The 144,179-nt window shown below is 31.9% G+C and overlaps 6 protein-coding genes across 12 annotated transcripts in view; 3 read left to right on the top strand and 3 right to left on the bottom strand.

Moving 5' to 3' along the window:
- LOC126742487 (B-cell CLL/lymphoma 7 protein family member B) overlaps positions 1 to 5,825 on the bottom strand; it is a 5,976-nt gene extending 151 nt beyond the window's left edge. Inside the window, exons 1-3 of the mRNA XM_050449130.1 lie at positions 5,508 to 5,825; positions 4,943 to 5,136; positions 1 to 396 (exon numbers count right to left, since the gene is read on the bottom strand). The exon at positions 1 to 396 is cut by the window's left edge and continues 151 nt beyond it. Coding sequence (XP_050305087.1) covers positions 269 to 396; positions 4,943 to 5,136; positions 5,508 to 5,596 — 411 coding nt within the window. The 5' untranslated portion in view covers positions 5,597 to 5,825 and the 3' untranslated portion in view covers positions 1 to 268. The remainder of the gene's footprint in view (positions 397 to 4,942; positions 5,137 to 5,507) is intronic.
- Positions 5,826 to 10,787: 4,962 nt separating this feature from the next.
- LOC126742351 (serine/threonine-protein kinase 11-interacting protein) lies at positions 10,788 to 15,538 on the bottom strand. Its single transcript, XM_050448998.1, has 5 exons — positions 14,738 to 15,538; positions 14,066 to 14,560; positions 11,919 to 12,183; positions 11,615 to 11,765; positions 10,788 to 11,435 (listed from the first exon to the last, which is right to left on the bottom strand). The coding sequence occupies exons 1-5, from the start codon at positions 15,425 to 15,427 to the stop codon at positions 11,135 to 11,137; spliced, it is 1,902 nt and encodes a 633-aa protein (XP_050304955.1). The 5' UTR covers positions 15,428 to 15,538; the 3' UTR covers positions 10,788 to 11,134.
- Positions 15,539 to 21,375: 5,837 nt separating this feature from the next.
- Positions 21,376 to 35,402, top strand: LOC126742557 (cytochrome b5). 2 transcript variants are annotated; one of them, XM_050449254.1, is made up of 3 exons: positions 21,376 to 21,860; positions 29,651 to 29,850; positions 34,947 to 35,052. In XM_050449254.1, exons 1-3 carry the CDS (start codon positions 21,732 to 21,734, stop codon positions 35,023 to 35,025), a joined length of 408 nt encoding a protein of 135 aa, XP_050305211.1. In that variant the 5' UTR covers positions 21,376 to 21,731; the 3' UTR covers positions 35,026 to 35,052. The 2 variants fall into 2 exon arrangements, with proteins under 2 accessions (XP_050305211.1, XP_050305222.1); XM_050449265.1 differs by lacking the exon at positions 21,376 to 21,860 and adding an exon at positions 26,897 to 27,140 and having other exon boundaries at positions 34,947 to 35,402.
- Positions 35,403 to 44,775: 9,373 nt separating this feature from the next.
- LOC126742547 (F-box only protein 28) lies at positions 44,776 to 88,448 on the top strand. 2 transcript variants are annotated; one of them, XM_050449221.1, is made up of 11 exons: positions 44,776 to 44,924; positions 54,354 to 54,691; positions 59,465 to 59,573; positions 59,656 to 59,943; positions 65,799 to 65,955; positions 66,017 to 66,111; positions 66,169 to 66,380; positions 67,922 to 68,133; positions 68,199 to 68,350; positions 74,707 to 74,897; positions 80,808 to 88,448. In XM_050449221.1, exons 2-10 carry the CDS (start codon positions 54,414 to 54,416, stop codon positions 74,857 to 74,859), a joined length of 1,656 nt encoding a protein of 551 aa, XP_050305178.1. In that variant the 5' UTR covers positions 44,776 to 44,924; positions 54,354 to 54,413; the 3' UTR covers positions 74,860 to 74,897; positions 80,808 to 88,448. The 2 variants fall into 2 exon arrangements, with proteins under 2 accessions (XP_050305178.1, XP_050305173.1); XM_050449216.1 differs by lacking the exon at positions 44,776 to 44,924 and adding an exon at positions 45,639 to 45,787.
- Positions 88,449 to 91,267: 2,819 nt separating this feature from the next.
- Positions 91,268 to 137,162, bottom strand: LOC126742521 (poly(U)-binding-splicing factor half pint). 5 transcript variants are annotated; one of them, XM_050449173.1, is made up of 16 exons: positions 136,646 to 137,162; positions 127,805 to 128,117; positions 122,559 to 122,612; positions 118,521 to 118,681; positions 118,170 to 118,216; positions 111,390 to 111,511; positions 111,192 to 111,283; positions 107,063 to 107,101; positions 106,264 to 106,394; positions 101,864 to 102,025; positions 101,661 to 101,809; positions 95,988 to 96,208; positions 92,551 to 92,629; positions 92,356 to 92,489; positions 92,057 to 92,297; positions 91,268 to 91,581 (listed from the first exon to the last, which is right to left on the bottom strand). In XM_050449173.1, the coding sequence occupies exons 1-16, from the start codon at positions 136,757 to 136,759 to the stop codon at positions 91,469 to 91,471; spliced, it is 2,172 nt and encodes a 723-aa protein (XP_050305130.1). In that variant the 5' UTR covers positions 136,760 to 137,162; the 3' UTR covers positions 91,268 to 91,468. The 5 variants fall into 5 exon arrangements, with proteins under 5 accessions (XP_050305130.1, XP_050305152.1, XP_050305160.1 ...); XM_050449195.1 differs by lacking the exon at positions 136,646 to 137,162 and adding an exon at positions 127,621 to 127,712 and having other exon boundaries at positions 127,805 to 127,953; XM_050449203.1 differs by lacking the exon at positions 136,646 to 137,162 and adding an exon at positions 127,621 to 127,703 and having other exon boundaries at positions 127,805 to 127,953.
- LOC126742556 (uncharacterized) lies at positions 119,989 to 120,776 on the top strand. The gene is made up of 2 exons (XM_050449237.1): positions 119,989 to 120,127; positions 120,187 to 120,776. Exons 1-2 carry the CDS (start codon positions 120,052 to 120,054, stop codon positions 120,774 to 120,776), a joined length of 666 nt encoding a protein of 221 aa, XP_050305194.1. The 5' UTR covers positions 119,989 to 120,051.
- Positions 137,163 to 144,179: the final 7,017 nt, after the last annotated feature.

The following is a 144,179-nucleotide window of genomic DNA, read 5'->3' as shown; positions in this document are numbered from 1 at the left end:
ACCATATATACAGATCAGGGAAGGGTATCTTCTCATTACACATAATGTCTAAATATTTTTATACTTGGGATGTCCCTTATATGATAATTATATAAGCTTAAAATTGTTGCCATGACTTATTAGTAACTACTTGACTTTTCAACAGAAATGTTACTTTCACTTTGCTTATTGTGACATAATTTTAATAAGAAATGGACATCCTCTACATTTAGAGAAGTTAAATCTAACTACTAAATAATGTAAACACTAACTACATTTATTATTTTCCTTAATCAGTCTTTAGCCTCTTTACGCCATGCAGCTGTTCACTTCCTTGTGAATTAGAATCATCGGAAAATGCCATGTGTGAAGAAGAAAAATCAGTAGGGCCTTGGGAATCACTTACAGTTGAAAAACCTATAAATATATAAAAAAACTGATCCAGAATGTATATGTAAACAAAAGATAATTAAAGTTTTTTGAGCAGTTATGGTTTTTATCAGGTATACTGAAATTTCAGAGAATTAAAAAGCCAAAAAAAATTGGTAAAGGGAAAAAAGCAATGATTTCTTAGGTTCAGTTTATTCAAACTTAGCAGTCCTTTATTATTTGTATTTTCTGTGAGGTGAGGTAAGACGTAATTCTTAATAAGAGAAATAAAATCACAGAATACTATATCTACATAGATATACAGTAGTGGCCAAAGTTATAGCAACAAATCTGAATTTTACTAATATTTAATAATAACTATTATATGTATGTTTTAATCGTAAAAGTACGCCACTGGTTTAGATGGCCTCTTAATATTTAAACAAAATTTCTCATTCAAATAAAAAAAAGCCTACCTGTTTTTTTGCTGACAATAAATATTTGTAATTGCAAATATTTCACCTGGTCATAATTATAGCAACATTTGAAACTTAGTGCTCTTTCAATCTGTTGAAGTGCAATATTGAAACAATTTATATTGTGATTTCTTGGTAGTTATTAACTTATTTAAATAACAGTATGAGTCGTGGTAAAACCGTATCTGTTGAAGTGAGGCAACTTATAATTAATCAGTATAAGTCAGGCATCAAACAGTCATCCATTGCAAAAAATTTTGCTCTTCACAGATCAGTTGTATCACGTATAGTGAAAAGATACAATAACACAGGGCTGGTAGTACCCAAAAAAAATTCGGGACGTCCCCGGAAAACTTCAAAAAAAAGTGACAAAATGATTGTTCGGATTTCCAGGCAAAACCCATTTTTGTCCTCTTCAAAAATTAAAGGGCTTTTGGATGGCAGTGGGTGTTCCGATCTTAGTGAACGATCCATAAGGCGGCGTCTATTTGAAAATAAGTTGTTTGGACGCAGACCAGCAAAAAAGCCTCTTCTTTCCAAGAAGAATGTGAAGGCTTGACTTGAATTTGCTCGAGAACACCAGGGCTGGACTATTGATCAGTGGCGCAGAGTTATTTTTAGCGATGAATCAAAATTCAATTTATTTAAAAGTGATGGTGCTGCATACGTTCGACGTCCTGTAGGCAAAAGATTTAATCCTCGGTACACTTCTCCTACAGTTAAGCATGGTGGTGGTTCAGTTTTAGTGTGGGGCTGTTTTTCGGGGTATGGTATGGGACCTCTTCACAGAATAGAAGGGATTATGGATCGATTTATGTACAAGGATATATTAAAGAATGTTATGTTACCCTATTCTGAAGAAAATATGCCGCTGTTATATCAATTTCAACATGACAATGATCCAAAACATTCTTCAAGGCTAATAAAAGAGTTTCTCCATGATGAAAAAATTAATGTTATGAAATGGCCCTCCCAATCTCCGGATTTAAATCCAATAGAAAATCTTTGGGAAATTGTGGATAACAGGTGTAGAACCAGGAATTTCAAAAATGCTGGAGAACTTTTCGAAGCTCTTCAGGATACTTGGTTGTCAATCGATCATGATGTTATAAACAAACTTATTTTATCCATGCCAAAAAGATGCATTGCTGTTATAAGGGCTAAAGGGTACTATACTAAATACTGAAGAATATTATTGTATTGTAATCTTATTTTGACTTTGGAGAATAAATAAATTGATTTTTCTAAAATGTGTTGCTATAATTTTGTCCAACCCGTTTCCTTTAAAAAGTTCCCATTTTTTATTTCTTTTATAAAGTAACAATAAAAATAAACATAAATAAAAAGCTTTGTAAAAAATACATCATAATATATACCAGTTTTTTTTCTAATCTACCACATCATATAATTTCAAGGAAAAATGTACTTGTTGCTATAATTATGGCCACTACTATACAGGGTGGTCCGGTTTCGATGGCGGAAAATTAAATGGCCGACGGAGAACGAAAAAATAATAAGTTGGCTATTATAAATAATATTCGAAAAATGATTCGTTAAAAAATTACAGGGTGTCAAAATTCTAATTAAAAAAATCAATTTTTTTTATTTTTCTTAAACCACTTTAGATATTTTAATGAAATTTGGCACGTTTAGACAGTTAATCAAGACGCATCTTTTTGTGCAAAAATTATTAATTTTATTTACCAGTGGCGTGTGTGCGGGCCGATCTTCATACAATTTTAATTAATTTTAGTTAAAAAAATTATGCGCCACGGTTTTTTTTTAATTTCTTTTTTTTATGAAATCCTTGTTTAATTTAAAATAAAAAACATCTCTTTACTTTTTGTCGTACGACACACCGTTTGCGAGTAAAAATACTGATTTATAAAAACACATAGGAAGATAACACATTTAATTCCCTTAAAAACAATTACAAAATAAAAACAATTAATAATTAAAGAAGTTGTTCAAAATGCAGCCCACCGACCTCAATACATTTTCTACACCGAGTTATTAAGGAGTTTATTGCAGCCAGTACCACAAAATTTTGATTTTGCATGTCATTACATGCTTCCTGAATTCTTAAGATTAATTCCTCTCTGTTAAATACGGGATTAGCGTGAACTTTATCCTTAATGTTTCCCCAAACGTAAAAATCTAGTGGATTAAGATCCGGTGACCTGGGTGGCCAGGGTATTGGTCCAATACCATTTTGATCATTAATATTATTCCTCCCTAGCCGGCCAATCCACCTTCGAGAGTAATTATTATTAAGCCAGTTTCTTACACCTATTCCAAAATGTTGGGGGGCTCCATCCAGTTGTATCCAACTTTCATGTCTCAAATTATTGGGTAAATCCTCAATGTAGTCCGGCAGACTAATATTTAAAAATTCCAGAAATAGTTGTGAGTTTAGCCTTGGAGGTAGGAAATGTGGACCACAAACATTATCACGAATAACGCCCAACCAAACATTAACGGAAAATTCATTTTGAAACGATCTTGGCCGAATTGCATGAGGATTCTGTTGTGCTCAAACATGAATGTTATGAAAATTTATCACTCCGCGTCTTGTAAAACAAGACTCATCCGTCCAAAGTATCTTGTGTAAAAAGTCGGGATTTTCCTCTGTTGAGTTTAAAAGCCACTGACAAAATCTTACTCTCTTTTCAGCATCACCAGGTTGTAAACCCTGAACAGGCTGTAGGTGATATGCATGCCTGTGGTCAGCGTGTAAGGTTTGCAATATTTGAGATTTAGGAATTTGTAGTTGTTTAGCTGCCTTGCGTGAGCTCAGCCTTGGATTATTATCAAAAGTGCGCAGTGCAATTTTCATTATTATTTCTCTGGTTTCGGTATTGTTCATTATTACCACGTAGACCAAAGTTCCTAAAATTTTGATGTGTTCTAATGAACACGCGAGCATCTGGAATTCTTCTATTTGGATACCGTCTTCGATATTCACGAACTGCCGCTTCCGCATTTCCATCACAAAATCCATAACAAAAATGAATATCAGCGTATTCATTACTTGAAAAACGCATTTTTCAGAATACTTTTAACAACACTGTTAACAATAGCAAAATTAATAAGGTAACCAACGCAATAATTTGACTTACTTAAATAATTAACTGTCATAATAAAATACGAATAAACCGTCTTTTGTTTTATGCATGCATTGCCTTCTTGCCGGCATTATTATATTCATTATTTATTTCAATTTCGGAATCCAGATTCTTGTGTCTTTTTTAGAACCCAACAGAATAATTTAGTCTTTAATTAAATTTAGTATTTTCATATTTTTTGTTTAAAAAAAAAATCAGCATTTATAAAAATTTATTTTTTTACTCGCAAACAGTGTGTCCTACGACAAAAAGTAAAGAGATGTTTTTTATTTTAAATTAAACAAGGATTTCATAAAATAATTAATAATTCAATTAAAATTAATTAAAATTGTATGAAGATCGGCCTGCACACACGCCACTAGTGAATAAAATTAATAATTTTTGCACAAAAAGATGCGTTTTGATTAACTGTCTAAACGTGCCAAATTTCATTAAAATATCTAAAGTGGTTTAAGAAAAATAAAAAAAAATTGATTTTTTTAATTAGAATTTTGACACCCTGTAATTTTTTAACGAATCATTTTTCGAATATTATTTATAATAGCCAACTTATTATTTTTTCGTTCTCCGTCGGCCATTTAATTTTCCGCCATCGAAACCGGACCACCCTGTATATTAGCCTATGAAGATATGTAGGTATGTATTTTTCTTTCCTTTTTATCTTTTGTTGAAATTGAAATCATGCGGAAGCAAATTACCAAAAATTTAACTATTTTAAAAACCATTTTTTTAATATTTCAAAGACTTTTTCTAACTAGAAATTCCTCTTTTATAATAATATACTTGTGGTTCTATTACTGCTCAAAATTTGTACAATATAATAAATGCACTTTTAATAAAGTGTATTCTTAAATACCACCGTAAGTTGTACAAAACCAACAAAAATGTTGATTGAGTGTTTGTCTTTTATACTATAACTTTTTAATTTGTCCTACTTATTTCTTATGCTTCTTACTGAAACAATAGAAAAATGGAATAAGCATTTAAACTTACAGGTATTTGAGTCCTCAGCTAAACTAAAGTTGGAATTAGAGTTTGAAGTATCCACCGCTGGAGGAGCCAGAGTTTTCCTCGCAAAGTTTTCTTTGTTTTCTCTGTGTTTTATTTTCTTACAATCACTGTTGTGCATAGGTACCCACTTAAAAATTTTCATGGTTGTGTCACCTATGGTAACCCATTTTTTTTCCCTAAAAGTACAAATTATTCAATTTTGAAAGTTCATTTCAATTGTTTGAACTTTGATGGATTTACTTTTGAGACATCTTACAGCAGGGGTTGATAAAAATAAAATATACATGTTTAAATGACTCTACAGATGGAGAATCAAATGTTGCTAACCCAGATTATACCGACTTTAAAATATCAGGTGGATAATTAGAAGAATCAATTTACAATATGCACTTTAATCACATTGGGCCTATTTAACAATTTATTTTTTAATAGAGATATTTCACTTGGGCCACCCAAAACTCGACTACAGTAATATGCTGATCAGGTTTAAATTTATATGATGCACATACTCTGTACAAAAATGATAAAATTTAAATGTAGTACTTACCATCGTCGGACCTTTTCGATGTTGTTCATTACTTTCTTAATATCATCTTTTGCCCGGCTTCGGGTCTCTGCTCGAATTGATCTGGACATTATAAATAATATCCCCAATATTCAGGTGTATATAAGGTTAAAGTGGTAAGGGAATAGTTTAATTCCCGCCTTTTCTAATTGAAATAATAAATGTTTTTAATATAAAAATCTGTAGAGAAAAACAGGAAGATTATAAGGAGCTCCACGACCGATTTGTTTACAATTTCCTTGGGAAATTCAAATTGCACAAAGCAATAATCAATATCCAGGCGAATCAAGAAAATCAATGACAAACGACAGTTTTGACAACTTAAATGTCAACGATATTTCTGTCATATATACCAACGTAACAACGAAATAATATTGAGTCAACTGAATATTGAGTCCACATTCAAGCCTTAATGTTTTTGTTGACGCAATAATAATAATAATTCTAATGTTTTAAATTTGGAAAGTCGAGGCAAAGTTATTTGATTTTTACGAATAGTAATGGGAATGGGGACTGGGAGCGAAATATGGAAAAAAACTAGAATTAAGATTAATTAATTAATATCTTAGTAATTTCGCAACTGCTTAACATGAACACCATTTACTCTTTTACAGTGTTATAATCCTTAGAAAGGTAATCCTTTCTAAACCCTGCGGTGAAATTTACTGAGATTCTTGCCTAATCCTATATTTTAGGTTTTCAATAATTCTTCGCGTTGTAAACTGCATCCAAAAAAAGCTAAAAATCTAACAGCGTTAAATCAGGCGACCTTGTTGGCCACTCATCAATTGTTTTAATCCGTTCAATACATTAATCTTGAAAAAAATTAGTAGATTTCTTTCATAGAGGGATTTCCATGTTATGTTGGGAATGCTTCTCTTAATTCTGGTACCAAAGTGTTTGGCAAAAAACTAATCACCAGTTAAATTTTTTGATTTAAAAAATTGAGCCAAATGCCCCCATATAAATTTTTACTTGTTACTGTGTTTATTGTGCTACTGACTACCCAATGTGTAGTCAATTCGTTTTAGCATAGTAGCGACAATTTTGTCGGTTTACCTAAATACAAGAACAATTGAAGCTATATTTCAAAACTCGTATATGATTTTGTTTTTGAAGGCTTTAAAATAATACCTGTCTATATTTAAGGTAAAAGTGTGAAAACAATATATCTCTTGTCTAAAAGTATTTGTAATTTTGGGACCGAGCTGTTATATCTAATATATATGTATCTTAATATTCCGAAAGAATATAGTAAATAGTGTGTTAATGTTTCATCAAAATGTAGTTTTTTTTTTGCAGTTTGACCAAGATTTACATTTTAATAATTTTTAAGGTTTATTTGGATAAATTGTCAAAAAGAAAATCCAAGCTTTTCAAAATTTTTCTTTAATTGCCAACGTTTCGGCCTATATTAGACCTTCTTCAGGACAAACAGCATACTTGAACAAGGAAAATTTAAAAAGCTTGGATTGTTTTTTGACCATTTATCTAAAGCTTTAAAAATTAAAAAAATTGGACTGGGTTACTAAAACAACATAAGTACAAAATTAAATTTTAATATATTGCACAGCATAGTACCAATTATATGTATACGAGGTTACGAGGACATATCAGTATATATTTTCTTCTTATAGACATTTATTAAATGTGTTTAATATAAGGGTTAATTTAAGAGTAGCGGTTTAGTGAAACTAAACAAGCTAGAATTCGCCATTTAAGATTTTATAATGTAATAATATTGTTATCCCTAATAAAAAATTTTTTTATTTATTTGTCTGGCCGGTATATTATAGTAATGATTTCTGGTACGTAAAAGTTGGATATCAAGTTGCTTACCGTCTGAGGTCTTTGCTTAGGAATAATCCTAACATGTCCATATGAGTTCTCGAATGCCTTTTTAGTTACAAAACCTTGTGATAATAGAGGCAAATCAGGATGTCTTGCTTGAAATAACGCGGCAATTTCATTTTGACCAACAAGCAGACTGACTTTGGTATAGATATTGATAACAGTAGAGTTGTTAATACTATTCTCTGACATTAATTTGATTGTCGGATCTTCAAACAATAAATAAATAAATAAATTTGAAGCTACAAATAAGCGCCTTACTATTGCTACCACTATTACTTCTTGCGTTTTCACTATTAATTTTTGTACAGTTGAATCACATTATACAGTGACCATCTAAAGTTCCGCATAAATTCGATAAAAATTAGAGAAATGATTTTTTGAGAGAACGCTCGGACCCGTCGATTTTTATTTTAAGTTGCGCATTATTTCACATAAAGTTTTGTATACAGGGTGGAACAAAAAAAAAGATATGAGGTCATCGGTCATTTTTGTAAATAGAATGCTATATTTTTGATTGCATTTATGAAATATAGGCGAAATTCCAAGCAAGTCTCGTATAACACACCTTATCAAAAAACTCAACTGTTTCCGAAATATTTACATTTAAATAACAAGAAAACAAATAAGTACGTCTATTTACAAATTAAGGTAAAATCGAGGATGAAAATAATTTTATAAACACTGCCAATTGTTTCTATTTCCATGGTTGCACTTGTAAAGAATCTCTATTTTCGAATGTCACTGTCAGTTCGAAAATTAATAAATATCAGAAATAAATTAATAATATCAGAATAAATTATGGCTAATTTAACGGAAACCCAACGAATTGAAATTTTAATGATGCTAGGGTACGGGGATCGAGTGCGCACGCAAAAAGAAGTAAGTGAACTGTTTAATGCCAAATACCCAAACTATCCTATTTCTCAGTCAACAGTTAGTAGAATAGAGCACAAATTCATAAATTCAGGTCATTTTAGGGATTTGCCAAGATCAGGTCGTCTAAAAATTTCTGAAGAAACAAAATTAAACGTTCTGCTCTCCGTCGAAGAAAATACGAACAATGCAACTTCACAAAGACCCTGCTATCCCGACAGATAATTTGTGGTTTCAACAAGACGGCGCACCGCCACATTTCTTTCGAGATGTCCGTAATTACTTGGATACAGTGTTCCCAGGAAGATGGATAGGACGAACAGGGCCAATAGAGTGGCCGGCCAGGTCACCAGACCTAAATCCCTGTGACTATTTTCTATGGGGGTACCTGAAAAGTAAAGTTTATATTATTGAGAAGCCAAACAACGTAGAAGATTTGAAAAATAGAATTAGATATGAAATTAGACGTATATCACCCGAAATAATTGATAGTGTTTTACATGAGTTTATAAACCGTCTTGCTTTCTGCCAAGAAATGGGGATCAGTTTGAACACTTGATACATTAATAAGAGTTTGCACAGTTTATAACATTTTATCCTCCATTTTATCTTAATTTGTAAATAGGCGTACTTATTTGTTTTCTTGTTATTTAAATGTAAATATTTCGGAAACAGTTGAGTTTTGAGATAAGGTGTGTTATCGAATTTATGCGGAACTTTAGGCGGTCACTGTATATTGGTACCCATATCATTGGTTTGATATTTTTTCGATTATCTATGAAAATTGCTTAATAATTAATAGAATGAGCGCTTTATTTAAAATAACAAAGTTGGTATTGTCTACTGCTACATGAAATTTATAGAACGATTTTACTGTAAAAGATGCGCAATTGAAAACACTAATTGACGAGTCTGAGCTTTTTGAACGCTCCCTATTTCTTTTTTATCAAATTTATTTCAGATAATGTCTCCACCTTGTATATATTTTTAATACATAACTTCTCTTACTATACAGGATGACCATTGTTTAGAGAAATCCTAGAGAGCACATACTTACCTTTAAGTATGGATATCCATGAAATGTCAAAATACATTACTTACAGACTGTCCGGTTACCTAAGTATATGAATATCCCAGTGGATATACCAAATTCGGCATGACTAAGGAAATCCATAAATAGATGTTGAATGTTATTTAGGGGATCTTTATATATAAGTGTGCCATTTTTAAATTTAAATTGATGTGAAATCAAAACCGCCAAAAGAGAATCACACAACGTTAACAATTCCTATAATGAAGAGGGAAGTAAGTGGCTATGTTGCTCGAAGGAAAATACAAATTAATCAAACTAGATGTATTCAGAACAATTTATTTTTAAAAGCTTAGCAAAGCGCTTTCGGCGTATGAGCCATCATCAGTGCTAACTGAAAATGAGTTGGGTGTTATATGCGTAAAAAACATAGTTAAAGGTGAACGAATGGAATGTACTCACGTGTCAGTTAATTCCAGAAGTTTTCCATAGTGCGAACACATTTGATAGTATGCAATTATACATTTAGACACACCTAAAACTATACAGAAGGCTAAACAGTCATCACAACTCATTTTCAGTTAGCACACATGGCTCATACGCCGAAAGCGCTTTGCTAAGCTTTTAAAAATAAATTGCACTCAATACATCTAGTTTGATTAATTTGTATTATCTTATTATTTTTTTAATTTGATTAATTCCTATAATCGCACCGACATAATAGTGTTTTATTTATATAATTTTTAAAGACATTTAAGTCATAACTAGTTTTATTAAACTAGTTCTAGCACTACCTTATATAGTATTTATATTATTAACTTAACAACGTAGGGTGCCCTAGAAAAAATTGAGTTGGTAGTGGTCAAAAGATGAAACCAATATATCAAATAAATAATCGTATATTTATAATTCGCCTTGATCCAAAAATGTGTTCATGTTCATTAGGCGCCCATGTAATATCCTACAGGATTTAAGGTTTTATCACCTGGTCCGCAAAGACTATTCACTACTGGAAAGAGTTTTGCTAATTTTAAAAAATATGTGTATCAAGAAATTAATCGTTTTATTACAGAGTTAATAAATTATAAAACTATAAGTTTTATTATTTTAACAGGACAAAGTTAGTGCATTTAAAAGAAAGAATTTAATGTAAAAGATGCGCAACTGAAAACATCAATTGACGTGCCTGAGTCTTTTCAATGCGCGCATCATTTATTTTTTATCAAATTTATTCTAGTTGACGTAAGTCACGTAGTATATATTTTTAATATAAAATATCAATATACACGGTGGTCCTCCGCGGGAACTAGATCGATCAATTATAGAAAAACTGTAATTTTTTTACATAAAACAGACATTTGATCTTATGAGCAAGCTATTTTATAGAGCACATTGTCAAATATTAATTATTTTACTATTTATAGTTTTCCTAAAGTTCGCTATAAACCCTGCATGTTATTAGTGTTATATGTAGTTTGAGTATTAATACCTGTACAAAAAAAAAATCAAGATTAAACATAAACTTTATTAAACATAATAATTTTATATAAATGTATGCAATTTTACAACTATATATGTACATACAATATGTGCTCCTTCCAATTTTCTAGTATTTATAATATATAATAAGCCTTTTATATACATTTATCTTTATAATCAGTATAATAAAATATATCAGTCTAAATAATTAAAATTAATCATATAAAAGCTTAATAAATATAAATTATCTGAATGTAAATAATAAAAAACATAAGATTGCACTGTGATTTCTTTTACTTAATTTTTTAAAGCAATTTATTTAAAAAATTATATAATAGTAAATTTTGACAAATGATTTTATGCCTTATAAGTATTAAGACTCTACCACTAAATTACTATCACACTTAGGACAGGTTATAACCTCATCGACAATAACACTTCTAGGAAGTTTGATCCTCGAGAAATTGTGACTGCACTTTATGCACTGATAAACGGTTCGTTGGTCGGGCACTTTATTCTTTTCCATGCTTTCATGAATAAGTTTAACGAAATGTTCCGATTCTTGTATGTAGTAAATTCTCGATCGTTTATCGGCTCGGGAAGAGTCAAATTCTATCTTTACTTCCTTTTCATTCTCACCTTTCTGGCATGATTTGATGTCGCATATGTGCCACCTAAGAGAAAAAATTAACGATAGAGGTGAAATGTAAACATTCAAAGTATAAACCAAACATAAAACTTGGAAGAAATTAAGAGTAGAATCTATCGGTATTGATCCCCTTGATGGAACTACATGTGTATACCAAAGACGTAGACAATTAATAGGCTTACAATATTAAAAAAATAATAATACCTTGCTCTTCGTTTACTTGTGACGGCATCCCGTTCCGATAGTTGAGTTTCCGTTACGACAATACAGAGATCTTCGACATCTGGATTTGACCCACTATAAAAAATATTACTGTAGTCTTCATCTTCTGACGATGAACTATTCGATTCTTTTTCTAAAAAAAAATAAAAAGCACTTCAACCAGGTAAGATAGATAATTTTTATTATGTAAAGGTATATTTTTATGTATTTTCACTAAAAATGTAAATATCTAAGTAAATACATAAATTAAAATAAGAATAAGTGTGACAACAGCTTACAAACTCACCAATTGAATAAAAAATAGACGCATCCTGCGATTTTGTATCTTCATCCTCGTTTTTAGTCTGACAAGTAAGAAACGAATCATTATTAGTACCTTCTGTATCAATTGTTTTCAATGTTTCTATTGAATCTTCATTTTTATTGTCGGTTTTATTTAAAGGAGTAGACGTCCTATTAGGAGAATCTGGAATATTTAGGACGTCTTGAACCACACCGCCAGACTGACTTGTTAACCAACTATCTCCATGCTCTTCTCGTAACTTTGTAATCTGTTAATGATAAATGCATGATATAATCTCATTTTGAAAATATATCTTTTTTTATGTTGGCAAATAGAATTTTGAGATATGAACGCAAAAATCAAGAATGATAAGATGCTATCAACATAATTATAGATACTATGAGATAAATGCCATAAAGAAAATAACATCAAACATGGGAATTGAGCAAAAAATTAAATCTACAATACTAGCTACATTTTAGCTTATATTACATTAAAAACATACATCTCCATTCTCCAAGACCAATTCGTCCAACAGACATATATACAAGTATAAGGCAAATACATTACGGTTTGTGATTAGAAGTAGTAAACATTTTAAGACTTAAACAAGAATTAGGCATGCCCTTACCAGCAATAAATAAAAATCAGATGGAGAAAGTACAAAAAAAGAAAAGTTTTTTCACAATCTATGTCTTACAAACAATGATGCATCACAAAACTCGGTCCCATCTACTTTAATTTTATTAGACTGGAAGAAAGAAGAACTTGCAAACAGTGCTTTTAATTTTTCTAAATTGATAACTCAAATATAGAAACTGTTTGAATAAACTATCTTAAGTTTAAAGTTCTTAAAGCTTTTATAAAACAAGTTAAGCTAATATTATTTAAGTTTTAATTATTTACCACAGACAATTTTTACTTTATTGTAGATGGATTTATAGTATGTATTTATAAGTATTTACATTACAAATACAGAATTGTGATCTTTGTATATTATTTGATATATTTTTTTGTATATCTTTTGTTTTTTTTATTTTATTTTATAAGACTTGTCTACAAAAATAGTAAATTAGTTTTGACAATTAAGCAGATATTTAGGTTGGATTAGATTTTCCATGATTCCATGAGTAGCATTTCACTCATCAGTCTTTAAAAATTTATTTAATAAACTGAATTAACCTCATTACAGAAAAATACATATAATAATAACTCAATTTTTAACCTGATGAAAAATACACTATAAAAATATTTAACTAAAAATATATACACCAAACCTCACATATTAAAAGAAATCCCTTTAAGAAGTAATTAAATAATTTCCCTCCTAAATCTAATCTAGATAAGTTAATGCACACAATTTCAATATTCATTTGATTTAATAAATGCAATGTCCTCTCAAGAGGAAATTAATAGCTTAATTGGTACTATGGAATGCTATAGAAAATATTCTGTTTTGCATTAAAAAAGAAGTCAAATCAACATATACTCATACTGCCTCAATGTTTTCATATTTAAAACTTTAGAGCATTATCATAACCCACATAAAAAGCCAAAACTTTATGAATTTTGTTCCGAACTCTTTCTAGGATTAGGTCTTTACTTGAGTAAAAAAGAGACCGAACTATTGAAGCATGGTCCAAAATAGAAACCACCAGACTTATATGTACATATATGCTTTTACAGGTGTTAACTGACAACTCTGCAGTTTCTCCGCACAGAACCAAACATTTTAAGAGGACCTCACTATTATATTATTTATGAGTTTTAAAATTTAATTGATTGATATTAAAGTAAATTTCTAGACCTCTACTTACATGACAACATTAAGGTGTATGAATAACTAGCTTTTTTAAATCTTCTATGAAAATTCATGGAATTATATTTACTTATATTAAGAAACAAGTTGTTGCTAATATACCATTCATTTGGCAAAGTTAAGTTGTTTCTACTAAAATAATGCTGAAGTTTACCCAGTAAAAATTGTATAATTTTGAAGCATATGGTCACAAAAATTGAGCCATGATAATCAAAATCTTAATGAATAATAATTATCTTCCTCGAAATTTTACCCTGCCCTGCAGAACCTGACACTGGGTAACATTAGACTTACATTCATATTTATATGATAAATTTTAATAATAACTTACAGTGTTTTTTACACTCAAATAGCCCTGATCAGCACTTCTAGGTGATGGAACAACATCATTCTTTTTTTTAATATTCTTTATCTGGTCTCCTTCTAAGATATCCACATTTCTAACCTTCTTTGGTCTATCCTGCATGGATTGTTCAAATGAATTCTGGAAGGAATGACTGCCATTCGAACCTAAAGAACCTTGAGACAGTGGATATAAAGAGCCTGTTAATGATTTCTCATTTTTTGTTAACGGAATATTATCCAAAACCAAGTTTAGGCTAGCAGTGTTTTTATTTAAATAGTTGCAAGTTAAGGTTCGATGGATCGGGTGGTAGTAAATAGGATTACCCCTCAAATCTATAGTATATAAGCAGTCCATCTGGGAAATAGAGATAAGGCAGGAATGATGGTTTATGCAATTGTGTGTGAGATCCAAGAGAAATAACCCAGATAAAGATGTAAGTCCTGATATGTCCTCTATAAAGTTGTTGTTTAAAACTAGTACCTGAAATCATAAATTTTCTGTAATTTCAGACCTCATTGGATTAAAAGAATGTACATTTTTTTATTAAATCAACAATTAACTTTCTTTAATAATCAGTATAAAATTGAGAAGAAAAATGTTCTTTTACAAAAATGAGAAAGTAGTAAATATTACATCACCCTAATTTAGTTAACATACCTGTAGCCTTTTACAAAGTTTAAACCAGGGAACTTTTTCCAATTTATTATAGGATAGGTTCAGGCTCTTTAAATTTGGCAGATGATCAATAACTTCCAAGTTCTTTATTTCATTGTGACTAAGATCTAAGACTTGCAGCCAAGGAGTAAATTCAAAACTTCTCCCAATATCTTTAATTTTGTTGTGAGAGAAATTTGCTCTCTTAAGACCATCCCAGCCAAATTTGTGGTGGCTGGAGTCACCTCCACATTTATCAAGAACATCCTCCAAATCCTCTAAGCTATACATGCAAATGAGATCTTCTAAGTGAGATCTCAGCTTCTGTAGTCCTAAGACATGTTTGATGTTGATTTTATGAATTTCAAGTGACTTGACTTTCTGAAATAGCTGTATATTCACAGAGTTGTCTCCTTCATCTTCCACAAGATCGGGGATAACTTTTAAAGCCAATGTTCCTTTAACCAGACCAAACAAGAATTGTAAGTCTATTTGCAATGAAGCTTGAGCGTCAGTGAGATGAAAAGATGATGCAGAAGCATTTGAAATCTCCGAAATATTATCGTCAAATGCCTTGTTCAATTTGTTTAAATAAATGGTGGATAGGCACAGTTTATATTTACCCCGTGAAATTTCTTTGCTCGCTGGCCTCAACAGATTTGCTACTGTTGAAAGCAAAGCAGGATCAGACATTATTAAAAAGATTTTATAAGACGTGACACAATGGATTCACTTCTTTGTAAACTTAATGAATTAATAAATAATAAAAATAACCAAGCAAAATATAAATATTTACATTTAAATTGTCACTATTTTTTGACATTGACAGTTAAATTAAGGGCGTATTTACATATATAAATAATTCCATTTTGAATTGGAATTGTCTTTTTGCATTCACATGGGTCCGTAATCACTGACTTACGTGAATTTTACGGCATCTAAACTGGAAGAAACGGTGTTGTGCTCCGTTATTTCATTCCATGGCTAATTCGCACAGTAATTAGTAATTAATCCATAGATCAATTATTAAAACACCTATAATTTAATATTTACGTCATATATATAATATTATTAATCAGTTATAAATTTGCTAATAGTTGGTAAACGGGAAGAAGAAGTAAAAGAAGGTATAGAAATAGTACATCATTAAATTTTTTTTTGTAGAATAAGGGATGCTATTTTAAGTGAAATATAAACAGAAGTTGAAGACCGGAGATCTATAAATGAAGATCAATTAGTATTTATCGAGATTTGTTGCAGGATAAATAAATAAAGATGGAGAAAAAAAATTAAATAATTCCAAATGTAGGTACAAAGTTTTCAACAATATATGTATATTGTATATAAAAGTACAAAAAATAAATGATTTTTTTTTAAATTATATTGACCTGTTTAACATAATAAAAACTTTTTCAACCTCCCAAATAAATATACATACACATGTGTTTGATTAAGTTCTACTAAGCTAAAACTCAAACCTTATCGAAAAGATGTTGTAAGGGGCTTAAAGGTATACTACATGCAGGAAAAAATTAAGAGATTATTCCTTGGACTATTCTAAGGATATTTTGTTCTTTCATGATATGACGCTTTGTTCTGAAGATAGGGGGCGAGAAACAATTTCATCGATCTAATTTTGGTAGTTTTAAAAGTATATCTTACTACCCTGGATCTACCAAGTAATAAAAAATTAAGCAATTCCGTTAGTATCTTTTAAAAACATTCTGATTAAGTAGCCGAAAAAAGTTGCGTTTGTCAATTAGTGTCAAAATTTTAGAACAAATTTAGACGTTTATTTTCTGTGTTTAATACTTGAAGTCTTGTGAGTGAAGTCGTTTATCATGAATACGAACGCCAATATGCCCGATATTTATTAGAAAAACCTTTTAAAGTATACGTCAACGACTTCGTGAAACAGGAGTATTGGACAGGAGCCACAAACAAAGTAGTGGACTATCAGGAAGGCCAATGACAGTAAGAACACAGAAAATAGACCAAGACAAATTTTCCTCTTTGTGTTCTGTGAGTAAGAATGGTAGAACTAGAAGAGAATGTGCTGGAAAGGATCAGCGTCTTATTCTGTAACCACGTATATATAATTTTAAGTAATTCTATTTTTCTAGGAAAATTAGATAATAAATGTACTAAAGAAAAACATCGTTTTATTTCATTTTTGAAATTATTGATATATTAGTACACTCTTGTTGATAGTGTACTATATTAGTACACTCTTGTTGATTTGTCTGTACTAATTATTGCAGTACGTTAACTCATTTAGATATGTATATTAAAGCTGCAGAGTTTTATTTTATACTGATCAATATCTGATGCTAGCCCCTAATCAAAAAAGTCCTATTTTCTATTAGCAATCGTTTCAATTAGGCGTTTGCTCTAGATATTACGATTAAATAATAAAATAATCAGATTTCTTATTAATTTGGCCACGCCGTTCTATTATTTTGATTGGTCCAATTAGATATGTACATACAACAGTTTCCGTGGCCAACCGAGAGGACGATAGCTAAATTTGTCAGAAGAATTTCTATCAGTTTGTATGCACCACTGCTCTATAGTCTATGTTCTTGTATTTTGTGCTCTAAGGGGTATCTGGACTAGTGATGGAAAAATCACATTATTTCGTAAATCGGATTATTACGTTATGAATGAATTCAATAATCGGATTATAATTCGAATTAAAAATCACTCGTGTGTATATATTGCAACATCCCAAATCATTCAAGTTATATAACACCTTTTATCAGCTTATCGATTGGTGACAACTAATTAGTTTTGTATTTATTTGTTCCCTGATCCATTATACACTATTGCTGTTTCTTAAAAAAGTATCTTTTAAATTTTAATATTTTTAATTCTAAATTGTTGATAAACTGCGAGAAGTCAGAGTTAATAGAGATCGATAATGATGTTTACGATGAGTAAACATCACTCATTTTATATAGAAGACACAAATTTTTATTTATTTTATTTATATTATTCCTATTTTTTTAAACCTGTGAGGAAAATTACTGTTTTTATTTTTGCAGGTTCTATGTAAGAATGCCCAAAAAAAAGATAGACCACCTTTTTGCCCTAAATTGTATATTAAAGGAGCTATAGGCGATTCTTTGAAAAAGGCCCAAATTTTAACCCCAAAATTTTTGAAAAATCGAAATATTTAAAAAATAAAAAACAAAATTATCCACATTACCATTCCGCGTCATTCTTCACCCAGTCAACACGTGGTCGTTCTTTCCTTTCCTATCCTTTGGAACCCTTCCTAGACCCTTTCCTGCCCTTGCCCTTTGCCAGTGGTAGCTGAACCTATTCACGCCGGTAGCCAGGCCGGATGATGCTGGATACAACGTAGGGGAGGCGTCACCGCGCATTTCAGTATTAAAAATTGTGAAAATATCGATTCGGGGAACAGGGTACATACCCGACAGTTTTCCCGAATCTCCAAATCGTGCTGGCAAATTGCCTTATAGCAAAAGCCATTAAAACTACAAACCAAACCAAACCAACAAAATTATCACGAGGTAAAGTATTAAATTAAAAGTATTAAATAAAATAAAAGATTCACCTTTATTTTTTTTAGTTTTGAAACTGGATATAATGTGAACGTCAGCAATTTTTTTTTATATATATATTTATTTTTTATTTTAACTTAAATGTTTGTTAACAGCTTTACCGATCTGATGATGTCTCAGGGCGAAACACGTGTAATAGTTTTTAAAAAAAATAAACATCTGAGATCATTGACTTTGTATCCCTCCAGAACTCTTAGTACTTGGGGGAGGGTAGTCAGGGATGCCGTAATCGCTCTGTACAAAGGGGTTTGTTGCCTAAAGATTCTCCTGATATTGAATCTTCTTTTGTTCTTTTAAGAGGTTATGTTTCAACGGTTTGGTAGTTAAACTCCAGTGCAACGATATATTAGAATGGTCACCCGTCAAAACACCAGCATTCCACCTGCCAAACAATGTAAATAGAATGTGGATTTATTTATATTGTTTGAGAAGTAAAATGCTGGCGTTTTGACGGGTGACCATTTTAATATATCGTTGCACTGGACTTTATCTGGGTGTTTTCGTTAGACTTCCTTCTTAGCCGGGTTTTGTTTAAAGTGGATTTGTTCGCTAAATTCACATCAAAACAGTCTAAGGGGATTAAATTAAAAATTCAAGTTTTAAGACAAATATAGAAATTTAATAAGCAAATTAAGAATCACTATGAATACAGGGTGTTTCTTAACCTATACGCATAAACTTGGGAAATTATTGCTAATGATAAATAATGACTAATAGTGAAAAAAAAATTAAGTAAAATATTTTTAGTTTCTGAGATAATTCTTTTTTTTCACAAAAATGTAAGAACTTTATCAGCTGGAATTTTGTTTTCAAATTAAGAAGTAAACAAGTCCGGATGATGTTTATTATGTTTAGTAGTACCTACTTTGCTATTAGTTGATACAGTTGTGGTCGTATTTCGTTTTTTATTAAAATTATGCCGCATTATTTTTCAAATGAGGAACTAATGGACATGTTACTGGCATACGGGGAATCAAGACAAAACAGTGTGGATGCAGCTAATCTTTATGCACAAAGGTTTCCTCATAGGTATCATCCGTCGCGTGAAGCTTTTTTGCGTGTGGTTCAGCGGGGTAGAGAAACTGGAAATTTGCGGCCGAGGCCAGGGCAACATGGTGGAGCCATTAGACCTAGCGCATTTTAAATCTGGAGAATTTGATTTTAGATATCATCGAAGAGCATCCTGACATAAGCACTAGAACAATTGCAACGCAATTCGGATTATCACCAGTCACAGTTTGGCGAATTTTAAGGCATGAATTACTGTATCCATTTCACGTCCAAAGGGTACAAGCTTTACTTCCAAGGGATCATGCACCTCGAGTAAACTTTTGCGAGTGGTTGTTACATCAGCAGCAGTTAAACCCAAACTTTATCAGGAACATTTTAGCTACGGATGAAGCAATTTTCACACGCAATGGTATTCACAATTTTTGGGCAGTTGAAAATCCGCATGTCATTCGGCGAACAAACTTTCAACAACGATTTTCAGTAAATGTGTGGGCTGGAATTGTAAACGGAATACTTATTGGCCCTTTCATTTTGAATAATCGTCTAACTGATGCTCTTTATTTACAATTCTTGCGACAAAATTTGCCGGTACTCCTTGAAGAAGTCCCTCTTCACATTAGGCAGAATTTGTGGTTTCTTCACGATGGTGCTCCACCACATTTTGCGCGACCAGTGCGACGGCACTTGGATCAAAAGTGCCCCGAACGATGGATAGGCCGAGGTTGTCCAATTGGATGGCCTCCTCGATCACCCGACCTTAATCCGCTTGACTTTTATTTTTGGGGCCACCTAAAATCTCTCGTGTATGTAACCGAAGTTGACAATGAACAAGAATTAAGAAATCGGATATTTGCTGCCGCCGAGGAAATTCGACTACAACCTGGATTAGCTGCTGTCTGCAACTCTTGGATTAGGCGTGCTCAATTATGTATTGAAAGTCATGGAAATAACTTCGAACAGTTACTATAATAGTTAAATAAACATTTATTTTGGAGAATTTACGTTTTTTTTTTAATTTTAATTAATAAGTCGTTTATCTCCGTAACTAAAACTATTTTACTAATTTTTTTTTTCACCATTAGTCATTATTTGCCGTCAGCAATAATTTTCCAAGTTTATGCGTATAGGTTAAGAAACACTCTGTATATTATATCCAATGGTGCAAAATTGCGCCAATAACCTATTTATTTATTTTTTATATTATTCAGTTAGATTATATGCGATTCTTTGAAAACAGCCCCATTTTGGAGCTCAAATGAGAAAACAAAATTAGCAGAAGGTGGAGCAATCACCAAAATATCATCAAAAAACCCTTATAACATTTTTTCCAAGATTCATAATAGTGGCACAAAAAGTTTTTGAAAATTAAAATTACTCAAAAAATGGCTATAACTCAAAAATTTTCTTGGGCCAAATGGTCTGAGGGGGAAAAATGAGTTAAAATTGCTATAAATAAGTTTCCTGAACCAAAAAACCAAATTCAAAATAATTAATTTTAGGGTCGAAATTTCCAGGACATACCCCCGAGGGAATTTTTTTAAAAAATGGTTTTATTTTTTTTTGGAAAATCTATGAGGTTGAAAGAAAAATCGTTTTTATAGAAGTTGTTGGGCCTGGAGGGGCTTCAATTTGCAATATACTTCATAATTTTATCTATGACCATATTCGAGAAAATTCACGAAAACAAATATTTATTTTTTTTATTATTTTTCAATTTTCTCTGGACATATGACGAAATTTAGTGTTTTTATTTTTAATTACACAAAAGTATAGATGTAACCTAATATACAATAGATAATAAAAATATAGATGTAATAGAGATACAACGCCACTATCTTAAATTCTTACCTAAATTTAACTTTCTATTTGGTTTTTGTAAACATAACCTCCCAAAAAATGGTTTTGTTTCCTTACAATTGGCATCACTGAAATTTTTCAGAGTGACCAACATCGAAAGGACACAATCACGTAAAATGGCGGCCATCTAGTAGTGGTCATTTATTTTTCAATGGATTGTCAGTTCAGGTATATTTATTAAAATTCGTGACATTATCCCATCATTAATCTAGACTCTGGCGTCATTGCGTCACGAAAATCACAATTTGACGCTTGACTTGACACAATAATAAAACTGCACGCATGATTGCATGAATGGAAGATTGAATTTTTGACTTGATTTCTTATTGTTGGACTGGATTGGAACGGCCCGTAAAGTGCCGTGACGCGACCATTTCAGTTCCTACAAACACACCAACTGCAATTGATTGCAAATACGGCATTGCCTGAGTGAAAAGGTCAGGCTTGTCTCATTTCACATAACCGTAAATTTTCCTTAGTGGCTTCACTTTTATCGGCATTTTCTTGTTTGTATTATTCTGCTTGGGAGTTACCGGTCAACAATGTCTGCTGAAATTAAACCTGAAGTAAAGAAAATTTCCTTTGAGGAAATTAAAAAGCATTCTGATAGAAGCAGCAACTGGATAGTTATTAACAATGATGTGTTTGATGTTACGGAGTTTTTAGACAAGGTGAGTCCTAAGTGTTCTGTTTCATACCTAGGTATTAGCTGTGTTAAACTTATTGTCCATATTTTAATTTATGCTATCCACTGCCCTATACCTCCACTGCTATAAACGAAGCAGGTGCTTAGCTCAAAATTAGGCTAACAAATGTTTTCCTTGCTTTCTTTTACTTACTTTTCATTATCTTATCCTTATCTTATCATAATTTTTGCTTGTAAAGGCTTATCAAAATATATGTCTTTTTATAAGTATGCTATAGACATCAAGGAACAGAGTACCAAAGAGGTTGGAATGTTTTGCAAAAAGAAAAAGGAGAGAAGATTTATTGACAAAAAAATTTATTTTGCTAATGGTAAATATAAATCTAGAGCAAAAGCCAAACATACCGCCAAAGTCAAGAGAGATTTCAGCATGTTATTTATTTATTTACGGAATGTCCCCCTTCTAACAAAATTACAAAATAAATTATATCCTAACCCTAAATGTATATAATTATTCTGCCATCAACAAATAAATTAATGATATATAATGAACTTAATCTAAGTATTAAATATCCATATTTTCTATACATCAACAATATATCTGTCTAAATGTATATTAATATGTAGCAGCCCAAGATATAAGACAAAACTTCCAGAAAAATTTAAGCACAAACTAACATTGGCCAAAAAAAAATTAATACAACAATATATAGTTTTCCCCAATTGAGTAAAAAAATATAAAACAACTAAAAACATACCCTTAAGAAAAATAATGAAAATAAGAAAAGTAAAAGCAATCAAATTTATTTGATACTTATCACATAGTACTCAAGGAGTAAACTCACTCAGACACCTTTTGAGTTTTGAAGGCTTTAAATCCACTAAGTCAAAAGTGTGATTAAATCTATTTCCCAACATATGGAGTCAATTAATTTACCATAATTTGTATGGTGACATTCAACCAGAAAAAGGGATGTCTCTGTAAGTACTCTAGTATTGCACCTACAGTTTATCTGCAATAACAATTCAGGGTAATCAATAGCATTATTAATCAACTTGTGAAGAAATATCATATCACACCTGGTTCAATAGTCCTCAAGAGAAGTCATATTTAGCCTTGACTTAAGTTGCAATAAAGACTCATCTCGTACATTTAATTGCCAGACCTTATCAAGACTGTAAATATGGTTAGCATAATAAGGGGATCAGACTATGGAAGAATAAGACATGACACTACAAATAAGTGTAAGATATAAAACTCTGATGGCAGCTACTGAAAAGAATTGAGTATTTCTAGTTATAATGTTATGTTATGTTATCATAAAGATGTAAACAGAAGGTGTTTAACCCTATTGTTGTACATAAATTATATTGTTTTTAAAGAAAAATTACTTCACAGAATTGGTTGAAAATTTATAGCCTCAAAGACTGTGAATTAGCCACTGAGTTATTCTTATTTTTATGTGGTCTACATCAAACCACATTAAAATAATTAATAAAAAAGGACTAATTAAAAAAAGGAATGAATGGATTACAAATGATTTGATTGTACTTATTGAACATTGAAACACACTTAAAAATAATTTTAGTAAGAAGTTCAAAGCAGAATACACTTCATATAGAAATATGCTTAACAAGCATATAGAAAAACAAAAATATTACTTCTTTTCTATAAGACTAATTGAGAAAAATAAAGGTAATATGAAAAAGGTTTAAAGAATTATAAACAATGCTACTGATTCAAAAACTAAGGACAATCTTAATAATTTAAAATTCCTCAATGTAGACAACACAAATTTTGCAAATTTTAATGATATGAAAAGTAATGAAACAAACTCGTACATACTAGGCATCATCAGATCCACTTGTGCATTCACTAATAAAAAAAAAGACAAAAGAAGCAGAGAACACCACTACATGCTCTAAATTATGTTAAAATTGGCAAAATCAGGCGGAGACTAATTACCCTTGACTTGTATCATGTATCTGCTTCTTTTTATTAGTGAACGTCCAAGTGGATCTGATGATGCCTAGTATAGGCGAAACACATGTAATCCTTTGACTTTTATTTTATTAAATTTGAGACCTGTGACTTAAGAATTTGTTTCATTACTATTTAATGTAAGCTGGTCTCTTTGAGAAAAGATGGACTAGTTCTTGGAGTTTCTTGGAATAATGATATGGCTGAATTCTGCAACACATATTATATAAATATAGGTTTGGAAATAGAGAATTTAGACCCCCCAAATTATTAAGGTTACTTAGAAAACATACAATCAGCCATATATTTGAACAGAAAATTAGCTTACTTATTTTCCTTAGAAAATATTATAGTGCTCCTGGTAAAGACGGCATTTGTGCAGAGTATTCATATAATTAAATATGTTCCTATAGATATAACCAGGCCTCTAACCTACATTATAAATAAAATTTTTAACACAAGTAAAATACCAACACACCAACTTTAAATATTTAGTAAAAATTGCACTCACAATTTGAAAATGATAAATTTATCTAAGTCACAATATACAATGTACTCTAGTAAGCCCAAACTTGTAATACAATATAGATTATACCTTTTTTGCAAATCATGTTTTATTAGTTTAATAATTAAACAAAAAAATTAGACTTATCCATTTAAATCACAGCTGTAGTACAAGTTCTCCACACAATTTAGATATTTTGACAAAGCAAACACTTAAAAAGGATAAAAACATTTTAATTATTTAGCACCAAGATTTCAGAATTTCTTACCATTACCATTGACCCAAAATAAGTTTATTTATTTTTTTTTCTTAATAATATTCTTCTACATTTAGTGAAAAAAAAATACATCAAGGATTGCCAGAACACAAATACTTGTGCATTTTTTTGTTTTCAAATGTATATTCATTTTAGTGCATATAAAATTAGCATAATAAAATTGTAAAAGAGACTTTTTCTTCACAAGGCCTTGCAAACTTGCTTATAATTTGCAAAATTTGCCTCTTGAAAAATTTTTTGGAATATTTCAGGTCCCTGGGTTCCCCAGTTTAAATTCCTGTTTATCATTAGCCCTAGAAAACCAGTTTCATTAGTCTGTTAAATTAAATAATAAAAATTTCCCTTGATAAACAGAGAGGAATTTTCTTAATTGTGGTATATCATTTGAAAGCACTTATTAAGAGGTTCAAGATGATGTATTACTCAGCTCTGCTTTCTATTTGAGATTTTAGGGGTGTGAGATACCTGTCCAAGAGGTTGCAGAGAAGGGTGAGGTAATATGCTTATTTTTGATCCCCCTTCCGTTTTATAGAAACTGTTTACAGCATTTTTTATTCAGTTTTTTGGTCCTAATATATGGTCATTGTAAATTTTGCCTTAACCAAAGTTAGTTATTACTTAATTATAAAGTAAATGCAACAATATCTAAAATATTTTTAATATTGTGAAATTTCTTCTTATATTGCTAAAATAGTAGTAACTCTGAAAATGATAAATAACATTGATGTTTTATAGCTAATTTATGAGAGGTTTTCATATTACCATAACTCCAAAGTGAGTGAACACATTATCATCCAGGAATAGAATATAAAGAAAAGCTAAAAAAATCTTTGAACTGTAATAAAATATTTGACAACTACACTGACAAAATAATGCAATTGTCTTAGCATTCACTTTGGTATTCAATGTTCTAAGGCAATTGCTTGGTAATAAATAGGGTGTTTCACTTAGAAGAAAAATTGTTACTAAAAACTCATTATTGTAGATTGAAAAGCCCAATCCCCTGTCTACTTCTTGTGAAACAAGAAAAAAACTTGAAAAGTATGACAAATAATGTGTATTTATATCAAGCATTTATTTTGTGGATAAAAGCCTTTTTCTTCAACCTTTTAATAAAATATCAAATATTAAAAACATGAAATTGTTGTGGAACATTGTAATGGTGCACTAAAAAAAATATGTAAAATTTAGTTGTTCGTGCATAAGTATATGCGTAAATTTGTCACATAGGTAATTAAATTTATAGTTCTCATTTGTAGCTAATTAACCATGTACGTGTTGAAATTAGGATAAATACATATCGCCTTATGCCTATTACTCTTACAGCAGTAAAATTATGAAGTGATTACTCAATGAATATTTATCGAGATAACAAATATGTAATATATCAATGACCTTCAATAAGCTGATTTGCCAAACATGACGTGGTGCATTCGATCTATTTTTTGATTGCATCATATATAGAATCATACTCAATCACCGCTGAAATTTGTGTTTGACAGAGTTTGCAATAAAATGTTTAAAGGCTTTAGAGTATTTGTTATAAATAAGATAATGACAGTTTTTTTTTTAATTTGTAAACATTAAAAAAAAAAGTGTTGCATGTAGACATGTGCAGCCTAAAAAATACCTATAGAAACATAAAAAATACTATGTTTAAAAACAGCGTTTTTGTGGAGTCATTGCCGACAACACGATGCCGTCTATTTCGATTTTTCGTGGATTCAAATCGTGTTTTTTGATACTACTTTTTTTGCATTAACATAGACGAGAAATAAAATGTCAATTTTTTTTTACAATCTTTTCTTTAATTACTGTGCCGAGGTTAATATAACCAATATGTATTGGAAAACAGTTTAAAGATCCAAATCAGGAAAATTTGTCACTTCTCGACCATACTGATTGGTTTACAAATCATGTAGAAAGTATGTAAAGTTTAACTAAAAGAAATTATTAGATTAAAAATGTTATACAGAGGATCACATAACATCAAAATCATTTTTTTTAAAGAATCAATTAGTGGCAACTGCACAATAATTTCTAGCTAAAATTACCACTTCTCCATTGTTTTCCAACCCATATTTCTTTTTTTAGGTGAAACATGTCACACCACATGTCATGTAGCCATTAACCAATTTTAAATTTTATTTTGTGTATTACAGTTTTCATAATAACAACAAAAATTAATAACCTAAAGTCTAATTATATCTAAATCGTTCCTATAAAGAGACATGCCGGCAACCATGTGCAATTAGCATATAATCTTTAACAATTGAAACAAATGGTACTTTGATCCGTGGCTCGCGATCATTACGCTTTCAAGGAGAACTTCAGGCAGTCAGTTATTATTTCTGAACATTTTAAGCGGGTGTGCGCTTCGCGTTTGGTGTTGTTTCGTATTATTTTGTTAGGAAATATGGCTGAACAGGGTAAAGAACTTAAGATATTTACCACCGCTCAGGTGAAAGAACACAACACTAAAAGCAGCGTTTGGATAATTATTCACAACGACATTTACGATGTTACGTCGTTTTTAAATGAGGTAATATTTTTTATTTTATTGACTACTAATATATTGTTTAACATGAATTTGTTAGGGCTTGAGTGAAAAATGTATCCCTTTATGTCAGATTGGTAATTGGCTTAAAATAGTTGTGTCTTAAATTGTTTGTTTGAATTCAAGGTAACAAATTCACTTTTCAAAAACAATTGTGTCTTCAAAATAAATGTGCGAGAATTATGCAGGTTTTTTTGCTTTCATTATCTTTCACTGAGTAGCTTATCTAAGGTCAGCACTTACGTCGAGTACCACTAACCTGAAACGATAATAAAATTTAATTTTATGTAATATTAACTTAATTTAAGGCCTATAGCCCAATGAAATATTAAATATATAATTATCTAATATGTTTAATGTTATCTTATCATCAGTGCTTTTGCCGTAATGGAATATTATCGCTCAGACTAAAATTAATTTTATGAAATAACAATCTTGCGAAGACGCTTATCGAAATCATATTGCTTAAAATTATCAAATTCCTGAAATCATCTTGGTAACAGTAAATTTAGGCTATATAGTGCCCATTAAATTCAATGCACCACAAATATTCCTATAGAGCTAAAGCTCACCTAAACCAGCAAAAGAATACCAAAAGAATGAAGATCTTTGCCTTTCCTTATTATACACAAGTTTAGACCAAAGCAAGGTTATAATTATATAATTTAAAATTGCCAGACAGCTTAGATTAATTAAATATAATATGAAGGTCAATTTGTATCTACCAGGTGACACAGAAAAAAGGGAACACTAAATAACTTTGTTACTTTTCAAGATAAACAAATGAAATTTGATATATTGATAAAATAGTTATAAGAGCAACTTTTGATATATTCTACTGTTTTCCGTAACTTCCAGTTTAACAGGAAGTGGCACTAACTTTCTTATTTTAAATGGGATACTTGGTATATTATTACGTATTTCGATAAAAAATAATATTCTGAAAACAATGATATCGTATTTTCTACTTTTTGTCTTTTGTCTATACTCATAGAATTTTTGTTTTAAATTTTAAAATAGAGTGCCATGAATGCGTTCAAAGTTTTAATTTTTAATCAAGTAATCACGGAAAAATAGTCTTCATTGCATTTTATGACTTAAATCTTTTACACGCCTTTCAATCCAATGTCCAAATCATAAATTTTGGGATTTACTTTATTTTTTTTAATAGCGCATTATTGGGAACAACCACTTTTGAAATGCGGTTTTTTTTTTCAATAATTTGATATGATTATTTCTTAAATCGGTTGATAAATAAGCCCATAAGAAGAAAAAACTAATTTACAAAAATGAACGAACAGGAAGCATTGTAATGACATGCCTGCGTATTTTTTTCAAATGTCACATATACACAATTGCCTTAAGAAACTGAAATTTAACGCAGTGTACCTTACGCAATTATATAACGGCCTAAAAATAGGATTTGCAATATTTAAAGAATTATCTTACCCACTATTCAATAGACATCCGTTTCATGAATTACTGAAAAGCTACCCAAAGTTAAGTCTCGGGGTCAAGAGATAATTACATACAACTCACGTCACTTTCGAGTAATGCTTATGATAATTAAGTTATAGGTTGGATTTATGGCTGTGATCTGCCTAAATTTGGATTTTTTTCTCTTTTTACAAGTATAATTATAATGCCTTACATGATCATTATTTGGTCCAAATTATTAAGTTGTCACTCCATTTATGTATAAGTCTAACATAACATGGGGCATGTGACCTTGAGTTGTATGTTTACAATAATTTTGAGTCCAAAATTTATTGCAATAAAAGCTAATTGTGTTCATGATTACCTTATAATGAGACTATAAATTGAGTTCTACTTAATACTAAATAACTCTTCTAAATCTTGGTTATTTCAATATGATCAGATTGGTTTTGTAGAAAAATTATTACAGCCGTGACATTTAAATTAAGTTAAAACTAAATGCAGGTACTCAGGCTTCCTTTGCATAATTTGGGTTATTACGGGTTTTTGTGGTTTAATTTGCTTTTCATTGCATTTTTCGTGAAAGATAAATAAGCTGGACAGATAATACCTCCTAAGTACCTAGTTGCACCTCGTCGTATACTTAGAAATATAATTATTAAAACGATCCGTCGCCATAGTAACACACGGCTAAGATATTAACATTATCAACGACTGCTAAAAATAACTCATAATTTAATATAAGTCATTTAATTAGTACATTATTGTTGAGAAATTAAAATTTTTAAAAAAATTTATATTATGTAATTAATAAAGATTTCTATTTTTACTGATTCTTTTTTTTTTTAATTAGGATTAATCTTTTTCAATCAGTACTAAATTATAAATTTTACTATTTCCCGCTTGATTAATTTGCTGTTGAGCAGAGAATCACAAATGCTGCATGGAGGAATCGATTAAGTTAAATTACGTTAAATATTAAAAAGGTCCTTTCAATTCGAACTAATTTTAATAATTTTGTAGCCTGTAATAATAATTGCTGTATTTCTTTACTAAAGCATCCTGGTGGCGAGGAAGTCCTTATTGAACAAGCTGGCCAAGAAGCTACTGAAGCGTTTGAAGATGTTGGCCACTCCAGCGATGCTAGGGCTATGATGGAGCAATACAAAATTGGAACGTTGGTGGACTCAGAGCGTAAACCCGACTTACCAAAGAAAAGCGATCCTGAATGGAAAGAATCTTCAGGATCATCTGATGTGTAAGCTCTATAACCACCATACATGTACTGATAAACTAGCAGTTGAAGTGTGAAGTTTGGTTTTTTTAATTCATGAGGTCAACTATATTTTGAAATAAATATAACTGGAAAGTAGAAAAATATGTTTCAATGATGTGTGCTTTGGTGAATATATTAGTTTGGTGATATTTTATCTACTGATTTAGTTTGTCTGGGTTAATACCTTTGCTAAGGGTGTTTTTGGACATATTTAATTCCAATTTTATGTTTCAAAGTTTGCAGAGGCAAACATGTTTTATTGACAAATAATGGTTCAATTTTATGTTGATTTATTTTTTTGGAGGGGGTCAGAAATTTGACTTGCAAAAGACATTTTAATAGGTGATAATTTTTACGCTAATAAGTGTCGTAGGTGCACTTCCAACATATATATTTTTACTAGTTTTCAGTTAAATTCATTTAGTAATTTTAAAATTTTACAAAGTATTTGAATACTTTGTAAAAGTATTTGATTACTTTTTGAATTGAGTTGAATTTGTCAGTTATATTATTATTAAATCTTTATAGTCTGCTGAGAATGAATATCAACTTCACATTTTGACTGCATGTAGAAGGCTTTTAGTTTCACATGAATATAAATTTTCCATTATAATAGTGATATAGAAAATTTAATTTAATAATCTGAATTACTTTTAAACCCATTCATTGAGCATCAATCAATCTAATATTAATGGCCATGTATAATAGGGTGGGCCGAAAAAAGCCGATTTTTTAAAAGTCGCAAAAAATAAAAGACGCTAGTTTGGAAAAGGTGTCCATGGTGATCATACAGGCAGGGAAATTTTTTGAATTAAAAAAAAAAAATTAACCGGGCCCAGGGGCTATTTTAGGGGTCAAAATTTTTTTGTCAAAAAAATTAGGGGCGCTACCTTAAAATCTTTTTTAATTAATCTGTTATATTCCCAGAAAAAATTCAAAGATAATAGTAAGCATTTTAACCCACCCCATGAACGAAGACATTTTTTAAAAAATCAAATATATACCATAAATCAATATATTTGTATGATTGTGCACGTGCAGCCTTTTGCTTGATTAGTATAATTTTAAATATAAAACCATACTAATCAACCCAGAACCCACCACGCGGAGGTATCTGCACCGGCCTGGAGTTCCTTCCAATTGGGGACCCTCCCAACCATATATTTCTAACCTTACTTAAGTCACGTTACGTTTTTCAAAATATTGCGACTTGTTATCAAAAATTGGTAACATTTGTCGACCTTCTAATTTCATTCGAACGTAGCCGTCTCTGGACTCATCGCCACATACTTTAGTGGAGGCCTCAGTAACCAGTTTGACGCAGCGTTCTACTGCCTGAGTGTGACATGGAAATTTCTCAAAGTTTGGCACAAATGTAACTTTTAATAAATTATCCAAATCTTCATTTTTAAGAGCAACTGTTAAGGGTGGTTCAGAAATTACTGTTTTTTGCCAGTCTATTAAATCAATGTAATCCTCAGCGGCTAACTTGATCGAAGGTACCCTAAAGACTCTCACTTCATTGCTGGGATGCATTCTGCATTTTTTTATTCTTCTCACAGCCAATGTCTTTATATGAGGCCTTGGGTCTGTTAACATTGCTAAGAGCAAATTTTCAGAATGGGCAAAATAGGCATTGGCGGCAAAGACTTTGTCGACTATTTTAGTAACTTTAGGTGGAAAAGTTCTGGAAAGAGTAATGGCTTTCCACAAATGTCGTGCTCCGTTGTAGATCAGTGGTTGTGTCTTAATATCAAACCAAACAGGGGCATATATTTTCATAATAAATTCTGATAAAATAACTAGGTTTGATAGGGGGTTTTCGGTGGCTACATATAAACACAGTATCCTGTTGGCTGTAGTAAGCCAGCGAGCATGGGACAACTTTCCAGAATCTTTATTTGCCAGACTTTCCGGACAGTGTCCATTTTTAATAGCAAAACAAATATTATACAAATATTGTTGGTCAGTGCTTAGAATATCTGGAAGCTCTGTGTCTATAATTTTAAATTTCTTTAATGGCATTTGTTGGCAGTCTTTTAGTAGCAAACCCACTGGCCCTGAAAAACTGTAAGGTCCCTTGGTCTCGCCATCTAAATTTTGAAGAAGATGACGTAAAGGCATTTCATTGGTATGGAGAAGACATACTCCACTGAAGGGGTCTTCCGATATGAGTTTCCATAAGACGAATAATGCCTCCCTTCCATCCTGTATTTACATTCGTTCCAACGCAACCGATTACAGACAAAAAACTTATATCCGTCTGATAATTCTCTAAACATTTTAAAAGTTCATTTTTAATATTTACTGTAGTAGAAGCTCCTTTGTAGATATATGTTTGAAATATATATTACCAGGTTCTTTTATAATTGAAATGTGTTCTTCTTGTTGAATTATTTTTTTGTTATTCACCATAGAAAGCGTTTATTCGCCCATCAAAATAGAGGCCTACAATAGAGACTGCGTGTAGCTCAACGACCTTAAAATAATAAGCAGATCATATAAGAGGGCGGACCGATATTCTCAGCTTAGAAAATTGGTCATGGGCCCGGCTAAAAATTATTTTTTTTGGGTTATAAGGAGGTTAAATCAAATGTATTTTTCGGTAACGCCCTTTAAAAAAATAATATTTAAAAAAAAGCCCCTTGAAGTGCCCCTGGGCCCGGCTGGATTTTTTTTTGTCGTAAATTTTTTGTTTATTATTTCTTTTAGAAAAAAACGCACCCTTTTTGCTATAGCGCTTTTTACAATTAACAAAAAAGTTTTTTCGACCCACCCTAATGTATAATTAGCATTGATTGGATATTTTAGTATGTTTATATTCAATGTTTAAAAAAGGTATATCATATATTATTTTCTCTTCTAATTACTCTGAATTGCCTTATTTTTAAATATTTCTGATTCACTTACCATTTGGGATTTTATTTTTTTTTTAACTAGGAAATTGAATAGCTATAACCCTTTGCTTGTGTGTTATGGTGAGTTCTCTTTAACTAACGATTTATATTCAGCATATGCAACTGTGAATTAATACACAACAGATAACAGATTTCTTTTAGCAAGCAAAGATTTTTGCAAATAAATCTCTAGGTATACCTATAAAAAATTAAAGTAGTAAAAAATTGGGTATACCTATTAAAAAATTAATTAATAAGCAATAACCTTAACTGGTAATAAATAATTTTTAAAGGATTATAGCATCATAATTATTTTATTTTATTAAAATTTAGAATACTTTCAGCAATATCATATGAAGTACAGATTCTTAGTTTTTATTAAATATGGATAAGCCTGAAGTAGCTATAAAAGGTATATATACAGTGGTGGCCAAAAGTATGGAAACTTTTTTAATTTGTATTTTTTTTAAGAAACCAGGAACTATAATAAAGTTACTCATATTGTGATAAAGTATATATATCGCCTAACTTAACATATTCATTTGAAATTAAACGTATTATAAAAAGAAAATGAAATTAAATTAATATTTTCTTGGCCAAAAGTTTGGAAACTGAAGAAAGTTATTTATATAAATTACATCTAAATCAAAATCTGCTAATATTTTGTGGCATATCCCTTCAAATTTATTACTTCTCTACATCTTCGTGGCATAGAATCGACAAGTCTTGCACAGTCTTCACTGGAAATGGCACCCCCCCTGTTTGCAGTATTTCCCACAGTTGAGCCTTGTTTGAAATCGAATGGTTTCGAATCTTCCTGTCCAAATGATCCCATAAATTCTCTATGGGATTCAGATCTGGGGACTGAAGGCCAATCCATTAAAGCAAAAAAATCATTTAACCAGTTTTTCACAAATTGGGACTTGTGTTTAGGGTCGTTGTTTTGCTGTAACAACCATCTCAATGGCATTTTCTCCTCAGCATAAGGCAACATGTTGTTCTCCAATATGTCTTAGTGTAGAAAACGGTTCGTTATTACATCAATTTTAACCAGGGGGCCAACACCTGATCGGGAGAAACAACCCCACACCATTACACTTCCACCACCATGTTTTACCGTAGGCATTTGGTCACCTCGTACCTTTTGGTCGCCGGACATAAAGTCTCCCGTCACTCCCAAATAATTGAAACTTACTTTCGTCATTAAACAATACAGTATTCCAATTTTGGTGAGACCAGGTAAGATGGTCTCATGCAAATTTCAAGCGATCCTTTCTATTTTTCTTTGATATTAGTGGTTTCTTTACAGCAACTATTCCAAAAAGCCCCACTTCATTTAGCCTTCTTCTCAGATACAGAAATCCCCATTTCACTCATTTCTCCAGAAATATCTATAGAAGTTTTCTTTGGGTCGTTCATCGATATTCTTTTCATTACCTTCATAGCCCTTTTGGACAACTTTCTTGATCTTCCTTGCTTGTGGGCTACCAAGACATTTCCTCTCTCTTCAAATTTTTTAATTATTTTTGAAACAGTGCCTTTTAAAATGTTTAAATTTTTACTTATTTCAATTTGTTTATAACCCTTCTGGTATAGTTCAACTATTTTACTTTTTAAATAACTAATAAGTATTTACACTTAGGCATGATGCCTGTCTTCACTCAAACAAAATCGTACCGTTAAACAGCTTGTAGTAAACAATTATTATGATTTTATTAAAGGTTTCCATACATTTGGCCGCAGAGAAATAACTCCTCTTTTATCAAAACTAATAAACAACATTATTTTGCTTTACCTCCATTGGAATTTCTTTATTTGCTGATTATTTATATTTTTGAGAGTTTTCGCATTGCGATATTTTCTGCATTTTTTGAAAAAATTTAAAGTTTCCATACTTTTGGCCACCACTGTAGGTATATATAAGGTATAAAAGGGAAAAAAAGGAAGAGTATGTAATATATGATTTTTATTAGACTAGCCTAAAATATATTTAAATATTCAAGATTAAGGAGTGTCAAAACAATGACAAATTGTAAATTATAGACTGGGAATTTTCATAGTTAAACAATAAGGGGAGCCATATTTGCCGTAAACCTTAATAGTGATTGGTATTTAAAAGAAGCTTATAACATATTTTTCTAAATTTTGAATTATATACTGATTATTTTTTTTCTTTTTCAGTTCATGGAAGTCATGGATAGTTCCAATCGCTTTTGGATTTGTAGCCACAGTAATCTACCGCCTATATTTCATGTCATAAATTAGGAAATAAACTAAAATTATTAGATCCTGTCTAAAATCAAACATTTAAAGTCGCATTTAAGGGTATTTAACTACTAAAAAATAACTTAAAAAAAAAGGAGGTTTGTCAGAAGTGTCTATTTTTTAAAGTATATTTAATAAGCATACTTGTCTTATTTAGGTAATATTTTTTGTAATGTTATAGCTTATAGAAGTATATAATAGTTGCATCTATATGCATTTTATTAATGGTTTCGATGATCAGCATCTAATGCTGTAGACTAATTAAAATTGTTCTAATATAAAGCTGTACACAATTTCTGGATATTTTTTGTTGTATGCTCTATGGGCTTTATACACAAAGTGACAAAATACAAGTGTTATGTGTTTAATTAATTATGGTTTATTATTTGCCTCAAAATGAGGGGGGACTAAATGAAATAAAACGCTTATTACGCACCAAATTCTTCTATTAAAAAAAACTGTTATGATCATAAATAAATCCTTAATCGGCGACTAAATTAACTTCAAACGATTGATTTTTTTCAAAATTTTTTATTTTAGCTACCATTATATCATCTTTTTTAATAACATTAATTGAATAACCCACTTCCTTTCCTCTTTTTAAGTTATTACTTGTACAAGGTCTCCCATACAGAAGTACCACATTTAAATCCTTTATTTTGTCATATAGCATTCCTATAATTTTAATACAGTGTTCGTCGAAACTAAGCATGAAATTTGCAAATTTATATGTCCAATATTGAGATAAACAGTTATCGAGAACCACTAATCCTGGATTTTGACAGTTGTTTATTATCCTTTCCAAATTAAAAAAGGTAATTTCCATTTGCTCAGCCGTAAAACAGTTTAAAACTATAAATCTTCTTAACGATTCATCGATAATTTTTTTCTTATCGTTTGACGTTAGTTTGCAATAACGATCCAGATTCTTTTCCAGGATCCTAATCACTGTAAACAAGTTTATTTGCATATCAGTATGTAAAAATATAACGTGATTTTCCTTGAATTCCGGACTTAGCCATGAAGGTAAAATCACTTTAACGATAAAATCTATCAGGAAATCTGTGTAATCACTTTCGAACGGAAATATGTACTCTATGACTTGATTGTTATAAGGACCGCCTTCTGGAAAAAGATGGGGGCAGATGCCATTTAAAGATTGAGAATTTTCGCTTTTTACTCTTGAGAAAAGCTGTACTCCAGATTCCATTTTTCTGTTTGGCATTTCGGTGATTGATCTGAAAAAAAGGTTGTGAACTTGTAAAAATTGATACTAAATTTTAACCTAAAGAGACGTAAAATGTATTAAAATCTAGTATATTGTAGGCCACAAATAGGTGTAACGAATATAATAGGTATCAATCAATAAAATTGTCCAGATACCTATAAAAATACCTCTGAAAATTCTTAGAAAATGTCTATAATGAGTATGAATACTGTAATGTTTTCTACTATATATACTCGACTAATTTGATCTTACAATTTATGTAATTAAAGAACAATATTCTATCTATTACATCACTAACATACTCGTATTACTTACAAACTATAATTAACCTTTTAACTGCAATGCGTCAAATTGGTGCACGCGGCATCGCCACGTGTGCCACTTTGACGCACTCGTTGAAGAAATGGTACCCGCTTTGCGCGATTCCATTCTCACATTCTACAGTTTTTGTTTATATTTTTGAGCTTTTAGACAGCTTAGAGAAAGTTAGACCCCTTAGAGCGTAGGGGAACTTTAACCATATATATTAAAATTTAATATTTGCTTGGTAACGGTGTTTATTTAACAGTTTAATACGAACAAAAATTAACTAGTTTTGAATTGAATTTCTAGAAATATTTATTTAGTATCTATGTCGATTTAAAAATGGCGCCAATATATCGGCTTCAGCTAAACTTCCGGCATCGCGGTCTCCTTATATAACGGGCAGACCATGGTTCCGGAACATTCGCTAACCTTCCACGCGTCTCTAGAGATGTCGTGCGGTCATGGGCGGAGTTAGGGGGGGGCTTAGCCCCCTTTAAAATCAAATTAGCCCCCCCAAAAAAATTGTTCAAAACGTAAAAAAACAGAAAGTATAAGACTTAAAGAATATGTGGTTGAAACTTCCACTTCCGCAGTACACGAAGAAACGTTCTTAAATTCACCTTTGATAAAAAATGAGGCACAAAAGTTTTGGCTAATTTCAATTTATTATAGGTCTCTCGACAATATAATAAATCATCTAAAATAAGATTTTCTTCCGAAAGTCAGAAATTAGTTAAATCTGTCTTCAAGTTTTTGCAGATGGATTTTGATGGTAGTTTGGAATTCATTAAATTGTATGGAGATACCTTTTTAATCGATAAGGAGCTATTAAAAGTTGAAATGACCGTTATTGGGAATTGCATAAATAAAAGCCAGAGTCACAACATTACCATTTCTGATATTAAAGATGTATTAAGAAAAGAGACTTTTCCAAATGCATATACCCTTATGCAAATAGCATTAGTTTTGACAATTTCTTTAGCGTCCTGCGAACGCTCTTTCTCAACAATGAGAAGAATTAAAAATTGGTTTAGGTCAACGATGCGATGGGTCAGGATCGATTTAGTTCGTTAGCACTCACCACTCTTAGTATTGAAAGTGGTCTAACAAAGTCATTGTCGCCAGATGAAATTTGAAAAGAGTTTTTAAAAAAAGGAAATCGAAAACTTTTATTAGAGTAGTTATAAGATAATTTTATTGGATTTCATTTTAAATAAATTTTGCTTTTACTATTTCTGAAGAATTATTGCGTTTTATTAACATGATATTGGTTTTGAAGGTGGCAGACAATGGAGAAGTAATATCTAATTGTCGGATTTGCATTGTCTTAATTAATTTAAACAAAGTTAAACACGACGTTTTGGTTGGTAAGTATCTCCAACCGTTACCAAGTGTAAACTGCTAGTTTACACCTAATATAACATTTTAATATATAATAATGGTTGGAGATACTTACCAACCGAAACGTCGTATTTAACTTTGTCTAAATTAATTAAGTCCGACAAATAGATATTAAAATGATATTATTTTGAACTTTGAAATTTTTCTTGAAAGTTTAAAATTTTTTTAAAAACTAGCGACGTTTGACTTTTGCTGTGTATGCAATATACTCCAATACATACCGGGTGGCGCGTCGCCGAGCGGAACATAGGAAATCCCATGTAAATTTTAAGGGGGTCAATTATTGGCTTCCCTGTACATTTTACAGAAAAAATGTAAGATAACTTTTTGAAAACACCAATCTGGCAAACCCTCGTGCAAAGTATCAAAAAATTTTAATGAGCGAATCTTGAACTATTCAATTAAATGTAATTGCAAAATTACCAAATTTTCGGTTCAGGTGCAGACACTAGCCACCAGCAAACAATTTGTTATAAGGCTTTGTCAAATCTGACGTACAGCCGAATACAAGAAATTTTTTTTTTCGTTTTATCAATCTCACAACCATACATTCAAAGTAAGACACGTTAATATTACTTTTTTATCTAAACTTTTATTTAATATAACGATGAAGTTATATTAAATATTTATATCTATTTTTTCGTCGATTGAATAATTTATACATGTTTTCAAATATCGACTGTCACTGATTTTTTGAAACTTTGCACGAGGGTTTGCCAGATTGGTCTCTTCAAAAAGTTATCTTAAATTTTTTCTATAAAATGTACAGGGAAGCCAATAATTGACCCCCTTAAAATTTACATGGGTTATCCTATGTTCCGCTCGGCGACGCACCACCCGGTATACAGAATGGTTCATACATTATGGATATTGCAATAAAATTCAGAAACGTGTTCCTTGGATGAAACCTAATATGAAAATAAAAGTAAAACAAATTCATGATATTATGTATATAGTACAGCAAATTAGAATAGAAGCTGTTTAAGACTATTCTTTTTTTTAATAATTTTAACGGCGTATAAGTGAAAATGAAGGTGCCCACCAAAAAATTTGTTACCTCCGGCGGCGCCTGCGGCAGACTTTTCTTTGATGGCCACCCCCTCACCTCTTCGTGTAACTCTGCCCCTGGATGGGGGCTTTAGCCCCCCCATTTTTGAGGCTCTAACTTCGCCCATGCGTGCGGTGTGCCGGCTTGTGTCACCGTAATGGTTCCGGAATAACGAAGCACAGCTGAATGGCGTTGCCAATATCGTTACAATATCCCTCTTACATGTGGTCTCAGGACATCCGGTATATATGTAGCGTTCCATCTTGGCCTTTTTTATTGCATATTTCTTTCCCTGCGTCTTAGAATATCGTTTTTAAGAATCCTTACAACAATCCAGTACAAGCCAATTGCTTTATTGGTTTAAACTCATAACTTGTGAGTAAAAACAACAATCTCCAACAATCAGTCTAGCTCTCGCCACTGGGAGGCCATCAGTTCGGAACATTGGCCCGATTTTTGAATCGACATAAATAACAGTAAACAATTACAGTGTAAATATTTCCAGTATAGCTTTAAATTAGCCTTGATTGTGTTTAATAATTCGGTTGACTATTTTTGTGCATTAAGTGTTTTAATGCACACCTAAAGAACGGGTACATTGGTGTTCAGGTGTGGGGAAGTAAATTGGAGGTCAGTCAACTGGACATTGATGAAAAATAAATAATAGTTTACTGAAATAAATCGGACGAAAGTGTGTGAAAATGCCAAAGCTGGTGTATTTAAAAGCTGCTGAGCTGAAAAGAGAACTGAAGGAAAAATATTGCGATACGACGCCGACGGACAATAAGACAGACTTGTAAGGCGAAGACCCGGACAAATTTATTTTTGTATGGAAGTTAAAGTGCTGAAATGTGCAGCAATAAAAGAAAGCCTGAAAAAAGAATTGCATGATAAGTTTGCAAAGGTGTAAAAAAATTCCGCCAACCTGGAAGCTAAATTGAATTCACTCGAAAACCCAATTATTTCATTGATGGACGACAGGATCCAGGAAGTTCAAAATAAAATTGCAACATTGGACATCAAACACTTTTAACGAGCTGCCTGGTAGACGTTTAGCAACAGAAAACAAGAACAAAGTTTGTGCGCAAATACCAAATCTGTTGGGCTGATGCGCCTTAGACTGCTTTAATTTAATAGTATTACATAAGGAGCTTAGGAGCAACTCTACCCCTAAGATCCTTAAACTTGTATTAAAAAGTTATAATTGTTCTTTTAAAACTTCTTCTTCGCTTTATTTAATTAATTCGTGTAACTATTTCACCATTCTACGAGACCCCTACCAACTTAACAAAAACATCAATAATTCTAAAGAAGTCCATTACATACTTGTCAACATCAACACTTATAAGGGTGTCCCATCGCAATTGGTGGCTTAGAATAACAGGTAGATCTGATGAAAGTTGGCACTTCTAAAATTAAATCTTGTGGTCCTAATTTGTTTAAACTCTTTCAACTTATAATAAAGATTAAGTACAACTAATACCAAATGATGGTAAACATCAACAGCCAACTGGAGACATTTAAAACAGTTCCTCTCTTCGTTTCACTGAATAGTCTTTTCAGGACCAATGATCCTTCAGCGTGTGCGAGCGAGATTTCAGAGGTGATTGACAGGTATGGATGCTTATATTCCGAAAACCTTGAAAAGCACTTCAGACATCAAACCCTGGTTCGATAAAAGTTCCACTAAGGTAGTCAACAACAAAAAGACGCCCAGACCCAAGCCCTGCAAATCATGTCAACTTTGTTGCCTTGCGTGTGAACAAACAATCCATAAATGCCAGGAAAAATATAATAAAATAGTGAAGAACAAACTTCTAAATTACCCAAATGGCTCAAGATCGTTCTGGTATGTAGCAAAAGCAGTCGGTCAAGGTTTCTGTAGGTCGAAAATTCCACCGTTGAGGAAAGATTGTTCCGTTGTAATGACCGTAATTCTGGCTCCCCAAGCCTTATTATATCAGGGCTTACTTTGCTATTGTCCTCGTCATTTCGCTTGTTAGGTGTAGAATAACCAAATTTATGAAGTCAAAAATAATATGTATAGTATTAATTTGCTTAAAATTTGTAAATGCTAAAAAACTTAATATCACCCCAAAATTAAGCACTTCTAATCTAAGCTAAAAGTTTTCATTCAATAAAATAAAAAAATCTTTAATAAATACTAACACTGAAATTAGGAACAAAATACACTATATAATAAAGAGAAAATTCTTTTTATACAAAAAACTTCTAGGATCTTATGAAATATGTTAAAAATTTTAACTTTTATTTCCAGCCAATTTTCTGTCAAAATCTATTAATATGCTCCACCCTGTTTTTTACCAGCAAGTCTTTGATCTCTATGCTTTTTAAACACTACTCTATCGATATTAAACACTTCACTATAAACAGACTCGACAAATCTCATAATACACTTGAAGTTATCTGTTGGGCATTATTCGTGATTTTAAACTTTGTACTATGAACAGGGATTAAATTATTATCTTTATTAGCATATGTGGTTAAATCAATGATTTTATTAAAATTAAGCAAACCTACAGACCACCATTTTGCGAAATATTAAATTTTGTACCCAATTCCCAATAGCCCAATAGACAATGCTTCTTGATTTTCAATAATTTTTACATGAATTAAATTTTGATTCGGTTTATGCATACAATAATCAAGAAATATTATAATTTCCTATTTTCGAACCTCTACCATTAGAAATATTATTAAAGAGAACAGTAAACCTATTTACAAAATTTAAGAATTCACATAATTTTTTATTGCACTTAACTACGTGGCTAAAATTATTTAATATATTCAAACTTGACAATTATACTTTTCTTTCTTTTATTCTTTGATTTTATCATTTAAAAGACTTATCTGACCCAATACGGTTTGATCCCCCAATATATGAACTTTTTATCGGCTTGAAACATATTTAAAGCAAATTATTTATTCATTTCAACGTCAAAGCCAGTTTACAAAAACATTAAATAGCAATAACAATAAGTGGAAAAAAATATAACAATAATCAATAATATTTAACTATAGCAAAAATAAAGAACAAAAAAAGGAAAAAACCTATAAACATAAAACTACAAATAATTTCAGCATTTAAGCCTTTTAAGTCTCCATTTAAATGAATTAACAGACCTATCTACGAATGGGTCAATAATAAGCTTATTAAATGCTCTCATCATTCTGGTGATTGGAGAAAAGAATCCGTAATTAGCATGGTAGAAAGGCAAACGAAAGATAGCAGACATCTGCTTCTGACAGTTGACAATTCTGCTGTAGATTCTGACATCTACTATTGATATTGACATTGAATGCTACAGTTTTCAAAATATCAGGGCAATAAAAAATACCATTTAATATCTTACAAAATGTGATTAAATCTGATCGAGTCCTCCTTGCTTCAAGACTTATCATATAATTAATATGAAAATTCTCGTAAATATTGTCAGTCTTGAAAGCTAGTGATCGAAGAAATGCTTTTTGAACGGTTTTAATTGCTTCCACATGGTAAGAAATAAAAGCTGACCATACAGGTGGGCATGTTCAAGTCCAGAATGACCAATTGAATAGTAGAGCATGTTAAAACAAATTTAGGTCATCTTGTATAATTTACGGTCGTCTGCAAATCATAAAAATTCCAAGTGACACAACAAAGGTTATTAATAAATAAAATAGGCCCTGTGTGGGAACCCTGAGGTACACCGGAAAAAAAACTTGAATTTCTTCAGAAAATATATTATTTATACGCAAAAATTGAATACGATTCGACAAAAATCCGTCAATCCACTTCAAAAGATTATTGCCCACACCCATCGCACGTAACTTCTTAATGAGATGTCCATGGCTCAGTATAAATACTGTCCACCTGACTATGGTTCTCAAAAGCATCCAACAAGTATTGCTGATATGTAAGCAAATTAGTTACGTAGATTTACCCTCAGAAAAACCATGTTGCTAATGTATAAATATGTTCCGACTACGCCAAGAAAGCTCTCTGTCAAAAAGGCTTTCAATAACTTTGAGTATTTCAGATTAAATGTTTACACCCCTGTAGTTGGCAATATTACTTCTATCCCCACTCTTATATATCGGAGTCAAGAAACTTGTTGTCCAGTAATCTGGAATCAAACGAAACGCAAAACAGATAATGTAAGGGTTTGGTTAGGGACACACACACAATTTTTTAGTAAGACTCATGATCATCAATCAATCGCTTTGAAAACATCAGTAAGAAGCTTCTTGTCTTTTATATATTGTTACTTTTATTCCGCATGTTGATGAGTTCAATCAATGATTTTAATGTTAAGGTTTTTCCAAACTCCTTTAAGTTTAGCATTACCAATATCATTGCAGGAAATTACAGTCAGTTTTATTTCAACTGGTTTTAATCCCCTGATTTATTTCAGTTCGTCATCCAGCTGTCTGTATTTTTGATGTGTTTCTATCTAGTATGTATGTTTTTATCAAGGGACACTGCAAAATCAATTGTTGTGGCCTTTGAGTTCTTTTTGTCTAGGATTATTAGATCTGCCTTATTGTGTACAAATCTCCTGTCAGTTTGTATTATCCTAATATACTGTTGATGTCTCATTCTCAACCATTGTTTGGGATTCATGTTTAAAGATAGGTAGTTGGCGCTAGTTGGTTACATGCTGATGTTATATACTCGATTGATTGCTGTTTTGTTTGCAAAACTAATACCCTCAGTCTCTTGACGTACCCTTGGGTCAAGTAAGAAGTGAATAATTCGAGATCTGCATTTTTCAATATTTTCTTTTTCAGGCAGTAGGTACTTTTCCCAGATTCAGCATCGACGAATGGGTGTCCAGAACAATCAGGTGTCAAAATTAAGTTCAAAATTAATCAAAATTATAATTGGGGACTGTACCATCATGTTTTTTGAAAGTTGCGGAAAAATGATGAGCAAACAAATTAACTATATCCTGACCGCCTTCAGAAAATCTGCCATTAGCTACATTTTAGCCATGTAGGATTTATAGCAATATTCCCTTATAACCTTGCACCTACTTCTTAAAGTGGAAAATACTATGTAATCCACTTCAAGTTTGGCTGATTTATATTTTTTATGTTTTTTCTCTATGATTAATTTTTGTAATTCACAATTGAACCAGGGTGGCAATTTAGATGATTTATAATGCTTAACTGAAACAAAGCTTTCAAGAGCATAGTAGAGAACACTGTAAAAATAGCTGACACACTTATTAACATCGGATGTATCAAACTCCAGTTCCCAAGGTATAGTGGCAAAAAAGTTATTCATCTCTGTTTCTCCATACTCCTGAAAGCTGGACATTCAAATGATCTATTGTTAATAGATGTTCAGTTATCATTGTGCCAGTATCACAGGTCCTTAATTCTCTTATACAGAATTTGCTCACAAAGTGAAACAGTTTGGGTTTATATTGTCGAAGCAGTAGGTACTGTTTTTAAAATTTTTGATTAACAGAAGATTCTTATGGAAGAAAACGCATGTAATCAAGAAATTAAATGTTAATGAAAGTTAATGAAATAAACATATTATTAGAATATTATCAACAATGAATTGAAAAAACAAGGAATTAAAAGTTTCTGCATTTAATGAGTTATTACTATTAATAATTTCCTTATATCCTTCATTCGTAAAAAAGTAATATTAGCCGCGTAAAATGGTTAAGTCAAGACACTTCGTAATCGTTGGTGAATTTCTTCGGACCATACCCTTAAAATTTTAAAATGACATTTGACAGAAATGACAATTTGTGACGTTTGTGTTTTCTTTGTTCGATTTGGGATATTTTTTTTTCAAAAATAAAGTAAGTTCAAGACTTATGCTTACGTATTGTTGGTTTTATTATTTGGTGTAAGTATGTTGTGATAGCAGTGATTAATCCAAAGTAAGCAGGTACGTTTTATACTTACTAAAATTCATTGTTCATTGCTTATAGCGCATATCGTGCGGAACACTGAGCATGCGCTAACAGCGTAATGTATAGATAAAATAATCGGAGCCCTGTTGCCATACTGATTAATTAATTGAAAACTTACAGGAAATTATATGTTTAATTTCTTGCATTGAAAAAATGATATTAATAAACAATTAAGCTCGAAGCTGTTTTTAGTGTAGTCTTCTGATAATGGTTTTGACAAATAATTTATAAATTCGTGTCTCAGTTTAATTCTCTTGAACCTAATGCGTAGTAATTATACAAATTATTATTTTCTTAGTAATATGATGGTTAGTACAAAAAAAATGCAGTCTACAATTCCGTAAAACTAAAATTATTAAAATTTGTTGCATATATTCTATACAATATAAGATTACAACAATATAAGGTTACATAAATGAATCCTATACTGTATTCTCTATGCACCCATCAAATATCTTCTTGTAATAAAAAAATTAAAAAAAGACGTTATAAATTTGCCCCCTACCTCTATACTAGTTTAAAGAAAAACTTACCGAAGCTTGGCAACGCCGCTTCGTCTTGCTCTCTATGTTGGGTTCTTGTAATAGCAAATTACTAGTTTTCCATTGGATTTCTCGGGTTTTCCCCTCCTGGATCGTATTTTTACCACTTCAGTTCTTTCTTTTAACCTTTTTTCAAATTTGTGCAATAATTTCGGTTCCAAATTTAACCGCGAAACCGTCTAAATAAGTCCGTAAAGTATTTTGGTAGGCAGATCCAAATTGTAAACTGGACTGAAATGAATGACAAAATGTAATGGTTTGCCGTTGAAAAAAGCTCACTCGAAAATCGTTATTTGGTAAGTCGGAATGTGGATTAACATTAGTAGATTGTTTAAAGGCTAGTGCTTACTTTTTTATTGAAATTGGTCTTTTAGTTCAACTTTTATGCTAATGTTAGGATGATTAGTAGATATTTATATTTACATTCCTGTTATGTTATTTATTATATGATCTTAAGATTTGGAGATTTTATGATTTGGGATTCTTATCACAATAAAGCATGACTGAATTTAATTTTACTAACTTAGAACTGGTTATCCTATTGAGTTATGTCCTATAATGGCATTCACTTAGATTACTTGTTGCCACATGAATTTCTTCCTAAATAAGCCCTTAGCCTTAAAAAAAACCACTGGAACTTCAAAGATGCAAAGTCTATGAGTTCAACCACAGATGAGGTCTTAAGCTGACCCTTTAAGTTAATGTACAAACTAAGAGTTATCGAGATTTTCAGATCTCGATGTTAGGTTAGGATTGTTGTGAGCGGGACACAAGATGCCACTGGGACCCTAGATCTATTGTGGCTCACTCCTAGGTGTTTATAGTTCGTCAGTTAAGTCTGCCCTCTATAAGAGTTCAATAATTTGACTGGGAGAAGCATTCTTAATGTCTTCCGTCTTAGGTAAGGCATTGCCGAATTCAGATCTATGTACTTCAATATACAGGGTGAAAATCAATGATAAGCTGAAAGCAGGCAATAGACGAGGTGCTCACAGAATCAAAAAAATCTATTTTGAGTACTTTTAAAATTATAGGTATTCATAGAAATCCAAAAAAAAATAGGCACTTTTGATGAAATTTTTGAATTTCTTAACAATTTTTTTTTACTCTAACCCTGAATAACCCTTCAATAAATTAAAAAACTAAATTGCACTGTGTATGTGTTATCGGTTGTTTTTATAATCGCAGTTCAGTCCGCATTACTCTTAGCATTGTGTAAATTCTTGTAATAAAAAAATTTAATTTTCTATGTACAATGTTTAAGTGGTAATAAAAGTCTTTTGAATTTGAATTTTAAATTCAAACACAACTGTTCACATTTTTAAGAAATTATCAGATTTTTGCTCCACTTGGGTTGAAAATTGTGTCTTTTGACCATCATTTCCCAACTCTTAACTAACTGTCCTGGAAAAGAAAACAGAATACAGAATCGATTTTGATTGTACATAGAAGCATATTTTATATAAACAAGAAAAAACCAAATAATTTTAAATATTAAAATGAATCGTTAAAATACTCTTCAATGCTGTAGTAAGCTTTTGGTAAGATTAATTTCTTTAGTTCTCTCCTAAACTTTTTAAGGTCTGTAACAGTCCTAATCGAAAAAGGAACATGATTAAATATTTTACTACTAATAAATATAAGAGAGTTTCTGATAAGTGAGGAGGTGGGGATTGGAAGAGATAAGTTGCCCACTTGACGAGTATTATGACTGGTGCAAGATGGTGGACTTACAGACTTATGTATGAGTGTTGCAGTTTCCAATATAAAGAGTGAGAAAACTGTTAAAATTCTTTCAGCTACAAAAAGAGGTTTACAAGAGACTCTCAGACCAACACCACACAGATACCTTAATGCTTTTTTCTGAATAGTAAAAATCATGTTAAGGAGTCCCTTGGAGCACAAACCCCAAAATGGCAACCCATAACGGATATGAGAGTCTATTAAGGCGAAATAAACTGAATGAGCAAACAACCCCCCCAACTCATGCCTGGCAACCCTGACTGCAAAACAACCAGAAGAAAGTTTAGCAGAGAGGCCCAAAACATGGTTGTCAAACCTTAAACTCTCATCAATGAAGAGGCCGAGAAATCGACAATAATCCCTACCATGTAGTGGGCTCTGCTCATCAAACAAAAAACCCTCTACATTACACTTAAAGCCCAGAACAAAAGTCTTATCAACATTGAATACAAGCTGATTGCAGCAAAAGATGCTTGAAGCAAGAAATGCTTAAATCTTTTGCCCTCATTCTGAATACACATTTTACACCTTTTTAGAAAAGATTGCATTATTAATGGGGCAAATCTTCCATTGTTGATCTGTTCAGTGGCTGCCTGGATTTTTCGGTGTAGTTGAGTTATGTCTTCTAAGGATTGTTGTAGACTTTGTATTTTATTGCCCCCCAATAAAACAAGTCCAAAGGATTTTTGTGTTAATTTCTTCCTAAATGGGCCGAAGCCTTACAAGAAACCAATGTAACTTCAAAGATGCAAAGTCTATAAGTTCGATCATACCTTTTCTTTAAGTTCTGGTACAAATTAATTAATATTGAGATTCTCAGAGCTACTTGAATATATATCAAAGACCTGCATTGTATCAAAGTCTATTGGATCAATTATGCTGTTGTATTTATATGGCAATTCCTAGATTAGTAGATTAGATTTGACTATCCTTATTTAGTATTCACTCAGATATATTAAATACCTACAGTAATTTGACTATTACACTACAAAAATTCTTGTTGCACAATTTTTCAATTCTTCAAAATCATGGAAATTACCAAACAGCATCAGAGTCTCTACAGGCAGCATAGGCTGAGATGTCAAAAATTCTTAAGAGGTTTAGAGTCTGTAACCATGTTTTCAATTCTGTTAATATTTTGTGAGACTGGCCAACTTTTCCTTACTCTCTAGCCACAGTTCTCATGTGAAGTCTCTGAACTCAAAAGCTTCCATCAAGTGAAATACGACAAGAATATATCAACTGAAGGTAAAGTAGTGATACTTTTGCACATTCACTGATTCTACTTCCTCATACTTATACACACCAAAAAATAACCCATCGATAGATTCACTTTAAAATTGCAAATAACTGACAAGAATAGTCAAAGTCAAAAGTCAAAATATACTTTATTTGCTACGTTTACAAACTTGTGCTAAAAGCTTCCTAATCCTAGAATTTATAATACTAGTATTTATTTGGTTATACAGGATACAGGACAAAAACAGAATACAGAATCGATTTTGATTTTAATTTTTTTTTTTTTTATTTAATAAAAAAAATAATAAATCTGATCAACACATATATAATTAATTTTAAATATTAAAATGAGTCATTAAAATACTCTTCAGTGCTGTAGTAAGCTTTTGGTAAGATTAATTTCTTTAGTTCTCTCCTAAACTTTTTAACAGTCCTAATCGAAAAAGGAACATGATTAAATATTTTACGACTAATAATAATAAGCCTTTGTTTCCAACAGGCAACTTGCCCAATAACAGGAAACAGTTGCAAAACAATGAAAAATATAGTTAAAAAAAACACACACAAACAAACCTAAAAGAATGAAAAGAAAAGAAAAAAAGTAAAGTAAAGTCACAATCTCAAAAGTTATCCAAAAAATTAGAACAAATAACTATTAATATGATATAAAAACCCAATTATAAAAGTTTAATAAGATAATCACATATTCAACAAAATTAAAATTAAATTAACTGCAATATACCTGCAATATATCTTAATAAATATAAGAGAGTTTCTCGTAAGTGAGGAGGTGGGGATTGGAAGAGATAAGTTACCCACTTGACGAGTATTATGACTGGTGCAGGATGGTGGACTTACGGACTTATGTATGAGTGTTGCAGTTTCCAATATAAAGAGTGAGAAAACTGCTAAAATTTTTCAGCTACAAAAAGAGGTTTACAAGAGACTCTCAGACCAACACCACACAGATACCTTAATGCTTTTTTCTGAATAGTAAAAATTATGTTGGAGCACAAACCCCAAAATGGCAACCCATAACGGATATGAGAGTCTATTAAGGCGAAATAAACTGAACGAGCAAACAACCCCGCCAACTCCTGCCTGGCAACCCTGACTGCAAAACAACCAGAAGAAAGTTTATCAGCAAGGCCCAAAATGTGGCTGTCAAACCTTAAACTCTCATCAATGAAGAGGCCAAGAAATCGACAATAATCCCTACCATGTAGTGGGCTCTGCTCATCAAACAAAAAACCCTATTACACTTAAAGCCCAGAACAAAAGTCTTATCAACATTGAATACAAGCTGATTGCAGATGCACCACTCTTTAATTTTGTGAAGGTCCTCTACTATGAGAGATCTGACTACTTTTTGATCTTTGTTATCCTACAGAATTGTAGTATCATCGGCAAACTGAACCACTAGTCCATGCAGTGATAGAGACCTTAAGTCATTAACGTATAATAAAAATAAAATAGGACCTAACACTGACCCTTGAGGTACACCACAGGTCAGAAAAGAGACAATTTTCTTTTTTACAAGCCTCTCAAGAACCTTGGAGAGGGTAGACAAAATTGATATGGGACGGAAGTTAGAGGGTCGGTCCAAGCTACCACCCTTATGAAGAGGGATAATAGACATAGCTTCCTTTAAACATGATGGGAACTCGCCTTGAAGAAATGACTGATTGATTGTCCAAACCAAAGCATCTAAAGCGCTTGCAGACAGAAGCGACAGCAGACGTGAAGAGATACCATCGGAACCCGAAGACCTATGATTCTTCAAGCACTGAATTGTTTCAAAGACAACCTCAATGGCATCTACAGGGTGGAAAAAGAATGATTGGTTGATTGAGCATTCCGATTAAGATACTGCAATGGGTCGCCGTCACTGGGAACTGCTTCCAGTAACTTCTCAGCAATATTAGAAAAATAGTCATTGAAATCATCGGGCCCCAAGTCCGATTCAACCAACCGCCGACGAGAAGACTGCCTACATTCGTTAATAATTAACCAACTTTCCTTCTGTCTGTTACCGGACGAATCTAAGCGCTCATTGTAATACAGTTCCTTTCTGACTTTTATCAGATGCCTATAAATTTTCCGATAATCCTGACAATAAGACCCTGACCTGATTGTCAATAGATTTGCGAAGTCTTGCTAAGCATCTTAAATTTTGGGCAGATGTTTTTAGTCCCGCGGTGATCCATGGTTTTCGTCTCTTGGATTTAAGTCTAACCAAGGGAAAGCAGATATTTATTTTATCACGTAATGTATAATAAAAGGAAGAAAATGGTTGTGGAGCAGCCCGAATTGTATTCCAGTTAACAGACGAAATGGATTGAGAAAATACATTCAAATTGTTCCCACTAAACACTCTCCCAATGCGGCGGCCAGATTTGTTTTTAAAGTCACCAGGGAATTAAACATACACCCCCTCGTGATCCGATATACCCACTGAGTGCACTGCACTGGACAGGTAACACCGTCCAAATTACTGCAGAAATAATCAATAGTGGTCTATGAAGAGGACGAAATACGAGTGGGTGCATTAACATACATGGTGAGTGCAAATGATTTGAAGATTCCATCAAGAGAAATTCTTTGCGGTAAGGAAACCTCTGAATAATTAATATTAACATCTCCAGCCAAGATAACACGCGAGTGAATAGGGAGCTGGGACAGAAGACAATCTAACCTGTCAAGAAACACACTGATATCCCCAGAGGGCGGGCGGTATATACAAATAACGTACATATTAAACAATTTACAAAAACACACCGAACACTCAAAAACCCGTTCAACTGAGGCATCACCAAACTTATCAACAGTACAGAAAAAGTTTTGAAAATGTCTCCTAATTAGAACAGCAGTCCCTCCATGCAGAAAGTTTTGTCTATAATAAATGAAGCTCATCCACCTTATTCCAAAGGGATAAGGTAATCAGTTGGAATATGATAAGGTGAGATTATTAAAAACTTACAGAAACAAATAAAGTATTGTAACTGAAACAAAAATAATTTTAATAAGGAAGTGATTATATTTATTAGGACGTTAGAGGTGGAATATCAAAACTACTGTATACAGTTTCAAGTAATAAAAATGGAAATGACAATAGCTGCAAAAACCAAAAATAAAAGAAATTACAAATGTGTCAGTTTGTCAAAAGAAGGGTTAAATGTCTTTCATAATAGGCATAAAAAACATAACTCATGACTTATAATTGATTTTTTAATGATAAAATATACAGTGTGCCTATATTAATGAGAATTGGCCTTGATCCAATGATTTGGAAGCATGTCTCATTGGTGGTTTTTGTAGGATTTGTAAATGTCATGGTAAACTATGTAGTTATTTATATTAAGGAGAATGTTGTTTTTATGGATTTGATTATTTTTTTTGAATATTGTAATTGTTAGGTCTCAAGGGTGCTGTGGAATCAGTTTTCTATTATGCAGGTTATTACGTTTTAGAGATCACGATCAAGTGATTTTTAATGAGTTTTTGAGTATGACTGAGATTGTTTTAGAGGATTTCTCTCTCCTTAAAACAGATTTTTCACCTAATAATGTTGTCCTTTAGACTTCAGGATATGGTTAATTTTGATGCAGAAGGAAATAATGCATGTGTAGACAATGTATTCTTTATAATATCTTTTAGACAATATGGATAATATGGTCTGGTTAATCAGATGCCTTAAAAATAGAACAAACTAAATCAATAATAACTTACAGTCTAATATAACAGAGGAAGGCCTATTTTTTCTTTATATCAAGAGCGTTTTAGCTAAACTAATTGAAATAGTAAAATAATGACTGATTTCTTTTTTTACTTTAACTACTTTAATTAATTATGTTGAAGAATGTTTGCCTCCTAAAGTTTGAATGGGTGATGCAAGGAATACTGACTAAATTTAATGGTTTAATAATGACCTACTACCTTTATAAAAGTAGTAACCCATTATGTCCCTATCAGGCAAACTTAGTAGAATTCTTTTAGTGATAAGATTTTTAAAGTTACTACATCCTTGCTCACGATGTTGTCTGCCTTCCATGTTTAGTTTTCCGAAAATATGTGCTATGAATTTCTGAACTGAGGCTTTTTAGCCACGTCCATCTGTGAATGTTTGATTTACATTGTTAATCATATTTCCAAGTTTAGAACACATTGAGATTCATACCATGGGAACAACAGCCATAGTAGATATATTATGATAGACTTTTGGAGACTCTCTATAATCAGAAAAGGCTCTGGCTACTATTGGGTACAACAGTTGTTTAATGTAATTTCACTCTATATAAGAAACCTTAACCCAAGATATTAAAAAATTAAATTAAATTCTTATTTTTATTCTTTTGACGAATACTTGGAATGAAGATTTAGTTTATTTTTTATAGACAATTTTAAATTAGAACCTCTAAATTTCTGAAATTATATAAGTGGTATTTCTAGAAATACATGGCTAATAGAAGAAAATTAGTGCTTTGCTTCACAACTTATGTTAAAAAGGGTTTTCTCAGTGGTCTCAGTTCAAGGGTTTTTTTATTTTTAAATCTTTGAGAAATATGTAATGACTCATGCAGTTGCAAACATGTTTCTATGTAGTTTTAACCCTAAGAGTTGAATTGTGTTTAAAAGAATCATTCTGTATCTGTAAATCTATAACATCTCTTTGACCACCTTATCAACAAATTAATGTAAATAAATTTACTGATTCAAATTATATTTTTATTTTGACTATCAATAAGCTCCCTGTGAAGATGTAGAATTATTAAATGGTTTTGTTTTATCAAACCATTGGTTTGCAATGTACAATGTCACATGTAATGCATAGTTATGTGGTACTCTTTCTGATGAAAGTGTTATTGCGCTAGGTGTATAAAAATTATTGTTATTGTTATAAGTATTCTTATTTTTATTGGTTTTTAGGGAATTTATTGGTTTTGCATTTAGATATTTATGCTAAATAAATATTATTATTATCATTATTTCCAGTCAAGCTTAAATAACTGCCTACCATAGTACTTTGCTCCAGGAATCCTTAATATTGGATTTCATTTATGAAAATATTTATGTGAGTTATCTATGGCAGATAATAGCTTATTACCAATTTGCATGTTTTTATATATGGGTATTAAATTTGTGAGTGTTACACTTAGCATGGAGCTCAAAGTATTTGATTGGTAGACCTATTACAATAATTTATTCATAATCCAGGTATTTTGTACCCTAAATGAACTGAGAAACATTTTCTTTAATTATAAATTTCTTTTTTACCTAAAATAGCAATCTATTTCCTTGATATGATCTTTTCGTATATTATATAATCATTAATTACTATATTTACTTTATTTCTTTATTTACAGTCAGAGACAAACACAACTAAAAATAGTATAATGATTTTGCAATGTAACAATTCATTAAAACGATTATCTTACTTAAATACAAATTACAATTAATACCTTATCATAGTGTCTACATGACCCTGCTTCATCTTTAGTATAATAAGATAAACTGAAAACTAAATTGAGACTATTATAACCATTCTAGACTATCAATAAATACTGTTTTATTCCCAGAATTAAGTTAATTTAATTTATACTTTTTACAACATAAGCCGCTACATGTAAGAAATACATTTAGTGTAAATGTAAGAAATATATTTAGTGGCTCATAAAAGCAAAAAATTAAGGGAAATTATATAATTATTTATTTTTGTTTTTATTCATATGGGTTGCTTACACTCGATATCACTCAGTGAAGTGTCCATTGTGAGAGTAAATTTAACAAAAGATAACGAGGAATTATCAAAATAAATTCTGATGTTTTGCTGATTTTTTCTATTTCGATCATTTAATACTAATCTTGTATATTTAATTTCAGAAATTCAGTAACAGAACTTACCCTAACTTAAAAATTTAAGAAGTTTCGAAAAAAATCAAAATGGTTTCAACAAGATTAATGTCTAACAATGGCAGCAATAGTAATTGTAACACTAACAGCCCGGCGGAGCCTGCCACACCTTCTGTCGGAATTGTAAATGGATCTTCCACTAGCGGAGGTGGTGGACCTTCCGGATCCACAGTACCCCAAATTCTTAATCCCTTAGAGTTTGGGCCCGCTAAGTTTACTAGAAATAGTGTTACAGCTATGGCGGGATATAGTGGACCTGGTGGGGGACCTAGTACGTCTACAGGGTTGGGAGCTGTGCAATGTGTCAGGTAATATTATACTTTATTTTTATAATTCATAACATATTAGATACCATTAAATTACATATATTAAAAAATTCTTAAACATTAAAAACATCACTCGTAATCACCTTTATAATAGAGGAAGTTGTATTTGGTTTCCAGAATAATTGAACCAGTCAATTAGTTCACAAACTTTTGGGAAAAAAACTATAAATTTCAACCATTCTAGTACTTTGGGAGCAACATGTCATTTGAAGCAGATCAGGGCAACTGAGTATTACCAATACTTATTGACCTACAAAAAGCCTTTGGCATGATAGATTTTATATTGTTAAGTAAATTGGAAAAAATAGGATTCAGAGCCACTACAAAAAAAATCCTATCCTATTTAGACTTCAAAAACAGGAAGCAATATACTCAATCAAATAACTCAAGAAGTAGTAAAAAATGTGTTGGTGTTAGTGTGGCTCAAGGGTTGGTGCTCAGAGCTTTACAACAATTACTTTACATAGAAAATTTTAAATATTTGGGCCTAAACACATATTTTGTATTTGCTGATAATACAGTACTACAGTTATCTGCAAATAGTTTAAAAGAACTTAAAAAACTGGCAAATGATTTCTCTTTATTATAAATTACTATGTGTATTAAGGGATCTAAATTTGTTCCTTGACAATGTAAAATTTATAGATGTACAACAGTATAAATGTGTAGGATTTAACTTAATACATGATCTGAGCTGGAATGAACATATAAACTCAATTATTAGAAAGATATTTCCCATAATTGGTGCAATAAAAAAATTTACAGATTGTTTAAATAATAAATCACCATTTTTACTTTATAATAGTTTTATATTACCTCATGTAAGATGCTTATGATTTATTATAAATTACTATGTGTATTAAGTGATCTAAATTTGTTCCTCGACAATGTAAGATTTATAGATGTAAAACAGTATAAATATTTAGGATTTAACTTAACACATGATCTGAGCTGGAATGAACATATAAACTCAATTATGAGAAAGATATTTCCTATAATTGGTGCAATAAAGAGATGTACAGATTGTTTAAATAATAAACAACAATTTTTACTTTATAATAGTTTTATATTACCCTATATAAGATGCTTAACTCTTAGCGGCGCCTAATTTAGTTGGTAAAAAAATACCTAGTGGAGCCAAAATATTTTTTTTATGAATTTTTATATTTTTTGTAAAATTGTAGTAATTTAATACATTAGTAATAATAAAAATATGAAAATCTGCCAATCATTTTTTTGTTAAATTTGAATAATTCGGTGGATCATATTGCGGACCACCGCGACACAAAATAAAAAAAACTAAGAGTAAGATAACAAATTTATTTAAAAACTCATACAAACTTGGGTACTAAAAATTACGTTGCATGATAACTTTGGAAACACTCTTTGCGTTTTCCCACGCACAAAGGGACTTTACATATGGAACATACCCAATCCGTCCTTACTGGGTTAGCCTTAGTGCTACAAAGCGCGCATCTTCTTCTGGTACTCCTTGTAGGTTGATGAGCAGATGACTGCTGTCTTATCTCTAAGGGTACGTAAGGTTTGTATTTTTTTATTTCAACATCTGATGGAGCAACCAAATTTCTCTTTCGATTTACAAGTGTTTCTGAGATTAAACCATTTATGACATTTCGTCTAAAATCTTTAGCAGACATTTTTGGTAACTCCAACCTATTATAAATAATATTGAAATTTACAATTGATGCATCTAATAAGTAAAAAAATATTCAATGCCACTACTTTTTACTGCGACGGTCAATTTTGTAGTTAGAAAGTCTTTGGTCAAATATGTCGACTCCATTCATATTAGAATTGTAATCGATTATACATAGATTGAGGACATGGAATTTCAGTAATTTGTCCACTTCTTTCTTTTCTTTTTACTGTTCCTACATCGACGGTCTTTCCATTTTGCAGCTAACAATCCGGTACTGCTTGTAAACCATTGCACATCACCGCGTTTCAAATTCTTGTCTGGTTTAAATTTTGGCATATGACGACGATTAACATTTACGGTTCCAACAGCATGGATTTTTCTTTCTTTCAATTGTTGAAATAGATCGACGCTAGTAAAAAAATTATCAACATATAACACATGGACTTTATTTTCTAAATAAGTGTTTTATCAAATTTGTAACGACTCTTGAACCAAGGCACTTTTCTATCTCACCAGTAGGTGATTTTCCAGTGTACAAATCAAATTTTAGGCAATAACCAGATTTATCAGCTAACATCCACATCTTATACCCCCTTTTGATTGGTTTTTTGGCATGTACTGCTTAAGGCTACTACGACCCTTAAATTTAATCATTGACTCATCAACTACAACTACTTGATTAGGAATTAGACATTTTTCAACCTTATGAGTCAACAGTTCTAGCATAGGGCGAATTTTATAGAGCTTATCATAGTCTGGGGAAGATTTTGGAGGCATCAAAAAATTATTATTTAGATGGAGATGACTCAAGAGCCATCCAAATCTTTTTTGGGTCATTACTGAGCTGATAAACGCATCATGCAATTCGGGAGCAGTTGACCAATAATCCTTATAGCTGGGACTACGTTTGATACCCATTAACAAATTTATGCCCAGAAAAGCATTAATTTCACACTGATTTGTAGGGACATAGCTTTTCCCAGTTGAAAGTTTTTCCTGCTCGGCATAAAATTTGTTTGAAACACTAAAGTATCAATAAATTCCTTAGTAATAAACAGTTCAAAAATCATATACGGTGTTGGATCATTAATGTCTTTGATAAACTGAGGAATTCCAGAAGGTTCGGTAAATTGAGGAAGAGGATCAGGTCTATGAACATTAGACCAAACAGGACTTTTACCTTTTGACCACTGTTGTTGTAGTTCGGAAAGGGGGATATCATCACTTGGATCTTCCTCCTCAGAAACCGGCAGATCTTCTTCCATATCTGTAATAACTGTAGGAACTAAAGTTTCATCCTCTATATCGGAGGAGTCCATATCAATTTCTTACGCACACCCCGAAGGCAGTGTATCGAAATAAAATGTCCCGATTTGTCATCGTAAGTCAAACCTCCTACCGTCTTAAATGGCAATGGCTCCATACCTGCAAGAAAATATTGTATAGGTATTTTATAATTAGTGAAACTCAATATTCTAAGTGAAGCGGTGGTAGTAAAAAAGGACCACATAAAACTGAAAAAAATGATGTAAGCTATCACTTTTTGCAGGATCTAATAGTATTTATCAATTTAGACACAGATTTTTGTTTATTTGAACCTCAAATTTAATTCGTGACAGGTGTTTCATCAATGCTGCTATCCACCGAATAAGAAATCTAACCGCCAAAGTAAAAAAAAAAAACGTTAAAATGTCCACGGAGCGAGCTCCAATAGGTGGTTTAAATTTTCGACCATGAATACTTAAAGAGTTAATACTGTGCTGGGGAAATCTTCCGAACAGGCAACTATAAATAGCGAAGAACACAAAATAAAGCAATAAAAACTATTTTTAAATTAAACTACTTTACTCTAACTGTGTATAAAATAAGAAATATATGGAACATAAAAAAGACGAGGACTTTTAAAATTAAATCTGTTTTCACTATAAGTCACAAAAAACTAAAAACAAACCTAAGCTTAAGTCAGGTTAAAACATCATCATTCATACAAGGTAAGAAGTGCAAGTGGTAGATCACCTTTATATGGCAGTATTAAGAGTTTACCAAAGACAATAGTGGAAATAAGAACAATAAAACATCTTTGTCATAACTTAAACATTTATTTAAATTTAGTATAAGTTACAAAAAAACTGTTTAATTTTTGGTTGAATAGGAGTCCATATTTTGTAGGAGAATGTGTATATAAAGATTACAAAATGGGGAATTCTTTATCTCCAAGAAAAATGCATGTAGGTCACTTAGGTAAATGTATTATGCATTTCGGCTCTGTTAACAGCCATCATCAGATACTAAAATAAAATACAGGTAATTCAAGACAGTTTAAAAAAAAATTAAACTGGCTTGAATTACCTGTATTTTAGTATCTGATGATGGCTGTTAACAGAGCCGAAATGCATAATACATTTACCTAAGTGACCTACATGCATTTTTCTTGGAGATAAAGAATTCCCCATTTTGTAATCTTTATATACACATTCTCCTACAAAATATGGACTCCTATTCAACCAAAAATTAAACAGTTTTTTTGTAACTTATACTAAATTTAAATAAATGTTTAAGTTATGACAAAGATGTTTTATTGTTCTTATTTCCACTATTGTCTTTGGTAAACTCTTAATACTGCCATATAAAGGTGATCTACCACTTGCACATCATCAGATACTAAAATAAAATACAGGTAATTCAAGACAGTTTAAAAAAAAATTAAACTGGCTTGAATTACCTGTATTTTAGTATCTGATGATGGCTGTTTACACAGGCGAAATGCATAATACATTTACCTAAGTGACCTACATGCATTTTTCTTGGAGATAAAGACTTTCCCATTATGTAATCTTTTTGTTTAATTTTTGTTTATAATTTAATATTAATTTTTTTCTATTAATCTAAATACTGTAAAACCTAAGCTATGTACCAGTGATATTCACTGTTTTAAGAGTTTTCCTTTTTTTATATGTTTATGTTTTATGCCCACAAAAATTGACCACTCTAAAAATATTGTTATAATAAATGAAATACTATTCCTTAAAAAAAACACAATATAGTATATTTGGTGCTATAATTTAGTAATGACGAATGACATTTCTTATTTTTAGAGTGCAAAATGTCCCAGTTCAGTCTATAAAATTCCTAGATTTGCCTCAGGAGGTCATTGAAAAAATCCTTGGTTATTTGTCTTTTAAGGAAATTTGTAAATTAAGACTGGTAAGTTGCTTTTTAATAGAAAAAATATACAGTTGCTGTAAATGATAATTAAGATTTAAATATATTATAAAACCCATTTTAGGTATCGCGTCGTATAGATCAGATCTGTGGCTATATCCTTAATTCTACATTTTCAAAACTACAAAACCAGATGTTACAGCGTTTTCAGGATATCAAAAGTAAGATGCCTCGGCGGGAGTCCGCCAGGCGTAGCCACTATTTGGCTTGCGAAAGTGATATCGTCGAGACGCTTCATATGCGTTTAACGTTATTACAAATGTCGTTTGGCAAGCACATTGAGAGGAAGCACATTTGCTTTTTTCCTGGGGAAATTTTGGATGAGGTTTATTCAATTCTTCATTATATTCGGGTAAGTTCTGGGGGGTTTGAAAAAAAAAAGTGGAGTTAGATTTGGAGAAAAGAATTACTTACTAAGACATTCTCTTTTTCGTTTGATATTAATATAGTGCTTTTCTTTAATGTCCCTCCCCCTCTTTATTTTTTGAACAGATCAATTCAAAATATTGAAACTTGAGGTAATGTAATTGATGAATAAATACTATGTTTTAAACCAAAATTGACACACATCATTTTGAAGCTCCTGAGGAGTACGTTATAACCCTAGAATATAAATTCAATATCTTTACCTACTAGAAATTGGTGGTACATTTAATAATTACCTGAATACCAAAACACTGACTTGCATATCTCTACAAATAATGGGCTTGGAAAATTAAAAAAAATATATATATATTTTCCCAAAAATAAATACAACATAAGTTTATAAGAACAAGGACGTTTATTTCAAGTTGTTAGGGTAAGTATTTGCAAAGTTATAAGGCTGCTAGTCTGGGGTTTTTTATACCTCCCGAGATTCCGTCCCAATTACGCGCTACGTCATAGACGCCGACGCGACGCGACGGTGTATTATAGAGCGCTCGCTAGCCAGCCAGCCACAGCCTAGTACCCAGGCGTTATTTTGACAAAGAAGCGTGCGCGGTCGACATGCTAGCGTCGCGTCGGTCGTTGCGTCCACTTGGGCGCCTGTGACGTATCATCCCGGCCGCGCTGGTACAAGGAAAAAATTAAACATGGCGTATTTATTCGAACTTTGAAAATTAATTGTGAAGTAACTATAAATGCTAGAGAACTGAAATAAATTGCTAAATTTAAGTTGGAGCCTGCTCTTTTTTCCTAAAAAATAATCGAATTGTCGTTTCCAAGCTCATTGTTAGTCGCCGTATCCACAGCGACTGCAATAATTTCGATAAAAGTTTGTTTTGTTTTTTTTTTTTGACATTGACAAAAATATGAGTACGAAAACAAATATCATTGGGCAGTTAAAATATTCTCATTTAGTTTTCGGTTTTAGTGATAGTAGTTTAAAATGGTCAATTCTCGAAGAAAAAGTCGACGCGATTTTTATTTACGGTGCGACGCGTATCTTTTACGAAACCGAAAGGATTTTCAACGATCGTTTCCCGAATCGTCCTATTTGTAGAAAATATCTACTTACGGGAACTCGTATCTAAATTTACAACTACTGGTTGTGTAAACAACAAAAAGCCCTTAAGATGTCCGTCCATTTCGGAAGAAAAGCAAGTTCAAATAATTGGTAAGATGATAGTTAATCCCCAACAATCAACTTCCTCGGTTGCGAATGAACATGAGGTTTGTCCTTCTACTGTATGGAGACTTTTGAAAAGGAATAATTATCATTCACCAGTTAACTGAAGATGACTCTGATCGAAGAACAGAATTCTGCGTAACTATGACCGAAACCATTGCACGGCATCCTACCTATCTCCATAATATTTGTTTCAGTGATGAATATAAATTTTTTCTCAACGGTAATGTTCATAGACAAAAGTGTCGTTATTGGAGTGACACTATAATTTTTTTTTATAATCCTCACGTCTTCCGAGAAACTCAATATCCAGAAAAAACAAACGTTTGGGCAGGGATATTGGGAAACCATATTGTGGGGCCTCTATTCATGGAACAAAATTTAACAGGGGAACTGTATTTGGATATGCCGGAAAATACTATTGACCCTCTAATCACCGAAATTGTCGAAACGAAACCTAATGAATTCAAAATGGATATTGTATTCCAGCAAGATGGAATTCCACCACACTACTCCAGACAAGTTCGGAACTATTTAGATAACAGTTTTCCCGGTCGTTGGATTGTCCGTCGAGGATCTGTAGAATGGCCAGCTCGCTCGCCGTATTTGACACCTCTAGATTTTTTTATGGGGCTATTTGAAACAAAAGGTGTACGAAACTGAACCTGCTTCAGTATTGGTTTTACGACGACAATAACGAATATTTGTAAAAATATCGATGTTAGTGTATTTGAAAATGTTCGGTGTGAAATTTCGGACCGACTGTTCTTGTGTCAAGAAGTGCAAGGCAACCATTTCCAGCATCTTCTCAATTGAACTCAATGTATTCGATATATCAAGTTAAATGTTAATGTATTCCATTAATATGCAGAATATGCTTCCCACGCTTGGCAAGCTTGTAGAGTAATTGGTAAACACTAGGATGATGGGATTTCTGAAACGGCATAATGTTCTTAACCATCAGCAATTTGGATTCTGGACGAAACTGGGTACATCTGATGCTATTTTCAATTTTTTGGAGAGTCTGTACCGGGAGTACAACTAAGAGAGGTCGCCGGCCATATCTCAGTAACTAGTCATCCCACAGCATAGGGAAAAAAATATTTCTTATAAAAGCGGCAAAGAGAAATCGTTAAAAATTATTTATAAGTTCGTACGATGACCGCTAGGGGGCGCAATACAACATTGAAATAGAAAAAATTGGTTTTATTGAAAATATTCAAAGTGAATCCTAGAGAAGAATGATGCCATTTTAAAGCATGATAAATTCTAAACATTTTTTATTTCAAACTTTTTTTTCTAATCTGTCAAATAATAGGTGGGGGAAGGGTTGAATATTTATACCTAAAATTCTTGATAACTTTGGATTGGTCTAACGAATTTCAACGAGCTTACTTTTGTTTTCAAGAATAATTATCAGGCTTTTATGTGGTATAATTACTTAGCCGTTTTAGTTGTTTTGTTGAGCGCTAGACGGCGGTTTGTGTTATTTTGGACTTTTTCAGCGATTTTCTGGCAAATATTATACAAGATATAATTTTTTTTACTTAAGCTAAAAGAGCATGAAAAAACATAAAAACTGGCGCAAACCGCAACTCGATATCTTATTTTATTCCGAAATTATTAATTAAACTGTTTTTGAACAATAAAAATAAAACTCCAGAACTCAAATTTCTGTAATAAATAAATTGTTTTATATTTTTAATGGTGTCTTAGATGCTACACAGTCGAAGTCGTTGCGTCGTTGACAGAACCGCTGTCTGGATTTATGCTGTGGGTAAGGAATTTATTGCATTGCGTATTTGGTCCTGCATGTCGTTGTGTGTTTTGGGTGGGGTGACAAAAACTAAATCTTTAATCCTTCCCCACAGATAAAAATCTAGAACAGTCAGATCTGGGGATCGAGCAGGCCAAGGAAAAATACTTTCTCTTCCTATCCACAAACGATATTGTCTAGTTAAGTATTGACGAACTTGAACGGCAAAATGTGCAGGGCAACAATCATGTTGGAAAATCATTTGCCCTCTTGTTTTCAAATCAACATCTTCCAGTAACCGGGAGATGATTTTGCAAATAAATTAAATACACATTTCCAGAAAGTGTTTGATTGAAAAAGAAAGGACCAATAATTTTTCCGCCAATAATTCCGCACCACACATTTACAGTCCATCTGCCTTGGTGTTGAGTCTCGCAAATCCAACAGGGATTTTGTTCTGCCCAATAATGCAAATTATGCAGGTTTACACCACCATCACTGCTAAATGATGCATCGTCTGTCCATAATATCTTCGAGATAAATCGGGTATCTTCTCTAACCATGTTCAACAGCCAATAACAGAAATTGAGTCTGTTATCAAAGTCTTTTTCGAGAAGCGCCTGGTGCAGAACCACGTGATATGGATGAAGTTTAAGTAAAAAACAATAAATATAATATAATAGGAGGCTTATTAGTGTTGTAACAAATAAAAATAGGTACCTGTGCTCTTTCAGAATATTTTCTACTGGGTCGAGGGACACTCCCAATTCCCTACAAATATTTCGGATGCTTAGTTGAGGGTTTATTTCAATATATCCCTAAATATTTATAACGTTTGCCTCTATGCGCCCTCGCCTTTGTCTTCGATGAATATTGCCGCGAATAATTTCAGTATTTCTTAGCCTGGCAGCTAAACCGGTAAAGACTCTATGATTATTGTGTCTTCTGTCAGGATATCTTTGGGCATATATACGGGCTGCGATGCGTGCATTTTGCATTAACTCAAAATACACTGCTAGCTACGTTTGGCATTTTTAAAAACTTAAATGATTTCAAAATCTGTCTTCGACGTTACATTTGACATCGATCATAAACGTTTTATCATTGCCCCGAAAATATTTATCAACTTTATTTGTTTCCAAAGCGTACTATTGACTATGTGACGCAATAATGTCAGCGCGGCGACAGATTTCATTGTTCAAAAACATTTTAATTTATAATTTTGGAATAAAATAAGATATCGAGTTGCGGTTTGCGCCAGTTTTTATGTTTTTTTCATGCTCTTTTAGCTTAAGTAAAAAAAATTATATCGTTGTATTTTCCAGAAAATCGCTGAAAAAGTACAAATTAAAACAAACCGCCCTCTAGCGCTCAACAAAACAACTAAAACGGCTAAGTAATTATACCACATAAAAGCCTAATAATTATCCTTTAAAACAAAAGTAAGCTCGTTGCAATTCGTTAGACCAATCCAAAGTTATCAAGAATTTTAGATATAAATATTCAACCACCTATTATTTGACAGATTAGAAAAAAAACTTTGAAATAAAAAATGTTTAGAATTTATAATACTTTTAAATGGCATTCTTTTCTAGGATTTACTTTGAATATTTTCAATAAAACCAATTTTTTCTATTTTAATGTTGTATTACGCCCCCTAGCGGTTATCGTACGAACTTGTAAATAATTTCCAGCAATTTATCTTTGCCGCTTTTATTAAAAATATTTTTTCCCTACGCTGTGCGCTGAGTAGTTACTCAGATATGGCCGGCGACCTCTCTTAGTTGTACACCCGGTACATGGGGTTGAACGCTGGGGAGAGTGCGGCGGCGGTGCTCTGTGACTTATCTAAGGCGTTTGATTGTGTAGGTCACAGAATACTGCTGCAGAAGCTAGAAACCTATGGATTCAGAGGAGTTGCTCTCGACTGGTTTTGCTCTTACCAATCTGGAAGAACACAAAGGGTATTCTTTGGCAATGATATGTCATCCTGTCTGGATGTGGATACGGGTGTACCCCAGGGTTCTGTTCTTGGACCAATGTTGTGCTATATGTCAATGATATCTCTCAAATTCCAATTAGGGGCACTATCTTTGCGGATGATACAACAGGTATGACACTGACCCCAAGAGGTTAAAGAATATTGTTGATGAAGATTTAATTCTTGTAAAGTCATGGTGTGAATCTAATAGACTATATTAAAAAATGTAAAGAAACTTTTACTTGCTCAAGCATTTTATTCTCTAGACGAGTATTTAAATACAACTTTTTGACAGTGAGGAGTTTTGCGTAGCGTGATGTGACTTCTTACTTATATTTTTGTAAAAGAATATGTTTTCAACTATCTTTAAGGTTTTTTATAATGCTTTGTTAACAACATATTATGTTATGTAACAATATAGCTATTTTTGACTTTGACTATTCAGGTAATTATTAAATGTACCACCATTTTGTAGTAAGTAAAGCTATTGAATTTATATTCTAGGGGTATAAAGTACTCGTCAGGAGCTCCAAATTAAGTGTCACAAGACCACCCTTTCCATTTAATTTTTTTCCAAGATGGCGCCCAGCAGCTATCTTGAAATTTTCATCTGTCAATTTTGCTTTAAAACATAGTATTCATTCGTCAATTGCATTACCTCAAGTTTCAATATTTTGAATTGATTTCAAAAAATAAAGAGGGGGAGGGGAAGACATTAAAGAAAAGCAGTGTATGTTTTAACACACTGAGGATGGTTGAAGTTTTATTAATTTTGTTCTCATCTCTAGCCAGATGATTTTTAACTTTAAACTGCTTGATTTCTTTTAATGGATTTGAATGAAATTGAAATTTGTTATATAGACCACTCCTAGGCTTGATTTGCCTTACAAAGTAACAGATGAGCTCTTTGACTTGTCCACCATGGCCATGGAATATTTTAAAGAAAAAATTGAGCCAAACTTGCCAGAAATTGCCTATTTCAGTACAGACTTTTTAGGTTTTTCCAGTAGTTTCACCAGTAAGTACTAAATACAGATATATAAATTTGATCTTTGGTTATTCAAAAAATTGAAATTTAGGCCCAAACTCTACTAAATATGGATTAGAGTCTTCAAATTTGTCGTCTGATTCTTCCAAGGTAGATCACAATGATCCTGATGTCTTAGATGGAGAAGTAAGTAAATTGTTCTTTTTGTAAATGGTTTTTGAATCATAGTTTTCTTTTCCCAAGGAATTTGTAGAGATTCCCCAATCCAATATGGTGTTACGCAAGCGTATCCGTAAGATTAAGCAGGGCATGAAAAGATATAATAACCAGTTGTCAGTGCTAAGGAATGAATTGAAAGTCTGTAAGAAGAAGACAGCCGAACAACAAAAGCAGATCACCGATCAGCAAAAGCAACTGGCTGATCAACAGAAGCAGACATTGGAATATGCAACAAGGTAAAATCAAAAAGAGGAATTAAACTAGAGGAAGTTTTGAAGTGAACACTTAAAGGGTTTTGCCTGGGGCGGGATTCAAACCTGCGAATTATCATTTCTAGATCTGACCTTATACAACGAAAACGGTAATTTAAAAACTTTGTGCTACACAAAGGCTATATTGTTTCCTAGGTATGTATTTAAATTTTCAGTGCTCTTTATCCAGTATTTCGATGAAATATTTATATTAACCCTTTCTTTATTGCATACAAATATCATTAAATTACTCCTATTCGCAGACTTTTTGACAAGCCTTACACCTCAGTGACGTATTAATACGACACACAGGAATAAGACAAAGAAAAAGCTTTACTTAAGATTTTATCACAAAATTTTAACGAAAAGTAATTAACAAAGATCTAGGTAAATAATTAGGAACATTTTTTTTAATAACTTCTTAGTATAAAACTGTGTGTGATATTCACCAAAACAGGGAGCGACACACAATACAACGTTGTATTCGTTGCACATATATCTGGAATATCGTCTCTTTTTTTCTCCCGAGTTTTAGATTGTGAACCAACAATGCATCCTCGAACTTTCTTGTTTGGTATGATAGCAGGTATGATAGGTTTGGTATGGTAGCAGGTTTTGTTTGGTATGATAGCAGGAAAGTGACGCTCCGTAAGACATTGTTGATTTGGAGCAGTGGATTTTGTTGATGCAGTTTTTACTACATTATATGTGAAATAAAATCGGTTGCAAATAATATGATAATTTCTAAAATAATAATATGCCTCTCAAGAAGTTGTCGAGTAAGATTCAGTTGAAAATCTGCTAGTGGTAACTTTTCTGGATGTCGGGTTAGAAATAATGCATGGCTGTTTAAAATACATAAATCCAAAATGTGAAAAAAGAGTTTCTTGTCAATTTTTTTCTGACGTATTCTGTAGATCTTAGCATCATATCGGTTGCTACTACTTTTTGATAAGTCGCTGGTAAAGAAGGGGTTAATTGACGTTTTAAATAATACACTAAAATAGGAAAATAGCAATTAAAGAAGCAAAATAGAACATTATAATTAAACAACTATCCTTATTATTTTATTTACAAATAAATAAAACTCATTTTAATATTAATATTTTAAAACCACAAAATAAAAAGATATACGTATCTTCTTGAAAATAATTTCCATGCAGAAGAAATTTTAATTTATTAATGAATTCTCTTGCATGACTGTAAAGGTACAGCGGCCAAATAAACGAGTACCTAAAAAATAGACTGAAAGAGCACAAATACAATAAAATTAACAAAACTGCACTTACTATTGTGGCAAAAATCTGTCAAAAATGCTATAGATAATTTTAAATATTGACTTTGGATAGCTCCTGAGCAAAAGATAATTCTTAGTTCTAGTTAAATGAATAGTTACTTCTAATTTAATAGTGCTCATATATCTTCCTTTACAGTAAGACCCCTATGACATGTATGAGAGAGAGAGAGATATATATAAAAGATTTTGATTTAAGTATATTTCATTTATCAGGTCAATTTGCTTATAGGTTGGACGACTACGATAAGAAGAATGAAGAAATCTCTCGAAAGTTTAGTACACTTTTACAAGAACTGAACAAGTGCAAAACCGAACTCCAGTACTGGCGTTGCAAGTCTCCGGCCACTCCCACCGTATGTACCTCGTGCGGTAGTCCGGTTATTCCACAACCTGAGGAATTACAAGCGTTAGTTAATCAAGGAGTAAATCCCGAGGGACTCGGTGAGGATACCTTAAATAATTGGTTAAAAAAAAACACAATTTAATTTTCTTTACGGTATTTTTAGGTTTAGATCCCTTACTAGAATTAGCAGCGACGGCTCAAAATCCAGCAGAACAGGGTACAAGCAAAAATATTGATGAAGAGCCGGCCAATAAAATTATAGAAAATTTAAAAGAATGCCAGAATCCTATAAAAGATGTAGAGGCAGCTAAAAAGGTAATTATTTATTCTGGCTCACCTTTAAACGTGATTATTTTATTTTTTATCCTTTTTTTGGGCTTTAAATTAGTTAAGACCTTAAAAAATAGTATTCAAATTTATTATTATTAGTATACAATACATCTTCTTTACAAATTGAAGGTTGGATCATTAACTAAAACTCATTTATACAATATACAAACAGTATTTACCAACACAATGGATTTTAAAAATCTGTGCGTGTTAGTTATCTGCCTATTCTAGTTAATTTCTTCTTATATTTAAAGTTACATCTTATCTTATAAATAATATTTGTCCTTTTTTTGTATTAAACATGTAAATATTATTACCATTATCAATTAGCAATTAAAACATACCCACAAGAAAACAGTCTAAAAATTCAAGCAAAAATTACTTTCCAATATCCACTGACCTATTTTGTATTTTACAACCTTAAATGGTTTATTCATAATGAAGTCAGGTAATACATTGTAAACGGCAGGACCAGTATAACTAATATGCCTCTGAGTTGCTTATTATTGATTTAGTTATTTAAACTTTGTTACTAATCGGTTCTTTGTAATTTTTTTTTGTTTGTATATGAAGTAATTGTACTTCAGTATCTTACAAAGCATAAAATGTTCTTAACGTGTACTGCAACACTAATTTTGGAATGTTATAATAGTGTGTATTTGTATACAAGGTGGCTCTAAAAGATTTTTACACACTAGATATAGTGTGGGTGAAAAAAGTCGATTTAACTAAATTTGGTATGCTTCTTTTACTTATGATGGAAATAACAAATATCATCAATTGTGTATTTTAATAATAAAGCAACGTGTGCACAAAAGCGCTTTTGATAAATAGGGATTTACTGTCTTATCTGCATTATTGATGACCAAGATTTCATCTTTATTACGTCTAGGTTACTAAACTTATATGTTATATAGTGTTGAGTAATTTTCACGTATAACTGTTTTTATTGTTTTATATTTGCTCCAATTTTATGCATTCTTTTGTGTCTACTATAAATATTATTGTTTATATCTTTCTATTTGAATTTTTGCAACAAGCGCTATACGAAATGAAAAAAAGCTTATCTAAATCATATATTAAAAGTAGATACAGCATCATTTTGGAAGACCTTAAAAGGGCTTAACGTTACTTCTAAAGCATCAAATTCTTTTGCAAATCATAACCTTACAAACGCGGGTTAATTAATTAATTCGTTCTTTATTAATAGTATTCCAAAAGGTAATGTAATTTCCACAAATAATGAAATAATCAATAGATATACAAACATAATACAAGCAAACATGAATGTATTTACATTTAAAGAAATTGGTGAACAGGAAGTTGAGAAAATTATATTTAGCCTAAATTCTTCCTCAATGGGATCGGACGGTATTGGAATTAAGATGATTTCTTTCCTAGTTCCCTATGTTACCCCCTATATAACTTTTATAATAAATAAAGTCCATCTTTTGTCATCCAAATTTTCATCTGAATGAAAAAATGCCGCTTTATACCCATACCAAAAAATAGGAACTCAACCGAATTGTCTCATTTTCGACCTATTATTATATTGCCCACCTTTTCTAAAATATTGGAAAAAGCCATGCATCAACAACCTAATGATTTCTTTATGCGTAAATGTACAATTCCAAGTACCCAGTCTGGGTTTCGAATGCAATGTGGTACTATTACTGGATTACTCCATGTATGTGATGATATTTTTTGGGCATTGGATGATAAAAATATAACTGCCTTGGTGTTGCTAGACTTCAGCAAAGCTTTTGATACCATGGATCATTCCCTTCTTCTCACCAAATTAAGATATTTTGGCTTATATGAGTCAGCTATAGGATTACTGAGATACTATTTAATAGGCAGAATGCAGAGAATTCGCTTGAATTCAACTTTTTCTGATTATATGAATGTTAGTTAAGGAGTTCCACAAGGTAGTATTTTGGGCCCACTTCTATTTTCCATTTATACCTGCGATTTTCATGAATTTTTAAATACCACTTCTTTCTCTTTTGTAAGCTGAATGATGCCATAAGGCACATTAATGCTCACCTAAATACAATTGTTCAGGTATCGCTCTTTTATAAACTAGCTCTTAATAGTATTAAATCAACACTATTACTTTTCGTCATGCCTAATTCTTAGAATGTAACTTTAATATAACCATTGACGGAAATACTTTGAAGCATTCTACTTGCGAAAAAAAATTTGGTATAATTCTAGATAATCAACTTAATTTTGAAAATCATGTCAATAATATTTTACAAAAAGCATATTATATACTAAGAATTGTATACATGCATAGGGACATTTTATCAACCAATATCAAACTAAAACCGACTCCTTAGTCTTATATCCTTAAGTTTTGATACGACAAAAGAAAATTTGACCACGTTACTCCATATTTCTGGCATCTCGGTGACTAAACCTGGATAAGCGATTTAAAATAAATATGGCTACTCTGGTGTATAAAGTTGTCCACAACAAACTTCCCAGATATTTCTATGACAAGTTAGCTAGTAATAATAGCATACATGGTCGACGATTACGTCACTCTCAAAACTTCATGTTACCAAAACATAAAACTGTCAAATTTCAAGGTTCCTTTAGTTATAACGCAGTTAAAATTTATAATACATTGCCTAATAACCTCAAATCTAAACCATCGGTTGCATCGTTCAGAAGAGCGGTCAAACTCAACTTTTATCAACAGTTATATCAACTTTACTAATAATTATGGTTTTGGTGCCTCTTGATATAGGTTTTTTATAGTTTTTGAGTATTCTTTTCCCAATATTTTCATTTAAATTAATTTTTAATTTTTAGATAGGTAATAATCGGCGTTCATTGTTTTAAGTAATTTATTTTTTGTTAGTACGGTTAGATCGAGTAGCGACCTGCTTCCCTGGAAAACAAATATGCCATTAAAAACAAATTGAAAAGAGGACCGTCAGAATGGGATATCATACCGAAAATGCTACGTAATTATCGCAAAATCTAAATCACTCTCAAGATTATAACAGCCAGACGAAACCTTACTGCCAAAATGAGAGATTAGTTCCCCAAATTTTGTGTTGCAACAAGTACTGAGTCCATAAGAATCCATACATTTCAATTTAATAATTTTAGTCTTAGAAACATTAAAATTTTTTTTTAACTTATTTAAAACAGATTTAAGATAGGCTTTTACATTGCGAAGATCAGCAATTATTTTTTTACTTAATTAGGACGGATCTTTATCATGCCACAAGATCGTTGTATCGTATGCAACTTTCCTTCAATTAAAAATTTTAGGGACATATAAAGAAACAGCAGTAAAACTGAACCATGGATGAACACCAGTAATTCACAGACATGGCCAAATAGGAAGGACTTCACCTCTTCAAACCGTCACAACTAAAACCAAATCCGCTTAAGTTTCCTAGTAGGAACTCATGATTCACAAAGTCAAAGGCTTTCCACAAATCTCAAAACACTACTGCAGCAGCATCACCAGCATTTAATCTATCGCAGCACTTTAACAAATGCGAACATCGTAATCCTGCTGGAATTCAAATTCATGGATTTTTAAATTATTATGTTTTTTAAGAAATAAAAGATCCATTCTTTAATAAGTTTTGCCAATGTATGGAAAAGCGCAATGGGAAATTTATTATTCTCTTCTTAGATTTGTTTATTTATTCTATTTATTTATTTATTTGTTACAAGAATCAACATCTACAAGGCCACTTACAGATATTAACATACCATATAAAGTACTGTAATAAATAATAAAAGGAAATACAAAAATGAGCGAATAACGCAGAAATTACCCACACTAATAAAATACATTAACAAATACCCAACACTTGAACATCACTGAACGGTTCAGTTCTGTTTTAGTTTGTTAAGTATTATTTTTTTAAACTGATTCAGACTAGTTGAATCAATGTCAATATCGGAAGCATATAAGTTAAAACATTCACAAAGTTTATAAATGGGAGAATTTTTATAAAGATTGATTCGTGGATAAGCCATATAAAATACTAATGGATGACGAGTGTTAATTTTGTTAAAAGCAAACTGTTTTTCAGTATTTTGAAAAGAGTGCACAAAAATTATCTAATTCTTCTATTACCCAAAGACAGTCTATCAAAAACGTGCAACAAATGATCATTATCGCAGCGTCTCTCGGGATATATACCAAATTTCCTAAAATAAATGCATTTCAAAAACCTCTTCTAAATGCCTTCAGCTGTACTGTACTGTGGGGACCAAAAATTGAGCCATATTCCAATATCGGCAAAACTAAGCTATCAAAAAGATGGAGACTCACTTCAACACTTAGCTCCTTGGTGGCTCTAATAATAAATCTAGAATTTTTTTGCGCATGTTCTACTTTAGATAAAGTGTGTTTAGAAAATAAAACAGTCAGGTTAAAAATCACTCCTAGGTCCCTCTGCTGGGATACTCTTTGGAGTCGCTCACCATTAAAGGTGTAATTCAAAATTATGGGATTTACGTTGAATGACATACAAGCACACTTATTGACGTTTAATCTGAAGCTATTTAATTCGCAACAGCTCAGATTGAATCTGAAGGAAACACTTGATGAAATCTTCGGCAAACAATAATCCCCTTGCATTTTTAATATTGCATGTCAGACCGTGGTTCAAGATTAGAGCCCTGTCGAACACCAAAAGTGCTTTTAAAGATACACGACTTGGAACCTTTAATTTTAACATATTGAAACCTACAACTGAGACATGACTGAATTAGGCATGTATTAGAAGGAGACACATCTAAGTCTGATAAAGATTTCCGGATTGTACAGTGTCTCAGTTCATCAAATGCTTTCTCCATGTTCGTATAGATAACATCAACCTGGGGTTTTCCATTAATAGGTTCATGGACATTGACAGAATGAGACTAGATTAGTGAAAGTTGATTTTTTGGGCAGTGTTCGCATGAAGTAATGCGACCAGTTATTTCACTACATAGGCGCTCAAAGATAATCAATTTCAAGACTTTAGAAATAGAGCTCTTAATAATAATTGGGCGATAGTTATAATGAAAATAATAATATCCTTTATTTCCCAACAAAATCGTATACAGGACGACAAAGCAACGTCATACAAAGGAGGATTTAGCTCCCATAGAATACATTAATTTTGCTTATCTAGAATTCATAAAGGCAATAGCCTTTATGTCATGCCAATAAACAAAATAACAAAATTCAAAATAAATATTCTAAATATCTAACATAAGTTACAATTATTATCTAAAAGTAAAATTATAAAAACATTTAATCTGCAACCAGTGGTAAACAACTTTTTAAAATTTTTTAAGTTCTTAATTTCATCTCTAGAGCCAGATTTATATAGGAATTATTTTGGTAATTTTCCATATATCTTGATAAATTGAAGTTTGGAGAATAATATTAAGGATATTCTAGCGGATTCAACAAATGATCACGGCAACCTTTCAATACATAAGCTGGAACGCCATCTGGACTAATAGCCTTGTTCTGTTTAATTTTGTTGAGGGCCTTTAAAATCTCATCTTCAGAGACCAGTGGACCACAAACTTTAAGAGGCAATCATGTTAAATTGTTATCATTAATATACACGGACTAAAAAAAATTCACGATACATCTGCAATTTATTGAGAACCTAAATAAATCCTGTCCCCAAATGTCATTTCCTATATCTGCTGAATCTCTCAAGGATTTCACAAAGGACCAGAACATTCTGGGATTTGTTCGTAACGCAGATTCCACGTATCTTAGGTAGTTGGCAGCTCTAATTTTGGATTTAATAGAAGCCCTTGTGGATCTGGTTTTCCAGTAGAAAGTTCTTGATTTAAGATAAAGTTTATACTTAAGCTTAATAAGTTTGTTAATCTCAATGGTAAACCACACTGGGTATTTTCTATTTTTTCGACATGACATTTGTTGTTACTACGAACTCTAACGAAATTTCTTTAATGTTTTAAAGAAAATAATAAATATATCGTTTAAGAACACGACACGAGATCCTATATCAACACGAGAGGTAGTGTATGCTTTTTATCTTTGTTATCAAAAACACAGACTTAGACTAAAACAAGTTAGTTTAATCGACTATAGAGCTACTTATAGGGTAGCTGTATAAGTAGTACCAAATAATAGCTAATTTATGGTTCATATAATCCTCAAATTCAATTATTTCAGTTTATTATATTATAACACTATATTCAAAAGACACTAATGAAACATTTTCTTTACATAAATAATGAAACTTACTCATATTTCGTTAAATGTATCAAAATATTAATTTAATCAATATCTTTTTCTTAAAAAAAAAAACTAAAAAAATTTGTTCTTAAAGGCAGAATCACCTCCTGGATCCCCCGGTCCAGCCTCGCGCAGCGCCAAACGGAAATCGTCGTCGGAGGAACGCGAGGAGGACCAACAACAGCCAAAGAAGAAATCCAGGCGATTGACGAAAGTACGCTCAAAGCGCAGTACCGCAAAAGTTTAGGTGTCCATCAAGAACAAAGAAACAGAGAATTAGAAAAGGTAATTTTTAAGTTACATATTACCGATGGTTTTTTACGATATTATCGTGTGAAATCACTTATTGTGCCTTGACATATTCAATCAGCAGTGAATTAGAGGACCAAAGCATGTGCGGAATTGGCCAAAGTCATTTTTTTAGTCTACCTGGAACTGAAATAAATATTTTATTCGCGTAGGGATTTTAAGTGTCTTGAAACGATGAAAGGAATCATGCCAGTGATTTTAAAAGTTCTTTGAAAAAGTTCTCAAGCTTTTGTATTTCAAATGACTACCCTGCCAATATCCAAGATCATTGCCATCCCTATCCTTTAAACCATAAACCAAATTCCAAGAACAGACTTTACTAATTATACAAGGATTAAATTTGGGTGCTAATTTAGCTGCAAAGCCGTCAATTGCTTTCGAGAGCTTAATAATAATTCTTTTTTCAGACATAATTTCAAACATAAAATTTTACATCCCGTTTTCGTAAGTCATAACGCTGTTTACTTCTTAGTATGCACTATGGAGTTTCTTTCTAATATCTTCATCAGGCAGTTGTTGTTTTGTTAGCTATTTCAATTTTTTATTAAAGCTAAACACATAAAATCTACAGCATCACAGAAACATTTAATAAAATGACAAATGTTACAGGTTTCGCTCGAATAGAGCATCATCAGACCATAACATACACAAAACACCTAACTGGCCGCTCTACAAAGTGGGTGTTTGGCGGAAGTTGGATGACTCAGTGGCGCGAAACATTGGAGTTATCCAACTCAGTCAATGGGTAGACTAACTTAGCTGGTGGTGGTAAAATTCCACTTAGTGCTCTTTTACCAGTATGGGGTGTCTTCCACTAGAACATACCCATACTAAGGCTCAAAAAAATATTTAAAAAAAAAAATTATGGAAATTGAGGAAGGAAGGGGAGATTGGATTTACGATTTTTTTTATATAGTACTTTTCTTTTGAAAGTTTTTTTTTAAATTTAATTTCCTTTTGATAGATTTAATATATTATGGGGTGTTTGAAAGTTTGAAGATTACTTATCTACTTACATTTCATTTTCTAATTAGGATTATAACTTTTTAAGATTTTCTTTTAATGTAACGTTTCAGCTAGATAGGGCTAATTAAATAAATTACTTATAGTAAATCTTTGAGGCGAATTGAATTTTTTGGGCGTAAAAAATATATAAACGCTTTGTTTATTTATATGTTAGATGTTTTGTGTATGTTATGGTCTGATGATGCTGAAATGTTTCTGTGAAGCTGTAGATTTTGTGTTTTTACCTTTTATAAAAGTGTATGACCAGCATCTTTGGGATAATGGATGAATTTTTCGAGTTATTTCAATTTTGTTATCCGCATTTTCCGAAATTAACACATAATAAGAACCGTCAATAGGTATGTTTCTACCAAATGTTAAAAATGACGGACTAAACTCTGTTATATCGTGTTTAGCTAAACGTATCCCTTGAGCTATTTGAAATATTGATTCATCCCGTGTTTTATGGTTCTCATGTATGTAAAGCCTTATAGCTGTAATTATGGTCCTATTCACCCTGTCTGGGTGAATCATTTGTGCATGGTAGCGTTATGGAATACCTTCTGGACATTATATTTTTCCATCAAAGCCTTGAATTCCTTGCTAGTAAACTGACTACCATTGTAACATGCAAATATCTGACAAAGACCAAAAATAAGAAATACTTGATTCTCTATAAATTTAACAGCCGCCTTGGTTGTTGCTCTAGCCATTGGATGTATCAAAACAAACTTTGTAAACCAATCAACAATAACCAAAACATACTGATTTCCATTCTTGGACATGGTCCAATAAGGTCAGCTGATAATAACTGAAAAGGAAAGTTAATATTCCTATATTTTCCCATTAATCCAGCTTGGGGTAAATTACTAGACTTACTGGCAGCGCAGACATTACATCTCCTAATATACCTATATACACATTTGCGTATACAGGGTGTTTCTTAACCTATACGCATAAACTTGGGAAATTATTGCTGACGGCAAATAATGACTAATAGTGAAAAAAAAATTTAGTTACGGAGATAAACGACTTATTAATTATAATTTAAAAAAAACGTAAATTCTCCAAAATAAATGTTTATTTAACTATTATAGTAACTGTTCGAAGTTATTTCCATGACTTTCAATACATAATTGAGCACGCCTAATCCAAGAGTTGCAGACAGCAGCTAATCCAGGTTGTAGTCGAATTTCCTCGGCGGCAGCAAATATCCGATTTCTTAATTCTTGTTCATTGTCAACTTCGGTTACATACACCAGAGATTTTAGGTGGCCCCAAAAATAAAAGTCAAGCGGATTAAGGTCGGGTGATCGAGGAGGCCATCCGATTGGACTACCTCGGCCTATCCATCGTTCGGGGCACATTCGATCCAAATGCCGTCGCACTGGTCGCGCAAAATGTGGTGGAGCACGATCGTGGAGAAACCACAAATTCTGCCTAATGTGAAGAGGGACTTCTTCAAGGAGTACCGGCAAATTTTGTCACAAGAATTGTAAATAAAGAGCACCAGTTAGATGATTATCCAAAATGAAAGGACCAATAAGTATTCCGTTTACAATTCCACCCACACATTTACTGAAAATCGTTGCTGAAAGTTTGTTCGCCAAATGGCATGCGGATTTTCAACTGCCCAAAAATGCGTGTTGCGAAAATTGTGAATACCATTGCCTGTGAAAATTGCTTCATCCGTAGCTAAAATGTTCCTGGTAAAGTTTGGGTTTAACTGCTGCTGATGTAACAACCACTCGCAAAAGTTTACTCGAGGCGCATGATCCCTTGGAAGTAAAACTTGTACCCTTTGGACGTGAAACGGATACAGTAATTCATGCCTTAAAATTCGCCAAACTGTGACTGGTGATAATCCAAATTGCGTTGCAATTGTTCTAGTGCTTATGTCAGGATGCTCTTTGGTGATATCTAAAATCAAATTCTCCAGATTTAAAATGCGCCTAGGTCTAATGGCTCCACCATGTTGCCCTGGCCTCGGCCTCAAATTTCCAGTTTCTCTACCCCGCTGAACCACACGCAAAAAAGCTTCACGCGACGGATAATACCTATGAGGAAACCTTTGTGCATAAAGATTAGCTGCAGCCACACTGTTTTGTCTTGATTCCCCGTATGCCAGTAACATGTCCATTAGTTCCTGATTTGAAAAATTATGCGGCATAATTTTAATAAAAAAACGAAATACGACCACAACTGTATCAACTGATAGCAAAGTAGGTACTACTAAACATAATAAACACATCATCCGGACTTGTTTACTTCTTAATTTGAAAACAAAATTCCACCTAATAAAGTTATTACATTTTTGTGAAAAAAAAAGAATTATCTCAGAAACTAAAAATATTTTACTTAATTTTTTTTCACTATTAGTCATTATTTATCATTAGCAATAATTTCCCAAGTTTATGCGTATAGGTTAAGAAACACCCTGTATTCGGCTAATAATAGAATTCAGAAATATGAGATAAAGTTTTTTAGAGTCCTAAATGACTGGGGCCGTATTTTTGCTAAATGACTGGGGCCGTATTTTTGAAACCATTCGACGTTGATTCGCATACGAAATTAGAGGATTTCGCACGAAAAATCGATATTCATATTTTCGACCGCTTCGTATGCGAACTTTTTCGCATGCGGTGTCTCGAATGGGTATATACCATTCGAATTTCAAAGTTCGTGTGCGATTCTGCCACTTGTCTTGTTTTGATTTTAAACTAGCTTTGTATTTTTTTTAAATTTGTGAGTTGGTTAAGTATTTTCGTAGTGTTTTTTTTTGTTATTTATTGAAAAAAAAAAATATAATCAAATGGCAAGATTAAACAATCTTGTGCAAAGAAACGTCGTCGAAAGGAATAGGATGTACTCTTCATTTCTTGACCCAGTATTGAAATGTATTCAGATGCTCAATTTAATAAATTATATAGATTAAGCAAGACTATTACGATAGAATTGATGTGCTCTTTATGTGCTCCAGAGACTGTAATCTGTCCGCTACTTTTATCCACAAGGCTTGTGCAGTTTTAGCCGAAAAATTTTGGGTGAATTTGCCCGACTTTAATTCCGGGTGCTCTTCCATAAATGAAATTAGTTCTTTCTTTTGCTCACTCGACACAAAACCGCAATATTTTTTATTATTTGAATTCATTTTAAAAAAAAAGTCAATTTGCAAAAACCCAAGAAACGCATGAAGAAACCTCAAAATTCCCTGATGTTTTTAGAGTTAAATTTTAGGTTAGGTTAAAAATCCATCCCGGTTGACACGGCCTCCAATAGCACTCGAATTTGCTACGTTGCCACTACATTTCATGTTCGCATGCGAATGAAATTTCGAATGCTGTTCAAAAATGCACTTTTTAATTCGTGTGCGAATTTTGCCGCTCGACTTTATTCGCATTCAACCATTCTCGCATGGTTTCAAAAATACGGCCCCAGAAGTCGCCTCATTATTATATTTCTTCATGATCTTAATCCTATGAGCAGTAGGGACTAGAATTTTCCAGTTTGTGACATTACCATCAAAAGAACTTAGAAAATGCATACTTATAAATAATATTATTTTCGAGCTTAAAAGTAGGGTAGTCCTCAGAGGAATGTTATACAATGGAAATGTGATACATAATTTTAAAGGGTATATAATCTCCTATCTAACCAAACTAAAAACAACAAAATCGGTGAACGTATAAGCGAATAATAAGCAAAATTGTGTGGTAGTAAATGACATTTTATCAACTTAAAGTTTGGTAGGTCAAACAGTTGCCTCATATTATCATACATTGTTTTAAATGGCAAACAATTGTCCGTCTTTCTTCGCCAAAAAAACTGATACAAGTTGAAGCGATTTACTAGTAAAAATATATGGTAATAAACAGTTCATCGAGTCCAAATTGTTTTGTGTGGATGAAATTGCTGTTGGGATACTAAACGAAAATTAATTGTATTTCTAACAAGATGGAGCTCCCCCGCACTATACTTTGAGAGTAGCTTAAGGAATAGTTTCCAGAGCTGTGGATTGGCAGGCGTGGTGAAATTAAATGGTCCGCACGCTTGCCTGACTTAACACCACCAGATTTTTTCCTTTGGGGGGGTATTTAAAAAGCAAAGTTTATAAAACCCCACCTGAAAATATTAATAATTTAAAGGATCGAATTACTCGCGAATATAGAGATATTAGCGGACAAACACTTGACAATGTTCATGAGGAATTTCAAAACAGACCTTATTATTATCTCGCGAATAACGAAGTAGATTTTGAGCCCTTAATAAAATAAACTCTGTGAACTGATTAAATTGTTTATTTTCTCTACACCTTTTTACATCCTTCCTGTTAATAAGTCTCATACGTGTTTATAAGTCTATAAATTTACATATTTTATACACCGTTGGGTGGTAGATTGTATGCCTTTTAGAATGATATATCACACAATAGAATAGCCTTTGTTACATACCAAAGTAGGGCGTCGATAAAATATTCATTATCACTAGACATTGTAGCTCACTAATCGCTGAGACGTCAACCGATTTAATTTTTTTTGACACTGTTGAATAGACATTTTAATGCTGCTTATAATGTGTCACACAGGGGTTCCCATTTGACAGATCAAAGTGATGTTAGCCGGAGATGAGGACGTGTTTAATAGAACTTTGTCAAATATAAAATTAAACGTGTATATCTAAATTGACTTTTTTTTGAAGAAGTTATTAAAGGTGGTTTGTTTTAAAATGAAATCACTATAGATTATAATAAGTGCACTACACAAACAGTATGTTCATCGTATACTTAGCAAATAGGTTCGACTTCTTTCTGGAATAAAATTATTATTTATTTATTGTAATCCATTATTTTTGCTTATTTCAAATTCCCCTTTTTTTTTTCAGATAGCATCAGAAACGAAGTTAATTACAAAATAACCACAGACCTTATCAACCCTCGTAGGTAATTAAGGTTTAATTGGAAACATGAGTCGAGATGTCTGAGCGCTCGCGCACTGTTTTTTATAAATTACACCCCTTCCACCAAGAAAATGCTTCAGTTCAATAGTAGATGTGTAGTCGCCGTCGTCGCAAACAACAGTCTTAGACAAGACATTTTACGTGATCGGGATTTTCTGTTGCTTTTCACAGTTTGCGCTTTGAAAAAGCAACAGGAAACCCCTTACAGATAGTATGTAGCCAGATGAATACGTAATATGTTAAGCGAGTAGGGTTTTCTTTAGAACTATCATTTCTTGCCCCGCGTAGCGTCCTTAACCTTTTTGGGAGGCATTTATTTTGCATTACCAAGGACATAGAACTGCTCATACTGGAAATCAAAATACTATATCAAAAAAAAAAATAGTTTGGTAGTTACAGTAGTCCTAGCCGTCTAGTCGTCGCTTTCCGAAAAGCTTTGGGACGAGACGACCGTTAAATATCAGGTTTTACAACTTTTAACGTCTAAATAGGTATAGCTTTTACCCAAAACCCAGCACGCATTTCTCCATATTTTCAAACATAGATTGATCAATTAGGATATACATGATTTTTATACAGCAATCGGGGTCTGGTGATAAGCGATAGTAACATTTCTGCTTTTCGTTTTACTTTCAGTTTTTAGTTATAAGAGTTTGCAGTAAGGCACATTAAAGGTTTTAAGTTAATACAACTGCTAATTACCCTCCTTCTTTGGTGGATTTAAGGTCTTATATGTGGGGTGTATTTGCAAAATGCGACATGTCCAAAATAAGAGTTGTTTGAGAAAACTGAAGAAAAACTATTTAACCCTTTCGCGTCGATTGGGACATGCTTGTCCCATCAAAAATTTGGTTTTGAAAATGCGACTTTTTTTATTTGTTAAACTTAAGCGTCTTTTAATTTATTTCTTTATTAGTACCTACCGCAATGACAAAAATAGCTTAAGTTTATTTTTTTAACGTAAGTATAGTGTGAGCTATATATGTCCCAGCCGTATATTTGTTTGGGTTTTATATGTCTCAATAGTAAAATAAACCCAGATCAAGAAAATCATATTATTTATTTTTTTCAAAGAAATACAACATTATGAGTGATAAGATGAGAAACATTCTTTACATAGTGGTACGTCACAGGCGGAGCATAACATGACCGTCCTTTTTTCTACTTTTTGCTGGACACAACGACGGCATCTTCTTCTGGTTTTTGAAAGGATAGGTAGATTTACCATCTTTACCAGTCCTTGCAACCTCAACTACATGATCAGTATGACAGTTACTCAGGACCATTACTTCTTTAGTATCCATCCAATTGAATGCTATTGTACCATAATTATTGCAAAGACACTGCATGTCTCCGCTTTTCACTGTCTTTTTATCAAATTGCTCAAATTTCAGCATATTCTTTCGAGTGGCTATGCAAGTTCGAACTTGAGGGAAAGGTAAAGTGTTCATTAAATTTACAGAAGTAAAAAAACGGTCATAACAAATAAGTACCTGGTTATCTCTTAAAGTTTCTGTCAATTTTTTTACTACTCGTTCACCTAGGGTGCCATCAAGGGTACCTGGTTCTCTTCCAGAATAAATATTAAAATCATAAACATAACCCGTATTAGAGTCGCAGCGTTCCCAAATTTTTATGCCTCTTTTGATTGGTTTTAATGGTAAGTATTGTTTTAATGATGAACGACCTTTAAACTTTGTCATAGACTCATCTATGGATTGAAATTTGCTTTCGGTTCTTGCTTTTGGGAACGTCGATTTGAGGCACGCAACAATATCTTCAATATAATAAGTTTTACTGGCGTTTATTTGGCTTTTGTGGATGGTTAAAATACAGTTTACTAGCCACAAGTCTAAATCTATCTCTAGAGATAGCTTCTTTTACATCCTGGTTGCCCAAAGACTTATGAAAGCCCAATAGCTGCATTTGGGGCGATTTATTATAATCGATTATAAAAAAACACCCTGTTATAATCATTGTTTCGTGTGAATCAGTTAGAATTTGTTTCTTATTTCGAACCTCTTTAAGAATTTTAAGGCGCTCATTGGTACACTAGGCAATATAAATAAATAAAGAAGGTGGCATTAGTTTGAGAAAAATATCCAGCTCTGTACTTCCACGATTGACCTGAGCTATTATTGTACAGTTGGCCTTTTCTGGGACCTTATACCGGGATGAAAAATTATCAATTTCTTTCCAGATCACAATTGATTTGTCAGCAGGAAAAGAGGCCGGAATATCAAGTTCGATATTTTCGTCCGAACTGTTAGATGAATCTGGGGATTCATAGGCACCATCTGGATTGAAAGATGGCGTTGATGGTTCATTAGAATCAATTTTCATTTTTTTGTTTTTATTTATCGCATTTTTTTTGTTCTTGCGTTTTTTACTAACCTCAAGAAAATCGGAATCATCACTGGAATCCGTTTCTTCCTGCTCGTATTCGGATCCACTGCTCTTAAAGGGGCCTTCCTCTTCATCTGATGATAAACCTGCTTCTGCTAAAGCCTCTAGTTCTCTTTGCGTTAAACGTTTCCTAAAAAAGAGTTTTATATAAAAAATGCTGATGGGACGATAATAAACCGAAGTAAAAGTCGGTGGGACATATGTGTCCCACAAGAATTTCCTAATTTACACGTAAAATATAAACACTTAACTTTAACAAATAATTTTAAAAACCTAGACATATTCGAAAAAATATCCGTAATTATTTTAAGCTGTATAACACGATGTTTGCTAAATTTGAGGCAAAAACAATAGCACGCTGTCGGTTAAATGACTGTACTACAACCTATTCTAAAACATTTAACTGCGCTGCTTGAATATTTTGTTGACAAGCATTGCTGAATGCAGATGGGACATCGGGCTATATAAAAATCATTGCATAATGTACCATCAGTATTTTTTGAAAGTTGGATGGGACATATATGACCCAACAGTAATTGCAGGCTATTAATTTGCAAAATAAAGTCGACGCGAAAGGGTTAAGGTAGTGGAGGCATATATGGCCCACCTTAAGGTTTTTATTCATTAAAAAAATCTACAAAATTAAAAAAATATAAATTTACAGTTAATGAAAGATCTACAGTTGTGGACAAAATAATAGCAGTATGTGCACAACGAAAAGAAAAATGAATTTTTATTGAGAATTTATAAGTAAAGCAAATACATAACAGTAAAAAAGAAATTTATGTATTTGTATACTAAAAAATGAAAAAAATATATCTCTTCTATGGTCATAATAATAGCAGTGTTCGAAGAAAAAATAATAATTAGAAACAACTATTTTAGAAAAATCAAAAAAAGTGCATTTACAATTTATATAACACTTTAATAATTTATGGTAAAGCCTTTGTTTCCAATTATTGGTTCACATCGTCGTGGCATAGAGTTTACAACATCTCGATAACGGGATGCTATGCCAGGAATTGCTAATAACTGTCCAGAGTTCTTCTTGATTTTTCACGTGACACAGCATCCTTAATGTTTCCCCACAAATTCTCGATGGGATTGAGATCTGGACTCTGCGCAGGCTATTCTAGTATACTAATGTTGTGGTCAATTAAAAATTGTTAACAGAAACAGCTGATATGTTTCGGATCATTATCATGCATGAATACCCCTTGAAGGGACATTTTATATTCTGCAAAAGGTAGCATAATCTTCCGTAAAATATCGACGTAAATATGAGATGTCATAATATTTTTTATACAATATATTGGTCCTACCCCATAATATGAAAAACTGGCCTATACGATAATTTTAGAACCACCGTGCTTAATCGTCTTAATGGTGTATTTAGGTTGATAGGCGGTATTCAAAGGGCCTCTAAAGTATGTTCTTCGTCCTTTATTACCAAACAAAACTATTTTGCTTCCATCGGACTACGCTAAATATTCCTTTGCAAATGTTATTCTGTTCTTAATTTGTCTTTTATTCAATAATGACTCTTTTCGTGGGCTTCTGGCAAACAAATTAGCCGACGCCTTATAGTTTGACTGGAAACATCCAGTCTAGATGTTCCAGGGTTTTTCTTTGAGGCTCGAATTAAAAGTTTTTCCTGTCTATTTGTAGTTTTGCGTTTACGACCACGGGTTTTCTGCTTTGCGCTGCCATCTTAAAGCTTTTTCTACTATTTTAGCTGAACTTTCCATTATTCCTTGTATTTGGGAATATGATTTTCCCTGAGCGCGTAGTTTTTTTATTATTTCACGCTTTTCTTGAGAACAATGCTTATTTCTATATTTCTAAAAAAAGTTAAGAGCTCGGAAATGAATAGATTAAACTTCAGCTCCTAGATATATGAAAAAATCTATTATACCTCAAGTAAATTATTATATTCAAAAATCATTATAGATTTGAGTTCATATTTCTTTTAAATACGTGAATAAGTGTATTTTCTTCTTCTTTTCAATTTTTGAGCATGTGAGATAGTAGGTATTTTGTAAATTGATTTTTGCTATAAGTGACGACGTAATACCCAATAAAATAAGTAACTTATTATGAACTCGTCACAAGAATACAGATTTTATTTGCAAATATACGCCACATATGTTAGTTTACTTTCAAAAGTTGTTACTATATTAGGAACAACGCTATTACATCGAACTTGGAAAGTGATCGTCTTTATATGTTAAAACCAACCTTTACTTAGTCTAATTAATCCTTACCACAGACAAGTTTGGATTCTCGCATTGCTTTAATTTAAAAAAATAATTTGAAAACGTCTTACCTTAACATCTTATGACTTGACTAAAACGTTATGTTTTGTACAGCTTTAAAGTGGTAAATTAAAAACTATAGAGCTACTAACAAATCAAATACACTTCTGTCTACACACTTCAAATCTGTTTATCTTTTAGCTACAGAGTTGTTTTAATTATTCAAAGCTCAGTTTAAAAAAGAACTAAAAACCAAAGAGCATGTTCAATAATAAATAGTCTAAGCAGCAAGGCATTAAGAACGTTTATCGCCAGACCCTGTACATATCTACTTACCAAAATATTTAGTTAATAAAGAAATAACCCAGTTACCCAGTACAGTATGAAAAATATTTATTGTTGTAGTAGGACTTTTTGTTGTACAGTATACATTAAAGTACTTGATGGACAAGTTTATGTTTTTTTTTTGTCATAGTCATTTGTCAGGTATTCATTTCAAGAGAAAATGTCCTTTTTGTATTTTGTGCCATTTATGAATCTACGCCTATCATGAGATGTTTTACTACATTTACAAAAAAAAGACATTTTTTATTTAATAATTTAATTTGCCTCGAAAACCATTTTACCTGAAGATAATACGAAACTATGCAAAATCCGGCCAAAGTATATCATAGTAAAGCTTCGGTAAAGACCAGTATTTTGTTTAAATTATATCTAAAAGCAATTATTGTCAATCTTTAGTTACTATATTTCAGTATCTCAAGTAAAACTGGATTGACCATGAATACTAACTAGTGCCCCAGTGTACGATTTTTTTTTTCAGTCTAATTCAATTTATTCCTGTATTATACAAAATGATACGGTCTTTACCGCAGTTCCCTTCTCACTTTCCATTATCCTAAAAAAAAAAACGAAACTCCCGGACGATAATGTCAATGATATTGGTTCATTCGTCCAATTTGCAAGAAACCCAGATACGCAAAATCGAATTGTAAACAGAACTTTGTTTATATATAAGGGTATCTAATAACTGTAAGAGAATGTATTTAATTTTAATAAAGTAGATTGGTACGATAACAATGATTAATAAAAAATCAGCTTTAAATATTTGCAAGAGGGAGAGAGAGACAGATAATATTCACACGGTATGAACAAGATCACCCTGTATATTTTTTAATTCTAATTATTATTTTATCTTGTTTGTCTGTTGTGGCGCAGTAGTAGTTTTATAGTGATGGTTTGTAAGTTGCGATAAGATTTTTAACATTTAGTGATATGTCAATTCCATTTTAGACGTTAATGGAATGGTTGGAATATACATTAATTTCCATTTATTATTAACATTAACTTGTAACACTAAATTTAATAACAACTGTTAGGAAAGTTGAGAATCTTGTCTTATAGCAACTGTATGAATATTTAGAGCCTTCAATGTTTTGAATCTTAGCGGTAATGTGTAATCCGGAAGTTGGTGCCGTGCAAAGCGATTGTCGGACTGTTTTACTTGCAAGCACAAATGTGGTTTTAGACTTATGTAACGGGGTATAAGTCTCGTTGATTTTTTTTGTCGAAATTGACCCATTTCTCTACTATTGACGACCATTTTTTCTTTTGTTATTAACCGAAATCAACTACCTCTCGGCTTTCGAAGCAAACAAAAATCAACGAGCGAATAGAGTATGTAGGATCTCTTTCATCTTGATATACGGTTTATTTTGTTAGGCTTAATGATAATAATTTTCCAGTTAGAAAGTTCGGTTGGACGATTCGCCAGATTTATTACTAGACAATTTTTATTATGTAAACTTAAGTACCTAATTTAGTATGTAATATAACTTCAGATTTATTATGTAAAGTCTCTATGGTAGTTTTTATTTTGCCTTAAATTGTATATTTAAACGAATTATTAGCAGGCTTTTGCATACCTTTAGGATGTTTAAACTTCTAAATTACCATTTATTATTCCCAAGAGCCTAATTGAATAAAATTACTAATTTTTATGTCTGGTATCGACAATCGGTAACAAAAGGAACAATGATAGGCCAGTCAACATTGCATATATCAGCTTTTAACTTTAAATCTGCAATTTTATCCTAAATGTATGCCTAGGCTTTATTCCTAACTTCATGTATTTCCGGAGGTCGATTTAAATACCTATTTGCGTTTAAAACACAAAATTCTGTATTTTTTCACATTCGGGGTGAAAATCAACAATTGTTATAAAAAAATACATTATCAAACCATCGCACCTCTGAAAAGCTTTAGGATTGATCAAGTTAGTGCAATATAAAATTATTTTAAATTATTACATTTGTATAAATTTTGTTTCTAAGACTTCCTAACTGAAGAGCTTTTCGAACGTGGCATAGCAAAAACTATAGGTTAATACTTTGGATAAAAATAAATTAACTCATGTTGCGGACCATAAAAGAATGTTCAAAAATCGAATTAAATTCTAAAAATAAAAGCTTTAAATGACAGAAATGTTTTACAGGTTTTGCCTCGGACAACCAAAGGAAATACATAAACTATCTGCGATGTGAATCTTGTTCTTATAAAAATCATTTAAGTTTTAGGTAAAGTTCCAAATTTTTTTCCTCCGATGGCCCCTTTGTCGTTATTTTGTATAAAATTCGTTTTTAAGTTAAATAATCGGGTATGAAAATAGTTAGTTTTTTTTTGGAGGCGGGGGCCTACCCGAGGAATAAATTGAGAGGAATTCCTGACGTCTATCTTCTGTTAAATAAAAGTGTCCTTTTTCGTTTAAATATTTGACAATTAGCCGTAGGAGTGATAGATCATTATATTTAAAAAATTGAAAAAAAATCACAAAAAAATATATTTTAAAATTAAATGTACAATGTACTCAATATATTTTATTTACTTAATAAATTATTTGTGTGAATACTTTGGGTTTTATTGTCCTGTACGTGTTTATATGTGGCAGGATTCAACAGTTAATTCTAAGACAAATAGTTGATGTATGAATGGCGGCTTTCGTCAGAAAAGAGTTATCGGGGGGTTTAAGGGGGAGAAACAGAACTTGAGCCCTGAGGTAATCTGAGCTCTGAGCCCTGAGGTACGACAAAACCAACTCTCAAATAGTTGCTCTCTGATTGGATGTATACGTACATATTATGAAAGCACACAGTTTGATTTTACTCTGAAATCATGCACTGCCAACTTTCTCATCAAAATACTGTACACAATGTCGTTTGAAAGATCGCAAAAAGTCCATCGAAGCACAATTACCCACATAATGGATACATTATAGATATAATTTTTCAAGAACATGAAATATGTTCCTGATGTGAATCGTTCCAATCTTGAAAACCAAGTTAGAAATTGACTTGTAATTTAAGAGACCTCTCTATTACCTGGTTTAAAGAGTGGGATAATTAAACCCATTTTTTTCAGTAAGGGAGGAAAACTTATTCAAAAATAGCATTAATTTACAATCAGACATGATCTTGTATGCTGAATCTGGTAAAACTGCTAAAACTGGCAAATTTTTTTTTTAATAAAATATCGCCTGGATGATTTTTTCTTTCTTATAGATCGTATTACAGTTTTAATCCTTTTACATCTACAGGTCCAAAGTCGACGTAAAAAATCTATTAGAAGTACTAACATGTCAGTGCAACGCATGAACTGGGGCCTGTGTAATATCTTTGGCAAGATTTTTGTAATAGAGCAATAATATGAGCTGTCGGCTTTTAAATTCGATGAATTAGTTATGAGGAACTAAAACCCTTGGAACTCATTAACAACTTTCCAGATTTCCTATTATAATATATAAAAAGTCGTTTAGCGGTTTTAATGGTCTTATTTGCTATAAATAAGACAATATTTATTAAAGAAAAAGAGAAGTGTCAAATAAATCTGCACTTGGAGACCTGTAGGCACATAGAAAAAAAGAGCGAAATTCCAAATCCAGCTGGTTCTACAACGAAATTATTTATTTATTTATTATTCTTAAAGATACAAAGAGGTATAATCGACTTCAATATTAACAATATTAATGTCTTAAGCAGTAATTGAAATTAAAGTGTATATGCATATGTGAGAAAAGGAAAATAAATACTGATATTGGATTAAATTAGGACAATCAATCTTAGTATTTAATAGTCTGTGAAGAAAAAGGAGACCTGAAACTTGTCTTCTATTCTCTAGAGCATGTATACCAAAAGGACTGCGTAGCAGATTTATGTCATTGGAGACAATGTTGACATTTTCTTCATAAGTCTGCTTTAAATAACAGCCCAAATTAAGTTTACTATTAACAAATGCATAATATAATGAAATATATGATTTAGAAATTTGTAGTATTTTTGGTTGTCAATTAACCATCCTAACATTTGATATGAGCTTATAACTAAATATATGTTTATCAAAAACTAACTCCTAGATCTATAACTTCTGGAACTTTTAAGAATACCATCAAAATCATGTCTAAAGTTTATTTTGTTTTTAGTAAATGTCATTTATCTGAATTTAAAAATAAACTGTTAACTTAACAATATGTATCATTCAACATGTATGTACATCATTGTTTCATTATATCAACAATATATATCATTCTCATATCTCTCTCGTAATCTATATCATCCGGAATTGATTTCACCATTTCACTGATTAAAATCAACTAACTTTAAATTTTCTATTAGTAAAATAAGACTACCCAATTCAGGACAATACCGGTAACACCAAGTAGAGCTAATTTTTTAGCATTATTAAAAGATCGTCTTTGTCAAATGTCTGGCTAAAGCCGGTATACAGAACCAACCTGAATTATACCTACCATATTATTCTTGATTAAATCGGTGTACGATCTTGTTGCTCAAAAACAAGTTTTCACCAGATTAAAAAAATATTTGTATAGGAGCTTTTCAAAAATACAAAGTGTACTTATAGGCCGATAATTTTAAATATTTTAAGAAACCGAATCGCTTAGCGGAATGTTTAAGGAGGTGCTGAAATCCAAGGTCACTTAATAATAATTTATAACGGGTGCTGATTCCTCCAGTTCAATTAGACCGGTGTCGAAATTTAGAGTGGAATGTTGAGATTTTTGATGTAGCTTTTGTATATGTATGTTTTATTTTTTTCTTAGAACAATGTTTTTCTTTTTATGAACACGGTGTTTATTTATCATTTGGCTACCCATCTTTGGCATAATTTGTTTGTTTCACCCTGTGGAAAAAAAGTTGCCACATAAAAGTTGTAGGAGGTATTATGCCGTTTTTATTTATGTGAGAATGTTTTATACAAGATGATACAATAAAGTGCTCCAAACAAAAGAAAATTGTTTGTTCTGCGATTTTACTAAAAAACAAATTAAAAATGCTCGTGATGAAACCAACAAAACAATTAAAAACAACAAAGTCATTAACGTGGAAAATAACCGCTTTGCGCAACGAGATCTAGCTTATTACGCGACATTCCATACTCGATTTCAACACCGCCCAAACATTCCGCTATACTATACGGTACCGTACGCGGGTCTTTGTTTGGCGGCATCGAGATTAATTCAAATCAATGAATCAGAATAAAGACGAGTGCCGAATCCTATATGGAATGTCTGCCGGCCACGGCGATTTCTGGAATAAGTGTACTTGAAGGGGCAATTAGACATACAGAAAATTAAATAAAGAATGCTATTTAGGTACACCTGATACTTTTAATATTTTATTTTTTCAAAAGAAATCAATAAAAGAACAAAAATCTTTTTAAAATAATTTATTTACAACGATGAAGTTAATTCACTTTTAACAAACTTGCAACTTTTTTGAGTCACACCAAATCATTGCTTTTTAGAATATTTTGTCGAAATCGATATAAATAACGGGTTTATTAAAAAAAGTTCATTTTCGTCTTCCTACACAGTAGAAAAGTGTCACTTGTAAAAATCACTAGGGTTATCATTTAATAACCAGAAAAGTCACTATGATCGAACAATGCTTGGTCATATAACGATGCTTGCACCAATCTACCTCCGAAATACCTTCCTGAAAGGGCATCTCTCGCTTTTTCCGCCTCTGTAAAAAGAAAACATTTAATATAAAAAATATTACTTTTTTCAAAAATATTGTAATTGTATTAATTTTTATAGAGTTCCAAGCGGGTGTCCCATTTTATCGGATCAACACCACATCTTTGAAAATCGTATAAAGGTTACAAACAGTAAATTGCTTTAGACAAGTTTAGCTAAGACAAGAAAAGCTAACATGTTGACATTGAAATAAAAGACAGAAAACCCACAACATAATTGAACTTCAGTTACAGATTAAATTGGACCCCCGAATAAATCAGGTAACTCTTACAAACTACAGAGGTCGGCATAAGTCAGTTAACCAATTTGCATACCAAACAAAAAGAAAAAAAAACGATACAGAAAAATCGCACAAATTCGTTAAGGCAAGCACCGTTGCCGCGTTCGCACTATTTTTGAAGTTAACTGACTTATGCCGACCCCTGTATATTATCGAACACATAAAAAATTAATAAATTTACCCCACGATTCATAAAACTCGACGAATATTTTCACGATTACGTCATCTTCGTCCTCCTCACTCTGCCGTTCGTTGTATATAATAACCCGTTCTACTTGGCCATATTTACTACACTCCTCTTGGATTTCGTCTTGTAACGTTTCATCTACATCTTCAGGGCCAACCATATTCCTTAACATCACCACTCGCGAATCCACCTTCCGCATCAACTTCTGCATTACAAAATGTCGTGCGTTTTGACCCTAAAAAAAACAAAACTCGCCTTAAATACACCCCCAACGATGGAGATTGCTGACATACCTTTATTGACATATTTTCTTGCTGCTGTAGGGTTTGCGGTTCATTTTGATCCAACAGTTTTTTCTGTAATTCTTCTTGTTGCTGCTTCAGTTGGGCTTCGGCAGCGCGCTTCATGGCTTCTTGTTGATGAGCAACTAAAAAAAAAAATATTAAAAATTAAGGCCATTTTGTTAGTTAATCGTAAAATCGTAGTACCTGTGGTTCGACTAGAGACTTGTGGGGCTGCTTGAGTTGGTAACACTACAGGTACTGTTGAAATTGGGCCGCTTAACACCTATGGATATACAAGATCTTAACGAATTTTATTACTTAATAAATCAATTGTATTCAATTATAAACTCCTGGATAAAATTATCGCACCAATAGATTTTTAGAGGTTTTTTTTTAATAAAGCTAAAAAAATGAATAATAAGCATTGTTAACTATGCATTATTTATTAACAAGAAAAATTATATTCTATTTAGCAAGACGAGATTTAAGTAACTAAGTTCAATACAAGGAAAAAACATCGACCAAAGGGGAAAAACAATAATGAATTCTTAATATCGTGTATTGCCACCACTAGCTGCAATGATCGCAGCATTCCTCGTATCAAATTTTGAAAACTTTCCTGTGGAATCATTTCCCACTCCTCACGAGCAGCATGTTCCCTGATAGAGCATAAACATAGGTTTTGTCCAGTTCTGCTTTTTGTATGAGAAAAGATACATAACTATTTTAACTGATATTTATTTTTATTTAAATTTTCTTGACAAAATAATCAGTGGTACCATAATTTTGTCCAGGAGTTTATATATTATACACAACTATAAACCTAACAGCGCTAAAAAACTTATAATTACTATAGAATGTTAAATAATTTTGGTCTTAAGATAAGGTCTTTTCTGGTAGCAACTGAAAATCGTTTTAAAGATGGTGGCTCTTAACATGGAAAAAGCTTCTGGTCCGAATAGAACTCCATTTGTGGTTTTTAAAACTTGTATCAAAACATTACCATACCCACTGTCTTATTATATTTTACAGTTATTCTCTCAGAATTAAGATGTTTCAAAAGTCAACATAACACCACTCTTTTAGGGAGGGATAAATGTTTTGGAAAATATTCGTATCAATACTACAATTTCAGAAAATGTGCATGGTTTTTATAAAGGTGGTTTGCCAAACAAATTTGACAGATTTCGATTTTAAGCTTTTTAACAAGGTCAACACGATTCCACTTCTCTTTGCATTATTTGCTATTTACTTTCCAAGTTATTTCAAACTCATGCTCACAACTAGCAGATGATCTAAAGTGTTTTAAAGGGATGGTTGCAAGGAAGTGCAAGTAGATATTTCCTGGTGGTATAACTGGTATGCTGAGAACAAAATCGATCCTCATCTTACAAAATGCAATCTTATAACTTACAAATCAAAGAGAACAATCCAGATTGAATATCCATATAAATTGAAGTAAGCGAAATCATAAGGGTAAATCATATTTATTTCTCCTCAGTTAGAAGTCATTTGGAAGAATTGTTGGTTAATCTGGCCACCTTATAATACAGTTCATATAGAAAGACTAGATCGAGTTAAATACAAACTTATACATTTTCTATTATAAAGATGATACATTGATCAGTCTTAAATTTCTAAAAATAAAAAGTCTTATAGTTCAACGTAACAACTCAGTTATGAAGTTTGATCCAAAGCTAAAAATTATTGAAATAAATAGCCCTTCAGTGTTGTTACTACTAAACTATCCGCCCACTTTGTGTGCAAGCTGACATGTTTTGTTTAAATATGATTTCGATAGATATAGGTAAATATAGTATTTCGAATAGAATTATGCCGTTGTTTAATGTAATTCTAACTTGTTAGTCGTAAACTGAAAAACCTGATTTTATTTATTCATTTATCATTACAAGTACAAACAAGGTTTCGCCTCAAATACTACAAAAAAGCATGTATAAGACACATACAAAAACCCACACTACATCAAAATACAAATTGAACTTAAATATTTGTCACTTATAAAGGGTGTTACAAAATTCGGTGCAAATATTTTAAGAGCGTATTGTTGGAGTTAAAATAAGACTTTTTTTCTCATAAACATGTGTCGAATGTCCTGAAAATCTTCAAATACTCGTTTTTTGAGTGCTCTTTTTATTTTCTATGACGAAAATGGTGTAAATCCAATTTTAGGGGAGGATTCAGGAGGGCTTACCCTGCTGATCGCCCCTATTTTATGTTTGTAATAATAAATTTAAAAATCTAGCAACATAATCTCTTTAGCCATGAAAGTCTTAAATTTTTGTCCTTTGCATACAATTAACCATTTTCCAGAAAACCGCTGGTAAAGGAAAGGGGAGCATTATCAAACCCGATTAAACTATCAAATTAGAAAGAAAAAGTAGGTCGTGACTGCTAATTTTTGTCAAATCCAATCAATTGTATTGAAAAAATGCAAGAAACGATAATTCTAGATTTTTTTATGGCTAATTAAACGGTATCCCAGATTTTCAAATTTCTTATCGGAAACATAAGACATAGGCCATCATAAGGGTAAGTTTCTCTGAATCTGAGTTTACATCATTTTTGGGACGAAAAATGTCAAGAAAACTCAAAAAAACTGAGACTGAGTTAAATTTTCAAAAGATTTAATGCATAACTATAGTTAGTGTTCCAAATAATCTATTTTCTTCAAGCAATTTGCGCGTGCTTTAGCTCTGACTGGGTCCGTTTTAGGAGACATGTTTATAGGAAAAAAAGTCTTATTTTTCCTTCAGCAATACGCTCTTAAAATATTTGCACCGAATTTTGTAACACCCTGTATAAGTGACAAATATTTAACTTTAATTTGTATTTTGATGTAGTGTGGATTTTTGTATGTGTCTTATACATGCTTTTTTGTAATATTTGAGGCGAAACCTTGTTTGTCCTTGTAATGATAAATGAATAAATAAAATAAGGTTTTTCAGTTTAAAACAATACGCGATAGGTTGCAATATAATATGAATTTATAAAGTCAATATTATAAATGGAGCCGTAAAATTATCAAAAAATTTGGTATCACATCACATACTTAAACACTAAAATTATGATTGGAAGCAGACTTTTCATTATCATCAAGACTTAACATACTTCTTGTACTATGCTTCTCAAATTTATTTTGTTGTGTCAAAAAGCTCAGCTTTGGAATTCAAAAACACTTTTAAATCTTCCAAAGTAGGAAATTTTCTTGATTTCGACTTATAGGATTCCCATTCTCTAGCAGTTACTTTATCAAGTTTTGTACTAACTAAATATATAATGGGAACATCCCATTGCGATGTATGCAAAGCAATTTGATCAAGTGCACGCATATTTTTTGTTGCATCGTTTAGAATTGTTCTAATCCCCTTTGGATTTTCCCTATGTAAAGTTTCAATAGCAAATATATTTTTTATGTGATTATGAATCAACATTTTATCATTATCATACCTTTTATCTAAAAGTTCCCAAACTATATTATAATTATTAGAATAAAACTAGTTGAGTTTTGTGTAAGAAAGAATCTGTGCAGCCTCATTTTTCATAGATGATCCTTAATAATGAAATCGCTGAATATTTGTTTTTATGAAAAGATAGTGAATGAGAAATCAAAACCGACTTACCGGTTGAACAATAGCCGGTTGTATCACATTGTTGGGTAATTTTTGTGGTATCGCCACTCCAGGCGGCGGCACCACCGTAGTTGGTATCGTAATGCCGGGAGCTCCAATGGGTGCCGTAGTCGTAGTTGGAGCCACCAATGCCGGAGCCACTGGTATAGTTGTCGTTGGTGCAACCAACGGTATTGCGGCGGCAGCAGGCGTCTGGGCTAATTTTGTTAAACCTAAAAATTAAATTTGCTATATGTGCGAACTTTGAACAATGTGTGTGAATTATGGAAAATATACTGTCAAAACTGGAGTTATTCAAACACCAGTGCTTAGCGTCAAATTTAATTTCAATGACCAGTGTATTGTTGTAGTTGCTCTTTATAGGCCTCCTTCAACCAACGTTACTGCGATATTATCATAATTTATAGCAATTTTTTAATTTATTAGGAGTGGTATTGTACGGGTGTAACCAACGTTTTGAAATATATTTAATTCAGCTGTAGGGCTCAAAGTTGTAGTTTTCTCTCGACGAATTAAAAAAGTATATATCACAGGGATAAAAACGTAGATATCATAGTTAAAGGGCGGTGACGTAGAGGAGGTATTACAATTAAAGTGTAATAAAATATATAACGGGGAACAACCCGCTGGATAAGAAAAATGTTTATTTTTATATTAATATGTATTTTAACTGGTGTCATAATTAACTGACTAATGATCTTGAAAGTTGCCCTTATTTTGATTTTTCATCTGAGCCTGGCTATATGTTTGTAGTTAATGACTATCTATATTAAAATATGAATATTTTTAAGATGTTTAGATCATATTTATATGAGATTTGAAACCTTGACTTTTTGTAACAAAATCAGTTTTATTTGAAGTCTTAAATCTGCTTTCTAACACTTTCTCTACATTTTGGAATATTTTTTTTCTACATTTTAAAGGAAGGAGAAGCTATTTTAATTATCATTTTTGCGACAGGAACTTGGCTGAATATTTATGGCAAATATGATGTTGATACTTTTCGTATAATAAAAACAATAGAAGAATCTATAGAAAAAGCCTCCCTAAAAAAAGAAGCCTTTGCATTACATCAGGCCTTGTAAAGTCTTCATTGAACCAAATTATTGCATAAACCCTTTTTAAATATGTACGGTTTAAAGAAGATTAAGAAAGCTTATTTAGAAAAGGCAATATTGAAAATATCCACTGCCTTAAAAGTAATTAAAACAAAAAAGAATTGTTTCATGCCTTGATGTCAACAAGCTTTGTCGGGCAGGATGTTTTTAGACTTAGCTAATGCATTTGATACGGTGCTAATTTTTATGTCATTAAAAAATAAAAATTATACAAACAATTCATTATCCCTATTGTTAATAAAAACAAAACAGTTATTTTAATAAAATCCATGTATGTGGCAACTGAGATGGAAAGGAACAGACTTGGACAGCATGGATTTTACTTTATTACTAGATAAAATAAAAATATGACAATTTTTTAGGAAAATTATTTCTATTTAAAATGCTGCTCTGGGTTAAATAATGGTGAAATATACAGATGGATCAGCTAAATGAAATAAATTCCATAATAATCAATGGGGGTATTGTCGAATGGACTCTTTAGAATATTCTCGACTTATTTGATTTATAATGTCCTATACCGATTTTCAACTGCTTCGAAGTGTTTCTCGATTTACTGCAAAAATTCGTCACAACACACCCAATACTTATTTAACATTTCAGTTTTCATAATGGACAGGTAAACGTAAACTATTTTAACATGCCTTCTTACTGATATCACATTAAAAAAATTAATAAATAAAACCGTGTTAAATACTTTGGTTTAAGATGCTTGGCCTTGGAAATTATTGTCAGCAATAATAAGTATCAGTAGCATAATCGTTTGAATTTCGTTAAGTGCTCATCAGAAAAATGGTTCATTTAACAGAAACTTACAAAATAATAATTCTACAGAGGATTGGTTATGTGGAGATAACACAGGGGCATAAATGCAAGTTGCTCGCCAATTCCATGAAAAATTTCCAAATTTTTCTTCTCTATCCCCAGAAACGATTGGTAAAATAGAAAAGCAGCTTCGTAAGCTTGGACATGCAAGGCATATTAAAAAAGCAGCTGCGAATGCAATAAGTAATGATGCTTGAGTTTGAGGAAAATCCAGATACTTCTGGTCGAAAAACAAAGTTAGATAACATCTAACTATAGAGATTGAATCAACGCATGTTTTGTTTTCTGATGAGTATTACACTTCAGGGTCACGTTAATCGACAAAATTGCCGCTATTGGTTGAGAGAAAATCCTCACTGTACAAGAGAGCAACATACCCAACACCCTGAAATGGTCAATGTTTGGGCAGGAATTGTTGGAGATGGCAATTTGAAGGACGATAATTATTTAACACTGCTCCAAAATAACGTCATGCCAACTCTGACAAACTTATATCTTGATCAACAAACCCACCAGTTCCAGCTAATATCATATGGTTGCAGCAAGATGGAGCACCATCCCATTACCAAATCAATGTCCGGCAGTACCTCAGCCGAATATTTCCGAATCGGTGGATAGGGAGACTAGGACCGATAAAATGGCCAGCACGATTTCCTGATCTGTCATTATTAAACTTCTTTTAATACGTCAAAAATATTATCTACAAAACTGAACCCATCGACTTCGAGCCGAATTAAAAACACGAATAACGGTGGCGATTAGTTCGGTGACGCCTGAAATGTTGAATAACGTTAGAAAAGATTTCTATTTAAGATTAGGATGTTGCCAGGACGTTCGTGGCGATCATATTAAACATCTCCTACATTAGCATTTTTTTTTGTTATTTAATTCAGAGATAGACAGTATTACTTAGTAAGTACAGACTTTATTTAACCAAATATTTTTCTTTGTTTTTAATTTTAATTTTTGTAATAAATCAGAAAACACTTAATATTTTCCTCGAATATTATCCAAGCAATCCCAATAAGCAACACTGCATCTCCAATTCGATTTGATAAAGCAGTCAATATTCCAGCATTAAATGATTTGACAATCTGGTAATAAATTACTAACGCAAAAGAAATAAGGCCTAACCCGTCCCAACCTAATAAAATTCTGACTAAATTCGGACTGAAAGTTATTATCATAGAAAAAATTAATAAAAGTATTAAAATAATAAATCATTTTAAATTTATATCTCCATACATATACTCCTTAGTATATTTAAAAATTATTGATGAAATAAATAACACAAATCTTCTCAATAAAAAAGATAATCAATCAAATAATATAATAAATGATAAAAAGGCAGAATTCAAAGTAACAACATTGAATTCCAAAAAGTATTTACAACCAAGACTTAAAAACAGACCACTTATTGAAAAGAATAATAAAGAAACTCTTAACAAACAGAAGGAGGCAGGCAAAAAAATTACTTAAAGTAGGTATTACTGTAGGTACTTCTTTAATTCCACAAATTAAAATTTTTTATAAACTATTTGAGTAAAGTCAACAAGATACAATTTCAGACTTTAAAAATAAAATATTTAATAGCACTGAATGTAAAAATACTAGTAAATATTCACAAAGATTAATTTGGTAAAAAGTGTATAGCCCAGAATAGAACTTTCCATGCTGAGTGTATGAATACAAAAATAAAGAATAAGCTGCTCTATAAAATACTATATAAAATAAACAAATTATAGCTAATTTTCAGTACCTTGAGAGAGAATTAATTAATATAATTTCTCCTAAAAATTTAATGATGGAGGAGCCTCCATATTTGAAGAACATAAAAGAAATCGCCATAAAGAAAGGCTAGGCATAATATTAATCACCCCCTTATTTAAATAGATTTTTCGGCTATCTATATATTCGCTATGAGAACGCTCATACAAAAAATTTGCCAAACAAAATAAGCCAGAAGAACAAAGAGCATGACCTAATCTCAAAACTAAGGCACCCCATAAATTACTATAGATATATAGTTTTGTGTATTAACAAAAATGTAATAATAATAATAATAATAATAATAATAGTAATGCATTTATTTAGCATAATGCTACAAGAAAACAATATAAATCTTATAATGTAGTAGCATGCATAAAGATCTAAAATATTTAGTTATGACATAATATGATATAGGTATTCGAAAATTATAATAACAATAATGTATCCTTGACTATCAAATATAGGTACACAATATAATTAAATAGTTAAATCGTTCTGCTCCACTTTCTTTGCGATATATCAACATTAGAGCTGAAAACTCCTGAGCTGAAACAAGCATTTGGACGAAACAACTTAGTGTTCGGAAACTATCCTTATAACAATAATGGATTTACAATCCAAGAATGGTATTCTGTAGAAGCAATTAAAGAGATTCTTCACCAGAACCTAACTAACGCTGTACCAAATAATCTGGTGTTTTGGAAGCTACATTGGGCATATCCTTCATTAGTCCTTGATAAATCCTTATATGCTTATACAGGCCAGATATTGCCTTTACGAGTTGTAAAGGCAATATCTGGTTTCATTCGATTAAAGAACTCTTTCCCAGTCTTCATCAGCCTAATCGACGTGTTCTCTAGCAAAATTTGACCTTACTCTTCAATGTTTTGGGGTCAAAGCTGAGATTCTTGGTCTCAGATGAAATTTAGCTAGGTGTCAACGAACAGTATCATTAAAATATTATGATTCCTGTAGCTGTGCCTGCAGAAATCTTCCTTTGACAAACCGTTGTCTTCAAGCAGAGAAGTTGAAAGAAATCGTCCATTTTGCTCAAAGAGACCTTGGTATTAATTACCACAAAACGAAAAAACAGAATTTACTTCTGTGCTAATTTTCCCAGCGAAAAGCATTGAAATTCTTGCTCCCCTCAGCGGTCATATTCCTCATATTACAATCCCAATATCTGGTGTATCGCGGATTGCCAATTTATAGTTATAATCCCGGCTAACACTAATCCTATATGAGATACTGAAGAATAAGGAATTAACATCTTACATATCTCTTTGACGTAACTTTTGAAAATTAGTATAAGACATTGTACATGAAATATATCTAGAATATTCTGAAATCAGACACCCTGTTTAATTTTGTTTTGTTGAAAGAAATAGGCAAGCAAAAATACCAATCGACGTGTCCGAGCGTTGTTTCGAAAATGGTCCTATTTATTTATTATGGAATTTATTCCTTTTGGCTGATATACACTGTATAAATATATCGTGATCTTTCCTATAACATTACAAATTTATCTTATTAACTTAAGGGAACAGAAAGAAACACTATCATTATTTTGTTATAGGGCTCAAATAATTTTCTTGTAAATGTATATAGAGGTAATGTTTTGAGAGTGTAAAACCAATTTTAGAATAATTTTATCTTTTACAACTCTAATACTTTTATTTTTTGAGAAATCAATAATATTGGTTTGGTATATTTTATGAATATTATTATACATATTTCATTTATATACAAAATTAAATTAAATTTTGAATTCGAAAGTTAGTTTCTCCGAAACGCAAACCTATATTCATACAGATATATATACACTAATTTATTGGGACCGTATATAACTTAAATGTAAATCTAGAACTAATCAATGAGGAAATAATCCTAAAATTTGATTGGAAACAGGTCAAATTACACTAGTATCTATTTTACTTAATTCATGTCTTACCTAAGGCAGCTACATTACTAGCGACAGCATCCATAGCTTGAATTTTAGCTGTAGCAGCGGCCGCGGCCACCGCTGCCGCCGTGGGTAAAGCGTTCGAACCCGTAGAGGGTCCAAGGAGGGCGTTGGGTGGAGTTATGGCTCTTCCAACCCTAAAAATTCGCAATTAAAATAACGAATGCACCTTAAAAATTGATATAACTTACCTTAGATATTGTCCGCCCAAATCGAAAAGATTCATACTGGCAATAGCTTCATTAGCCGCTTGGGCAGTTTCGTATTCAATAAAACCGTACCCTTTGTGTTTATTGCCAGTACTTCCCTGCGCTAGTTTGCAGTAAACGATGGGGCCAAAGGCCTCGAAGACACTGTAAAAAATTGAAGGTATACAATCAATTGATTTTTATGGTGATTTAAATCAAGAATTTTTCAATTTAAATCAATGCTCCTGTATTTTAATAAATTTATGTTTTTAAGAAGTAATTAGAGGTAAAGTGTTAGTATTTATATTATTTATTTTTTATTTATGAACATAATGTAATTAACATGTAAAGGAGAAAGGGAACAGTAAAATTAATACAAAGCCAAATCAGCATTAAAAATCAAACAGAAACAAAGAAAAACAAAAAGAAATAACTATTTACAACCTAAATTGCTAGTTTTTCGTCAGTAACAGCCTGAACTGTGCCCTGGACACTTTAAAAATATAAATATAAACTTTATTAAGATACTGGTTACAATTATCCATCATTCTGTTAATAGCAGAAATGCTTCCAGGATTTACCCTAAAGAAGTTTTTGTGTAAATGTCTTAAATACACTTTAGGAACAATAAATTAATGTGATTAATCAGCAAACACTTTTTATATTTAAGGTTGTTGTCAAAAAAAATATATAAATAACACAGCTTGTATTTATATTTCTTCTTTCTTTAAGTTTTATGAAATTAAAGGTTTTTAGGATTGACATATATGAGACCAAATATGGGTATGCATTGTTTCTTTTGACATAAAAGTAACGTAAAAGACATTTTTGTAGTTTCTCTATCTGATTTGAATGAGACTCTGTTGATGGCATCCAAACCTGCTATGCATACTCAAGATGTGGCCTGACAAGTGCATTCTAATAATGGTTTCAATTTAAAAATTTTTGCTGTTTCTAATCACAAATCCCAGTGACTTATAAGCCTTCTTAATAATCTAGTCAAAATGACCATTAAATTTCATACTGCTTTGGTAGCAAACTCCTAGGTCCCTTATTTCATCACACCTTTTTAACTTTTAATCTAAAATATAATAATCATCAATGAGAGCATTTATTTTTCGCGTGAATGTAACAGCAGCACACTTCTTAACATTAATTGACATTTGATTTATTTTAAGCCAGTCAACAACTCTTGCCAAATCACTTTTCAGTTGGTGGATGTCAGCTTGCGATCGAATTATTTTATAAAGTTTAAAGTCATCAGCGAACATAAGGCAATTTGAATTGCTCACCACATCTGCAAGTGTATCAATAAACACAATAAAAAGTAAGGGCCCTAAGTTTGTTTTAAACCTAAAGATTAATTGTGTTTAATTAATCTTTATGGCTCTCCAATAGATAGAATATGTGCTACACAGCTTTTTATAAAGTATTAGGTTGAAGAAATATATGCTGTATTTAAAAATTTAAAAAAGGGAAAGTCAACCAAAAGGCAATACAAAAAAAAAATAAGGAAAACTGATAAAAAAATATCTAATATAAACAAACTGATAAGACTAGAAATTCAGTACTGGCAGTAAGACCCACAGAATCAAAAAATATATACATATGAGGGTTACACGAATACGTTATGGGCGTTAACTACCGCGCTTTGGCAATATTCGCGAGTCATTTGACATAATCGGTATTAATTGATTTATTTAATTCTTTGACCTATTCAGCTACAGAATTATCAATTCTAAATGGTATGATTACATTAAGACACCAAACAAAAATATCATGTAACTATACAACTAAAACGAAAACTATTGGCAAACATACACATAGTCAATAAAATCGTAAAATGAAGAAGTAATTACTTAAAAAATTAAAAGAATTATTACTAGGCAATCGCATTACAGTTCTGTTTAAAAATGAAGGCTTGTTCATCGTTTAACCACATTTGTTACACTGAATAATTACTTGTGTTTTTAGAATTATTAGTTTTATTCAGGATTAAAGTAACCCTTACGTTTACATATACAGTATTGTGCAAAAAGATAGCAACATTGAACTTTCCTGTTATATATCTTTTAGTATCTATTTTATAAGTAAGGTTTATATATTATTTACAAGAATAGTTAGAGCCTGTTTATATTTTCATATTATCAAATTTTTTGTATCATAATAAATAAAACACCAAATTGTTTTATGCAAATTTATTATTCAAAAAAATAGCAACAAAAAATAGTTTTGATTCTAAAAAAATATAACCCAACTAAATTAAAATCAATTCAATATTTCGTGTGGAACCCCTTCTCCTTTATAACATCTGCACATCGTCTTGGCATGGACTCAATTAATTTCATAATATAGTCATTGTTCACTTCTTTCCAAGCCTTTTCCACTATTTCAAAGAGAATATTTGTATTAGAGCATATTAGGTGCCCGATTTTGGTGTCAATGTAATGCCATAAATTGTCTATAGGGTTTAGGTCTGGCGATTGAGATGGCCAGACCATTACATTTATTTTTTCATCGGATAGCCACCTCTTAACAAATTGAGAAGCATGTTTTGGATCGTTGTCGAGCTGAAATATGGCTGTTACTGGCATGTCTTCATCCATATATGGCACTAAATGTGTTTGCAGAATGTCTTTGTACATTAAACGATCCATTTTGCCCACTATTCTTACTATGGGTCCCATGCCACGAGCCGAGAAACATCCCCATACAAGAATATTTCCCTGTCCATGTTTAACTGTGGGGCAAATGTCCTTTTTGTTTAATCTTTGTTCACTTGGGCGTCTGACGTACATCACTCCATCAGTCCTGAATAAATTATATTTAGATTCATCACTAAATACGACTTTCTTCCAATCAGCTACAGACCAGTGGACATGAGATTGGGCAAAGTGAAAAACGAGCCTTGACGTTCTTCTTTGAGAGTAACGGTTTTTTGGCGGGGCGACGAGCAGGTAAGTTGGCATCAAGTAATCTTCTCCTTACGGTACTGGAACTGAGGTCTACTCCTCCACCCTCTTTTAATTTTGCCAAAATTTGGGAAGAAGACAAAAAAGGATTTTCTTTGGAAATTCGTAGCAGCTGCCTATCCATCCTCAAATTTGTTTTTCTGGGTCTACCAGGAATGGGCGCCGGTGCAGCTGTTCCAGTAAGGCGAAATTTTTTGCAAACTCTGGATACGATTGACCTGTGAAGCCGTAAGCTTCTTGCAATGTCACAATAATTTTTCTTACATCACCAGAGACGGATTTTGAGCGACCCATTTTAAGTTAATTCTTAGATTCAAAAATAACAACTTTACAGCAGGTAAATCGATATTTAACTGATTAAATAAATGCGAAACAAGAATGTTGCAATATTTATGCACATTGTCTAAATAAACAAACATGAAGTTCCTTACTCTACATTGGCATTCTTATGATATATCGGTATATTTATAAATAATACAAAGGCGTGTACTTAAAAGTAAAGAAATAATATGGAATAAATAAAGGAGCAAATAATATTTTTGAAAACATCGCTTGTTGCTATATTTATGCACAATACTGTATGTATGTTATTGCATTATTTAGGTAATTTACATATATGTCAGTATCACACCTAAAGTTAACAGCAGTGTGTTTTTTATAATGTAGCATTTGAAATGTTGCCCTTAACTAAAATGTTTTATGGGTCGGGATCAAGGAATTAAGCCCTGAATATGAATTACACAGAATTCGAAACGTTGGCGAACAACAAGTAGTTTTCTTTCGCAATTGACCAATTTATCCATAATACACATCTAATTAGACTTTTAATGTGACATTCAATATATAGATCAAGATCCAGACAAGATATTATTAACAAAATTAAAATAAATCTCGGTAAAAGTAAATTAGTTTAAAAAAATGTTTTTTTTTTCACAAAATAACTGGTTTAAAACCAAAGGGTCGAAAGTTAAAAATCATTCAAGCGTCTTACATAAACAATTAAAAATACGATTTCAACGTACTATCATAGTTTCAAAAAACCTCCCTGCTCTATAATAATTTAGCAGAATGAAAACACAATAAAAAAAATCCATAATTTTATTAAAACCTGTTCATGTTACCTAGTGGATCACACTAGGTAACATGAATAGTATTATTGTTATTCTACTGACCAGATATATTATTCTTAGGAATAATATATCTGGTAAATACATACCAAAAATGACAAAAAGAATGACGAAAAAACTGTGTCAAAACTAGAAATCATTGCCAAATAGTGGATGGGAAAAATCAATAAGTAAGTTTTTGTTTAAGCATTTATGATAAAACATCTAGTATCGAATTTAAAAGAGTTTATAGAAAAAATATAAACTGGAAGGTTTTTTTTTTGTAACTTGACCAAGTTTTGAAATATGTAACTAATGTAAATACCTTTTAATATCCTCCTCGGTAAGGTCTTGATGAATAGACGCAACATAAATTCTATTATACTGTTTTGCCTCCTCTTGAATTTCATCAATAACCGCTTGCGCTTGAGGCATATTGCTCGGTCTACCCACAACCTGTAATGAAAAAGGAAACCCCTATTAGCTCACCATACTCACGTCAATTCGGTTTTAGATACTAAATTTAAAAAAATTTGATTTTTAAACTGACATTGCATAAAAACAAGTTTTTTTAAGAAAACCTTGCTTTGTTCATTTTGACGTGAATATGGTAAATATCTGCGTGGACTAATGCTTAAACCTAAGTTTAAACCAACGCAATTAATTCATTGAAAATTGAGACAAGGATTATCACTTGGGCATAGTGGATTTCGACATTATGACAAATTTTTAACAAATTTTATTTGGGCCACTAAGTCACCCAATAAAGTTGGGTTTTAATTAATAATTTGTTGAACAATTAATAATGGAATAATTACTACTAGTGCAATTTGCTACAAAAGAATCGCTATAATGCCAACATACAATTGCCCGGACAATCCTAAAAAGTTATATGAACTTAAAAACTATTTTAAACGCTAAGTTTAAGAAAATCAAGGCTTATATTACTTGAATCTACTTCTCTACTGATTAAGTAGTTACACTTATAAGCTTTAACCATTTGCTTTAAATATGAATAAACTAATATATATATACAGTAGCTTTTTATTTATGTTAAATATTGATTTTCTTATGTACATATGACTAGTATTTTTGATAAGATATTAATAAAATTAGTTTCTTACTAATCTATTCTGGTCGGGGTTCTTTGACGATTGCATAAGCTGAAAACATAAAAGATTTGTTCAAAAACATTATAAACGTTTTTTCCGATTTAAAAAAATAAGAACATAATATAAAAAAGCCGATATTAATTAAAATATGTACTTGATATACAGTAGTGGAAAAAAGTAGAGCAAAATTTGAAAATACTTTATTTTTTCAAGCAATGAATGTAAACCAGAAGTAAAATTAATTCCAGTAATTTATTATTACACAAGCAATTTAATATTAAGAAAAAAAAACATGTTTCCTTGTCCTTAGTATTTTTGTATTAAAAAATGATTTTTTAGGTGGAAAAAAGTAAAGCAACATTTTTTAATATTCGTTTTTATTTCATTTCTAATAAATAAAAAAAAACATAAGTTAATATTTTGTAAAGTACCCGTTATTCTTAATTACATCTTCACAACGTTTTGGCATAGATCTTATTAGCTTAGAAATAATCCCTGTATCCATATTCACCCATGCTTCCTTTAATGCTTCAAACAATTCTTGCTGATTTTTATAAGATTTTCCTCTGATTTTAGAATCTAAAATGTCCCACAGATCTCAATTGGATTGAGATCAGGGGATTGTGAAGGCCATTCCATTACATTAATGTTTTCCTTTCTGAACCAAGCTTTAACGAACCGAGAAGAATGCTTGGGATCGTTGTCCTGTTGAAATAAATGTCTTAAAGGCATAGTATCATCAGCATATGGAATCATTCAGCTCTCTAATATGTCCTTATATTGAAACCGGTCCATTATACCTTCTATTTTATACAGGGGGCCCATACCATAGCCCGAAAAGCATTACTGCTCCACCACCATGTTTCACTTTTGGACAGGTATACTTGGGGTTGAGTCTTTCATTGACAGGGCGTCTAACATACACAATTCCATCACTTTTGAACAAACAAAACTTGGATTCATCGCTCCAGATTACCTTTTTCCAATCATGCTCTGTATAATGTAGATGCGTTTTGGCAAAACTTGAACGGGAACGTCTATTTTTTTTTTGACAGCAGCGGTTTTTTGGCAGGTCGGTCTTCTGGAAAATAACTTGGCCTCTAATAGTCTATTGCTCACCGTCCTCGAAGTCACGTTTACTCCAAGCTCTTCGGATATGCGGTGCTTTTTCTTATTGGATCCCAGAAAAGGCTCATTTTTAGCAATTTTGATAATTTGTTTATCGGTATATGGAGTGGTTTTTCTACGTCTCCCTGACTTTTTCTTAAGAGATAAATCGCTATTTATATGAAACTGCTTAATTATACGATACACGATAGATCTATGTAACCTAAATGTCTTTGCAATAGCAATCTGCTTTTGACCACTTTTGTATAAATCAACAATTCTATTTTTAATATCGACAGAAAAATGTTTACCGCGAGGCATCTTAAGCAGCCAAATACCGTCAACTTATCAGTTTAAACTTATAATATTTCAAAAATGTTGCTTTATTTTTTTCCACTCTGAAGTAGTCTTTTTTGTGTCCCTTGGTAAAACGATATAAGAATTAACAATTTTTATTGGCAAACCATTTATAAGTACCATATGTTTTTATGTACAGAAATTTTATGCTAAAAGTCATCATCTAATATTTTATTTTACCAACTTATTAAATGTTGCTCTACATTTTTCTTCCCAATTTTTAAAGTTAAATTTTGATTATACTTTTGGTATTTCCTATAAACTTTTTGGAACCAGATGTAATTTATGGAAAAAAATTTTTGATTGACCTCATTGAAGGCTTTTGAAAGGTCTAATTATAGAGTCAACCTGTCCGTGCTTTCAGTAATAAAATTTTCAAAACCACGGTTGTTGGATCTGTCCTCAAAAAGCCATGTTGTTTTTTATTATTAATTACATGTTCGAAATCCTAAATTTTTGACTTGACTTTTTCCAGACAGAAGAACATTCACCAGAATTAAATGAAAAACGAAGTGTTATAGACATTGTCTATTTCCTAAAGAAAACCAGTTGACTCTTATTTTTTCTCTTCCTTACATTTTGTGGGGTGTATTTGGTATTTTTAGGATCTTGGTTATTCCATAAATATTTGAAACGGGCGATGAATAGAAATTGTTTTCTGTGAGGATTTTTGTGTGAGCTTCATCCTATTTGGCAATGTCAACATGATCATTGACATTTAATATAAGTTTTTGACAAATTCTCTTGATGACCATTATTTTTTGTCATACATTTTAAGTACCTATGCTTTACTGTGTATGTTCACAGCAATTTAAACCAATTAATTTCTTGGAAAAATCATTGAAAACAAAGTATATGAAACATTAAAAATATAACTAAAAATTCCTCAATGGCATCAAACTGTCAATTGTCAAGATTATTAAAAGTACATTTATAATGTATTATTGTTAAGACGTAATCTACATTTCTATTTAAAAACATTAATCTGAAATTTGGTAAGCGCTTCCAAAAAATCAAATATACTCTTCCTTCCTGTATATTCTGCATATTTTAGCTTGAAACAGATAAAATATTACTCAGTAAACTGACTTATTTGGAAATTATTTATTAATAGACGGGAAAACCCCATTACAAATAAAGAAGACACAAAATCAATAATAAGGTCATAACGAACCAGTATCTTAAACTAAATTATAATAACAGTTTTAACAATACTTTCATCCTACTAAGTTTGAATCATCATCCTTATTAATTAAATGAATGAAAAGATCCATTAAAAACATCCAATATATTTTCCCTGTTTAAAAAATCCAAAGTTCTATCCATTAAAAATAATGTCTCCCATAATTTAGTCCTATGAAATCCAATAGAAAATAAATTATTTTGTCTTAACATTCTTTGCAGAACAGCAAATTCGACTTGAGAAAATAAAGAAAGACATGAAATCATTGCATTTAGTAGTTTGAACATAACAGAGACATCAGAAATAGTCTTTCTCCCTTCAAGTGGAAGAAATCTCAAATACTTTAAAATGGTGTGATAGTTATGGTCAGCAACAAGTCCAAAATTGTATTTATAATTGCAAAATCTTAAAAATTTGTGCTGCACCCACGCTTTCTAGCATGCTCTTATAAATGGTATATTGTGGAGTTCAAATGACAGTCATATTCTAGCTGTGACCTAACGAAGCCACCTAGGAAAGGTTCTGGTAGGAAAGCCCAACACTCTGTTGGCCCTTACAACCAGTTGGTCTATATGGTCATTAAAATATAAACCCGAATCAAACAGTATTCCCAAGTACTTAGCTACCTCATTTATTTTCAGTTGGTGACCGTCTAATGAATAGCAGGATTTGGTTATTTTTTTCTTCTTACTAAATGAACCAGATCTAACAATTTTTTTTTTAAAGTTCACTCTGAAGTAAATCTGGATATTGATCACTAAGAATTATAGAAATCTAAAACATTTTAGAAATAGGTTTCGATTTAAAGTTTTTATGGCCTTAATTTGAAGCAGACTTGGATAGTATTTGAATACTGTTCGAATCCATTTGTGTGTTCGAGATTCGGTGTTTAAAACGGTTTTTTTGAGATTCTATTTTTTATATTTTGATTGCCATGTTTGAATCTTAGTATTATTAGAATCCACAAGAATGGGGAATATAACAACAATCCAACAAAAAATAGTTTTCTCTAATATCTCGAAGATTAGGGTTTGAAATGTATGTATGTCTAAACGCTGTAAGAAATGTAAAATATCATCACCAGTAGCAATAGAGGGATTTTGTTAGATTTTTTAAAATGTTTGCTGTCAAGTTCCTTTTCTATCTTTTCACCAGACTAAACATGAAGTATAGCAATTCCTTCAATATTTCCAGCAATGGACTGTTCAACGATATTGAATAAATTTAACCAAAATACATATAATATAAGCCTTGTTTTGAATAGAATTCCACAAAACATTCTTAGGAATGAGTTTCAATTAGATACATTAATTGCATTTTATTGCTGCTGTTTAACGGTCTCAATGCAAGAGTTGGGAAATTCTATTAGATAATTTTTCATAATGGCATACCTGACTCATTTTTAAGCAACATCCTAATGTAGGGAAATGAGTAAAATTTGCCCCTAATAACTAAATAATAAAAGAAGGTAAAAAACTGAACACGAACATTTACCTTGATGTTCCGCCCTCCGATCATAACCCCATTCATTTGTTCAAGCGCTAATTGCGCTGCCTCTGGGATTTCGTATTCCACAAAAGCAAAACCTGAAACAAGGATAAGAAACCTAAAGTAATATACTTTCTATATGGACTTAACTCTTAAAAGTAACTTTTTAAACTGACAATTCTTCTGCTCATAAATGAAACTTACCTTTATGCTTTTGTGTAACGGGATCCCAGGACATATTAATTGATTTAATGGGGCCGAAGGGCAGGAACGCTTGCCGAATGGTATCCTCCTTGAGCTCGAAACTTATTGAACCAACGTACACTCTGCAAGAAGAAATTAAAACTATATTAACAAAATCAATACTTGGTTATAAATCGGCTATTAAGGCAGATAAAAAATCAGATCTTATCAGCCAAATTTCATTCATTGCCGGAGAATACGTGGGATCCTCAACAACTCACGATAAAACATGTGCATCATATTCGTAATTTTTAAGTTTTGAGCAGTGGTAATATTATTTGTCACTACTTATTTGTACAAATGCAGGACTATCTGACCATGAGCCTAAATCCACATTGGTACGTAATTACGGATACGTGAGGCTGCTAAGCCTATCCGTGACTTTTATCTCATCCACTAGAGACAAGCGTATCCATAAAATGACATATTTTTACTAGAATTTTTGGTGTTTACAGTTTTGACCTCCCACAATTGCTTCAACCTATTTTTATGCCTTGATTGTAAAGGGGTTCTCGGATCCCATAGAGGTTTTCTGGCATAAATGAATGAAACATTTAGTCATCTAATTTGTTGGTACTTTTATGGTTATTATAGTTTCTAAGTTTTAGATGTCTGTAATTAAATTAATAATAGTTTTACTCTTTTAAATAAGTTATTTAGGATTATCAGATTCTTTCTCCTGACTTCTATTGTATATGTAGTATCAAATGACCGAATAAATCAGTAATCAGTAATTTGCTGTGTTTTTGACCACTAAAGTTGGCGCAAAGCTTGAAGGTAAAACCCTGGTTCTCCTCCATATATACTAGGAAACATTGGTGTTCCAAATAATTTTGGCACTGACTATATATTAATTAAAAAGCCGCAATAGTCACATTTAAAATATGTGGAAGTCGAGGTCGAACCCAAACTAGTCATTCTAAAAAGAATGGTACAAAATAACAAATAGTAAAAAAAATTTGGCAAAAACTCAAAAATAACAATAAAAAACAAATAGTACAACGGACCAAAAATACGGACTGAAGTTCAAATTAACCAAATTCTATCCGTGTTTTCCTTCACGTAGGTAGGTGAAACCTTTCGAGCCTCTAATTGGCTGATAGCAATTACGTGGTCTCAACGGATCCGTAATTACGTACCAATGTGGATTCAGGCTGAAGCTGTCTCATTTTATATGTCAATATTTACAGCCCAAGATCAAAGAAAAAACAAACGTGTCAGACTTTATACTAAGAGTAATTTTGCAAAGGTTGGGTCTTTTTGCCAAAGAACCAATAATTGGAATAGAGTTTTGGATGCAAACAAACAAAAAAAAATCACTTTTCTACCTTGAATAAATTCAATGAAGCCTTCCCAATTGTTAATAAAAAAATTAAAAGAAATAAGCCATGGTATACAAGAGGCTTAAAAGTTTCAGGGAAAAATCTGAGAGCCTTGCATCACATACGTAAATTTGCTATAAACAATGATTCATTTCTGGTCTATTTAAATAATTATAGGAGGATTTACAGGAATATTGCTCATAGAAGATTATCATAGAATTGATGAGTCACCAAATAAATCAAAAGAAAAGCCGCACAACTCTTGAATTTGATTCCAATTTACATGCAGATACACTGGATTCTTACTACTGTAACATTGCTTTTAAACTCACCAAGGATGTTTTTAGTAGATATACGGCTCAGGATTATATGAGACATGTAAATGTGGAGGAGACATTTTTCTTTTATCCTACTAATATTTTTGGGGTCAGAGGTGTTATGAGAAAAATAAAACATCAGCAGGTGGGGATCATGTTTCTTTAAGGATACTCTCAGCATTACCACCCAATGCCCTTCAGACATTTGTAGATTCATTATAATGTATGTTTCAAATACATTTCCCGATTAACTTGAACAAGCAATTATTGTTCCTGTTCATAAGGGGGGAGATTGCAGCAGTCCTAATTTTAGACCAATAGTTCTCCTCCCTACCATATCTAAGATTGTTGAAGGTGAGAGTGATAACTTTTTTGGAGAGATTCATAACATAAATAGCTATTTATACAGCACAGTTTGGGTTTCAAGAGGCCGAGAGCACGGGTGATACTATTTTTTATCTTCTTCAATTTCTTTATTATTATTTTTCTTAGTACACTTAATTCCGGTGACATTGCTGCAGCAGTATTCTGCGACAAGGCTTTTGACTGTGTGGATCACAGAATACTGTTGTGGAAGATAAAATATTTTAACAAAATTACTTAATACATCATAACCCTAAACTATAAAATAAGTAAACAATAGAAGACAGTAATAGATCAATTAATTTTGCTAATTCTTGCTTGAAAAAATCACAATGTGTACTATAAGTATTAAACAAATAACAGATATAATTTATTGGCGCTCTAAGTAGCATATTAGTTCTAGGACGTTGACAATAAAATGTTAAGGAACATCTTGCGTTTAACCTGGGAATTATGTACCTAATTTGATTTAGTAACTCGGTACAATCAATTTGATTATTTAAGAGTTTGTATAAAAAGGTAAATTCTAATCTATGCCTTCTGGTTTGCAAGGATACCATTCCAAACCTATCTAATAAAAAATTATTGTCTAGTCCTCTAGCAGGATAAACATCATCGTCTTTGAAAGCTAAATATTTCAAAAATTTGCGTTGCACAGACTCAAGGTGCTTTATAATATCGACCCGGTAAATTAGATGCCAAATGAGACAACCATACACCAATTTAGATCTAACAAAACTAAAGTACAGAATTTTTTGTGTTAGTGTTTTGAAAATTCTTGCTATTGCGAAAAATAAATTCCAAAGATTTAGAGGCAGCTGAAACGACATTATTTAGATAAGTCTTGAACTCAAAATCTACGATCAAAAGTAGTCCCTAATCTCACTACATCTTGATAAAATATTATTATAAATTGCGTAATTAAATATAATTGGATTCCGTTTTCGAGAATAGGTTAAAATGCAGCATTTAGACTTATTTAAGTATAACTTGTTTGTTTTACACCATATATTAATTTTATGTATTTGATATTGCAAAACAATGCAATCGTAGTAATAACATTTACAAAAAGTTTAAGGTCATCTGCAAACTTAAGTCTCGGGCATTTAATTTATCTGATATAACGTTTTTAATTTGTGAGTAGATTTGATGTAATGCACGATTCAAAAAGCTTAGAAAAGTTGCAGAAAATCGAAATAGGCCTATAATTACGCAAGGCCTATAATTAACAAGTATGACTCCAGCTAAAAATACCAGTTTAAATAGATTTGTTGAATATAAAAAGAAGTGGCTTGGAAAAAACATGTATGCAATATATGCAGTTTAACTCTTGAGTTCTTTAATACTAAGAAAGAAAAGCTGTATCCTATGAATCCCAGAACTCCAATTCTCTACGGTCTTCCAAAAATTCACAAAAACAATGTTCCAATAAGACCAGTGGTTTCTTTTATCAATTCCCCCTGCTACCATTTATCAGCTTGGTTAAACACAGTTTTGAGGGAGGTGACTAAGTTTAGGAGTGTTTATTCAACTAAAAATTCAGTGGATTTGTCAAATAGTCTGAAAAATCTTTACATACCTGACGGATCTATACTTATTTCTTTGGATGTAAAAAATCTTTTTCCTAGTATTCCCCCTACAGAATGTATAGATCTGGTAAGAACTCTATTATTAAAATCTTCCCTTAGTCGAGTTATAGTTGATAACCTCTTGGACTTGCTCAGCCTTGTTGTGAATCAAAATTTCTTTCAATTCAATAATAAAATTTTCAAACAAGTCTCTGGATTGGCTATGGGTTCATGCCTTTCCCCACTGTTAAGTGAAATTTTTATGAGCAACCTAGAAGAAAGGATTGTTAAGGGTAGGTTTGGGGAGTTTCTCATTGAATATAAGAGGTACGTTGACGATATTTTCATTGTCTGGAATGGCCAGAAAAAAGATTTGACAAATTTTCTTCGTTTTGTGAATTCTTTGCACCCAAAGATTTCTTTTACCATTGAGGAAGAACAAAATGGTAAACTGCCATTCCTAGACCTCCTTATAGAAAGACTCAATAATAAACTAATATTTGAAATATATCGTAAACCCACAACTACTGATAATGTCATTCAATATGCGTCTATTTCTCCCTATCCATACAAATTTGCCTCCTTCAATTCTTTCTTTTACAGACTTTTTAACATCGCCCTGTCAAAGGAAGCGTTTGCTAAAGAGCTTAATATTATAAAACATATTGCTTTTAATAATGGATTTCCACTTTACTTAATTAAAAAATTATACTTTAAGTTCTTAAATAAATATAGGTTGACTTACAACCTTCTTCATGCGAAAGACGACAAAAAGTCCTTTAGATCTTTGTCCTTTTTTGGCTCAATTTCATTAAATTTAGCTAAATTATTTAAGACCTCTAATATCAAAATCGCTTTCAAAACCGCGAATAATTTAAAAAAACAATTAGTGAGCGTGATAGACAAGGCAAATGTCTTTTCGAAATCAGGGGTTTACTCTTTGAAATGTGGGGATTGTGACACTGTATATATTGGCCAATCTGGAAGAAAAATTTCTACACGCGTTAAAGAACATGTAGCGTTGTTTGAGAAATTTAAAAATACAGACGTCCGTGATACAAAGTCAGCGTTTGCGAATCACCTGTTAGCTTGACCTGTTAGCTTGAAAAAGCTTGACCTTCTGGAGAGGATGGAAATTACTAAAGCCAAGAAGAGTCCTGGGGCCGTATTTTTGAAACCATTCGACTTTGATTCGCATACGAAATTAGAGGATTTCGCACGAAAAATCGATATTCGTATTTTCGACCGCTTCGTATGCGAACTTTTTCGCATGCGGTGTCTCGAATGGGTATATACCATTCGAATTTCAAGTTCGTGTGCGATTCTGCCACTTGTCTTGTTTTGATTTTAAACTAGCTTTGTTTTTTTTTAATTTGTGAGTTGGTTAAGTATTTTCGTAGTGTTTTTTTATTGTTTATTGAAAAAAAAATAGCAATAATCATAGATTAAACAATCTTGTGCAAAGAAACGTGGTCGATGCACTGGAAGAGACTAAAACTCTGGCAGATAGAAGGAATAGGATGTACTCTTCATTTCTTGACCCATTTGAAATGTATGCAGATGCTTAATTTAATAAATTATATAAATTAAGCAAGCCTATGACGATAGAATGATTAAGCATATTACGATGATGTGATCTTTATGTGCTCCTGAGACTGTGTAATCTATCCACTAGTTTTATATAAGGCTTGTGCAGTTTTAGCCGAAAAATTTTGGGTGAAATTGCCCGACTTTAATTCCGGGTGCTCTTCCATAAATGAAATTAGTTCTTTCTTTCGCTCACTCGACACAAAACCGCAATATTTTTTATTTTTTGAATTCATTAAAAAAAAAGTCAATTCGCAAAAACCCAAGAAACGCCATGAAAAAACCTCAAAATTCCTTGATGTTTTTAAACTTAAATTTTAGGTTAGGTTAAAAAATCGTTATCGTCTTCATCCCAGTTGATACGGCCTCCAATAGCACTCGACTTTGCTACGTTGCCACTACATTTCATGTTCGCATGCGAATGAAATATCGAATGCTGTTCAAAAATGCACTTTTTAATTCGTGTGCGAATTTTGCCGCTCGACTTTGTTCGCATTCGAAGATTCTCGCATGGTTTCGAAAATACGGCCCCTATTCTTGTCTGTGTTAACGACGTATTTAATTTTGAACCCAACCTTATTTTTAATAATCTTATTTAATCAATTTTATATTTACATAATCTCTTCCAACTGAAATAAGTTTAATATTGTGTTAGAATGCCTTGGCTTAACAACAAATGTTTTGAACTTCTCCTCAGTGTTCCGGTAGCCCATAGGTTATAGTCTCTGGCTTGTAAGCTTGTTGTTGCGGGTTCGATTCCCAATAGGTGTGATATTTTACAATTTTTTATTTTTTTGGTTCTAAATAACTGTATAGTCATCCTAACGTTAAAAGTATGTTTATTTACTGTTTTGCCAACGTCAGTGGCTTTTTAAGGTTTTAGTCTTTTTAATGTCCTCTTTTTTTTTTGTTTCAAGACTAATTATTATTGTTTTAGGCCTGATGATGCTCTGAATATAGCGAAACACGTGTAGCTTTAAGTAAATGTTGTGAGACCGTGACTTTGTGTTTTTCATTGTTTTTCGTCTGTTGTATACGTCGGTCTCTTTGTGAAAAATGGATGAGATTTTCTTATTTTACAACAAAGCTTGGTCAGTAATGGAGTCAGTACCTGCAGTTAATTTGTTTTGCAGCTAAAAAAATATCAGACTCCACAAACATATTCAATTTATTAAAACATTTTTCCAGAGAAACAGGATCAATATCGGCGGAATTACTAGGTTCTGCATAAACACTTTGAAAAAATTTTGAAAATGTATGTATTGAAAATTTAGACGATAAAAATTCTCTATCCCCATATTTTAACGTACCAGGTATTCGGGATTTACCTTTTTCATCCGTATAAATGACCAAAACTGTGAGCTGTCATTAACACTTTCGATTTTTTAAATGAATCCTTAATACACAGCGTTTATTAGATTCCTAAGCATTGTTCTATAGACTTATACCGTTTTTTTTCCTGTCAATTTTAAATTGAACTGTGCTCAGAAAAATGCTGTTTAAAATATCGTAAAGGATATGATCAACTGATAGTGACTACAAAAATCAGACTATACTATAGTTCTGTTATATATGAATACATACCTGCACATCAAAACAAGCACTTGATGCCTTTGGAATGTTTTATTTTTCTGAAACAATAAAAATCATTTTAAACATAATTAATTAGGCAATTTATAGATTAAGAAGAAACAGTTGACATAAAATTAAAAAATCAAAAATAAAATCTTTCTTATAAAAACTCTTATTGATTTGAAAAATCCATTCTATAATCTCTACAGCTGAAAACAAGTTAAAGGCATATTTTTGTTTGTTCTTAATGTTTGATATTTTTAATCTATAAATCATGATTATTTTGTATAAAATCATTGATAGTAAGTGTAACCTATTCATAAATTTAAAATAAATATCCACTTACGAAAAAAAAAAGATTACCTGTTGTTGATAAGCAATTGTCTGCTTCATAAGCACCATTCTTATACTTTGTTCCATTGCATATTTCTTAGCTTTAGCAACTGATTCACTCTGGTCAGAAGACAGTTTTGGTAGAGCCCCTCCTAAAATGCCCGCTACGGAGTTGTCAATTGCACCTGGACCTAATTAACAAAATTTATGTAACCTTTTTTGAATTTATTACCAGGGTGACTTTTCAATTTAAATTCCATAAAAAGTACTATCAAATCAAATCATTTACTTCCATCAACATCATAACAATGTATAGGAATTGTCAATCAAAAACTACAATGCTAATAAAAATAGAATAACATTACAAAAATAAGAAAGGAAACAAATTTAACTAAATTTAGTCAATAAATCTACAGTTAAAGCTCAACAGTTAAGTCAGCTTAACATGGTCCTAACAGCTCTCTTAAAAGTTGGTTCTACATGGGAGATGATTAAAAATTTTGAGAGATGTAATTTCCGGACCATCCTGTACCTGCGACAACCAGGTAAAAGGAATGTATAATTTATCTGCATTACGAGTTTTTTAAAAATTAAGATCTCCAGATCTCATGTGGTTGTAAAGATTTTTATGCACTTGTCATGCCCACTCTAAGATATAGATGTTAATTATAGTTAGGATTTTTTCTTTTTTAAAAGTACCACGGCAAGTTTCTCTGAAGGAAAGTCTAAACATGGTACGTACAATGCGCTTTTGATTTATTAGCACTCTCCCAATACTGGAGGAATTACTCCAAGCTAATAAGGCATAGAATAGAGTGGAATGCACTGTGGCATAATAAAAGCTTTTAAGTGTATATGCATCCACCTAGTCTCGAAGCTGCAAGATAACATAATTGCTGCGAGATAATCTATTGCACACAGATGCCACCTGAGGATCCCACAATAGATTAGTGTTTTAAAAAAACCGTTTTTTTTTTTTAAAAACGCGAAAAAAACTGTTTTTTTTTCGAAAAAAAACCGCTTTAATTGGAAAAATTGCTTTTTTCGTTTTTTTTTTTATAACTAGCTATAAATAAAATTTTTGACCTCCAAAGTTGTCATTTTGACCACTAGATGCCTATATTAATTATACAAAAAGTATAGTATAGTATAAAATTGATTGTTGCAAAAAACTTTAACTGCTGTTTACTCAAACTCAAAATCACATTTTACGGATACCACTTCAGCTTTGAAACCCTCATATTTATTATTTATTATTGGCATCGAGTATCGACAACATATTTATTTCAATAACGTAGTACTGCTCCTTAGTTGCCCCTTTGATTTATTTACTGAAGGAGGTTGATGAACTTATTTTAGATTATAGAATCTTCATAATTTTTTTTTTATGGAATGGTAACAGAATATGGCATTATTTTCATTTTTTTTTAAATTTTAGCCACAAGATGCCTACTGCCTAGGCAAAAGTTAGACGTTTGGAAATATTATAAGACTACTAAAAGTGGTGAAAACAAAAATAAAGTAATTTGCAAGTTTTGCTTCGTTTCCAAATGGTACGCGAATGAGCAACCACTTATTAAAATGTTTGAAGTGTCCAGAGAAAATTAAGAAATCACTAGGCTCAGTGTCTGCACAGGGTAATGACTGTACTTGAGTTTTAATGCGCATTCTTTGCATCATATTTACTTCATTTTAGGTGAGCTCAATCGTGGGTCTTGTAGTAATATTGATGTTTATGAAGATGCTGATAAGGAAAATGCTGGAGGCGGCGACAACAATAATTTAGGTCATGATGATACAAACATTGACATGGAAATTGTGGATATTAATATTGATACGAGCCTTACGTCGCCATCGACAAGTTCATTTAGTACTTTAAGTGGTGTTGATGTTGATGCTGGAGGCAGCACTGGAAACGTTAAGGACATTAATGTTATGACCGGCAGGAAGATCATTAAACACTCACGTATGGAACAATCGAGCATAATATCATTCACAGATCGAATCTCAAAGAAGGAGCAAATATCAGCAAATGCCGCCTTTGCAAGAGCTATTTATGCTGGGGCCTTACCGCTTTCCATTTTTCCTGAAAACCCTTTGTGGAATATCGCATTTAATATTTTGCGGCCATCCTATAAACCACCGAACTTACATAGTTTACGGAAACCATTACTAGAAGCAGAATATGCTCGTATTATGAAATTAGCCGAAGAGAAGGTTCAGAACTCTCAATGTTTAACTCTCATATCAGATGGTTGGACTAATATTCGTGGAGATATAGAATAGAAAATTTTCTTCTAGCCACCCCCGACGTTGTATTTTACAAATCCATTGAGCCCGGAGAAAATAGAGAAACTGGACAATATATTGGGCAACAATTCGTTAATGTTATTAATGATGTTGGAAGCGCAAATGTTTTGTTAATAGTCACAGATAATGCTAGCAATATGAGAGTTGGATATATGGTCAGATCTGAGTTTCCTCACATTTTTACGATCGGATGTGTTGCTCACGGGCTCAGTTTATTAGCAAAAGACATTATGAGCATTCCTCGGCTATCCGATTTAAGAAATAAGGCTAAAACGGTTGTAAAAAACATTAAAAACAAACGAGTATCCCTTGCAGTATTTCGCAAAAAACAAAAGGAAAAGTATGGAAATAAAGCCGTTGCTTTAAAAATGCCAAATCCAACCAGATTTGCAGGAGACGAGATTCTTTTCGGCTCCTTAAAACTTAACAAAGCTGCCTTACAAGAAACTGTAATTTCGGAAGACGTCAAAATAGAAGATTCAGTACGAAGAGAAATCCTTGGCGATACGTTCTGGCAAGATATTACTAATGCAGGAGAACTTCTGAAGCCTATTGCCAGAGGTATAAAAGTTTTAGAGGGAGATTCTCCTAATTTATCACTTGTTCCAAGAGTGTTAATGAACATAAAAGTTCAAACAATCAATAGTCTAAAAAAGCATTTATCATTAATAAATAGCAGTACTTCAAATACTATACTGAAACAAGTAGCAAAAAGAATTGACTTTTGCTGTAAGAATCTACACAAGGCAGCTTATTTTGTAGATCCTCAATTTAGAGGAGAGGGTCTTTCAGACGAGGATTGCCTGGAAGTTATTAAACATATTTCAAATCATATTGATCTACCAGCTGATAAGGTGATTGCCAACGCGGCTATGTATAAATCAAAATCAGGTTTTTACGGAAGACCAATTTTGTGGGAAGTTGCAAGTCAAAACGATTGTGATCCAGTATCATGGTGGAAAGGTCTCTGTGCAAACCAACTACTGCAACCAACAGCAACTCGGTTACTACAATTAATCCCATTATCGGCAGCCCCTGAAAGAAACTGGTCAACATATCAACTTATTCACTCAAAAAAAAGAAATCGATTGTTAGGTAAACGAGTGGAAAAATTAGTAGCCGTTAGAAGCAACCTGTACCTACTCGATGAGAACATCGAAAAAAAAAAATGTTCCAGCGAAGATTGCCTGTATTACTTACAAATGGAGGCCGCTTCTTTGGTCATCGATTATGATGATGATGACCAATAATTATCTCTCTGTCAATATACCTCAAACGAGGCCCCTAATCTTGAAGATTCATTTGATTCAGAACTAGAATCTAGTTTTGAATGTTCTAATTCTGATAAATCTTCATAATTTAATTAATTTACTTATTTCTTATTTTTGGTTGTAGTTCTTGTTGTGATTCTCTCTAGAGTGCATTTTAAGTTTTTGTATTTTGTCGTTTAGTTGCTTTTGTTTTGTAAAGAGTTTAATAAAAAAAAAATTAAATTTTTCCTTTTTTTGGTTTTTTTCAACACTTCCGAAATAAAACAGGAAAAAAACCGTTTTTTTTCCGGGCTGTTAAAACACTATTTTTTTTGCGCACTTTGAGAGTGTTGTACTGATGATGTTGGAATCTCATACTAAAATGGCATGTTTCACAAGGCAGTGCAGATATAGAGATTATATATTGTAAATAGTAAGTTAAATAAATTCTAATAAACTAGGAATTTAGATGGAATAGGCAGATAAATTCGTATCCATTATTACTTACCTGTAACAACTTCGCCAGTCTGCTCTAAGTCATAAATATAGTCGATGTTGTCGCCTAAAACAAAGTCAAAAGGTTAAAAATAAGCATATTAAACATTCTTATATTAATGTTTACTGAAAAGGCATCTCTTCATAGGCAAAAATATTATAGACAAATCGAGGCTAATTAAAATAAATTTGTATTTTCAAAATCGGTTGCACAATATAAATAGTAGCTTTGAATTTTCTAAGAATAACTCGAGTATAAGGCTAGAACACAATGTTAAAGGATAAATGTGGTAATTTGAATGAAGCTTTTTATTATTGTAATGTAATGGGACTAAGAGATGCCCTTTCAGTGTTTTAAAAAAATTATTGTTTAATTAATTGACAAAAAAATAATGGTTTTTGACTGACTGAAACTGACTGACTGAACACTGAAATCATATGTACGAAAAAAAGCACATTTAAATCGAACCTTCATCTAGGGTAGCCATTGTTAGCTAGCATTGGTAGCCAGTGTTTTCGAGGATATAATCTCTTAATCATTAAAAAAAAAATCTAGAATTTTTTTTTGGATTCAATTTTTATTAGTCAAAAGCATAAATTCACGTTTTTAAAACTAACAATAACCCTGACTGTGAACATTTGAATGTAACTTCTAGAATCACAAAAAACCATTATTTTTTTTGATTTTTGAAGAACTTTTATCTCAACAAGGTAAAAATATGATTACATTAATATGATTTGTCTCCATTACAAGAACCACTGGGTAAAAACAGAACTACTGTCTATACATTTACGAATGACCTTCGCAGGTATGCGGCAACTTGCTAAAATAACAAAAAAAAATTCTCCATTAAGAAAGCAAAACAACTTTTTTAGAACCAAGGGGAAGAAAATATTATGTAATAAGGCGCACAAGTCATCAACAATAAAAATAAGTTTTAAAAAAGGAAAAACCTTTCGTGGTTTTCTTCACATTATCACAAGACTTATTTAGAATATTGTTGAAGACTCGATATTTCTATATTTTTAGCTCTGCTTAAATATTGTTGAAGTATATTAACTGGATTAATTATTTCACGTTTAATTAAGTATCCCTTATTTCTAAGAAATATTTAAGACCATCACTATCCTTCATCTAAAACATGATGATATGTACTTTATAATATTCATAATGATAATTTTAAGATAATGTTATATGGTTCATTTTAAGTTTAAGAAACTATATACCTTCTTTACTAGCAGAAAGTTAGCAATAGTGTAAAATGTAATAGAGGAAAGTCGCCTAATTTGGGGATGGTCCCTAATATGGGGTAGTTCAATTTTGAGCTAGAACTAGTTGCGACATCTATTATCTGCATTACGTACCGATGGAAGGCAATCTTGAAGATATTGTGAATTCTTCTCTGGGACGCAAAATTGTCTTTTCACAAGAAATGGAATCGCTGCTCGCAAAGCACTGCTTAGAAATGGAAAGAATTTTTTTTGGTATTACACAAAAAGGTGTGTGCAGATTGGCAAATAGCTTATGCAAAGCTAAAAATCTCATCCATCTCTTTTATGTACTGTGAAGTGTGTTGTGGATGGCTTCTAAAGGCCTGATGATGCTCTAACTAGAGCGAAACACGTGTAGCCCGTTTAATTACATGTTGTGAGACCGTGACTTTGTGTTTTTCTTTGTTTTTCGTCAATTATGCAAAGCTAATAATATAAAAAATCCATTTAGCGTAGCCAAAGAATCTGCTCGGAAAAAATGGTTTTCCAGCTTTCTGTCAAGGCACAAAGAATTATCATTACGAACTCCTCAAGGAATATCATATGCACGAATTAAATCCTTCACTAGAGAAAATGTTGCAGCATTTTTTGATTTGTATGAGCCACTTTCAAAAATAAATCATAATCCAGCCAGAATTTTTAACTGCGATGAAACTGGCCTCACCATAGTGCAACACAAGCACGTTAAAGTCGTGGGAAAAAAAGGAAAAAAATAAATCGGTGCTATTACCTCCGCTGAGCGTGGGTCTTTCTTAACCACAGTTTATGTGTTTTAGTGCCCCAACAGAAGTATACATACCGCCCTTTATAATTTTCCCATGAAAAAAACACGAAAATGGAGCTTATGAATGGCACTCCTCCAGGATCAAAATATGCGTGCCATATATCTGGCTGGATCCAACAAGAAATATTTGTGGAATGGCTTCGCAATTTTATTAATCTGACAAAGCCTAGCTCTGATGATCCAGTGGTTTTAATACTTGACGGCCATTATGTATACCCACACAAAAAAGTTGGAGGTCATAACTGTGGCGCGAGAAAATTATGTTCACATAATATGCCTTCCACCACATACAACTCATCGGATGCAACCATTGGACGTTGCTTTTATGTCTCCGTTTAAAAAGTACTACACACAGGAAATTACAAACTGGCTAAGGTTGAATCCCGGACGTGTAGTAACAGGCTATCAGATAGAAGAACTTTTTGGGAAAGCCTACATAAGAGCGGCCACCATGGACACGGCCATCAACGGCTTTAGAAAAACTGGAATGTTCCCTCCTGACAGAAACATATTTAAAGAACATAACTTTGTGGCAGAAGTGCAGGATATGTCTGGTGAAGAACTAGTAGAAGCAGAAACGGTTCAGGAAGAAAATATAGAAATAGAAACAATAGAGGATGAATTAGATAACGAGCCAAAAGAAAAAAGCCCTGAGAGACGGATTACCCCAGAGAGACAGATTACTGCTTTGAAACAGGTTACTCCTGCAAATTTAATGCCTGTTCCAGCTACTTCTAAAGATATTATTATTAAAAAAAAAAAAAGAGTATAAGAAGTGGTAAAGCTGCGGTTATAACTAGCACGCCCTACAAAAAAGAACTGGAAAGCAGCATGGAAAAAAGAAAATTACCTTTAACTTCGGGCACTAAAAGAAAAATTGATTATTTAAAACCAAACCAACAGAAAAAAAAAATTGTCAGTGGCTAAACAAAAACGAAAAAATGAGAAATCAGTATCCTGCTGCTTTTCTTCTTCAGGCTCGGCTCCTGAACCGGAATATCAAGATTCAGATGACGAGGTAGAAAACTTTGAGGAAGATGCTATTTGTATTGTTTTGCGAAAGTCCATTTTCTGAAGATGTCAGAGGCGAGGAATGGGTGAAATGCCAAGGCTGCTTCAAGTGGGTTCACGTTGAGTGTGCTGGTTGTGAAAGAAGCCACTATATTTGTGACTTTTGCGTTACAAAATAGATTTGTTTTGTCTTTTTGGTTGCATGTAACTTTTAGGTATTTACTTTAATAAATAATATGTATTATTTTTTTAGTTTTTTTTTAATAAATAATACTTTATACAAAAAACAAACAAACATATTTTGGTTATTTTTTTATACTACGGGTACCCTATATTACGAACTTGGTGTACCTAATATGGGGTGGTGCAACTTTTTTTTAATGTTGCATGTTTTCTTCTGCATTTAATTTTTAACATCTTTCCTTTTATCAAATCCTTAAACAGTGTAAAATGAATCGTAAAATATGGAAGTAGTGTTTAAAATTAACTTCGTTTTTTTATAAGAGTGTTTTTAAAAAAAGTACCCCATATTAGGAGACTTTCCTCTACTTTTGCTCAACTTATTATTGTTTCATTTTGATGTGTAAATCTCTTAATGAGTTCTAGTTTTATCAATTTGTCATCTAAATCTATCTGAAATTTGCCTTCATTTATTGGATTCAATAAGCAACAAGTTATTAATTTCCTTTAACGATTTTTTTAACAAGAAGTTATAATAAATATTATGTATAATTATTAATGATATAGATATTTCAATTCTTTGTTTTCAGGTTTTTAAAATTTATGAAAAGCTAATGTTTAAGACATTCTAGAAAATAACGTAAATAACTGTTACTTTTCTGCTTCGTTTATAAGTATATTGATTTAGATGTTTGAACTTGTCGAATCCAATTCTAGTCTAAATCTTTAAGGTGCTTTAAGAAGTTAAATATGTAATTTCTTTAAATAATACTATTTTATTTCACTGGGAATATATGAAATCAACATTTCCTAAAAAGGACTTATGGCTGTAAGAAAACAGTTGGTATAGGGGGATCAATGCAGATGTTGGGATGTCCTGCCTTAGGCACTGCTTTCTGCTACTAAATGAAATGACTCGAATAAGTATCTGGAAGCACAAAAAAACAATAGAATTGTCTATGTGTAGCGTAGCCGTTTACTATCATTTTTGCATAGTCGAATAACCTTTGAATTTCGTTCAAAGTGCACGAGTAAGAGTGTTCGTTTCATAATTTGTGTAAAACTATTCCAAATTGTTGTAACAATTATCAAATAACAAGCTGTAATTATAGAGTATTATACTGAATTAATCACAAATTTGTGTTAACATAGAAAAAATTAGTAAGTCCTTGGTGGAAATGAGAAAAAGCAATAATGTATAAAGTCCAATCTGAATCAGCCCATATATATTTATCCAGGAAAAGTGTCTATTTACAGCCCCAACAAGTTTGTTCAATTAAAACTAAAAAGTGAATCAAAAAAAATAGTTACTATTAAAAGAAAAAAATAAAGTATTTATGTTCCTAAAGAAATGCCTTCAAGAAAAAGGGATATTTCAGAGATCATTTTTTGCCATTGCTATTTACAATTGTAAAGATTTAAAGCTTTTAATGGTTTCCACTTAAGAAAAAAACTTTAATAAAGTAAGAGATGACAGATTAGCACATAAAACCATAGAGCTTACGTTAAAAACGGCAAACAACCACTAACATATATTTTATAAGAAGGCAGCAGAACAGGGGTTGGTTGAAAACATTATATTATGAGATCTAAGGATTTTGCCTGAAATAAAAACACATAGGTTGAATAAGATTGGAAATTAAATAGCCTCTAGGATCATCCCTTTTTAGTAGGTACCCCAGATAAAGAACTTCTTTTAATTATATAAGACAGGATATTATTGTTAAAAACCATGTTTTAACTTAAACATTTCATTAGTTTAAATTTAATTTGAAACAACTCATACTCTAACACCTGAACTATTACTCATCACTGAATCAGTTCCTACCATGTAAATGACTGTTACTCTGGGACATAGACTCCACGATAGGGCACTATCTAGAGGCGACGACCGAATCCATTCAGCTCTTTCTGGAACATCTCAATCAGACAGATACGAAAATTAGTATTCGACGTGCCCCTTGCCAAATTGCTTAACAACTAAGATAGCGCGTTCAGTTTTGGTAACTTACCTTCCAATTTGGGCGTTTTACACGGCGGTTCTTCTGTTCCAGGTGCCGGCGGGTCATCATAAGATTGATTCTGATTATATTCCTGGTCGTCATATTCAGAATTTGTTGGTAACGAAGGTGGATTAGGAGAATGTAGAGGCGGAGGTTGATGGGGCATTAACGGGGGCTGAAGAATCATTGGGGGTAAAGGAGGTTGAACTAACATAGGGGGCGGACCTGGAATGGGAGGCTGTGGCAAGCCCGGTGGAAGTCCGATATGGGGTGATGGTTGAGGTGGCATTAATCCCTGTGGACCTAACATTGCATGGGGAGGCTGTTGAATAAATAAATATTTAAAATGTAGAAATAAATTGATAAGTAATATGTATTTTTTTAAATATATATGACTCTGGTAGTTGCTGTACATGCTTGTCAAAATAGTGCAAAAATAGATGTTCGTTCCACAAGTTATGTTTTTTTGTTCTAACCAAAAGTTAGCTGAGATATATTGTTTGCGTTTAAATATGCCCGTTAAAAATAAGTGCGAAAGCCTATATTAAAGGTGTTTGTAGTGCGCTAGCCTACATTCGTTTATGGCCTTCTTTTCTCCCAACGTAGACGGTGCCGATAGATGCTGGCTATTGAGAAGCGAGAGAGATGGACGTAGTGACGCTGGACCCCATGTTTGACAAAAAAGGGGAGTCCCCTTGTTTTGTTTAACTTCTAAAAATCATCGTGAAATAATAGGCAGAAGATCACGAGTATAACTTAAGAAAGGTTGATTGCGGCAGATTAGATAATAAATAATGTAGCCGATTTGTTTCGTTTTGTTAACGTTTTATTTTATTTAATACAATTCAAATGTAGTATAGTAAAAAGTGTTTTCATTTCTACACCAAACAACAGCCAACCAGTTAATAATTCTAACATTTTATGGTCCTTCGTTGTCGGATTGGCTGTGGTGTTAAAAAATAAGAAATGAAAATTAAAAATAGCAGTGTCAGTGTAAGAAATACGGCGGCGCCAGGGGAATTCCTGTAAGTACCTTTCCTTAAATAAATATTTTTCGTTGTGTTTAGTGTGTTTGATCTCTCTGCCAATAATAATTTATGTCTAACGTAAATAAATATTTTGTTAGGATTGTATGCCCTAACTTAAATTTTTTATTAGCACATATCTGCTCAATAGGGTATTGGGCCACTTATTTTTAATAAGATAATTTGTATCTGCCGAGTGGTGCCAATATCTGCTCTAATAAGATATGGTGCAATTATAATTAATTTTAATAGGATTTTATTAGCGCATTACCTGCTCAATAGGGTATTGGGCCATTTATTATATAAATAAATATAAAATAATAATAATAATGTTATAATCTCAAATATAATATAGAAAAAATAAAATAAATAAGAGAACAATTTTATATTTTTATCTATAAATAAATAAGAAAATATAATTTGTTAAAATTTTTTACTTGTTTTACAAGAAGTAATTATAATGGCTGATGTTTCAACTTTAAAAAGGTTAAGAGGTGAACTTTTCTCTTAAAGTTACCCTATTTTCAGATTTTTTAAATAAATTAGATTTTGAAAATATTACACAAAGTGATATTTGTCAAATTGAATGTAGAATATCAAAATTTGAACCAATTTTAGATGAATTTGACCAAATTCAATCAGAAATAATGCAAGAATCTCCTGATCATCCTGCTGAGGAAAGGGAATTTCATAAAAATTATTATAAAATTTTAGGTGAATCAAAAAATATAATTTTAAACTTTAATAAAATAAATTGTTCAGTGTCAACCGTTCAGCAAACACAGGTAATCTCTCCTCCAAGCAGTCAACCTAATATTATGTATTCAAGTATGTCGCCTAGGTTAGGTATTAATAAGTTTAATGGTAAATATGAGGACTGGGCTGCATGGAAGGAACTCTTTCTGGCTGTAGTTGATTCAGACATGGTCCTAGATGATAGGCAAAAATATTTACACTTGCGTGATAGTCTTGAGCTGCAGGTTTTAGATGTTATAAAGTCTATTGAAATAATACCGGGCAATTATAAGGTTGCTTGGGACACTTTGGTTGAAAGATTTGAAAATAAATCTTTAATAATTCACAATCACTTAAAATCTATTGTTGAGTATCCTCAAATAAGTAAGGAATCCTCAAAGGATCTTAGAAATTTTCAAGATTTACTAAAAAGTAACTTAAAATCACTTAAATCCCTTGGGGAAAGAGTTGAAACTTGGGACAGGTTAATTTTATATATATGTTCTAAAAAATTAGATCAAAGGTCACGAAGGGATTGGGAAGTTTTTAAATATGAGCAAGAATTACCATTTATGAGTGATTTTAATAAATTTTTGACTCAAAAATCTTCAATGTTAGAAAGAATAGAAATCCATAAACAAAATGAATTACTGCATTAGCGAAGGAGCGTATTACATGGCATTTTATACCTCCTAGGTCTCCAAACTTTGGAGGATTATGGGAGGCGGCTATAAAAAGAGCCAAATTTCATTTAATCAGGGTAGTTCAGGGTGGGTTAAATTCTATGACTTTCGAAGAATTTTTAACGTTATTGGCAGAGATTGAAGGCATTCTAAATTCACGTCCTTTATCCCCATTATCCCATGATCCTTTGGACTTAAACCCATTGACACCTTCACACTTCCTAATTGGACGCAGTTTGACCAATTTACCAAGTGGTGGTAATTTTATTGACACTCCGCAAAACCGCCTTACGAAGTTCCAGCAGTTACAAGGCATGGTCCAGAAATTTTGGATACGGTGGAGCCGCGAGTACCTAAGTGAGCTTCAAGTTCGTTCAAAGTGGTGCAAATCGGCAGAGAATATCAAGGAAGGAGGGTGCTGTTGGTAGATGAAAATACTCCTCCATATCTATGGAAGTTGGGGCGCATTCATAAAACTTTCAGTGGCAAAGATAGTATGGTGCGGGTGGTCGAAGTGTTAACGCAAAGTGGCATTCTCAAAAGAGCAGTGAACAAAATAAGACCTTTACCAATTGAATATTAACAGGAATTTTAGTTAATGACTTAATTTTAGTTTAGGGCAAATGTATGTCGTAACTTAGCCTTTATGGCCATGTAAATAATTTTAAGGTATTAACTTTAAGATAGAAATTAATGTTATTTGTTTTAGAGCCCTAGAGGCCATGCATATAGGTTTATTTGGTTTATCATTTTGAAAACGGGAAGTTTTCAAGGTGGGCGGTATGTTTGCGTTTAAATATGCCCGTTAAAAATAAGTGCGAAAGCCTATATTAAAGGTGTTTGTAGTGCTCTAGCCTACATTCGTTTATGGCCTTCTTTTCTCCCAACGTAGACGGTGCCGATAGATGCTGGCTATTGAGAAGCAAGAGAGATGGACGTAGTGACGCTGGACCCCATGTTTGACAAAAAAGGGGAGTCCGCTTGTTTTGTTTAACTTCTAAAAATCATCGTGAAATAATAGGCAGAAGATCACGAGTATAACTTAAGAAAGGTTGATTGCGGCAGATTAGATAATAAATAATGTAGCCGATTTGTTTCGTTTTGTTAACGTTTTATTTTATTTAATACAATTCAAATGTAGTATAGTAAAAAGTGTTTTCATTTCTACACCAAACAACAGCCAACCAGTTAATAATTCTAACATATATTATTAAAATAACAAGTATTTGTAAAATAACAATATACTTGTAAATGATTCTGTATCAGCCATTGTTATATTTGTTATCACTTTGGATGTGCAAAAGTCATTCTTAAAGATTTCCTTTGCAACTTTCATTCACATGTGATCAGAAAAGTAGCTTCTGTTAAGTTTTTGAATTATTATATTACTGTTTTTATTCTAATAAATTTTATTAAGTTAAGCTAAATTATTATTAAAAATGCTTGTTTAAAGTGTTGCTCTCTGTCAGAAATGTTTATCCTCAAAAAAAAAGAACATCATTGATCAAACACTATGAAGTACAGGTTTATAAAATAAGACTTGATCTTTTGTATAGTTTAAACAGCCATCATAATATGAGTGCATATAGGGAAAAAACCTTAGGTATCTATAACTCTTTTGTTATGCAGTCTCGTAGAGACTATTATCTGAAAATGTTTCAAAATAGTGATAACAAGTCAAAGGTATACTGGTAAATAATAAAAGAAATCCAAGGAAAATCAAAAATCATAAAAAAAATATAATTTTATGCTTAACAAAGGCAATTAATCTGAAAGGGAAATAATTAATATTATTAAACATCTAAAAAATAAACACAATTCTGGTCATTATGAGATCTCGACAAGTTCAACTAAATATGTTGTTCTTATAATGTAAGCAATTTAATTAATATTTAAAAAAGGTTATTTTCACAGATCCTAAAATTGACAATTAAACCTGCTATCATTATTTCGAAATTTTTTTAAAAAGGCAATGTGGTTCTTTAAAACATGGGGTGTTTGTGATATAAAAGAGAGTGCTGTGTGCATTCTATATGGTAATAGATCAAAAGACCCTTGTAGACGACAATTTAGATCTTTAAAACATTTCAGAATTTAGGCATGTATATTATTATATAAACAATTCAACAGGAACAATCCATTAAGTTTTTTTTTTAAATTATTTTTAGTTGAAGTCACCTTTCTACCCCTTTAGATCATTTTGATAGTTCTCAATTTGTTTCATGTATATTTAGTTTGCCCTTATGTAATTTTGTATTTTTATTGTTTCATTTCATTTACTTAAATTTCATTACACTTAATCAACATTCATTTCATTATTAATTATAATTTATGAACCTTTATTGATGTTTTTTTGCTTTTTCTTTCTGTGAATACTTTATTAAAGAACCACTATGTAGACCAGTGTTACTCAATTTTTTTTTGTGACAGAACCCTTTAAAAAAACTACATTTTTAAGGGAACCCTAAACTCTAAACTAAAAGCAAAAGCAGTTATATGTGAATTGTTAATTAATAATCCTTAAATACATGCATTCATTTATTATGACTGCTGGCGGAGCCCTACCGGAGGCACACTTTGAGTAACGCTGATGTAGACAATATTTGCTCAATTATTTTAAAACCATATTTTACACAAATTAATATATACTGAATACTAAATTTAAGACTCTTGCTATTTAATTCTAATTAACTTCATGGAGCGCTGCCAATTTATTGTAGAATTTTTTTTTTTAACTATTTAACTATAACTATTTGTTTTGGACCTGTTTTGAGCTAATTGCAGTATGTTGTAAAATTATGAGCAATAGTTTTTTAAAGCTTAAAAAATTGTGTGAATAATCCACTGTATAAGAGTTTAACTAGAAATTTTATTAAATCAATAAAAAAAATAATATCAAGGTTAAAAATAACCAAAAAACAGGTCTGAAAAGTTAAAAGGTTAGTAAGCCAACAATACATGCATTTAATAATAAATATGTTAAGAGTAACACTAGCTTTTAAAAAAAAACCCTGCTGATCAAAGATCAATGTCCAGAATTCATTCAACTAAGACCCTTAGGACTGGTTAAGGTCTAAAGACAATGTGATAAAAAAATCTGGCTTTTCAGTTTTGTAAGTTTGACAGAAATGGAACATCAAGTCATCACAGAACAATTTATTTTTTTAACTAAATAAGATTTTTTAAAAGACTTTTTAAACATCTTTTGCAGACTAGAAATTTGCATTAAAAGCAACATTTATTTCTCTTACAGATGAATTTAAAGGGTCTATAACACAGTTAATGATCACATGGTTACATTCTTCTAACATGTTATTCATAGATAAACAATCAGTCTTATTAGTAGAGAACTATCTATTGTAATTTATTCTTAGATGCACTTTTGAAACAAGTTAGCATGGCATTATCGGTAATCATGTGCGAATATATACCAAACTTTCTGACAGAAAAGAACCTTAAGAATCATTTTGAACCTGTTCAATCAGATCAACATTGAATTCGGCTTGTGGCACCCATATAATAAATGCATAGTCTACAAGAGGTGTTAAAAATTTTGAGCAACAAATGGAGAAGCTAAGACTTATCCTTACCAACAATAACCTGATAATGTTATTACATTAAATTTAAAATTTTGTTGACACATTACTCTAAGATCTTGTGGTATTTGTTCTTCCAATTACAGAGTTAGAAAGTTTGTATTGGTCATCTAGATGTTGTTTTTCAATTGATAATTAAAACATGATACTTAGAAGTGTTTAGAATATTTCGTTAATCATTGAACCATTAACTTTAGTTCACATCACATTGCAACATTTTTGAGTACAGAAAATTCAATATTTCTTGAAAAATCTTAAAATCATCACTTGATTAAACTATCCCAAAGGTATGACCTTAGAAACATACATGCTCCCGAACCAAAACCAAATTTTCTTTGTTTTTCAATAAGTATAGAGTTATCAACTTTATCAAAATCTTTGGTGCAGTTGATAAAAATGATATCCACTTGAGTCTGACCTCTGCTGCAAAATTATGCATTAAATGACATTCAATTATCCATATTATATAATTATCCATACAATGGCCCAGGTTTTTTATTAGATCTACCCATTCCAATTCAACACCATTAATATTTAATTTACTTGGTGCTCCATTATTCAAGGTATTATCACTTTTTGAGAACAAGATTGCCTGTGTTTACCAGAATTAATAAAAAGTGAGTTTTTGTCAGCCGAATCAGAGATCCTCTGTTAGTCAGCATTAATTAAATCCAAGGCTTCAGGCAGGCAACTAACCAATGATGGCAGATAAATTTGCAAATCATCTACATACTTGTGATACCTGCAGTAAATTACTTTATGAATTAAGTCAGTCACAAATATTATAAAAGTGGTCACAACACCGATGTTTGAATATAGCTTTTAAACTACACATTTGCCTCAATATTGTAGTGCCTTAGTTTAGCCATTATGAGTTCTATATTGAGACTATCAAAAGCTTTTGTCATATCTATTAAAACAGAGGAACAACATTGTCCATACTAATTGGTCTTAGTTCAGTAATATAGGTTGGATTGTTCACTGTAGGTACTGGATTAACAAGGGCTTTTTTCCAGATGTCAGGAACACACACAAAATATAAAGATTATAATGTCCACTAGAGGTTTTAGGCAAATAGGAATGCAAGCTTTTAATGTTTTCATAGAGATCTCATCTACCCCAATAGCATTACTTCTAATACTGTTCATTATTTGATATTTTCATTATTCACATAACTTTATTTGCAGAACCTAGTTTAAAATGAAACAGCTCTCCATCAATTGACGAACTAAGAAATGTATCCAAATTATTTGGAAAAATGTGTAATTGAGGCACATTATCCAGAAAATGATTATTAGCAAGTGTTGGCTCCTTAGATTAGGAGGAATTTCTGCAGGTGCATTGTTTTTGCATTGCATTGACTTTCCAAAAGTCCTTAGTTTTATGTGGTTTTTGATACAGGATATTTTCATTGAATATCTGAACTTTTATATTTATATCATTAAAATAGCATAGGTTATGCCAATCTACTTTTTGTAAACTTGCCCTAAACTCATCAGAATATTCCAGTCTTAAGTTGAATTTATAAACTTGATGGCATCAGAACTGCTTAAGACAATAAAAAAATATCAATTGGCTAATCAAAGACATTTTTCATAATTTTTAGGTCTATAATTAACAAAAGTTGCATCCGGTTATGTAAGAAGTTATGATTTGGTCATGTGAATGTATAATGTATAATTTTTTTTCTTTATTGGTGTAATTATCATACTTTAAAAATTAGATTGGATTGGGCCACGATGGGTAACAACGTTAAGTTTATAAATCTTGCTTTGGATTCTCCACCTTTTATCACAGAATTGTTATTTTCAACTTGTCACATTTTAATATACAAAATACTGCTACATGATCTGTTGAAACTGGATCAGTCATGGTACATCACCATGACTTGGGACTAGATTTATATTATTTAAAATTATGAGATCAATTAAAGTTTCATTGTTGGGTGTTATTCTGGTTGGTTCTTGAATTAGCTGAGTTAGACCAAAACTTTCTAAAATATCATTAAAAAATGTAAATTCTACAGAGTTGTCATATAAAAAGTTTACATTAATCTCCAGTACAAACTAAAACATCACAATTACAAATAACCACAGCAAAAACATCATATAGGCAACTGAGAGCAGAGTATGGCACAGAAGGTGTCTGAAATTTCTTGGTAACTATTGCCTTGATACAACCATTTAACGATTAGTACTTTTTCTTCAGTACTGTAACTCATAGCTGAGTTATTTCAGTGAACTTATTATGACAAATTATTGTTCATCACCAGTCAAGGTAAAAAAATGTTGGCTGGATTATCTGTGAATATGAGGCAAATAAAAAAAGACAAATTTTCACAAAGATTTTTAGCTGTTAGTTCTAAATGGACAAACCGAAATAATTAAAATTATTTTGTTGGTTGCAGATTTTCATCTTCTTTCAATTATTCCAATACATTTTTTCTCTAAGATAATTAGGGAAGCCAATATTTGACCCTATTAAAAATTATATGGAATTTCCTATGTCCCACCTAAGGATGCAATACCCAGTATGGTTAAATAAAAAATTTAAAAAAGATATGAGCTAATAATTTTAACCAAGAAAAAGCCAAAGATTTTAATTTTAGTGATCCAGTATACAGAGCCAGGGATAACAAAATGTAAATCAATTTCTTAGGGTTTTTGTGTAATTTGATTTGGTAGAGATTTATAAGGAAAATTAAGGTTTTATTTAGACAATAAACGTGTTCTTCGTGATCTCTTATCCTGTAAATTACAGGTAAACTATACTAGAACCTCAATAAACTAATATTCTGAATAAATTTCTTACCAAACTGGGTGGTAGCGGTGGCGGCACAGCGGACATCAATGGTTGAGGCATGGGCGGGATAGTTTGTTGCTGTTGCATCTGATTATACTTTTGCTGTTGAAAACTGGTCATCATCTTGATCCGGCGCTAGCCACCACCTAATCAGCTCGACACGATATAATATAAACCCAACATTAAAATAGTTATTTTCTTATAATCTCTAAGGGCCTAATTGAATTGATTACTCGCAATGAAAATGAATAGTGAATACTCATACGAAAGTAAAATTACAGATGGCGGATACTCTTATGCGCATAGCGTAGCGTGCATAATTCCATATGGATTTTCCCGGTTCGTATGTTCGCGGATCCGTCTGCTGTTGTCTCGTATGGTGAACCACAAAGTATAAAATAGTGAAAATTGAATTGATGGCAGAATATCTAATATAATAACTAAAAGTAAATTTTAACATAAACTGGTGACATCAATCATTTATTTTAGGACTTTTGGGTAACGCAAGCGCCAATGGCGATTCGCATGCGCACACAACACAAAAGTCAAAAGACAAATATACAGAGAAGTGGTGGTTGCATACAAACCACGAACTTAATAAATTTAATACACTACTGCCATTTCAATAAAAAGTAAATGATCACTACTAGGTCGCCGCCATTTTGCGTGATTGTGTCCTTTCGATGTTGGTCACTCTGACAAATTTCAGTTGTGCCAATTATAGGGAAACAAAACAATAACCGATTCCAAGCGGTCTATCGGTAATTACCGTTCCTAAATGGTATGAACCAAACATGTCCAAGCGGTTATAGTTATGATACCATATACCAATAGTTACCGTGTTGAGATACGTGACGTCACCAATTAGCCTTTTATACGTCATCAATTTGGAACAGTAATTACCCAGGGCTGGGATTCTAAAATCACGACTCGATCTCGATACGATCACGACTTCGAATTCGATCGCGACCCAGTCGTGACGACAAGGGTGATTCTAAATTTCAATCGTCGGCTAAAGTCGTTTTATTCGATTTGATTTAGGTTTCTTGGGATATATTTGTTATTTTCCCTAATATTTGACAGATGGAAGCATCAATTGTCTTTTCTATTGATAAACACAAGAGTTTTCATTTATTTTGTTAAATTTTTTCGCCTTCGTGTTTTTTTATTTAAATATATGCCTATATTATTTCTTTAAAATAAAAAATTGTCGTTTAAAACCATCACTATCCATTGGTAAATCATAATTGAATTAATGGAAAATCACAAAAACTTGTTGTGTTTATCCACTTTTGGTATGTTTAAACGTTTTAATATGGCAACATGTGTGCAATCAATGGGACCTAGAACACCAGGGAAATTGGATCTCTATATAAATGTTAATTTAATAATTTCTCTAATGTCTTATATTTGAAAAATTAATGAATCGGTCAGCAAGGTGATTGTCAATAATTTCAGTAATTTTATGGATCCAATGACTTGTAGTAGTTTCGCTAATTTCAAATTTAAAATCTTGTCCAATGCTTCTTTGGTAATAATATGTGGCATAAAATCTTGATATATGTACTAAAACTGCCCATTCAATGGTAACTCTATTTCTTCTGCCTCTATTATTAACAGAAGGTTGTGGAAAATAGGGTCGAATTAAATCTATTAGTTGTTGTGTTTAAGAAAGCTTCTTGGTATACTAATGAAAACCTGGTATCATAGATGATATATATAATAACTAAAAATCCCTGCTATGACTATTGGTAAACAATAAATAAAACAAATACGTTTAAAAAAGGATGCTGCTACATTATGCACGTATTAAAAAAGGAAGAACCTATATCGTCTGGTGTATACGATATATCCAAGCGTGTCGTCGACAAATCGTTAAAAACTAGGCAATCCGCAAGACACTCATGACTGAAAATTTTATTTAGAATCAGTCATATCGAGTAATCGTGTCGAGTCGTGATTTTTGAATCCCAGTGCAGGTCCGGAAGTGTTTTCTAAACGTCAAATGTCAAAAATATTGAAATAAATGCGGGAAAAACTAAAAACAAACAACAAATTATTTCCTTTTTAAAGATGACACAAAATTTATTATTATATATATATATTTAGTCGTTTTGAAGACTCACCTAAACCATGAAAATACCCATTTGTCCAGGTTTTCAAAACGTTTTGAGTCAAAATCCGATCTCATACATTTTTAGGATCAGATCTAGATTGTAACAAAATACAAATTAATTTCTCCCTGAAAACGTTTATAAAGGGCAGACATTTGCCCAAGAGGAAATACAATAAACAAAAAATTTACTGGCGTAAACATAACCTCACTCATATTTTTTTCCACAGAAATAAACGCAAACTAATTAAAAATCAATTTAAAAAAATATCCGTGCAACCTCACCTTTATGTTCTTCACTGTTTGCTATTCGCTCTTTTGATAATTTATTCTTTTCTGCATTTTTATTTGGTTTGGATGTCCTAACTGTCTCATATACAATAATATTAAATAAATTAAAATTTAAGAAATATAATGCTTCTCAACTCTAAAAAAAATATCAAAAAATTGATATAAATATTTATTGTTTGTATTGCTTCCCATTAGCTATATTCGAGTGAACGCTGGTTTTGGTTTCGGTTAACCGAAGTGATACCAACCGTATTCGTTTAACATTTAATGACGTCATTGTTTACTTTTGGTCTGTCATATCTCGAACCAGACCGGCGAGGTGGTTATCTGATTTGGTTTGGATTTGTTTGTAAACACGAGATAAAAGACAAAATTGTTTTTATTGATGTTATATCCGATTTTCCCACAACAAATGTCACCTTCACAAAGTCACCCAGTCCTTGGTTCTCACCGGATCAAATAACACTTATCTAAACCAGATAAGTCACTTCCCAGACGCCGGATCAGCAGACACCCACACACACGGTCAACCAAGATGCCTGTTCCCACTGAATCGGCATATTTTACGTATAAATAGGATAACAAAAACTATTGTATAAGATTAATTAGATTAGACTCTTTAAGTTAAGTCATGATACTGTAATTTTTGATTTTATATAATAAAAATATTTTTTTAAAAAGTTAATTTTAAAATCAGTGATATAACAATTGGCGCAGTCGATAGTAGGATCTGACAACGTTGCTAGAACACGAGCATTCTAACTAGTAACGGTGGATCCCTATCCTTTAACAGAAAAAGAACCATAAAAGAATCCCGAAGTCATAATTCTGCACGTCCTGACGTCCTCACTCACGGCGAACTACGGAAGGAACACCTGGTGAAGCCCCTGGTAGTTAAATCGGCGTAGAGAACAAGACGATCAACTAGATGATTTCCTTACTGTAAGTACAATATTGAATCATCACGTGTTTGTATTTTATTGTTTTTATAATTTTATTGATTGGAATATTTAATCAAAGTTAGTCAAACTGCACGACTATTTAATATTTATGATTTGATTATTCTGTTAATCAGAAAAAGAGAAACTAAACTTCAATAAAAGAAGTATTTAAAAATTTTAAATAACAATACATTTATCTGTAATAACAAATAATTACTTTTTCAATTATTTTTAAGTTAAAATATTTACAAATTGCTTGTAGTTTTATTTTATTTACTATCGATTTATTGATCACCATGACAGACAACGATAATAATGTTGCGAATAATGCTGCAGAAATAGAACCATATAAACTATCAGAAATTTTCTCAATAATTCCTGAGTTTGAAGGAGATCAAATTTTTCTTCAAACATTTCTTAATGCTTGCGATTGTGCTTATAACATGTCCACCAGAAATCAGAAACATCTATTAGTAATTCATATCAAAAATAAATTACGCGGAAGAGCAGCACAGCTAATAAGCTCTAGAAACCCTTTATCATACTCAGAAATAAAGCATCTACTTAACTCTCATTTTGGTGATACTAGAGACCTATCCTCACTCATTCAGGACTTGCAACGCGTTAAACAAATAACAAACGAATCTCCTTTAACATTCCTAAATCGTGTTCAGACCTTAAATGCAAAAATGCATGCAAATATTCAGAAATCTAATTTGTCAACTGACGAAAAACAAGCACAAATAACCCTAATCGAATCAATGGCACTCAGTACCTTACTAACAGGATTAGAACCCAGAATTGGTCATATCATTCGAGCAAGTAACCCAAGAGATCTTTTAGAAGCCCAGGTTCGCATAAGACGTGAACTTCAACTGTCTTACTTTGAAAATCAAAAAGCTGTTAAACCGAACCCTCCTAAACCAATTTCTAATCAACCAATAAACAAAAGACCCAATCTTCAACCACCCAAATGTCATTCATGTGGCCGTATTGGTCATTATGCTAATGAATGTCGCTCACAACAACGACCAAATTATTTTCAAAATGGCAACAACAACAATTTCCAAAGACCCCTCTTTAATAACAATCAGCCTAATCCTATTCAACAAAATAGACCCAATGAACAAAGACCCCACTTTTCATCTTCTAACCCACAACCAAATAATTTTCAATCACGTCCTTCAGTAATACAAAGAAATCCAAATTTAAATCCCGACAAGTTTAGAGCCCATTTTGTCAATCACGATCCTAACTATGAAAATAGCTACCCTAATAACTATTATCAATCACACGATAGATATGATTTTCCCTCAGAATTCAACCAATACGATCAATCAGCAGATCAGATCGATATTCAAAATTATCAGGATTTTCTATCCCTATCCAATCAAAACCACCCACCAGACCTTACGTCCAATATGACCCACGAATCAGAAAACCAGTCAGAAATGACAGAAATCCAAGACCAAATTCAGACATTGAATCTAGACGATTTCGACCCGTCACTGAATTTCCCGGAACAGAATTTTATGTAAACCCCCTTTTAACAGTCAATCCTAAAAACTTATACTACATTACAGACGCGACAAATACCTTAAAACTATTAATCGATACAGGTGCAAGTATTTCAATATTTAAAGAAAATGCCGTGAAAAATTTTAAACAACGTTTTCCCGAAAAAGTTTCTATCCAAGGTATTACCGCTGAAAAACTTCTTATTACAGAATCGACCCTTGTACCCTTTAAAGTCGGAGACCCACATAAAGTCTATATATACAATTTAGATATTGATTTTGACGGAATCTTAGGTCTTGATTTTTTGGAACATTATAAATGCACTATTGATTTAAACAACAAACAATTAATAACTTATTTTAAAACCGTGCCACTTTACAAAATTGAGAAATCTACAGATTTTAAAGAAGAGAGTTCTTCCTCTAAAAGAAATTATCCAAATAAAATTAATATTCCAGCCAGAACAGAACAAATATTCAAACTTAAATGCAATCTCTCAAATACAGACGCTATTTTATCTAGACAAGAAATCGAAAAAGTCCACATCCCTAATGCTTTAGTTCACATAAATACAAATGGTGAATTTTTTACGTCAATAGTCAATGCTAATGCTATCCCTAAAAGTATAGAATTTTTCGATATTCAAATTGAACCTTTTGTTTCACATACCCTACTAAATTACAATACTTCTGAAATTCAATCCAATTCTTCCAGCAATCGAATTAAGAATATCAAAAACCAACTTCGCACAGAACATCTAAACGAAGAAGAAACTGAACTTATTACTAATCTTTGTCTTGAATACGAAGACATATTTTATCTCGAAGGCGATATACTTTCTTTCACTAATGAAATCAAACATCAAATTGAAACAAATAATGCCAGGCCCATTTTCACTAAGTCCTATAGATACCCTCACGTCCATAAAGAGGAAGTAAAATCTCAAGTAAGCAAAATGTTAGATCAAGGCATTATCAGGCCCTCTATTTCCCCATGGTCCTCCCCAGTTTGGGTTGTGCCCAAAAAAATGGATTCTTCTGGAAAACAGAAGTGGAGAGTAGTTATCGACTACAGAAAACTTAATGAAACTACCGTGGATGATAAATACCCACTACCCAACATCTCTGATTTACTTGATCAACTTGGAAAGTGTCATTATTTCACTACACTTGACCTCGCATCTGGTTTTCACCAGATAGAAATCGACCCCAAAGACATTCCGAAAACAGCATTTTCTGTTGAAAACGGTCATTATGAGTTCATCAGAATGCCGTTTGGTCTTAAAAATGCCCCGTCCACCTTCCAACGCGTCATGGACAATATCCTCCTTGGCATTTTAAATGAACGCTGTCTTGTCTATATGGACGATATAATCGTTTACTCATCCACAATTCATGATCACATTAACCGACTAACCGATGTTTTCAAACGCCTAAGGAAATCCAACCTTAAAATTCAACCAGACAAGTGTGAGTTCCTTAGAAAAGAAGTAGCTTACCTTGGCCATTTGATAACACAAGAAGGAGTAAAACCAAATCCCGAAAAAATTAAATGCATAAAAAATTTTCCAACATTAAAATCTCCGAAAGATATTAAGTCCTTCCTTGGTCTTACTGGCTATTATCGACGGTTTATCCCAAATTTCGCCAAAATTTCTAAACCATTAACAAGATTACTCCAAAAGGATGTACCTTTTGACTTTGATGCAGATTGCAGACATGCTTTCGACGAGCTCAAAAATGCGTTAATTTCAGACCCAATTTTAATATATCCAAATTTCGATGAACCATTCCTTCTAACCACTGATGCGAGTGCATATGCAATAGGCGCTGTCCTATCTCAAGGCCCCGTTGGCAAAGATTTACCCATTGCCTTTGCGTCAAGAACACTATGCAGTGCTGAAACAAAATATTCCACCATTGAAAGGGAACTCCTTGCAATTGTGTGGGCAGTAAAGCAATTTCGTCCATACTTATATGGAAGAAAATTTACTCTAGTCACTGACCATCGCCCTCTCACGTGGCTCTTTTCAATTAAAGACCCCGGAAGCAGATTAGCACGCTGGCGTTTAAAGTTAGAAGAATATAACTACAAAATTATTCATAAACCTGGAAAAGTAAACAAAAACGCGGACGCCCTTTCTAGAATTAAAATTAATCATTTTCAAGATTGCTCAAATTTTCAAAAGAAGATTTCAATTTTCGCTTCAAACGAAGACGATTCTGACTCAACCCTAAGTGCTGATGAAAAATCAGATGAAGTAATAGTAGACGATAAAAAAATAACTGAAGAATATAATAATTTTGCCCATTTATACGAAACAACATCTTTAATTGACTACTCTAAAATCGAAATTTCAAATGAACAACTTTTAGAAAATACTCATAAAAGAATAGTCACCTTTTTTTGGCAAAACAAACTAGAAGAGCTTCATCATAAAATATTAGATGATATCTTTGAAGAAGACGCTAACTTTGGAGCAAACCAAATTAATATATTTTCTAGCAGATCTGTCAAAAATCGAAATTATTTAATAATTCCCCTTCCTTTCGACCCTGAAATGGTAGTTCAGCATTTGTTTTACGTGATTTATACGGGACAAAATAAATTTGATATGTCAATCACTTATTACGTCGAAAACCGCCTTGAATTACCTATTTTAGAAATTTTATCTTACGTT

This window comes from Anthonomus grandis, chromosome 1, assembly GCF_022605725.1.
Source record: "Anthonomus grandis grandis chromosome 1, icAntGran1.3, whole genome shotgun sequence".
Lineage (NCBI taxonomy): Eukaryota > Metazoa > Arthropoda > Insecta > Coleoptera > Curculionidae > Anthonomus > Anthonomus grandis.
This window is presented reverse-complemented; position numbering and strand designations above follow the sequence as displayed.

Bases quoted from the DNA above. Each gene is read 5' to 3' on its own strand.
- LOC126742547 (XM_050449221.1), top strand. From the start codon at position 54,414: ATGGTTTCAACAAGATTAATGTCTAACAATGGCAGCAATAGTAATTGT. The intron at 59,574-59,655 runs GTAAGTTGCTTT...AACCCATTTTAG, and splicing joins AAATTTGTAAATTAAGACTG to GTATCGCGTCGTATAGATCA. The intron at 68,351-74,706 runs GTAATTATTTAT...TTGTTCTTAAAG, and splicing joins ATGTAGAGGCAGCTAAAAAG to GCAGAATCACCTCCTGGATC.
- LOC126742556 (XM_050449237.1), top strand. From the start codon at position 120,052: ATGAGCAACCACTTATTAAAATGTTTGAAGTGTCCAGAGAAAATTAAG. The intron at 120,128-120,186 runs GTAATGACTGTA...ACTTCATTTTAG, and splicing joins AGGCTCAGTGTCTGCACAGG to GTGAGCTCAATCGTGGGTCT.
- LOC126742521 (XM_050449173.1), bottom strand. From the start codon at position 136,759: ATGATGACCAGTTTTCAACAGCAAAAGTATAATCAGATGCAACAGCAA. The intron at 122,613-127,804 runs GTAAGTTACCAA...ACTTTGTTTTAG, and splicing joins TAAAACGCCCAAATTGGAAG to GCGACAACATCGACTATATT. The intron at 106,395-107,062 runs GTAAGAAACTAA...TTTTCATTACAG, and splicing joins ACCCCGACCAGAATAGATTA to GTTGTGGGTAGACCGAGCAA.
- LOC126742557 (XM_050449254.1), top strand. From the start codon at position 21,732: ATGTCTGCTGAAATTAAACCTGAAGTAAAGAAAATTTCCTTTGAGGAA. The intron at 21,861-29,650 runs GTGAGTCCTAAG...TCTTTACTAAAG, and splicing joins TTACGGAGTTTTTAGACAAG to CATCCTGGTGGCGAGGAAGT. The intron at 29,851-34,946 runs GTAAGCTCTATA...TTTCTTTTTCAG, and splicing joins TCTTCAGGATCATCTGATGT to TTCATGGAAGTCATGGATAG.
- LOC126742351 (XM_050448998.1), bottom strand. From the start codon at position 15,427: ATGTCTGATCCTGCTTTGCTTTCAACAGTAGCAAATCTGTTGAGGCCA. The intron at 12,184-14,065 runs GTAAGTTATTAT...TATCATTAACAG, and splicing joins ATTTGAGTGTAAAAAACACT to ATTACAAAGTTACGAGAAGA. The intron at 11,766-11,918 runs GTGAGTTTGTAA...ATTTTTTTTTAG, and splicing joins GTCTATTTTTTATTCAATTG to AAAAAGAATCGAATAGTTCA.